At 43.3% G+C, this 144,179-nt stretch overlaps 2 protein-coding genes across 6 annotated transcripts in view; both read right to left on the bottom strand.

Annotated features, from left to right (window-relative positions):
• Positions 1-39,792: 39,792 nt before the first annotated feature.
• On the bottom strand, positions 39,793-103,254 carry SEC16B (SEC16 homolog B, endoplasmic reticulum export factor). Of its 5 annotated transcripts, none has more exons than XM_043485678.1 (26): positions 103,150-103,254; positions 83,174-83,527; positions 80,588-80,700; positions 79,215-79,344; positions 78,338-78,446; positions 76,595-76,739; positions 73,298-73,449; positions 72,632-72,693; positions 70,781-70,916; positions 70,064-70,294; positions 64,646-64,743; positions 62,204-62,285; positions 58,131-58,248; positions 56,800-56,911; positions 54,858-54,963; positions 53,031-53,171; positions 51,530-51,649; positions 50,609-50,681; positions 49,014-49,292; positions 48,108-48,175; positions 44,480-44,632; positions 44,231-44,329; positions 43,715-43,823; positions 43,501-43,580; positions 41,762-41,860; positions 39,793-40,936 (listed from the first exon to the last, which is right to left on the bottom strand). In XM_043485678.1, the coding sequence occupies exons 2-26, from the start codon at positions 83,467-83,469 to the stop codon at positions 40,868-40,870; spliced, it is 3,180 nt and encodes a 1,059-aa protein (XP_043341613.1). In that variant the 5' UTR covers positions 83,470-83,527; positions 103,150-103,254; the 3' UTR covers positions 39,793-40,867. The 5 variants fall into 5 exon arrangements, with proteins under 5 accessions (XP_043341613.1, XP_043341612.1, XP_043341615.1 ...); XM_043485677.1 differs by lacking the exon at positions 103,150-103,254 and adding an exon at positions 86,492-86,620; XM_043485680.1 differs by lacking the exon at positions 103,150-103,254 and adding an exon at positions 86,492-86,620 and having other exon boundaries at positions 79,215-79,335.
• A 24,989-nt stretch (positions 103,255-128,243) lies between these two features.
• LOC122452285 (quinone oxidoreductase-like protein 2) overlaps positions 128,244-144,179 on the bottom strand; it is a 31,534-nt gene continuing 15,598 nt past the window's right edge. The window contains exon 10 of the mRNA XM_043485789.1: positions 128,244-129,991. Coding sequence (XP_043341724.1) covers positions 129,923-129,991 — 69 coding nt within the window. The 3' untranslated portion in view covers positions 128,244-129,922. The remainder of the gene's footprint in view (positions 129,992-144,179) is intronic.

The following is a 144,179-nucleotide window of genomic DNA, read 5'->3' as shown; positions in this document are numbered from 1 at the left end:
AATCAGGAGTAGAAAAAAATTCCTTAAGTTGCTAAAGAAGAAAAAAAGTCTACCAAAACACCCACAGGAAACCTCACATGTAATCAATACATTTTAAATGCATTCCTTTTCATACCAGAATAAGATAAAAATGCTCACTATTACCGCAGCTTCTTTATATAGCCCTCAATGTTTGGCCAGTGCAATGAGACAGGAAGATTGCCAGGGAAAAGCACAACTGTTGTTTGGAAATAACAAAGAATATATGAGAATTTTATAGAGAAAATCTTAAAACCCTTAGGTCATATAAGTTCATATTAATGGGGGAAAAAACCCAACGCTAATAGATAACGGATTGTTGCTGCCACAAATAAAAGATTATTTAATCCTATAAAGATGGAAAATCTCCCCCAAATTAATTTATAAATTTAATGGAATTATAAACCAAATTTCAGTAGGATTATTTTAAATATCTCATTAAACTGTCTAAAATGAGAATGGAAGAATAAGTATCCATGAATAAAAGAGAATTTTGAAAAACAAGGGACTAAAGCTGTTAATTACTGTATTTTATAGTTTCCTAGGGCTTCAGTCCGGGAGAAGGGAATGGCAACCCACTCCAGTATTCCTGCCTGGGAAATCCCATGGATAAAGGAGTCTGTAACATAGTACCACAACCTGGGTGGCTTAAAACAACAGAAATACATTCTCTCCCAGTTTTGGAGGCCAAAGTCCAAAATGAAGGTGTTGGCAGCCACACTTAACTCCGGGAGCTCTAAGATGGAATCTGCACGGGGCGTGTGCGGGCTTCTGCTGAGGAGGGCAGTCCTTCACAGTCCTTGACCTGTGGCTATATCTCTCCAATCTCTGTCTTTGTCTTCACCTCAGCCTTCTTTTCTGTATCTTTCTGTGTCTGTGTTTTCCTTCTTCTGTCTCATGCTACTGGGTTTAGAAGCTATCCAGGTAATCAGGCTCATGTCATTTCAAGTACCTTAATTTAATTACATATGTAATGACTTTTCCCCCCAAATAAAGCCACATTCACAGGTTCTAGGGATTTGGATGTGGACATACCTTTTTGGAGGCCACCATTCAATCCACTATACCAGCCCTACCAGATATGAAGGCATACTATAAGGCCATAGTATAACTCTATCATGTACCGGCACAATAACAGACTAATAGACCAATGGAACAAAATAGAGCCCAGAAAGAGTTCCAAGTTGGAATTTTGGATTATGGACAACTGACATGATAAATCAGTGGAGGAAGAATTAGTTTAAGAAAGAGAGTTTAAAAAAAAAAACCTAAGGAGAAAATTTTAACTTAGACCCTCTTTCACACCTTACCTTTTAAAGGTGAAATCTGGATGGATTAAAAACCTAAATATTAAAGATGAGCATTATATTAGTGTGTGCATGTAAAGAAAGTATAGAAGAATATCTTTGTAGTATTTCAGATAAGAAACAAGACCTCAAAAGCACAAGCCATATGGTGAAAATTTGGCAATTTTTGATTATATTACAATTAAGCATTTCTTCTTCCTTATAGAATTGTAAATAACATATGTAGTTACTTCCTTGTCCAGAAGGTGAAGTTAGACTCCCCTCCCCTTGAGTGTGGGCTGAACCCACTGACTCATTTCCAAGAACAGAGTGTGGAAAGGAAAAAATTCAACTTGACAGTGGAGAAAAATGGCTGATATCACCTTAACCAAGTGTTCAAGATTAACATCACCAGTAATAAGTCATGTTGATATTATGTACCCCTTGATGTGACGTGATAAGAAATGTACTTTACTTCTGTGGTCTTCTTCCAAAAAAATGTACAAGCCCAGGCTAATCATAAGAAAACAGCTGTCAAACCCAAATTGAGAGACTGTCTACAAAATACTTGACCAGTACTATTCAGAACATTGAAGGTCATAAAAAGCAAGGAAAGACTGAGAACCTAGCACAGATCGAAAGAGACTAAGGACACGGCAACTAAAAGCAACGCAGTATCCTGGATTGGATCCTGGAACAGTAAAAGGACATCAAAGAAAAGAATGGTGACATCTGAAAAAATCTGTGATTTAGTTAGTGTTCGTAAGCCAGTGTTATTTCTTGGTTTTGGTAAATATGCCAAAAATTATGTTAACATTAGGGGGACTCCCCTGGTGGTCCAGTGGCTAAGACTCCATGCTCCCAGTGCAGGGGGACTGGGTTCAATTCCAGGTCAGAGAACTAGACACAAACTGCTGTCACAACTGAAAGAACCTGTATGCCGCAAATAAGATCTTGAATGCTGCAACTAAGACCTGGGGCAGCCAAATAAATAAATATTTTTTAAATAAATAAATAACATGCTAACATTAGGGAGAAGGTAATACGGGAACACTCTGCAGTATCTTTACAACTTTCCTGTAAACCTCAAATCCTTCCAAAATAAAACATTTGTCATATAAAAAGTAATTTCCTTCAACAAAAGATACCAGAAGAAAATTGCATCAGCTAAAACTGACAAAAATTAATGTCTAAAACACACACGGAATTCCAACAAATTGATAAGACAGGAATCCCAATAGTAAAATGGACAAGGATATGATTACACAATTCCCAGAAGGAGAAATTCAAATGACTAATAAATATATGAAGAGATGCTCTGTATCACTAATACCCAGAAATATGCTAATTTATATGGATGAGAGTGTGGAGATACAGGAAGCCTAGTTCACTTCTATAGAAGAAAAAAGTAGAACAGTCATCTGGAAAGTACCACGTGAGATGAAGTGTTCAATTACCCCTGTATTATAACCTATAATCCGACTCTAGTGCTACCCAGGAACACTTACCCAGGACCATACACAGGCATAGAAAAGGATGCTCTTCACAGCACTGTGGCAGCAAAGCATTGAGCCAGCAATGGCATCTATAACTGGTACTGTGAGCAAAACATAGTGGACACATGCTCTGGAAGACAGTGCAGCGGAAGAATTAACCACATACACATTCACCAACATGGATAAATCCTGAAAAATTATGCTGTAAATAAAACAGTAAAAAGAAAAATATATATACTGAAATACTATTATATAAATCTAAATGTCATACATTTCATAACATACTCTAAACATACGAGTATGCATGTGGCATGTTTACTAGATATGAAGGAGATAAGGCGTAGGTATGAAGATGGAAAATACTGAAATAAACTAGCCCATGTGAGCCACAAAGAAGACACAGATGCCATGAGCTTCTTATGTTCAACTCTTTGTACCTGAAGACAAATCTAAATCAAAAAGGGCAGAGGGCAGTTTCGGATGAGGGCTTGAGGAGATCACCTTTGAGCTAAGAGCATGAGTTTTAGTGTGGATGGATGTGGGAACATCTATATTGTCTTCTCAGCAGCCCTTTTCTTTACAGGCTGATTACAAAATAAGTTATTTCTTAATGTCCAGATAAGTCATCCACAGATGAGAAACGCATTGCTGTACTTGATCTCATTACAATAAGACATACCAACAGTACAGCCTGACACTCATGAGTAATTCTTTCCAATATCCCTATGAATCCCCTCAACTCACAAAGAACCACTATATCACATCATTTCCCCCGTGATATGTATATACAAAAAGTGAAAAACGTTTTTTCCTTGAGCGGCAAGGGGTAAAGCATTAGGCCAGCCATGCAATCCACCACTGCACCCCAGCATCCCAGCCAGCAAGTGCAATTCTGATTCATGCTTCAATAAGAATACAAATTTATAATATATTTTGAACCTGGAGGGTCATTTACAAATAATGGAAAATGTAAGTTCTAAATCAATGAAAGTCCAGGGAGTACTATACAATGATGGCCACGCCAGTGCCCTAGAAGAGTTACTGTAGCTTTTTTAAGTGTTTAATCTCTGAAACAACAGAGGCCTGCTCACTGTGATTGACAATGTGGCCTATGGCTCAGACCACTGCTGCACTGACTCTAAGCAAATCACAGAAGATTGAAATTCTAAGAGAAGCTGTTGATTTCAAAGCTTTTAATGATTCAAATTTTCAATCAGCAGCTTTTTTTTTCTAGTTCATTACTCACAGACTCTGTGGATCAACTAATGTGTGCAGCCCATCTCCTCCTTAATTCCTCTAGTAATATAATCCTGTCCATCACTTTACCCGGCCCTGGAAAACAAAGCCAAAATATACACGTTCATTTTACCTTCATTTACTCTGGCAAGATTCCAAAAAGCATGGGAAACAAAGTAAGAAAAAGCCAAGCATCTCAGAAAGCTTCTAAAATGAAGCCCATCAAGCCGATGATTCCTTAACACAACTGAACTGATGGGAAATTGAACGTGAGCTGGCAGCTCAGGCTGTGATGAACGAGACATGCACGTGAAAAAAGAAAGAGGGGAGCGTCTTCAACCTCAAGTCAGGACTCTGTCCATCTCACAGTGTCATTCCACCTCGGGGGTCTGGAGATGAAAATAACTTGGCTTTGAAACACACATAGGCTATTCAAGGAAGCAGCCGACAATTTTAAATATGAAGGGGGGTATGGGAATAGGTTCCTACTGTGTAAAATTGCATGTTATTGAATTGATTGAGTTGTCATTCAGCAAAGGTGATTTTAGAAATGAAGCTAGCGGGGAAATAAATAAAGCAGAAATTCAGATAAAATTCATTCAAGTCTTGCCACTGGTATCTGTGAAACTAAAGGATTGCAGCTTATGAAGGTAATGTTATTAAACAAAGATGCTGAAGGTCGTTCCTTGTCACCCTTTTCTATAAATTATCCCACTTCCTCTGTGGCTCATCGGCTGTCACTCAGGAGAGCACTCACAGACTCACCTGGAGCCAGGACCAGCCAGACCTTGTTGGTACTAGGAAATTCCTATGCTGGCTATCTTGCTATTTAGCACAGGAAGCCCAGCTCACTGTTCTGTGATGATCTAAAGGGATGGGGGGTGGGAGGGGAAATGAGAGGGAGGCCCAAGAGAGAGGGGATATATGTATACACACAGCTGACTCACTTCATTGCACAGCAAAAGCTAACATTTTCAGGCAACTCTGTGTGCTGTGTTGTGCCCACTCGGTCATGTCTGACTCTTTGCAACCCCATGGGCTGTAGCCTGCCAGGCTCCTCTGTCCATGGGATTTCCCAGGCAAGAATACTATAGTGGGTTAAAGCAACTGTACTCTGATAAAAAATTTTTTTTAATTCCCTTGGTGTCTTAAAGGTCTCCTGGAACCCATTTACCATGTCCTCACCCCAACCATGATCCAGACTCACCTCCTGCCCCTTCAGTGCCCCCACTAAGCCATCAGTTCTCATGGCTGACAGTAGATGATCAGAGATTTAGAGGAAAAAGACCCAGCTTTAAGGCATCTGATGAGCTAGTCAACAATAGCACTTACATAGACCCCACTCCAGTACTCTTGCCTGGAAAATCCCATGGGCGGAGGAACCTGGTAGGCTGCGGTTCCATGGGGTCGCTAAGAGTCGGACGCGACTGAGCAACTTCACTTTCACTTTTCACTTTCATGCATTGGAGAAGGAAATGACAACCCACTCCAGTGTTCTTGCCTGGAGAATCCCAGGGACGGGGGAGCCTGGTGGGCTGCCGTCCATGGGGTCACACAGAGTCGGACACAACTGAAGCGACTTAGCAGCAGCAGCAGTCTCTAAAGGTCTGGAGGAGGGCCTGGCAACCCACTCCAGTATTCTTGCCTGGAGAATCCCATGGACAGAGGAGCCTGGCAGGCTACAGTCCATGGGGTCACAGGGAGTCAGACACGACTGAGGCAACCTAACACACACACAGTCTCTAAAGGTATGTGGCAAGTTCCTGCTTCATTAGGGTTACCTTGAGAACTGAGAAGAATTGACTCTGAACTGTATCTTGCCTGTCCTGGGTGCTCTATAAAAATGTGTTCAGTGAACGAAGGAATAATGAACAACTGGCAGTTCCTACAATAGTCAGAGAAAACTACAATCAGCACCCGTCCTGACAAGTCTGTGCAGAAGAACAAAACCTCAGCCGAGGATGGGAGCAGAGGGACAGAGAACCAGCAAGGAGGCAGCAAGCTTCCAGGACTTTGGCCAAGGAGACTAGGAATCAGAACAGAGCTCCAATCCCAGCAGGGAATCCAAGTGTGGAATGGGATCAACTTGGCGGAGCTTAAAGGAAGTGTGTGTACACTCACCCATCAGCTTGGGCAGGGCAAGTGGGCAGGGGGCATCACAGAGGAGGGAACCTCCAGGCCTGCCCCAGCTGAGCAGGGCCCAGGAAGACCACTGACCCAACTCTCTCATCTGCATCTCCACCTTTAAAAACTGGCTCTCAGGGTGGTGTAAATTTAAGTCAAGGACTTCCTCTGTAGGGTGTTTCATATGAGCGCCTGCTCTTGTGGAAAGTGCACTAAGGAGACAACTTCAGAAACACCAGATTCAAGTCCCAGCCCTGACGGGACTCGCATGTGTCCTTGGACAAATCATTGAACTTCTCTAATTACAGGTCCCGCCTCATAACTGGGGGCAATGATTCAACCTACTGGAGTGTTGGAGCATAAAGAAGGTTCCACATGTGGAAGTGCTCAATAAAGAACAGAGTGCTATAACTGTTGGCTGTTTGTGTATTCCATGGTATTTCATATTGAATCCAATGTTGAACTTGTCAAATTAAATTTTCTGTGATTATAAAGCTTTGATTCCAAGAGACTTTTTTAAGCATCAAGCAGACAAGGTGAGTTTTGGAGGGAGCTAGAGAGGCCTTTATCGGAGCCTCTGAAATCACACTGCAATCGGTGTGTGTACCCAAAGCATCTCTGCTTAACCCAGGCTCTGCTGGAAGCTGTGATCCTCAGCCCCATATGAAGCACATTTAAGTGTCTGCCGGAGGGCATGTAAATAAAACCTTCACTGAGGTAAACAGTTGTTCAGTTTTACAGCCAGTTCGCACGTAACTTCTATGTCGCATTATGATATATGGCTTCTGTGTGTTTTGAAGTGCTGGAAATGTCATTCCATGTGGCATCGTCTATGTGACTGGCTGATAAACGATTATTTACTTGCTAGTTTTCACGGCCCATGAAAGTCTTTAAACTGGAACGTTGTCCATAACTACCCGTTAGCGATTATGGTAATTCTTTCTAACAGGATGTGAGCAGTCATCCTGACAGCCTTCGTGGTATAAGGGGGAAGGTTGGGTGAGATAAGGAGTTCACCCTCAACCCAGGGGGTTCCGTCTGGTTGTCTAAACCAAAGGCTATGCCAACCGTTGGTTGTCGTGTTATGACCAAACGAGGAACGTGTGCAGTCTTAACACATGGTGCGTGTCACAAACATGAAATGATTCCAGGAAAGAGCCTGAGTGCTATAAACAGCACCTGTTACTGAGTCAAGTGACTGAAGCCTCACCTTCTGTTGGTTTCACCCCGAAGTGACTGTTCAGTGGCTGCACACGATCTGAAGGCCCAGACGAGAGACTCAAGAACGTTTGTTCCACTTCCTGGTGACGTCTGTGAATGCTTCTGGGATGGGAAGCAGGTCACTTCTCTGCCCGCAGCTTGAAAACGGAATGGATCTGAATATTGCCTGAAAGACTGTTGGTTGGAATTTGCTAAGTACTTTTAATAGAAATAACAGTATAAATAAGAGTTTGAAAATGTTACCATGGTTATTCTAATAACAATAGTTACCAAGTATGGAGGGCTTATTGCTTACCGGAAACTCTCCTGAGCGTTTTACGTATAAGAGTCAACTGATACAGTAAGCCAACGAGGCATGGTTTGTCATTTCCATTTCACAGAGGAGAAAACTAAGGCTCAGAGAGGCTAAGTGACTTGTCTGCACTCTTGACTACCCCTCCACTGTTGATGGAAGCCCTTGTGATCTTCATTCATGAGTGCATGCTAAGTTGCTTCAGTAGTGTCCGACTATCTGCGACCCTATGGACTATAGCCCTCCAGCCTCCTCTGTCCACAGAGTTCTCCAGGCAAGAACACTGGAGTGGGTTGCCATGCCCTTCTACAAGGGTTCTTCCTGACCAAAGGATCAAACCCTCATCTCTTATGTCTCCTGCATTGGCAGGTGGGTTCTTTAACACTAGCGCCACCTGGGAAGCCCTGTGATCTTCATACTTTCCATATTTCCTCAATTTAAAAAGAAACTATTTTAATTGTATTATACAATCAGGAAGATATTTTGTCATTAGCTTTCTAGGCTAGACCTCAAAAATCAGTGTTAGCTATACACAGCTGATTCATATGAACCCAAGTCTGAGCAGGGGTCCAAGTGAAAGACAATAAAGAAGATAGAAAATGAGGAACCAGGGGTAGAGGAAGAATTCAGAGCTGGGGGAGGAAAGAGGCAAGCCAATGGAAATGGAAGGGAAGAGGTCTTCATGGACAAGGATGATGGCATGTGAAGACAAAGGGGACGGACATTCCAGGCCGAGGGGACAGTTTGAGCGCAAACATGGAGGAGAGAGCCTAAGGGTGGAGAACGTGGAAAAGAGCAGTGGTAGGAGGCTGGAGCTGAATGGCAAGGTGCCTTCAGTGTCAAATTAACAACTTTGGACTCAGTTCCATCCCTGGAACCAGTGCCAGTTTTTACCTCATGCAGATTTTGTAACATAAAAATGTAATGAATATTAAAACTGCTATCTGTCAACTGAAAAAAGAAAGAAGCAATTGTTGGCACCTACAAGATCAAAATTTTTGAAAAACGATGAAATTACTTAAGTGTCGTATTTATAATAAGAATCATCTTCTCCTTTGAAGTAATGAAAAAGATGATTTTCACATTTTCAAAATACTAATGATAATTCAACACATGAAATTATTACCGACACTTGAATGTATGTGATCATGGGCCAGTTCTTCTGGTGTGTTGTTTTGTTTTGTTTTATTTTAACACCATCCCCAGCACTCCATTACTGTCTCAGGTACTCAGTAAACATTGGGGACTAGAGTTTCTGAGCAAACTTCCAGCCTCAGCAGGTACCTGGAAGTACGAAACAGGGAAACTGAGGCAGGAGCCCAATCATGAGCTAACTCAGTGGCATGTAGAGACTGCTGCTTGGAGCCTCCTCAGGGCTTGGGGCTTAGCTCAGCAGAAGAAAGAACCAAATACCAGGTACCCCTCCTGGCACAGCAGAAATACACACTCATTGAGTGGACCAGGTGCCGGATACTTGAGAATTCAGTCTCCCAGCAATTCCTCCAGAGTCACAAGAAACCCAGGGACTGATGGAGTGGAGCTTGGAAGTGGAGGGTATCCATGAGTCCTGAGTCCAGAGGCAAGTGAAGGAGCCTGGGCAGAGACCCTCCTAGACAAGATGCAAAGGATCTTCACCAGTTTTCTGAAACTGTGTGACTTGGCAGTCTCCCTTGCATGCATGTCATTGGGAGACAAGACAGGATGTTTGTTTTAGCTTTGATTTGTTTTGGCCATTGTGCCCAGAGCACGTGTGGTCATGTTCCAGCCCAGGATAGGCCTGCCCTAACTCTTGGGCTTCATCTCCATCCTTGCTGCCCCCATCTTGGACGCTTTTCTGTTCTTCACTCTCTCCACTTTGGATATTTTGGAGTCTTTTCCTTATGACAGGCACATTCTTCTCCCCTTGCTCCTCTCTCCTCCCTCACCTGTTTACTCAATTCTTCACTCATCTGTTGGCTTTGTTACAGAGTCCAAGCTCATACCGCTCACTGCACGACAGGTCAATAAATCAAAAGACGAGTTGATGAGCCAAGGAATAGTAACTTTATTTGGAAAGTCAGCAAATAGATAGCGGACTAGTGTCCCAAAGAACCATCTTCCCCAAGTTAGAATGCAGGCTTCTTTTATGCTAAAGAGGAGGGGATGTAGTTGGTTATTGTAAACTTCTTAGTGTCAGAATCCTTTGTTCTTGTAGCTGTTCATGTAGATCATTTCATGATGTCCCTGTTAACTTCCTACAAGACAAATGCCATTCCCCATTCTGCAACTTTTTACCTCTATAAGAATGGAAAAGCATTATCCCTTTAAAGATCAGAGCCTTGAGAATGGGCTATCCTGTATATTTTAAGCTACAGGCAACATTCTTAACTTAGAGCAATAGAAGGTGTATGTGTGTGCTAAGTCACTTCAGTCATGTCTGACTCTTTGCAACCCTACAGACTGTAGCCCACCAGTCTCCTCTGACCATGAAATTCTCCAGGCAAGAATACTGGAGTGGGTTGCCATGCCCTCCTTCAGGGGATCTTCCCGACCTAGAAATGGAACCCTCATCTCTTATGTCTCTTGCATTGGCAGGTGTGTTCTTTAACACAAGTGCCACATGGGAAGCCCAGCAATAGAACACAAAGGTTAAAGTAAAAGAAACATCCAACATGGAGTCATATTTGTTCTTTCCTGTTACAACTTAAACAACACTTCCCAAGGGAAGCCTTCTCTCCTAGAGCAGATGAATACCTGATATATACTCCCATAGCACCTATTACCCCCTTTTTATAATTCCTATCACACTTGTAATTATGTGTTTGTTGTTTCCCACACCTCTCCACCATGAACTTTATAAAGCAGGACTTAAATCAGTCTTGTTTTCCCACTGTATCCTCAGCATCAAGAACAGGACCAGGCACAGAACAGACCAGTAAAGATTTGTTAAACACGTGAGCAAGAGTCACGTGTCTATGGAAGATCTGAAAATCTGCATTAGTCCATTGGGAGTTCCTAGAGGCTGGGACCGAGCCTAATTTGTCTTACACCTGTGCTGCCTTGCATTGCTGATGTCACATTGCAGGGACTGGATTTTAAAAGGCGGACAGTGGATGGGAGAGCATGAGATGGCATTTCCTCACACCAGGCTCTTCTCTTGCATCCAACCCCAGAAGACCAATGGGGTTGGAATTTCACCTCACCCAGCCCCACATCAGTTTCCTCTTCTCAACCCCTACAGGCCTTCATGGCTGTGCCATTTCTTTGGCACTTGTCACACCCTGCTTTTTCATGTCTCTCTCATGAGCTCCTTCAAAAGAGAAGCTGTCTTCTCTTTCTTTTAATTTCTTGGTTCCTAAATAATTTCTTGCTCAGAGCCAGTGCTCTATATATGTTCATTGAGGGCTGAAGAGAACCTGAATGTTTCCAAAAAGATTTTTTAAACCTCCTTCACTGGTGGACTTTGAAAAATTAGGGTGGATTTTCAGGTGTGTGAGAAAGTTGAATGACAGCTTTTCTGGAAGCAGAAAAGTAAACTACATGAGTCTCTCTCCAAACCTTCAATTCTATGAAATTAAGCAGCATGTTGACACTGTAAAAGATGAGAAAGTGCTCTTTTTGTCTTTATTCATTTTAGACAAAGCCTGCCTATGTCGGGTATGCTTTGATTTTGGGGGTCCTGGAAGAATGGGAAGCATTCTTCACTCTGACTTCAAGTAAACACAGCAGGTCCTTGTCCTACTAAAGACAGAATGAGCAGCTTGCTCAGAAAAGCTGAGGATGGATTCCCAGAATTAGCCCAGAAAAGACCAGCAGCACCACAGAAGTGACCCTGTCACTTCAGAGATGAGGCCTTGCTTCCAAAAGGTCCTAACCCCACACTGACTGGCACGTTGCCCTGGCCTGCAGATAACACGAGAAATCTCATTCTGCCTTTGCGCCAGGATCCTCCTTGCAGGAGTTCTGCTAAGCCTCTCTACACCTTCCCTCACAGGCAGAGGCAGGAAAGGCCCCCTCAGAGGAACCTCTGGATGTGTCACTAATCCATTCCCCTGCTTCTGTGTCACATTTAATTACTCACTCAATACAGAGTTATCTGTACTGCAACTCCAGACTAATGAGATACTGCGAAGCCTTCAAATTGGGGATTACCAAGTACAGCATGTTATACTAAGGTCGGTTTGGATGGTTCTAAAGCTCTGATTACTACATGATCACCTTCTTTTTAACCTGAAACCCTTTCATTTCTCATTTTTCAAAAGGGAATAACTATAGGGTATTTTGGAAGAGGTAAAGTGTGTTGCTTGGTTATTTGTTTTGACTGCATGAAAGCCTCAGTGATCAATATCTAAATCCTCAGAGCTGCATTGAAGCTACCACCTTCGTAATCTTCCCAACGGGGTATGCTGACCTTTGCTTTAAGGGAATAAGAAATTACAACCTCTTGATGACATTTTTGCAGGGAAATAATGCAAGAGGCTGGACAGCCATTGTTTTGAATGTGTTTGCATTCTTACCTAGTTTAATGATCAGAGAGACCCCATGCAATCCTTTTATCCCAATTCCTTATCAAGTCCATCTCACAAAGGTACCAGGACTTTGCCTTTCACCATATATTTGCTATGCCCAGGAAACTGGGGTCATTCAGAGCTTCCTGGACTCTGACTACACACCCCCTATGTCTGTCCAGTAGCTGCTAGTCACGTGCGGCAATCGAGCAGTTGGAACATGGCTGTCCTGAATTGAGATGTAAGTGTAAAATACACACCAGACTTTAAAACTTAGAATTTTTAAAAATGTAAAATATCAAATTAATGAGTTTTCTACATGCGATTACAGGTTGAAATGAAATGTTCTAGATGTACTGAGTTAAATCCGGATTTTTCATCCTCAGTAGCATAGACATTTGGGGCTACATGGCTTTTTGCCATGGGATGCTGTCCCCTGTGCATTGTAGGATGTTCAGCTGCATCTCTGGCTTCTTCCTATTAAGTGCCACCAGCACACTCCAAGTTGTGACAACTAAAACTTGCCTAATGGCATTGCTAAACATTGCCAAATGCCCTCAGGGTGCAAAATCTCCCCTGGTTGAGAACCATTGGGATAAATAGAATACACTATTAAAATTAATATCACTATTCATTTTACTTTTTTTAATGTGGTCACTAGAGAACTTAAAACTACACTTGTGGCTTTTATTGTATTTATGCTGGACAGTGCTACCCTAGACTGAGCATCCTGAGATCAAGGTTCTTTCTTTTCTTTGTTGCATCACCAGAGCTGAGGGCAAGGACCCTTGGGCCTGGCACGGAACAGAGGAGCAGGAGCAGAACTGCAGCCTGTAATGTTTGCAGGTGGGGTTGGTAGGCAGCTGCCCACTGAAGACATTCAGGTAAGTAATAGGAAGGAAATGGGAAAAACACTGAAAGGTCACAGATCAGGCCCACCGGTGCTGGAAGAACCCAGTTGCAACAATCCCAGAGTTTGAGGGGAAGAGAGTTCTAGTAATTATCATGAAATCACAGGCTGGACCTGATGGCATATTAACCATTGGATAAAGTCCACCTCAGGAACCCATGTTGTCTTCTAACCAAAAATAGCTTTGCATGTGTGCATGCTAAGTCGCTTTATTTGTGTCCGACTCTTTGCAACCCTGTGGACGGTAGCCTGCCAGCCTCCTCTGTCCATGAATACTGGAATGGGTTGCCATGCCCTTCTCCAGGGGATCTTTCAGACCCAGGGATTGAAGCCGCATCTCTTATATCTCCTGCATTAGCAGGAGGGTTCTTTACCACTAGCGCCACCTGGGATGCCCAAGAATAGCTTCACCAGTGTCAAAATAGTAAAAAATAATGTATCATTTGGGGACATAATATCTTAATCAGCATACAAGCTCCCAAGTCCCTCTGACATTTGCTTATATTCTACTTTCTAATTCTGATCCTCTTAGTCTGCCTTTCCTCAGCTGTTCTTTCCAGTCCTGGGTTCACCTCCCCACCTATCAGACCACAAAATCCTCATAAGTTTGCTGTTCTTAAGGCACCGAGCATACCTTTCCTCCACCATGTGCTCCCAACCTGTTCTCATATGGTCACATCTCCCAGGTTGGGTGGGAACTCTTTACTCATACCCTGACTTGCTTACCACCTCCAGCTCTTTCTAAACTGGTTCTTCCTGGACATTCTTCTAATACTTAGGCCTTAATGAAGGTACATGTTTCATGGTTGAGTGTATTCTCTAATGCCAGGCATCTCACATTGCCTGCAGTAAGGCTCAGGGATCCTGTCCCATAACCTACCCCACTGTCCTCATGACAGAAAAGAAATTTTAACATTATTGTTTTATCAATTAAGTTGTCTTTCACTGAAAGTAACAGAGAACTCCAACTCAAAATAACTTAACAAATAAGGTAGGCAACTCCATATTTAATTGGGTAGCCGAAGGACATCACTAAGGACCCAGGTGCTTTGCATCAAGGGTCCCTGATGGCACTGGTCCATGGCCTGTTAGGAACTGGGTCACACAGTAGGAGATGAGGGTCAGGCAAAACCAAAACCATCCCTACCCCCAACTCCTGAGTGTGGAAAAATTGTCTTCTACAAAACCGGCCCCTGGTGCCAAAAAAGATTGGACATTCTCAGAGCATCCACTTTGTCCTTAGTGTTGCTCCCTTAATAGTCCCAGAATATCTGCAGCAGTCCCAGGTGCTCCAAAGACTTTGTTCAGAGCTGGAAAAGGAGCCATCTCTTCTCTGTGTCTCATTTGAAAAGTGAGAACCCCTTTCCCATAAGCCCCCTGCAGACTTATCATATCTCACTGGGAAGAGTTGCTTCACGTATCTATACCTAACCACTAAACATCAAGGAGGAGAAGGGACAAAAGAGGATGAGATGGTTGGATGGCATCACTGACTCAATGGACATGAGTTTGAGCAAACTCCGAGAGATGGTGAAGGATAGGGGAGCCTGGCATGCTGAAGTCCATGGCGTTGCAAAGAGTCAGATGCAACTTAGCAACTGAACAACAACTGGTAAGGAGGAGGGGATCACCAGGACTGGCTCAGACAGTGGCTGTCAAAGCCTGGTCTTCAGACCAATAGTATCAGCATCACTTGATGCAAATTCTCTGACATCACCCAGACCTACTAAATCAGGGCTGGTGCTCAGCGACTGGTGTTTTAACAAGCCTTCTGCATGATTCTGATGCCCATTAAAGTTTAGGAACCATTGACAGACCAATCTAGGCTTGCTTCTGGGCTAAAGCCTGCCTCCCTTGAAACATGCCATCATGATAAGGGCAGACATATAACAAAATCAGGGTTATTTTACAAAGGAGAAAGGAGTGATGTAAGAATAGAGGTTGAATAGAGGTTGGTTAAATAGCCAACATTACATGCCATAATCACCAAGTCAATTTTTTTCCTTTTCTGACTGGAAAAGAAGCCTTCCTATGTTATACACTTTTATTGCACATGCCTGGCAACCACTTTACAATAGTTCAAAGAGTGTTTTGGGAGTATTCTTAGAAAAAGTTTAACTCTACTTCTATACAATATTCAACAAAAACAACAACCCTTTAGCAACACAGTCTTCAAAACTATTACCCTTAAAAGGGTTTCATATTATCCTCAGGATAATTTTATAAAGTAGAAAGAGCAGTTGTTATTTTTATTTTCATTTTACAGGTGGGAAAACTGAAGTTCAGGAAGGACAGAATCACACAGCTAGCAAATTTTAGGGTGAGCATTCACTTTGTAGATCTTCTGGCCTCAACTTTTTATTCCTTCCATGATGATACCAAGCTTTCTCCCAGATAAACATCTCCAAGCAGAGGCCACTGTGATTCAACACACCCAGTGTCAGAACTCAGTGGGGCAATGACCTCCTACAATAAAGCATATTGGAAGAAAGCCATGGCTGTCTCCATAACTTTCACCCGCATGACCTGTTCTGGTGCGAGACAGTGGGATTCCACCTACAAGAGAATCTGACAGCTAGAAGAAATGGCCGAAATTTCCCTACCACTGTTAATTGTGCAGCAGAGAGATTTTGCATGCTGCTACCCAAGAAAATGAACATTTTCATTAACACTGTAGATTTAATTATTGACCTAAAGTTCAGCAAAAGAGATGCTACCCTAATCACATTGAAGCCACCTAAGAAGATATTTTTCTCTAGAAAATCCAAATGATTTTTTGTTTTATTTTTGCTAGAAATATGAATGATTTTGAATTGATGCTTTTGGATTGTAGTACTGGAAAAGACCCTTGAGAGTCCCTTGGATGCAAGGAAATCAACCCTGAGTATTCACTGGAAGGACTGATGCTGAAACTGAAGCTCCAATACTTTGGCCACTTGATACAAACAGCCAACTCATTGGAAAAGACCCTTATGCTGGGAAAGATTGAAGGCAAAAGGAGAAGGGGGTGGTAGAGGATGAGATGGTTGGATAGCATCACAGACTCAACGGACATGAATTTGGGCAAACTCAGAGATAGTGAAGGACAGGGAAGCCTGAGGTGCTATAGTCCATGAGGTCACAAAGAGTCAGATATGACTTATCAATTGAATAACAGTAAGAAATGTTTAAATATAGCACACACGGTATACATTAAAATAAATTTCAACAGTAATTTTCAACTAGGGGACACAGGCTATGGTATTCTTGAATAGCCATCAAACCAGGAGCTCAAACCCTAAAGATCACATGGGGTTCCTGGGGCAACAGAACCCAAGAAACAGATGTTTCTCAACTCCATCTCCCATTAATCTAACCATTCTCCAGCTCTACCAGGAAGTCCCTTCAGATCTTGGGAGCACTCATTACTAGAACAGTGCTGCCTGAGATGGGAAACCTAGGAGCTCTACCACAGCCTGAGTCAACTCTGAGATCCTAATAGGCATCCAGAGACCCAGGGAGCAGAAAATAGTATATACCTGAAGACTCCCTGGAGAAAAGGACTTTCGTGGAGAAAACTACATCAGCAGACTTTATTAAGGAACCCTGAAGGTAGGACAAGAGCAACATTATCCCGATGGCCCTCGCTCAAGGCTTCTCCAAAGGAATGATCCTCTCCAGATTCTCTGCTGTTGGCCCTGCTGCTGATTTTCCTCCTGTCTTTTGTGGCTTCCATGTATCCAAAGAGATGCCACTGAGCCTGGAATTTCTAATAATCTGTGCTGGACCAGCTCTGGATTCTAGCATCACTCCAACCTGACTTAGCTTAAATCTAATGCACCCGCTCTCCAAGATGCTGTCACCAAAGAGAACTTTCCTTTTGATCAAAAGAAAGCCCTGATGCAGTGCCATTGGGTCCCAGAGCAGCTGCCAAGTCCTGTCCCTAACCAAAGCCAAGCATCTTCCTGCCAAAACCCAGGTGGAAGGGAGCTCTTTCCCCACCTCAGCCCTGCAGGAACACGGCAGCTCAAAGCCCCAGGAAGCGCTCCGCCTGAGCAGGGTTCATGAATGCTTTATTATTGTTCTGCTGAGCAGTTACCCCCATGCCAAGCAACCCTGAACAACCTTTCTAAGCCGCAGTGATGGATGTTTGCAGGAAACCCATGGGAGTTATTAATATTCATGTTCCCGTCACACTTTTGCAAGTAATGGAAGCTTGTTTTCTGTAACACATCATTAGGCAAGGAAGATAAGTGACCTCCTAGAGTTTTGATGTGCAAAGGGTGGTCACCCAAGGCTCAGAAGGGGCTGAGGGAAGAGCAGGCAGGTGAGAGGGGTGACGGTGTTGCACTCTCCTTTCAGAGACTCCCAAAAGACCCTTTCGGTGAAGGCGGGCCTTCGTGGACCCCCCTCCCACAGAGCGAGCAGAATCTGGGACTGGAATCTGGGGAATGGTCACAGTGTCTCCCCTCCCCCAGAGGACAGCAGGACCCAATGTCGGGTGTCTGAGGGCACAGATCTGAGAGCACAGAGTGAGGAACTGGGAGGGCTGGGCTGAGCCATCCTGCCTATTCTCGAGCGCTGGAGAGGCCTACAGACTCGGGAGCCAAAGAACAGGGGGTCGTGAGGGTCAGAAGGAGAGCATTTGCTGAGAGCTCAGGGAAGATTTGGTCCAGAGCAGCGAGGACTGAAGTGAGGGAAGGAGACATGTCCAGCAACTCTAAGAACCAGTCAATGGGGCAAGAGAGTGATTATTACCCATAAGCCTCCCAGAGCTGCCCACCTGCCCCTCTCCATTCTAAGGAAGTGCCCAGTTACAATGCAAGCTGTTGTCACACACGCCATCCACATTTCAGAATGTGTGGATTCTGTGTCTCTGTTTCCTCATCTGCAAATTGGGCATAAGAGTCATACTGACCTCTTTTTGTTGTAAGAAGAGTTAATACACCTAAACATAGAACAGCATCTGGCCTGTAGTACACTCCATTAAATGCAAGCCATCATCATTATCACTATTAATATTATTTATGGGTCCATTTCCCTCAATAGACTGAGTTCTATGGAAGGAGAAACCATGTCTCATTTACATTCGTTACCCCAAAGCCCAGCACTGTGCCAGGCACAACTTAATTGCATAGTAAATACCTACTGAATGAATGAATCAATGAACAAATGATACATTTCCTGATCCTGTCATTGTAGGAAAGGCCTCACTCTACACTTAGGCTACATGAAGTCATTTCTTCCTAATATTAACAGCATCAGGTCACTGATTCATTCAACAAATATTTGTTGATCACTTTCTCTGGGCCAGGTGCTATTCTGGGTGCTGAGACTGTAGCAGGGAAACAAACGGAGAGACTGTCAGGCCTCATGGAACTTGCCTTTCATTAGGGGAAAGAGAAGGCAAGTGAAAAAAGAAGTAAAATGTGTTCTGTTTGATGACTATCTGTGCTATGGAGAACAGTTGAACAACAAGAAGTGGGAAACTGCTATATGAGACAGGGAGGTCAGTATGGCGTCTGTGATGACCTAGAGATGTGACCAGGGTTTGGAGGAAGGCTCAAGAGGGAGGGGACATATATATAATCATGACTGATTTGTGCTGTTATATGGCAGAAACCAACACAGCATGGTAAAGCAATTATCCTCCAATTAAACTTTTTTAAAAGAAAAGATGCCAGGGAGCAGGGAATTTCCCTGGTGGTCCAGTGGTTAAGAATCTGCCTTCCAACGCAGGAGAGGCAGGTTCAATCTGTGGTCAGGAAACTAAGATCTCACATGCCACAGGGCAACTAAGCCCAGGCCCCATAATTAGAAGTGCCGCTGCCCTGCAACTGGAGAAAGTATGCGTGACACAACGAAGACTCAGCATGGCCCAAAAATAATTTAAAAATTAAATTTTAAAAAGGAATGGCAGGGAGCAGGGGCATTCTGTGTAACAACAGTGCTAAGGGAGGTCTGCTGGAGAAGGGAGCCAAGGAGGCGGGGGAGCCAACCACGTGCGTGTAGGGGAAGAGACTTCTGGTTAGAGGAAAACAAAGGTGCAAAGACAGGTTTACATCTTCTGGCCACACCTTAGTGACAGATTTCATAGCCTTCTTATAATGGAGAGGGTTTCCTTAGATACCTGAGCCGTCAAGGTCAGCTCAGGGTACCGAGTTTTTCACGAAGTCAAACCACAATCAAGCAGTGACAGCTCTTTGTTAACTGTGATTGTGAAGTGAAACTGGATCTCTCAGTGTGATCAGGAAGGAACACTTCTGACAATTCCAGATCTGTCCCCATCTTTAGTTCATAAATCTCATTTCCTTCTGGATAGATCTGTTAAATGAGATATTAGATATAAAATGCCTAAAAGACACTTGATCCTTGGAAGAAAAGCTATGATGAACCTAAACAGCATATTAAAAAGCAGAGACATAGTTTTGCCCACAAAGGCCCCTATGGTCAAAGCTATGGTTTTTCCAGTAGTCAGGTACGGATGTGAGAGTTGGACCATAAAGAAGGCTGAGTGCCAACGAATTGATGCTTTAAAACTGAGGTGCTGGATAAGACTCTTGAGAGTCCTTTGGACAGCAAGGAGGTCAAACCAGTCAATCCTAAAGGAAATCACTCCTAAATATTCACTGGAAGCACTGGTGCTGAAGCTAAAGCTCCAATACTTTGGCCACCTGATGTGAAGAGCCAACTCATTGGAAAAGACCCTGATGCTGGGAAAGACTGAAGGCAGGAGGAGAAGGGGATGACAGAGGATGAGATGGTTGGATGGCATCACCGACTCAATTGACATGAGTTTGAGCAAGCTCTGGGAGTGGTGACAGACAGGGAAGCCTGGCATGATGCAGTCCAAGGGGTCAAAAAGAGTTGGACACGACCGAGAAACTGAACAACAACAAGTGCTATACTGGGCACACTGCAATTGGTTAAATGGTTATTCCTATTATTCCAGTCATTCCTTCACCCTCCCCAAGTCCCAACCTTCCAAAATGCCACAAACAAGGAAAAATACTGGAGGAGGTTGTTGCTCTGTTGCTACTTGGGAAGCACGGGTAGGGAGGGGGAAGAACAGGATAACTGACCACTGATGGGCATTTTCTGCACCAGACTGTGAGTGAGCAGCTTGAGAGAGGCAATCTCCAGCTCTGTAACTCTGCACGATACCCAGCAGATGATCTGCCACATGGTAGGTACTCAATAAATGCTTGATGACAGAATAAATGGAAATAAAGTGCAGCCCTACGTGGTGGACCTCGGGACTGTAATACACTCATTTCCATGAGTCCTACTGGCGTCTTAGCCAGCCTGAGCTGGTGACACCTACAGCGCGAGGCTGCACTTCGACCTAACACCTCAGGAGCTTGTCTCTTGCTGTCCACACGAACACTCGCTCAAATGCCGCCTGGTGTTCAGGGTGGGGCATGAGTAGCAACCCACAAAGGGAGTCTGGGTGATTTTACTGCACTTAGCTTTGTTGGCATTTAGATAAATCATTACTTTCTGTAGTTTTAAACTTTAGCTTGGTGTTCTCAGAGAAGATATAAATTATTAAACAAAGGAAAGCAACTCTGGCTTCAGATCAGCTGGCAATTAGCATTACCTAGCACTGAGGAAAAAGTCCCTTCATGTGGTCCACATGTCAGCTTAAGGAGCTCATGTTTTGGCAATGATGCTCAAGTTCTAGCTGATATTAATCTCAGATGTGCCTGGAACCCAGGGAGAATAATTGAAGTGATTTGGGCATTCACCTCTACTACAAGAGAAAAGGAAATTAAAAAGAGAAGGAAAAAAGGAAATGTAAATCTTGGTATAAGAATAGAGGGAATTTACATGAACTGCCCACTTTCTAGTTACCATGTATGGTACATATATGAACTCATTTCAATTTTTACATCATGAAGTAGGTGTTACTCTCTCTGTTAGTCAGGCAATCAAACTGAGGTTCAGAGAAGTTGAGTAACTCACCCAAAGGCACACAGCAGGTGGAGAAGCAGAGAGTAGAACCTGGATTTGCCTCACACTAAACTGCCTCCTCTCAGAAGAGAGCATAGGACCCTACCAGGCAGCCACAAAGTACACCCCAAAGGGTTTGTGGGCCATGAGCAACAATGCCTGGGGAAGAGTTTAAGTGTGGACCACTCCCTTTGAATGTACATATCCTCAAGGGAAGGATGAATCTGCACACATTTCCATGACATTAGAATTATTCCCTCCCTGTAAGAAGAAAAAAATAAAATGTTTCTTTGTAACAAACTGAGCTAAAGTCATGAGGTCCTATAACACTATTTCTCAACTTTTTCTTCACGCAATCCCCCACTTTGACATCTGTCATGTCCCGTCATTAGAATATAATCTATGTCATATGTATAGAGAGAGATAGAAATGTATCATATTTATATTCCCCTTCAATGCTAGAACTGAGTCTTGCCCCAACAGACTCTTAGTTAATATTTGTTGAATGAATATTCGTGTGTAAAATCTATCACAGGAAATAAAAGATTATAAGTGATCCAACTAAATAAATAGGGTTCCAAAAAAAGAGAAGACTTTAAGCATTGATTTTTTTTCTGATTTCAAAAGTAAATCCTCCTCTTGGAATTCAGAAAACGACCAGCGTTATTGACACTGGAATATGAGGAAAGGGGAGGTTTAATTAACCAGACAGCAAAACAAAAGTCTTTGTTTACCTAAGAGTTCCCTCTGCCATTGCCAGGTACCTCTTACCATGAAGAGTTTTCACTGCTCAAGGATGAACCTCATGGGGCTGGGGGGGGTGGGGGAAATGCAGTTTAAAAAGGTAAGTAACAGCATTAAAATAACACCACCAGAAAGGCTTCTGAGGATTCTCAGGTCACAGTTCTAACTGGTCGGGCAATATTAATAGGAGGGAGAAAAAGAGCAGAAGGCTGTATCGAAAAGATCCTCAGACTACAAAGACAGAAGTGAAATTCTGAACAATGAAAGCCAGGAAAGCTCAGAAGAAAATATGGCTTCAAAGATTCCTAGTGAGACCCTTTTTGGACTTTTCCATGTAGGAGATGCAAGAGACACAGGTTCAAGCCCTGAGACAGGGAGATCCCCTGGAATAGGAAATGGCAACCCCTTCCAATGTTCTTGCCTGGAAAACTCCATGGATAGAGGAGCCTGACTGGCTACAATCTGTAAGGTCGCAAAGAGTCAGACACAACTGAGCATGCATGCAGCATGACCCTTTTTACCTATCTAGAGAGAACACACACACACACACCCTGATGAGAATATTCCCAGCCAGTCCTTGGTAACCTTCCAACAACCATTGTTGCCAATTACTGTCCCTTTGGTCTCAGAACACCTGCTTGGAGTGACACAAGCCAGAGATTCCAGCAGAGCATCCCAGGACCATTGAAGTTCACATTAGCCAGGTGACTTCTGAGCCTGAGGGAAGAGCCAGCTCAAACATTTCACTTGGGATCATGCCAAAATGCAGCTGCCTAAATAACAGCCCCATAACCAGCTCCCATAAGATTGTCCCTCTGGACAAGAAGAATCATTTTTGCTGCCAGGATATGAACTGCCTATTCAGGTAAAGACTGACAGTGTGATAAAATCTAAATCTTCCTCAGAAATTTTAAACCTTCTTAAAACACAAACCTAGACATATCCTCTGACATACAACTCCTGACATTTTACAATTAACTGACACATAAAATAGCTAAAACATACCCAACATTCACTATGTGCCCAACTCTAAGTATTAGCTTGTGTAACCAATGCAAAAAAAAAAAATCTATGAGGTGAGAAATATCATTACTCCCATTTTATGGATGAGGAAATTGAGACCCTGGAAGATTAACTTGCCCACGATCACACAGTTCCAGAGCCCTCACTCTCACCCACTACGCTATACTATGTCTTATGCTAGGATTCCAGGAAAATCTTAGATGTTTATGTCACTTGCTATCACTGACACAAAGTAACCCTTACGTCTTTCAATTGGGAATACATGTGCATTCCTGAGGATTTATCCAATTCAGCAAGTTCAATGAAACCTTATTCAATATCTTCTTGGTGAAAATCAGGGCCAGAGGTGGGGGTGGGCTCCATCTGGAGGTGGGCATCTGGCTTTCCTCCTTGCAGCTCACTGCCCAGGAGGAGGTGTGCTAGTGTGCGAGCCACAACTACTGAAGCTTGAGCAACCTAGAGCCCATGACCCACGACAAGAGAAGCCACCACAGTGAGCGCTACTGGGCCATGATGCAGGGTGGGATAGTCTGTGCGATGAACAACGAGGCAGGTCTTCCCTGGTGGCTCAGTGGTAAAGAATCCACCTGCCAATTCAGGAGACACAGGCTCGATTCCTGATCCGAGAAGATTCCACATAGTGAGGAACAACTAAGCCTGTGTACCACAACTACAGAACCTGTGCGCTAGAGCCCAGGAGCCACAACCACTGAAGCCCAAGCACCCTACAGCCCATGTTCCACAGCAAGAGAAGCCACCACAATGAGAAGCCCAGGCAGCCAACTAGAGAAAAACCAACACGGCAACAAAGACCCAGCAGAGCCATAAATAAAATATTAATTATTTTTTAAAAAGTCAAAGGCTCTTACATCCCTGACCTGCTCTCTGCTCTCCTATCTAGTCCCTCATTTAATTTCCAGACTGTGTTCCTGTATTCGGTTAGTTCGAGAAGTTAAGCCTTTGGCTTCCTACCCCCGCCCCCCGCCCGATGCCATCTCCCAATGCCTGGGGGGTTAACTTAGGCCAGCTCTGCTCTAGGCTGTATCCCCTGGACCATCTCCCTGTTAGATTCAGCTGTCCATGCCCTCCTGCTTTCACACAGTGGTAGAGGCTTGGGTATAAGAAAGGGACCAAGGAAGCCAGTTTTTAGCCTAGTCCTTGAGCTCTTCAGGAGACCAAGAGGAAAGTGTGACTCACACATGGTGAAGCCAGCTCCCTGGTCTATGGGTTCCATCCAACACCGAGTGGTCATCAATAGTCTACTCTTGTCTGGCCATGTTCTCTGTGCATGTCTACCCCAAAACCAGCACTGGTAAACTGAGGGTTCCAGTTTTCAGGATCTCACCCCTGCCTGTCTCCATCTTGGAGACATCTTAGAGATATAAGGACCAGTGAACCATGGTCCTTCCCTACCCTCAAGGAACTCACAATCTAGTGGGGATACATATAAACACAAGTAGTCAGATATTAGGCAGAGGGAGAATGCATCGTCTGTCTACTTGGGAGCACAGAGGAAGGCGTGATGGATTTCAACTAAAGCAATCAGAAGAGAATCACAGGACTTGAACAGGCTTCTGATGGCAAGGGAGGGTGCTTTTTGCAGGTCAAGGGAACAACATGAGCCAGAGACTATGAAGCTGGAAAGGGCAAGGAGTTTTGAAAAACATCAATCACTGAAGCATTGGGTATAGGAGCTCAATGAGAGATGAGGCTGAAATCAACCCATAAAGAACCTTAAATGTCATATTAAAGGGCTTGGCCTTTGTCCTTTAACAAGTAAGCAGATGTTATAGGTTTTGATATTTATTTCCTGAAGACTTCCTCTGCCTCTCCCCTGAACTCTAGACTAGCAAATCCAGCTGCATGGCTTGGCACATCTCCACTTGTAATTCTCAGATCCTAACATGTCCAAACCACGCTCTCCATCTTCTCCCCACATCCCTCTCTTCCTGCAGTTTTCCCCATTTTTCTGCTGCTAAAGCCAAAAACCTATGAGTCAACTTTTACTCCTGTATTTCACTCACACCCCACAGCCAATCCACCAGAAAATTCTAACAGCTCAACCTTGAGAATATATCCAGAATTTCAGCACTTCCCACCACCTGATCCAACCACCATGACCTATTGCCTAGATTATGCCAAGATCCTCCTGTCTCTCACCCAGTCTCGTCTCCTTCCAGAAGCCAGAGTGATCCCTGAAAAATGCAAAGACCGTGTCAGTCACTCCTCTGCTCAAAACCCAACAGCAGTCTCCCTCTCACTTAAAGACCAAAGTCCTTACCTTGACCCCTACAGCCTATGAGACCTGCCTCCCCACTTCAGGGAGCTCGTCTCCTTCCACTCCCTCCCCTTCCATCACCCACAGCATGCTGGCATCATGGCTGTTATTACACATCAAGCATGCTGTACCTTGAGTCTTGACACTCGCTGTTCCCTTGGCCTGGATCTCGAGATGGAGAGATTATCCTGGATTATCCAAGTGGGTCCATTGTAACCAAAAGGCCCATTATAAGAGGGAGGGAGAGGGAGATTACTGCTAAAGAGGAGAAGGCCATGTGATGATGGAAGTGTACATTGTCATGATGTGGCCACAAGGCAAGAAATGTGAGCAGCCACCAGAGCTGAGAGAGGCAAGGAAGAGTCTCCCCCGGATTCTCCAGAAGGAACCAGCCCGGCTAACGCCTGAAGTTTAGTCCCTAAGACTCTTTTCAGACTTGTGGGCTCCATAACTGCGAGATAATAAATTCATGTTGGTCTAAGCCATTAAGTTTGTGGCAACTTGTTACAACAGCGGAAGGAGACATACCACTGGGGATTCACCAGTGCCTGTTACAAGTGGAAAGGTCACTGGACAAGGATACTGGATCTCCAAGAGTCCTTTCTCTCTCAAAATTCTAGAATAAAAAGATAATTGGAGGGGCTTTTAAAACTCATTGCAGACTCTCCTGCTTCTGGGTCCTTCCATAGCAAGATGTTTAAGACTGAGTCCAGCTCTTTCTACTCAATTTGGCCTCTTCTGTAGCAAGAGTTTTAGGAAACACTATTTCCAGACCTGAAAAATTGTCTTATTTTTTAAGCATTAGCTTTCCAAGCTTTTTCTTTTTACCTTGATGGGAGGAGGAGAAAGAGAAGTCTTCATGCCCTAAAGTAGAAATAATTCTCTTGAGGACTTCAAGACCGCACACTCACTGTTTACACCATTCTGATCAAAGTCAGCCATGACTTAAGAACAAACTATAGCCTTCTATTCAGTATTTCTTTAAATAATCTTTCTGCCTCTCCTCTTTGAGGAAAGAAAAAACTTAACAACCTGGAGACTAGTATTAACCATAATGATAATGTTTCACGTTTACATGCTCAAAGAGCTTTAGCATCATTAGGCAGTTAATGCATATGACACTTCATTGCATGAGTTAGGTCAGTACTGTTCTTCCCTCTCAGCGACAGGGATCCAGGTGCTACAAGTTTCAGTTCTCACTCATACACTTGTCATCCATCAGTCACAGGGACAGGGCTGGAAACCAGGTCGACAGAATCTCTGATCTCTCCAACATATGTAGGATTGTGAGCAGCCAACAGCCTCCAAAAAAAGACTGTTGACAAAAAAAAAGTTTATCAATGAATAACAGGATTCAAATAGAGTATTCTCATTCTTTAGGAGAGATAAGACTTGTGAATAATCAACAGCACAGGAGACAATGTAAAAACGAAGGGCTGTTGTGCTCTGTGGCATAGACAGTATGAGCTTCAGGGATTCGGATAAAGGAGATGTGATTGAGCAGATGCGTCTGTGCAGAGTCTTTTTTTTTTCACACCAACTAGAATTCTTGTAGTTCAGAGAGGAGCTTTGTATTTACATGATTGGAGCACATATATGTTCCACCTAAAGACAGAGCAACTACATCTGGAGCAGAAGAAAATGTATTAGACATCAGTGTGTTGGCTTCTGTGCCCCTGTTACAGGGACTGACAGGGATGTAAATTTTCCTATAGCCTAGTGATGGCATCCCTGCATGACTCATGTGGCCCAGCCTGGACCCCTGCTCTGAAGAGTCAAGACAGAGACGAGCCTGCAGGGCTTCAGGCGTCTTATCATTTGCTGAAATGAGCTCATTCTTTTAAGCAGCCCAGTGTCTCACTTAAAACCAATAGGGTGGTTTCACTACCATATGACCCAGCAATCCCACTCCTAGGCATATACCCTGAGGAAACCAAAATTGAAAATGACATATGTATTCCAGTGTTTATTGTAGCACTATTTACAATAGCTAGAACACAGAAGCAGCCTAGATGTCCACTAACAAATGAATGGATAAATAAGTTGTGGTACATATACACAATGGAATATTACTCAGCCATAAAAGGAACACAACTGAGTCAGTTCTAATGAGGAGGATGAAACTAGAGCCTATTATACAGAGTGAAGTAAGCAGGAAGAAAGATAAATACCATATACTAAAGCATATATACATGCAATCTACAAAGATGGTACTGATGAATTTATTTGCAAGGCAGCAATGGAGAAATAGACATAGAGAACAGATTTACGGACATGGGGAGAGGGGAGGAGAAGGTGAGAGGTATGGAGAGAATTAACATGGAAACTTACAATACCATATGTAAAATAGATAGCCAATGGGAATTTTCTGTATGTCTCAGGGAACTCAAAGAGGGGCTCTGTATCTACCTAGAGGGGTAGGATGGAGAGGGAGATGGGAGGGAGGTTTAAGAGAGAGGGGACATATGTACACCTATGGCTGATTCATGTTGATGTTTGACAGAAAACAACAAAATTCTGTAAAGCAATTATCCTTCAATTAAAAAAATAATATAAGAAAAACAATAGGGTGGTTTCAGTGAACTTTTTTTCAAAAGACAGAGATGAGTTAAACCATGGGTCCAGATTTTGGGATTTCACAGACTAATTAAACTTCCCCTCTTCATCCTCCCAAAATGCAGGGGGCTTAGGATCTTTTTGTTTTGCCAGGTATAGGCTAACAAAACTGGTGAAAAGTGTGCAATGTTCTGGCCCCAGCTGTGTTTGTCCAGGTTAAATGCTCTATAAATTCTCTGATGGCTCTTGGTTCAGAGATCTCATTTGCCATCTCATTTGTAGGCAAATTCAAGAGAAACCATGCCTCATACCTATTTTGCTCCTTGAAACCATAATGACAGGTAGGCTGCCTGCAGAGATTAGTCTCTGAAGAAACAAAGACTTTCATCCATCCACCAACCCACTCATTCATTCGTTCATTATTTACGGAGTACCTGTTAAACAGGGCTTCCCTGGTGGCTCAATGGTAAAGAATCTGCTGGCAGTGCAATGCTGGAAATGTAGGTTTGATCCCTGGGTTGGGAAGATCCCCTGGAGAAAGAAGTGGCTACCCACTCCAGTATTCGTGCCTGGGAAATCCCATGGACAGAGAAACCTGGTGGGCTACAGTCCACAGGGTTGCAAAAGTCAGACACGCCTTAGAGACTAAACCACCACCACCACCACTTACTAAACATTAGGGATTATTTTAGAAAATGGAGAAGCAAAGAAGAACTTTCAAGCCATGTTGACACATAAATCATGAAACAATATCCATTGCAGCATTATTTACAATAGCCAATATTTGAAAGCAACCTAAGTATCATCAATAGAATGGATAAAGCACATAGGATATAGATGTAGTTATGCAATGGAATATTACTCACCATAAAAAAGAATGAAGTCTTGCCATCTGAAAGAGTCTGGATGGACCTAGATGGCATTTTGCTAAGTGAATTAAGTCACACAGAAAAAGATGAATATTGATACCACCTGATTTCACTTGTATGTGGAACCTAAAAAAGAAAACAAAACATAACAGGGACAGACTTATAGAGCACAAACCGGTGACTGCCATGGTTGGGGGCGGGGGTGAAGATGAGTGAAACAGGTGAAGGAAATTAAGAGGTACGGACTTCCAGTTATGAAATAAATAAGTCACAGGGATGTAATGTACCACACGGGGAATATACTCAATAATATTAAAATAGCTTTGTGTGGTGACAGGTGGTAACTAGACTGATCATGGTGATCATTTTATAATTATAAAAATATTGAATCTCTGCTTTCTACCTGAAACTAATATAATAAGACCATTATACTTCAATTAAATTGAAAAAAATGAAACAAAAAGATAAAGCTGCAAAGTGCAGCAAGACCTGCAAATAGCAGTGCCAGGGCCAATGCAGGTACAATCAGAGAAGAGGGGGCTGGAGGCACAGGGAAGCAGAGGTCACATGCATCTGCTTCAGCCACCGAAATTTCCATCTTCTGTGGTACACACCCTGGCAATGATGCTGACAGCAGGCATATCTTCAGATAAGGCAGACAATGATACATCCCACTGTTCTAATTCTGGAACTGTTATGCCACCTCATTAATATGTGAAAATGTGTTAAAAAGCTGCTGATAAACAGCTGCACAGAGGCAGAAATAGTGGCTCCCATCACATTTGCAAGCTTTACTAGCTGGCTCTCGAACATGGCATGAGAAACGAAGCTTCGCCTGCATGTATAAACTGGGTAATTTGCTGTAATCTTCCACTTTATTGGTAGACATTTTGCCATATCATGTCTCCCCAACCACAGTTTAAGGGCACTTCTGATTTACACAGCTCTGTAAACTGCCTCTTCCTTAGAAAGAACTGTCATGTCGTTTGGCAGCATTGTTTCAACATTCTGATTTATCAATAAAATGGAAGATTGCCTTGCTTCCATGCACTGCACAATTTCTAATAACTGCATTTCTATTCAGTCGGAGAGCATTTGATTAAGGAATTAGATACAAGTTATATATAAATCACTGCAAGCCCTGAGTTGACTGAAATGTTGGAAAGAGCACTTCATGGGTGAGGGGAGTAAAATTTTCCCCCGACCCAGGAGCAGATCGGGAGTAAGGAAAGAGGCTTGTCTGAAATGTGATGGCAGAGATTTTCATCTCTCCCAGGCACCGTTCCCCAAGGCCAAGAGCAAAAGCCCTCCGTTTACCTTACCTTGGGGATGGCCCGGCTCCATATTTCTCTAGCGACACTTCCCGCTGGAAGAAAAGTCCCCAGCGATCCTCATTTCCAATGCCTCCTTTCTCCCCCCTCCAATTCCTTTAGGGTGACAGATTGACGGCCTCCCCAGGTGCCGCCTGAATGCATCTTTTGACAGGGGACAGCAACATTGAGCTCAACGAACTGATTCCCAGTGTGTCCCTACTTAGACCCAGACCTTGGAGGTGATTCCCAGCCCTGACCTCCCCTCACCCGCCCCCACCCCAGAGAGGAAATACGGCCGGTTGGGGGACCTTCTCTTCTGGGTAAATATTAAGCTGTTTTCTGTTTGGACCAGGTGGCAGCTGCTCCTTTCCTTCTGGGTTGGGGATTATGTATTTGTGTAATTTTTATATTGTGTTTGTTTTCTTGGCAGATGGCTTCCTTCTCATTATTGGGGTGGTATGGAGGGAGAGGAAGGGTGTAACTCTAGGGGTGTGTTCTGCCTGATGAAAGGCAGATAATAAAAAGGTGGCGTTTTGTAAAACCCACAGAGAGCAAGACTATATAATTTAACTAAACATGAACAGCCTCAGATCCTGCAATTATCCAAACAATCTCCATCCAGGCAGCACTTGGAACAGGGCAACTTAGAAATGGGCTTTCCTTTCTAGAAGCATTTAGATGATTCTCCTGACATACACATCTCCTTTCGCCTGGCTCCCCGTCCACACCTCACGCTGCATTTGCATGCAAGAATGCAAAAACAAGCTCCAGGTCAGGATTTTGCCTCGTCTAGAAAATGTGAGTGTTTCCTGGCAGTGCCAAGAGTAGGGGTGGGGTCTTAGAATTACAAATGTAGCGCTAAGTTAAAGCCCTTGGTATAAAATTTGATCTAATTAAGACACTACCAGAGCAAAGCATTTCAATAGCAATTACACAGGTTGCAAAGGGGGTGAAGTGCCTTCTAAAACCAAAAAAATGCTTCTGCCAGAAATAAGCACCCCTGAAGGTCAAATGAGGAGCTGTCAGTGCAGAATACCACTCGCCTTGACCTCAAGTAGGTACCTCCCTTCCATCAACTGCCATGAAGGCTGTATGCTGGGGGTCTCTGCAAGGAGCCTGGGCTCCCCATCCCAGCAATCTCTATCACCTCTCCCACGGACAGCTTCCCAAATGTTGTGATAATTCCCATTTGCACCCCTTGCCTCCTTTACTAAGCTATCATTTATGGATTTTTTTTAGTGTTTTCTATGTACTGAGACCTGTCACCTCCTAAAGAGGCAGTGAGTGTTAGTCACTCAGTCGTGTCCAACTCTTTGGACCTCACAGACTGTAGCCTGCCGGGCGTCTCTGTTCGTGGGATTCTCCAGGCAAGAACACTGGTATGGGTAGCCTTTCTCTTCTCCAGGGGATCTTCCTGGAGATGGATAAAATTCTAACAATAGGATGATCCCGCATAGCAACCTCTAGGCCAGAAATAATTTGCAAATATTTTCTTACAGTTTTCAAGTACTCATAATGGGAAATTATTCATTCAGGTCTACTTTGAATACTGAGCCCTTAATAGACACAGGCACTGTGAAAGGTTCTAGAAATATAAAGGTAAGTTGTATCAGCCCTGTCCCTGTGAAGTCACAAGTCTAATAGATAAAACAGACATATGCCTAAACACTTAAGATCATGAGTAATATTGCTCAGTTACAGATGGAAAACAGAGGCATAGAAATTCACACTAGATGAGACAGAGGTGTCAGACTGGGGATAACGTTCAGTGGTCCTGCTCAAGATTGCAGGACAGATTCAACCACTTTAAACTAAGTGAACAGAAGGTAAGGGTCTAGGCTCTGGGGCCAGACGGCCTAGGTTCAAATCCCAGCCCCCCACCCCAAAATACTGTGTGATATTGGGAAAGTTACCTAAACTCTCTGTGCCTTCATTTTCTCAATTGTGAAGTGAGGCTAAATAAAGCCCCCTGGTTTGAGTTATCTTGATGATTAAATAAGACAACATACATGAAGCACCTAGCACAATGTTTTCTGAGCTCTATCGTTAGCTGTGCAGTGCTGTCCAAATTATTTGAACTCCATGTTTAATTTCCTCCAAATACCTGCTTCATTTACATTAAGAGAATTTAATGAATGTAAACATGTGAACTCAAGTAACAACACCGAGCACAAAATCTTAGTTATTATTATTGACATTTTATTACTACAGACACACTCTCGATGTACTAATGAAACAGCTTTATATTTTAAATTATGTTCTCATAGTCAAAGGAAAAGACCATCAGCCTGGAAATCAAAACTTTAATTAAGGGCTTCCGAGGTGGTGCTGGGAAAGCATCCACCTGCCAATGCAGGTGATGCAGTAGTTGCAAGTTCAATCACTGGAGGAGAAAGTGGCAACCCACTCCAGTATTCTTGCCTGGAAAATCCCATGGACAGAGGATCCTGATGGGCTACAGTCCATGGGGTTGCAAAGAGTCAAACATGACTGAGTGACTGAATACTACACACAGGAAAATTGACTAACCTCTCCAATCCATGGTCTTTCCATCGATTGTTACCTCCTCGAGAACCTTCCAGTCACCTCCTTCCCTGGCGGGCAGTATCAGAGCCCTCTGCAGCACATTACTAGCTCCTGAAGCAATCGCTATCTTGCAATATACTTGTTCACTTGGTTTCCCATCTCGCCCATGAGTTCTTTGAGCTAGTCATTTTTTTCACCTATGCATTCCATAAGTGTAAGTGTTAGTCGCCCAGTCGTGCCCGACTCTTTGCAACCCGATGGACTGCAGCCCACCAGGCTCTTCTGTCCATGAGATTTTCCAGGCAAGGATACTGGAGTGGGTTGCCATTTCCTTCTCCAGGGTATCTTCCTGACCCAGGGATCGAACCCAGGTCTCCTGCACTGCAGGCAGATTATTTACCTACTGAGCTACAAGGGAAGCCCATCCATTCCATGAGAGATCCTAATTTATTTGTTGAATGAGCAAATCCAAGTTTTTAGCTGAGAAATTTGGGGGCACTGAGAAATTCAATTAATTTACTTAAAATCACCAGTTTAGCTAGTGGGAGATGTGAGTCTAGAACTGGAAGTCTTTTCTTACTGTGGTATCTTCCTCCAAGATCACAAAATCAGCCTCTATAAACTGAGTGATTCATTTAAAGTGAACATTTTCTTTACAAACCATTTTTTTTATTTTAGAGTTTTAACATCAATTACCTTCAAATAGCAAGCCACTCCAGTACATTTAAAAACTAATTTGATTTAGCAAACATCAATGTATCTACAGCTTGTTGTTCAAGTACCTGTTGCACAAAGCAAGTAAGTGTAGCTGGATCCCGACTTGAGATATTAACTGAGGTGCATTATCAGGGTGACTAACACCATCTGTGAGGTTGGGGCTGGTTTGTTGTTGTCTTCGAGGAGCAGCAGCTAAAAATTACATAAAGAAGTCATGAGTATAAGTCTCTGATTTGTTCTCAATTCATGAGTATTCATCCAAATATTCAGAGACGTATTAGAAATAAATTCTTACAGCCCCCGACTCAGATTATGTCTACTCCAGGACAATGAGATCCCCTTGTGATCTCAAATGATGACTGTAGAACACAAGGACAGGGAAAAAACAGTGATCATCATCCTCTATGTTCCAAAATGCACTTTTAGAACTCAGAGACAAGTTTTTTAAAAGTCCAGGTTTCTAAGACGCCACACTGGGGGAACATAACATCCTAGCTACAGTTTTCTAGCCCTAAGTCTGGATTTATTGACCTAGGATCTGTCATATCCTATTCTGGTAAATAGGACTCCATGAATAGCTACATACTATCAGTCACTTGGAAGATGCTTAAAGGAGGGGCTGTCTTCCAGATAGGCAGTAATTGTGAAGAGGAAATAAAAGTCTAGAAAAAAAGGTAAAAAGAGACACACACATAAATCACATGCACTCCTCACCTTGGACCCTTCCCTAAGAGAGTTCTACTGCAATAGTTGGTCTTTTTTGGCCTCAGGATCCTGGAAAAAGCAGGAAGGAGCAAGCGGGTATTCTGTGATGGCAGCCTGGCACATCTAAATCAGACCATCCTCCTTGCCGATGCCACTGTTCCTTGTCCTTGTCATCACAGTGCACCAAAACCCTTGTTCCTTCAGGCTTCATGCTCGCCCCCTGCAGCCTAACGCCAGTTTACACTTGAGCCCAAAAGTTTGAATTTGCTATTCTACCTACTAGCAATAACCTTCACCCTGCTCTTAACCGACAATAAATGGTACCATTTGAACATGTTACACATTATATTAGCTCTTAAATTATATAAATAGATGAAACTCCTTATTGTTAAAAGATATCAAGGTAATTAAGTCCTTTGAATATATTTTTAAGTACAACTGTTCTGAAATTAAGCAGTAATTTCTGTGTTCATGTGTCTATCTCCCTCACTAGACTATGAGTATTTTTAGAGAGAAGACTCTCTTGATGAGAAAGCAGTGCAATGCCTGACACATCATTTGATTAATATTTGATGAATAAGTGAACAAATAAATATACATATGTCCAGGGACAATGTAGCTCAAAGCCCAGATTCTGAGGCCAGACTACCTGGAGTCTAATCCCAGCTCCATCCTTACGAGCCAAATGACCTTGGACAAATTGCTTAAACTCTTGAGTTTTCAGATCCCCCATTAATAACGTGTTGCAATACTACTATATAGGACACGACTGAGCACATACATACACACTCTGTGTATGTATATAGACAGTGTGTGTATACAAGTGTCTGACACAAGTGAGTGTTCTCACATGCAAATCCTTGTGCCCAACCCACAGTGAGGCCAAACAATATCAAAATGGCAGGGTTTGAGGTCCAGGCCCTGGCTACAAGGAGGGGTCCCTGCACGGGCCAGTCATCCTACCCAGGAGAATTCGTCCAGCACCAGTCTTGGTCCTCCCACTGGCACGCAGGCCTGGCTGAAGAAGGGTGGTGAACTGGCAGCACCCTCAGGGCCAGGCCCCCAGACCCTGCCCAGCCGCCATCATTGCGAGAGCCAGACGCCCAGGGCCCAGCCGGCACCTCAGGCTTTTCATCTGAACTGGAGAGAATCCTTTGTATAGAACCAATAGGAATACACGTTGTAGCAAATACCACTCAGGTTAATCCCCAGCTCACAACAGCCCTCTTTGAGAATAGCCCCAACCACAGAGATACTCTGAAGTACAATGTCCTTGCAACTTAACCCTGACCTCTGGCCACTTCCTAGGTGACAATTGATTTAAGCTGGACCAACTTTTGAAACTTGGAGAGTAATCGGTTAAAGCTGTTACCTTAAAGGCCGTGTCCATACACTCCAGTTGCTGAGGCCTCCATGGACTGTGGGTTTGCGGGAAAGGTTCGCTGCTGCTTCCAGCCTATGCCCGGCCATGGTGAGGACCCTGGAGCTCTTCAGGATCCAGTCCTCAGCCTGTCCCCAGGATGCCCAGCTCATCCACCGGCCTGGAGGCTGGAGGGCCTAGAGGGCCCCGGGGAGAAGGCCTTAATCTGCAGTCCTGCCGCAAGGACCACTGGGAGGCTGACTGTTGGCCACGCTCAAGGTCTCCTGATAACAATTACAGACTAACGGCTGCATGCTCGCTTCACTCCTGTTACATAAGTACTCAATAAATATATATCTATTATTATTGCAATGCAGACTGTCTGGTCATCATAGCTACCAAAAGATTCCAAACATTTAGCTAATTTAATCCCCAACTCTGGTCAAGAAAGCCCCTTTTTGTAAACGTTCATTTCACAAGCTGAGACATGATTTAATGGGCTTCCAAAACATGGAAGAGTTCCAGGCACAGGTGGTGGTGAGCAGCTGTTTTCCATCTCCGCTGAGGACGAGCTGAGAGTCTTAAAGAGCCACATGAGCGATTTGGGTATAAAGTGCTAGGAATACCTTCCTAATGTTTGAGAGTGTGAAACTCTACATTGAAACCTCAAGAGAAGCCATGGAATCCTCCTCTCTAGAGATTCTTTAAAAATGGGACACTGAATCAGCTCTAAGTTGGATAAAGACCAGAAAAGCATCTCACATTAAAATAACAAGCAGTTTACATGGGTCAGTCAAGTTTGAGTTACACTGCTATTGATCTAGTTCCCTTGAAGTACCATTACCTGGAGACACATATAAAAAGAAAGAGTATGGGAAGCAGATTCCTTTACTAAGTGAGACCGCAATGAAAATCGTTGAACACTCATTCAAAATAACTTTAAATCTCATTAAGAAATCATTTCTGAAGGATCTGAATGAATGGTACCTGGTATAAGTACTTCATGAGAGAAGGCAGTCTTGGGGGTCATGTTTGAGGCAAACTCAGGAAAGTACCTAACATTCTATTATATGCAGACCACACCATATGCAATTTCCAGCTTAAGATGGTAAAAACAAGAGGGGAAAATGCACTTCCATTGTACTCTCTTGGCGGAGAAAGTGTCAGAAAAACCCCTGTGAGTGGAGAGACCCAAATTACACACCTATTATTCTTTCCAAGCTCAGGAGTGTTTTGCATATTTCCTCTTGGGAAGAAAATATTCTGATTTTAGTAAAGAGGTGGAGGCAGTCTCTTGCTATTCTTGGTGGCTCAGAGGAAGAAACCAAAGAGAAAGGCGATTTCTAGGGTTAAAAAAAAAAAAAGCTAGCAGAGGCTTTGATCCTGAACAACCTGAAGTTTGAGTTAGGGCCGAAAGAGGAGGCTGCATAGGTGACTAAGGAAGCAAGGCTTGTTTGCAGTTTTACAGCCACATAAGTGGGTTAGACAGAAGGCAGGAATGGTGATATGTGATAAAGACACTTAAATGGAATTTAACGGTTTATTCTCTTCCAAATTACTGAACATTAGGTTTAAATGTTTCCATATAAATATTAAATTATATGTATATAGCAGGATTGCAAATTTGCACATTACCACTCTGTTTTTTAAGGAAACTATAGCTTCTTTATTTCTTATAACTATTCTTCCTCCAAGTTCACACCCCATTGAGGAGTGTGGGGCAAAAACAAACTTGCCAATTAATAATATCTCAGTCTCTTCCCTTTTAAAGAGTGTCTTTGGGTAAGTCTTTTTTTAAAAGAGAGAAAGATCTGCTTATTTCTTCTCCCCAAAATGAGAAAGAAGGTCTGTGGCTGACACAGCCAGCCCCTCTCCTTGCAGGTGGCTGGTCTGATCCAGCCCTGACTTGGCATCTGCTGGGGCACAACGGGTCCCTCTTGACCTTTGGTGCACAATCATTGCCTCCAAAAGTCCCATGTGCACCAGCTTGCAGGGACCCAGAGGCTCTGCCTCAGACCATGGTCATCCCGAAGGCCAGGATGCTACAGCTCCCAAGCCAAAGCCAGCTTCTCCTTGGCCTGCAGAGGCCTGCAGCCTCCCAGGAGCTGTAGATGAGGAAACAGGCCACAAGCCCCAGTGTTCTCAGGCTCCCTGTTCCTGTTCAGCATATTTCTAGCACAATATCCCCAAGCTTTTACCTATATAGGAGGGAAAAAATATCTTGTTCTTACAGTTGCACTTGCTTTGTTTCACCACAACTGGTTTTAACTGCTAGAGCTCTAAAACAGTCATGACCTTTAGCAACCTCACCACCATCACCACCACTAAAAAAAGCTGATCAACTACTAAGACCTCTGAGTGACCCCAGTTCATCAGACCCTTACTGCGCTAAACTGAGGGTTCCTTCCTGACCAATGAACAGCAGGACTGGTTTTAACCAACCGCACACCAATGAATGGATGCATTCTGACTTTGCTGGAGTACAAGCTTCCAAACATGATTTAGCGTAAGTGCCGTGGCCTCCTCCCTTTCTACTGCATAAACCCCTCTGATCTTCCCCTCAGAAAATGTGTCCACGGCTGCACGCACTACCTCCTTTGCCTGGAAAGTAACTAAGCTCAAGGCCTACTTTGTTGACACTAGTCACTGGTTTTCCATGAATAATCCCAACAGGAGGCAGAAGGGAAAAAACACAGGCATCTTGGCCTTCCTCTCAGGTCCTCACTGTCTTCCTCTAAAGTGCTTCTTTTTATGAGATAGGACTTCCCCTTCGTCATTGTTCCTGGGGGCACTAGACCACATGGCCTAACACTGGTGGCAGCCAGGATGCACGGAGACAAACCAGCTTAGTCATAAGAACACCTATTGAAAAGTAATTTTAATTTATTCTTTCCATTACATACCTGCATCAAGAAGGAAAAATCTCATACAGATGGCCTACAGGCACATGACAAGATTCTCAACATCACTAATTATTAAAGAAATGCAAATCAAAACTACAATGAGGTATCACCCTCATATGGGTCAGCACGGCCACCATTAAAAATCCTACAAACAACCAAAACTAGAGAGGGTGTGGAGAAAAGGGAACCCTCCTGCACTGTTGGTGGGAATGTAAGTTGATGCAACCACTACAGAAAACAGTATAGACGTTCCCCAAAAAATTAAAAATAGAGTTGCCATATGATCCTGCAATCCTGGGCACATATCCAAAGAAAACTATAATTCAAAAAGATTCATGCACCCCAGTGTTCACTATTTACAATAGCCAAGACATAGAAACAACCTAAATGAATGAATAAGGAAGATGTGGTACATATATACAATTTGGATATTATTCAGCCATAAAAAAGAACAAAATAATGGAACTTGGAACAATATGGATGGACCTAGAGATTATCATACTAAGTGAAGTAAATCAGAAAAAGACAAATGCCATATCATATCACTTACATGTGGAATTTAAAATATAACACAAATGAACTTATCTATGAAACAGAAATAGACTCACATAGAGGACAGACTTGTGATTGCCAAGGGGGAAGTGGGTAGGGGAGAAATGGATTAGATGTTTGGAATTAGCAGATGCAACTATTATACAGAGAATAGACAAACAACAAGGTCCTACTGTACAGCACAGGGAACTATATTAAATATCCTGTGATAAACTATACAGAAAAGAATATGAAAAAGAATGTGTGTGTATAAACACACACATATATATACAACTGAATCACTTTGCTATACAGTAGAAATTAACACAATATTGTAAATCAACTATACTTCAATAAAAGTTTTAAGTGAATAAAAATCCAGTTTAATCTGGTAGGCAACAAGCTTAAGGCAATTTTACTTATTAGAGTGTACACTAGTAATTTTTTAGAAACACACACATATGATGTGCAGCATGTACTAGGTACTTCTTTAAGAGATTGACTCAGTTCTTGCACTGCCATATGTGATGCCTCATGTGCTTAGTCATGTCCGGCTCTCTGTGACCCTGCCAGGTCCTGCCAGGCTCCTCTCCTGGAGCCTGGAGTCCATGGAGATTCTCCAAAGCAAGAATACTGGAGTGGGTTGCCATGCCCTCCTCCAGGGTCCTATGTGGCAGTACTATTATAATTACTATTGTAATTATAATCATTGCAATAGTAATTATTATCCTCATTTTATAGAAGAGGGAATTGAAGACAAGAACAATTAGATAACCCTGTCCAAGATTCCAAGGTGAACTGTGGATGAGCCAGGATTCAAGTCTAAACAATTTGGTGCCTCTGAAACTCAGAAACTACTGACATTGTTCCGCCACTGGGTGTCAGCATACCAAACTGAAGGGGCTGCAGTCTTTTCAAGAAGAAAATGAACAGAACTCACTGAGGGCCTTCTAGATGCAAAACACTTACACGTACATTTCCTAATCTGAGAGATGAATAAACTTCTTAGAGGACAGAATGTGCCACATTTAGTTAACGGAGTAACTAGTTTTCATGAGAAGAGGGTTTGTTCATTTTTTTTAATTGTAAAAATAATGGTAGACAATTTAAGAGGATCAGTCCCTAGATTCTTCATTAATTAAGGGCTTTTTCCAGCTGTCTGCACCTTATCACCCAGTGAAACCATTATTAGAAAGACCTCAGGGAAGAGACCACCACGCCGTGTGTACTCTCCCTCTGCAAAAATCAGCCAGAGACAAGCATCTGCTATAAAATTATCTGGTTTAATCACAATCAACATCAGAACCATAGTACATTAAAGTACAAAACCTGTATGTACAATTACACATACAAAGAATGTTTTTTGTGAGGAGCAATTTTCAACAAATCTGACAAACAGCATGAGTCATTCCTATTGGGGGTATGAAAGGAGAAATGAAAATTTCCAAGATGGCCCCCTTCTCCCTCGGTCTCCTCTGACCCTCTGAACATCAATTTGCAGAGGCCTGAGGGAGGAAGGGAAGTATTAACAATCTCAGACACTCAATCCTCCTCTTATGGAAGGGGTGAATTTTTAGGGAACATTTTCCATCCTTTATTACACTGATGTTCCATCCATTTGCATCATTAGGTTCAGTAGTTACCATGACAATATGATGCCTACAGCAATCTAACTTGATAGCCAGATGCCAGAATGTGAAAAAAATAGGACCAGCTAAGAAAGTGAGAGAAATATAATTAATCTGAACCACATAAAAAAAAAAAAAATGTGCACAAACCAAAACCAAGAAGGAAACTGCCGAAATGTCACCCAAGACAGAATGATGACAGGAAACAATGATCAAGTTTCCAAGATTCAAAAATCCTTTGCTAACTTGAGCCATGAATTGGTCTGTAACTAAGGCATGGAAGGAGTCAAAGTTAATCTAGAATATTGCTCTGAGTGCCTCTCCCCAAGTAACTGCTGCTGCGGAGTCCAGTGGTGTCATCTTTGATTCCTGCAGAGGAATTCTTAAGCCCTGATTTTCCCAAGGATCTACAGCCACGTGCTCAATGCTGCCACCATGGCATTCCGCTCCCCTCCAGTCTGATGTTATACCCAGCTTTTCCACCTGAAGAAGTCATTTCCACCATCACTGTGAAGCTAATCTTAAGAGATTGAACTGAGCTGTGTCCTGGGAGACCCTGTCCCCTTGCCTTCTCCATACCCAGTGAAAGCAACTGGCTAGCACAACCCTCTTGGGGGCCCAGACATGGCAGAGGGACTGGGAAATGAAGAAACAAGAACAACATAACAGTTGTGCTTCAGGGAGACCAGCCTGGGATGGGTGGTCCTTCTCATCACGACTGGGTTGGATAACGGCGCTGAGCTAGGCGATTTGGCCGGTTCAGGCTGGTAACCGTGGAGAGCTGGAAAAAGACAAGCACAGCGCTAGGTTATAACCCCAGGCACGACTGGCTGGATTGAGCTTGAAGTGAAGTGAAGTCTCTCAGTCGTGTCCGACTCTTTGCGATCCCATGGACTATAGCCTACCAGGCTCCTCTGTCCATGGAATTCTCCAGGCAAGAATACTGCAGTGGGTTGCCATTTCCTTCTCCAGGGCATCTTCCCGACCCAGGGATCGAACCCAGGTCTCCTGCATTGCAGGCAGATGCTTTACCGCCTGAGCTACCAATCTAGAACCCTTCAGGAACATTTGGCTTCCCATGTGGTATTCTCATTATTCACTTTCACACAACACCTTTACCTCTTAAATAAGGAGAAAGAAATTTGACTTTATAAAGAAGAGAAGCCAATGACACATCCAAGCAAGCAGTCTGCCTCAGATCATGCAGAAGCAGGGAGTTTAGTTTCAGCCAAAGTTTGCAATGATCCCCTCACCCTCAGGACCCTGTGCTGGTGCAACCATACGATTAACACCGACACAAATTGTCTCTCTTGAGTCTTAAGACTTATGAAAGGTCAAGAGCAACATTAATAATAGTGACACTGACTGAGCATTTTCAGAGTGCCAGGACCTTCACATACATGCCCTGATTTAATCCTCACAACTATCCAGGGAGGTAGTTACCACTAACCCCATTTCACAGATGCAGAAACCGAGACTTACAGAAGTTAGTCATTGCTGAAGAACTCAGGCAGAGTAAGTTGTTATCAGTAAGTTATAAACCAGGGTCTCCTTCACTCAGAACCCATGCTCCAAACCCAACCCCTCTCCCTCAGGACCTCCTTACCTGGGGAACCTGAGATGGGTTGTAGAGAGGAACACTCCCCGTCACCGGGGGTGGGGGAAGCAGAACACCAGCGTTGAAGTAGAGCTCAGTGGAAACACCCTGTGATGGAACATAATAGAAAACCCTCTTAGTCACCACTTCCTGGATTCTAGAATGTCAGGGGCTTCCCTGAGAATCAACTTTGGTCAAGAGATGCAGTCCCTGGTGATGCAGAGGATGGGAACCCAGCTGCCAAGGCAGGGGATACAGGTTCCATCCCTGCTCCAGGAAGATTTCACGTGCAACTAAGCCTGTGCGCCACATCTACTGAGCCCACAAGCCTAGAGCCCAAGCTCTGCAAGAAGAGACGCCGCTGCGATGAGGAGCCCGTGACTGCAGCCCAAGAGCAGCCCCCACTCACTGCAACCAGAGAAAAGCCCACATAGTAACAAAGACCCGGCGTAGTCAAAATAAACAATAAATAAATTTTAAACATTTGTAAAAGAAAGAGGCAAATGTGATAGAGCTCAGGGAATCCTGAGCAAACAAACAGTCCCAGTGGGCACAGCCACCCCCGGGGCCTGGGGGAGCTTTGCAGAGGCTCAGGTGCTGCTGTCTGAGAAGAAAAGGCCACAAAAATGGTACTAATAGCATCATAAAAAGTAACCTCATATTCCTTGAAAAGCCTAAAATACTACAAGAGTGCCGTAACCAGGCCCCAAGAAATAAAATTGTTTTCCTAGCAATTGGCATAAATCCACACTGGACAATTCGTCAAGGCTTTATCACAATCCTTGCAAGGGATACTGGTAAACTCTAGCTCCTACTGGGGACAGGGAAAGAGGACTTTCCCTTTTTTCTTTTTTTTTTGGCTGTGCTTTGTGACATGTGGGATCTTGGTTCCTCAACCAGGGATTGAACCTGTGCCCCCTGCACTGGAAGCACAGTCTTAACCACTGGACTCCCAGGGAAGTCCCGAGGCCACTCTCTAGATATCACATAAGGAAGCAGTGAGGGGCTAACTCATGTTCCTGCCCCCAACTTCCTGTCCTGAAGTCCTAACCCGGAGACCTCAGAATGTATTCAGAGACAGGGTCTTTAAAGAGGTGATTAACTACTGCACAGCTCAGGGAACTGTATTTGGTGCTCCATGGTGACCTAAATGAGAAGGTAATCCAAAAAGGAGCAGATATACGTATACTTATGGCTGATTCACATAGCTGTGCAACAGAAACCAACACAACATTGTAAAGCGATCCAGGCAAGAGTAATGGAATGGGTGGCCATTCCCTTCTCCAGGGGGCCTTCCTGACCCAGGGACCGAACCCTCATCTTCTGCATTGCAGGCAGATTCTTCACCTTCTGAGCCACCAGGGAAGCCCCATACTCAATAGAAATTAATTTAAAAAAAAAAAAAGAAGGTGATTAGAGTGGGCCCTAACCCATTATGACCGGTGTTCTTGTAAGAAGGGGAAATTCTGACATAGACACACACCAGGGAAAGACCACATAAAGACGCAGGAAGAACATGGCCATTCACAAGCCAAGGAGAAACCCACTCTGCGGACACTCTCCAGCCTCCAGAACTGTGAGGAGATACTTGTCTGGTGTTTAAATGGCACAGTCTACAACACCTTGTTCTGGCAGCTCTAGCAAATTACTACAGAAACTTTCTCCATACTCTCCACGAGTCAGGCCCTCACGGGGCAGCACCTCCAGCCCCCATGAAAGTTCAGTTCACAAACAGGTGGGCTGCTCACCTCAGGTCCCAACAAGCCTCCACTCCCTGGGCCCTCAGCTGTCCCCGCACCAGATGCTGACCCTCGGACTTCATCTCCACCTAGGAAGCAACGAGTCGGGGGTGTTCCAACTACTCAGGACAGAGGAGTCCCCACTCCCAGAAGGCTCCTCCACCCACCCCTGAGGAGTGCAGAGAGGACCAGAGAGGGCTCAGAGGACATGAGGTTGGCATACCTGTGTCCCTGGAGAAGGCACTGGCACCCAGCAGAGACTGGGGATCTGGGGAAGGTGTCAGTGAGAGGCCTGGGCTGGGCTGAGGTGGAGATGCTGCCCTGGGCATCTCCTGCTTAGTGGAGAAAGAAGGGTGGAACTGATGGTCAACACATCCATGCCACCTGCTTGTATTCCTGCAGGACCCACATGGCGGCCTCCGTCCTCAACCAGGGCTGGGCTCCTCTCCACCAAACTCCATTCTCTTCATACCACTCCTCCGCTCAATAATCCAAATCACTGCCGGCTCTCGAAAGTTAAAATTCTACATCCTAACTTTTAAGGCCTTTCGTCATCTGCCTCTCCCCTCGCTGAACCAATCTGTCTCCCACAACCTCCCATCACAAAACCAGTTTCATCCAGACCAGGGTGGAGATGCCAGCTCCGAGCCCTCCTGGAGTTGAGGAAACTTCCTCAGAAGGCGCCACAGAAGAGGGAGTTTCCCTGCCCAGACCCCCACAACCTTCTGCCCAAGGTTACCTCAGAGTCCGGGCTGTCAGAGGAGTCTTCGTCTCCAGAGGGGGATGCGTTGTGGGTGGGCTTTGAGCGGAACCAGCTGAACCAGCCAAACCCTGAGCTCTGGAAGAGAGGGGGGTAGTTCTGTGGTCTGTAGGGTGGAGATTAACCCCCCCTCACTGTGACGGTGGTGAGACAGGAGAGGAGGGGACCCTACAAGAGCCCAGATCCCCAGCTCTGCACCACCATCTGGGAAGAAAAAGATCCCTCCACCTTTGCATTCTCCTTCACGTTTCCAAGCTTTTCTCTCTGGATGGTATTTTGTGAAGATTTTTTATCTGCCTCATCAGAGGACTCATCCTTGTCCTCCTTGACTGATATGGTGGAACTCTCGGAAATACTTCGAGCTCTGGGAATCAGTGGCACCTGGAATTAGAGAAAAGAGAAGTAACATCTTTATAGCACTTGACAGGTTACAAAGGCACATTTACATGTACTCCCTCACCTGACCTGCTCGATAAATCAGCGGGGATAGCTTTACAGGATCTAATATCACTGATGGGGCACCACGATTCAGCCACGAGGAATAACTTGCTGAAGGTCTCAGGACAAGGCCAGAGCCCAGTCTCAATCTTCAGATTATCCTTAATCCTACAGGGTTTTGGCCATTGTGCTACTAGTCCCCAGGAGCACCAGGTTTCCTGAACTATTCCAAGGCCTGGAGCAGTGGTATGGAATGCTTCCACTGGAGATGAAGAAAGCCAGGAAACACCCTTCAGGGAACCCCTAAATGCAAAGATCAGGGAAAGTGACAGCCACTGAATCTAACTCATCCCAGACCTCACTTCCTAGCTGACTTGCTCAAGATGAACCGTGAGCAACTGTACCGGGGGGGGAGTAAAATACACCCACATCCCTTAGTATTAATTTTGTGTGTGTGGTAGAATGTATCTAGTTGCCCAAAATGTTTGCTCAGGTTTGTCTGTAACATCTTACGGAAAAATCCAAATGAATTTTTTGGCCAACCCAATACATTGCATAAAGTTTACCCATTTAACCACTTAAAGCATACAGTTCAGTGTATTAGAATATTCATGATGTTGCATAACCATCACTGCTTTCCATTTTCAGAAATTTTCATTAACCTCAACAGAAACTCTGTTCCCATTAAAACTAACTCCTCATTTTTCTTTCCCTGTGGCCCCCGAGAACCTCTACGCTTTCTGTCTCTATGAGTTTGCCTATTCTAGATGCCTTGTATAAGTGGAATCATACAGTATTTGTCCTTTTGTGTTGTATTTACAATTTTCACTCTCAGAAAAAGATAATTGGTATAACCTTTAGAAAAAACACTTTGGCAAATATAGAAAAAGTTTCATTTTTTATTCTAATGAGTATAGAACTTACTGTGTAGCAAGTAGTATTCTGAGCATTTTATGTACGGCGAGTCATTTAATCCTTAAAACTATCCTGTCAGGTAGGTACTGTTATTGTCGTCCCATTTAACATATGAGAAAACTAAGATACAGAAAAGTTAAGCAACCTGGGTAAGGTCACACAGCTAGTTAAGGGCAGAGCAAGGATTCAAACCCAAGCAGTCCGGCTTTCCTTCTAGGAATTTCTCCTAATTGAGTGATTCAAGAAATACACAAGGGCTTATATATTAGAATGTCCATCACTGTGGTTTACCTACGAGGGGAAGGGAAGGGAGGAGTAAGGAGAAAGAGTAGAAAAGAAAAGGAAAAGAGAGACACTTGGCGTGTTTAACAAAGTAGTAAAGACGAATTAAAATCCAAGCTCCTTCCAGGGCCTACCAGGCCCTCTATGATCCTGCCTTTCTCTTTCTCTCTGGTCTTGCTTCTTAGTCCTCTCTTCACCTTTTTTTTTTTTTTTTTGACCACACTGAACAGCTTGCAGGATCTTAGTTCCCCAACCAGGACTGACCCCAAGCCCTCAGTAATGAAAGCGCAAAGTCCTAACCACTGGCCCACCACGGAGTTCCCTCGTCCCTCTCTCTAGATACAGCCCATGCTCTCCCTCAGTTGTACCAGGTCATCTTATTACAGGGTCTTTGCTCTTGCTATGCCCTCTGCCTTGAACACTTGTTCCCTGAATACTCACCTGGCTCATGTCCACCCTCCATGCTGAGCTCAGAGACGCACTCCCTCCCACACCATCTAAAGGAGCATCCCTCAAGCATACAGTGGTTTATTTGCAGTCACCTCTACTGAACAGAAGCCCCATGAAGACAGGCTTTGTCTAGTTCCCTGTGTATCCCCAGCCTCAACAACAGGACCAGGTACACTGCAGGGTCTCAGTATTTGTGAATGAATAAACACATGAGCAATGATGTTTCCATACAGTGAATTTATCACACCAATACTAAAAATCATATTTAAGAATGACATGGAAAATCTCATTTTATAGTGTTAAAAATAGAAAATAAAGCTTCATCTACATATGTTCTCAACCATTTAAAAACACATACATGTGTATATATATACACATTTATGCATGTGGGCTAAGTCACTTCAGTCATGTCCGACTTTTTGCGACCCTATGGACTGTAGCCTGCCAAGCTCCTCTGTCCATTGAATTTTCCAGGCAAGAATACTGGAGTGGGTTGCTATGCCCTCCTCCAGGGGATCTTCCCAACCCAGTGATCAAACACGCATTTCTTATGTCTCCTGCATTGGCAGGCACGGTCTTTAGCACTAGCACCACCTGGGAAGCCCATATACACATCTATATATACACCCATATAGACGGGTCTCCTTCACTTTTTGAAAGTTTGTATCATACAGCTTTGCTTTTACCAAAGACTGACATTAGTACCTATTTTCGCTAACAACAACAACAACAAAAAATCCAAAGAGGACTTTCACTTTTACCAAAAAAGTCAGAAAGCGAAAAAAGCATTCAGCATTTGTTTTGTAGGAGCCATTATAGAGGCAGCTCGTATCCCAAGCAGTGAGACTGGCCCCACTAAGCTCCTTTACCGGAAACTACACTCCGCATCTCACGTGGCTTTGAACCGTATCTGTGAGCATCTGGGCTTCATCTCGATTCATTTTGTGCATTGTTAGCAAGATGTGTACTGAGGTAATTGCTTCTTCCCTTCACATCATTTAGACTTACAAAAGGTTTCATAGGAAGGCTCTGCTTTCAGATAGCATGAGAAATGTGTACATAGAAAAAATATTGGAAGAAAATAAACTGTCTGGCTATGAGATTCTGAGTGATGGCTGTTTGACACTTTATATGACATTTTCTCTCTGTTTTTCAGATTATGTATAACAATAAAGCACTAATTTAGGGGGAAAAACATGTTTTAAGGTCTGTAGCTTGGTTACTACTCAAGATAGTTCTATGACATCACGTCCAAGCAGGCAAAGCTAGAGAGTATCTTAAATTTGGACCAGCAATGCCTGTTACTAGTGGAGGGATTCATTCATTCAACAGCTGAATAGATGATTAACTAGACATGGTTACCTCCAAGACCTGAAGAGAAGAGACACAGCTGCCATAGGTCCTTCTCAGAAATAAAGCAAGGCAAAAATGTTAAAGATAGAAATATCAAGAGTCTTCCATGATGGCGCAGAGCACAGCAAGTGTTCAGTGCATCAGTAAGAAGAGGGCATTGGACGGGGCTGATGTATGAGACCAGAGGGAAACCCAGTCCTGCCCCCACCGACACAGGTTGGCAGGATTGCACATGAACAAGAACGAGCCTCCTCTCCACCTCTCAGGATCTGGTGTAGACAGAAACAAGGAGCAATGTGGAAGAAAGGGCTGATGCAAGGCACAGGAAGGTGCCTGCATGTGGCTGAGAAACTGGGGCAATTGGAGGAAATCCACAGCTCAGAGTGGGTGCTGTCATCTGGGGACTCTGTCCTCTCACCTGGGGTCTGGAAACAGGCTTCTGCCCATCAGGATGCTGGAGGGTTTCTGGAGACACTGTGTTCTCTCCTATGGCACAAAACAACAGAAATAAGCATGTTGCGTCTTTCCCTTCTCTCCTGAAGAAGGGAACACAGTAAGCTTTCCTAATTGCCAAGTGGCTGGAGCTCTGAGCACGTAGCCCCAAGCGCCTCAGAATAAATATGAGGTCCATTTGCACAAGCCTCTCAATTCAGGCCACCCCAGAACATGCAACTCACCCAACCTCCACCCCAAACCAAGATCATTCCACGGGAACCCTGGAAATGAGAGCCACGTCAGGCTGGATCACAGGGATCCTCCCAGGCTTCCCCTCTGTGTGAGCCTCCCATCTTGGATGGGACCTTGTGTTAGAAGGTCTAAGATCTGACTCTTCTGTTTGGCTTCTAGCACTTCCCTGGCCTCACTCAGCAGTGCTCACCCACACTCGGCCCCCGTTGTCCAAGACTTGATGGGACAGGACAGAAGCACGAGCCTCTGCCCGCAGCCCCCCTACACGGATGACTTCAGAAAGAGGACTTGGCCTAAACTGCAGCCGCAGGCACAAGTGGATGGTCTTGCCTTCCACCGCCTCTCTCCTGTAAACTACGGAATCCAAACGGGGGCCGGAGCGGCTGCTGGAGGCTGCGGTGTGTTTGTCCCAGCAGAGAGCGGGGCTGGAATGGGAGACAGCCGGCTCCCTCGGATGAACGCGAAGCCACCAGCCCAGGTCTGACACCCCGAGGCCATCAATCGCATGCACACCCACCACCCAGGGCTTCACTCGCTCCCACCCCGTATCCCACACTGGCCCCCGCACCGCCCTCCTCTGCTCGCTCCCCTCCACACCTCCCCACCCAAGGCTCACTGCCTTGCTGGCAGCTCTTACCAGGGGGCAGGTGTATCTGCTGGGCTCCCTCCCAGGCTCCGGGAGCCCCTGTCACCGCCACGCTGCCACCGGTCTCCAGCAGATGGGTCTCGGGAAAGGAGTAGAGAGGCACCGGGACCCCCATCTGCCCGGAACCTCCGCCTGTTGGGTAGGAGCCGGGCTGCTGTGGGCTGGGCTGGGCGGGGCCCGACTGCTCCGGAGCTGGCCACAGAGCTGAGCGGTCGCCATAGGCTCCTGAGTTGCCTTGAGGTCCAGAAAGATCATGATAGAAAGTGTTTTCTAAGGACACAGGACAAAGAAGAAGAGGTGAGACCTGTAATGTGGCCTTTATGTGGACTAAACACCAGGAACAAGCCTGCTCTTTGGAAAGCAGTGACGAGGACAGGCCAGTTGACGTGGCCACCATCAATGTGACAAGTATAACACAGCAGCGATTGTAACACCTCCCATCACTTAGGACTTAGAGTTTTCAAAACTATATCCCTCACAGCCTGTATGATCTCTCAGCCTTTTAAACCAGGGGGTTGGGATGGCAGAAATGACCATCTCGTTTAACTCTACACCTTTTAGCTTTTGGATAAACTGTTGTTTGTTTTTTTTTAATGGATTTCCTAATGGACTGGGGTACTTGGAACTTGGAAAGTTTCAACTTAAAACTCAAATCTGACTACAGAAATGATGGCTTTGTTTTGAAAGATAAGAGCTTTGGCCCAGGAAAGGGACTTGGTGACATTCTTTCTGGCTTCGCTGTGTTGCTGACGAGACAGACCAAGGTGTGGACTGTGGACGTGGACAACTGTTGGCCCAAATAATGGGACTAGTGAGGTTGGCTGACCTACCCGCTTGATAGGGTGACAGGAGACACAGCTGTTTCCCAGGGGAAGTGACCACTCAGGAGCACCCAGCCTGCTCTCCCGCATCCCTCTCCCCTCACCAATTCTGGGGCACAGCAGCAAAGCTGGGAAACAGAGACCAAGGCCTGCCCATCCTTGCTATCCCCTTAATCATCCCTAAAGGAGGTACAAAAGGCTGGGAATCAGCCAGAAGCAAAGCCGTGAGACCCCATCCTCACCCCACCAGTGAGTGCTATTTGGGGAAACAGCATGGAGTTAACTGGGATAATAATGTCTGCCCAGCCCAGCACTTGAAGCATCCTAAGGGAAAAGGAGGGATCTGTTGAAAACACTTTGAAGCCTATTTCACGTGTGTGGCAACTGATGCTCAAACACCATAGGCACTTCCAATGTACCCACCACTAACATGAAATACAGATGATCCACCACCTCAGGCATCAAGAAATGCATCCACATGGGGAGATGGTACTGACACTAGCGAAGCAACTATATAACAACACAGCAACAACAAGATTAAAGCCTGAAAGTGAAACAAAAACTCTAAGGATGCGGAAACAGAAGTGTCAGGGAAGGCTGTGGCCGGCGGGGCTGTGTAGAGAGAAGCCTGCACCATGGGTCAGACCAATATGTGTGAGGAAGACACTCCAGGCAAGGAAGGGGGAAAGTTTTTTGTTAGGTTATCTCCTATAATCAGATCCCAAGAGTCGGCTATTTACACACTCAGTTCATTAGTTTAGGTACCTGGAGTTTTTCTGGCTTCTGAAATAACCGCTTGAGCAGAGTGAGGACCCCCAACGTCTCCTGCTTCCTTTTGCTATTAAGATAAAGTAAAATCCTCTTAGGTGACACAAAGGAAAACAAAAACAAGGAAGCATGATTTGAAATGAACTCAAGCAACTTCAGCAGTGATGAGGTAAGGGATCCTCAGCTGAGTGTGGGGGCTGTGAGGGGTTGGGGGTGGGGGGCCCGCGGCTCTTCCTACCTCACAACTCTGCTCGGAGACAGCAGGCAGAGGCCAGGGCCTCCTCTCCCAGAGGAAGGGACAAGAAGAAGGGACTAAACCACGGGCCCCAGAGCCCACAGCACACGGGGGAAGCAATGGCCACGTGTGTCTAAAAAAAAAAAAATCCACCTGCCCCTTTCTCAGAGACAGAGGAAGAAAGGAAATGGAGGAGGCCTTGTTCCAATTACTGTGACAATTACTACCAGCTGCTTTTGCAATTGTCAGAACAAAAAAAAAAAAGAAGGAAAGGTCCGGAAGTCTTTTAAGCAATTGCCCTACATTACATGAAAGTGACACGGGGCCGCTATGAGCCACTGTTCCGCACAGAGAGAGACGGAAGCTTTGATGGTCAAACAATGTATTTTCTAGGACCGCAAAGAAGGGTGGCTGGGTGACTCGGGAGAGGGTCCCACTGTCTCCCAGGGGAACACAGGAAAATGTCTCCACCCAGGAGGGGAGCGCGTTAGCGGGGGGGGGGTGCGGTGGGGTGGGTAGCTGAGTGCTACCCCTTCCCCCATTAGGCTGTGCTTCCTTGGGGACAGACGACCCCGAGGCCCTCCACAGTGTTGGGGACTTGCCGAGGTCAGTGCCTGCCTACCCTGGGTCCAGAGGAGCCGAGAGGGGCGCAGAGGCCCACCCCGCTGACCGTGCCCCCTCACCTGCAGCTCCCTATGATGCCCCCGGAGGTGCACCAGCCAGTCCGGCTCCAGGTCCCTGTCTCCTCGGCGGCGGCGGCGTTCTAAAACCAGAGGGTCTGACAGCTTCAGTCTCTCTGCCAACTGTGCCCGGTTTCCAGATGGTAAGAGAGGGCAAAGGAGGGAGAGAAGTAGGAGAAATGAACCATGGGGAGAAGCAGTAAGAGAAAAGAAGAAAGAAAGCCTTTGCTCACTTGTAAATCAGATTACAAAGAACTGCCAAATAGCAACATCAGCAGATACCTTCCTCGAATCGCAACATAAACAGTTAAACCATCCTGGTGTTAGATACTAAATAAAATATGAGGAGAAACTGCTACTCTGCTCTATGTCTCTGCAAAGCTGTTCTCAGGAGCAGTGCTTCTCAAACTTCAGAGCTGGTAGGAACCACCTGGGATTTTGTTAAAATGCTAATTCCGATCCCAGAAGTCTTTGGACCTGAGATCCGGCATTGCTAACAAGCCCCCCATGAGGTGATGCCCATGTTGCCGGTCGAAGGACTGCTTATGTTGCAAGACTATTCAATCGTTGCTTTTTTGGTGGCTCAGCGGTAAAGAATCTGCCTGCCAATGCAGGAGACGCAGGTTTGATCCCTGGGTCAGGAAGATCCCCTGGAGGAGAGAATGGCAACCCACTGCAGTATTCTTGCCTGGGAAATTGCATGGACAGAGGAGCCTGATGGGCTACAGTCCATGGGGTCGCAAAGAGTAGGACACAACTTAATGACTAAACAACAACATCCCATCATTAAGGCCCCCAACTTTCCTACTCCTCCCTTCTGGCTCCTGAGCAGCCTGCAACCATCATCCTATTGGCAGAAATTTGCCATCAGGTCACTCACTAGCACAGATCTTACTGGCTACAGAATCCAACACTTGGGCCTCATTTAAAGCAAAGCAAAAATTGACGGTAAGCTGCCTTTTTACTCTCAGCTAATGGATTTTTCTTCAATTAATTGGAACAACTATTTGCCTGATTGTTTTCTTTCCCAGGAACTAAAAGTTGATGTTTTTGTTTTCTTTTTTTTGAATGTATCTCACATGTGATAAAATATTCCATGCATTTAAAAGCATTTTAATAAGGATCATTTCCCATTTTAATCACTAAAATATATTTTCCAAGCCCAGCTCTTATAATTAGAATGGTTTGCCATAACATGCATTTTTACTGTACCAAAAAGGCAGATGCAAGAATGACTTCCTTGCACAGCACACGCCTGGTTTCCAGTCCCCCTATTTCAAACCCACTCCCGCCCCCCGCCCCTCCCACCCATAGCATCCTTCTTTATGCAGTGTCAGGCCTCTGCTTATCACATCTGGGCATGCATATGTGGTCAAAGACAGCCAGGGGCTCCAATTTTATAGCATGTTCAAAGAAGATGAAACGGGGCTCTGAGCCGCTTTACAATAGCTTTCTCTGAACACTGAAGATAACACACCTGCAGAGGACCCTTTGAGACGCTCACCTTGATGAGCTCCACTAATAGCACAGGGTGACTGCTCCCTCCGTGGCTCAGGAGGGCTGTGCCAATGGCTTCGCAGTAATGCAAGGCCTGGGACGTGAGGCCGTAATCTGCCAGACGGGAAGCATAAAGGAGCTTATACATCTGCGAAGAGGAGCGGGGCCAGAAAGAGAGACGTGGAGATAAGACTTCTTGGAAGTCCGTGGACGGCCAACTTCCTCTAACTCTGGGTCCAAATATTAAAGAGGGCCTTGCAACATTTAGGGCATTCTATCTGTGTATAGGCACAGTTCCAAACCCAGCCCGCAGTTCTGTCATTGCAGAGAATGAGGTGGAAGGCACATCAGCTGAGTCTCCCTAGGCGCTGGTCACCATGGAAATGCACCAGCCTCTCCACTTCTTATCAGGCAGCCTGTATCTCTGGGAAGCCTGGTGGGGGTGGGGGGTGGGCAGAGGACCAGGCAGCAGGGACACAGGTAAAAGAAGAAAAAATGCCTCCAGTGGAAGGGGCTTCAAGCCTAAGAGGAAGAGTAAGAAAGATACAGGTAAGGGTTCAGAGAAGCATGAGGGACAGGGCCAGATGGAGCACAAAGGGGCTGGGAATCAGACAGACCCAAGTTCAAACCCCAACTCTATGCTGGATATGGAACATGAAGCTAGTTCACCCACCTCCTCTCTGCACCTTGGTTTCCTCACTCTAATATGGGGATGATACTACAATCTACCCCTTGGTTGTTGTAAAGATTCAATGAGATAATCCATATAAAGTCCCTAGAGCGAATGGTACCCAAGAGATGTGAGCCAATAGCATGTAACTCCTTGGAACCTCTTTTGAGAAAAAAGGGTAATCATGCCTGCCTCACAGAATTAGAAATCACACAGTCAGAGGATCACAGCACAGTGCCTGGTGTGTAAAACTCATTCCCTAAAAACAGCTAATCTCACTGCTATCAGTCCAAAGCCAGCTGAGAGGTGCAATGACTACAGAAGAGAAAGACAGAGACTGAAGACCTGCATGGACCCAAAGCAGCTCACTGGGCAGGGCTGCGCTGGAGAAGATGGGTCTTTGGTAAAACCCTTACAGAAGATACTAACTGGGTCACTGCCCTATAGACAGTAATCCATCCTTTTCCAAGGCTTTGTTTTGTGTTTGGTGGTGATGGTGGTGATGGTGGTGATGGTGGGGTGTATGTGTGAGTGTGTGTGTGTGTGTGTGTGTGTGTGTTGTTGCCACCAGAGACACTCTCACTACAATCACTGATGAAGTCTTTGGGGATCAAAGGGGACACCAGGGCATCCAGTAGAGAGGTTGAGAGGTTAGAACCTGGACATGGATGCTGCCTACACACCTGCAGCCATGAGAGGAAGAGGAAGGACAGGGGCCAAAGTCAGAGCAGGGAGGAATTCCAGAGTTAAAGAGGGAGGCAGCCGAGAGAGATGGGAGCGGCAGGTCAGAGGAGAGTAGGAACGGTGAGCAGCGGGGGGCCGCCCCTGGCAGGATGACCGTGGAGCCGAGAAGATAGAGCCGTTTGGAGACAGAAGAGCGGAAGGAGCTGGGGCGGGGTGCCAGGGAGCCTGCCTGATTCTCCTTCGTCAGGAGGGAGGCAGGAGCCCGCAGCACAGAGGCTGCTGCCATGTTTTGCTTTCCTATCTTAAAATGCAGACCTTCAGGGGACCTCAAAAGAAATCCTAACCCTTCCCACACTCCAGCTCATGAGGAAAAGTTCAGTGGATGACTTAGTCCAGCCGCTACGTGCCAGAGAGCAAGGCTGAGAATCCAGGCGCCCACAGCCGTGAGATGCAGATAAGGCCTCGAGAGCGTTCAGTTACCTGGAAAGAAGGGATGAAGGATCGGGGACGGCCCAGCATCTGACAGTACTCGAAGATTTCTGTCCTCTGGATAGCCTCAGTTGTTGCAAATTTCAAAAACTCTTGACTAAAGCCAGGGAATAACAATAAAAGAATTTGAGGTCGAGGCGGGTAGGGGACGTATTTCACTCATAGATAGCCAAACACCAGCTGCATCCATTCACGGCAGAGTTTCTGTCCTGGGCTGATCCCTGGGGCAGCTCCAAGAGAAGAAGGAGAATCTGTGCCCCCAAAGGCTCTGGGGGAAGGCGGGGCCAAGCAGGGGGACTTCAGGCAGTGGGGGCGGTTCCTGCCATCTTTCTTGGGGGGTCACTTAAGGCAAGATGCTCTCATGCCCAGCTCAGAGGGGCACTGCGTCCCCCCTGTAAGCATGCTGAGCGCCAGCCTTAGTGCCCGGAGAGCCCAGAGTGGGTGTCTGGGAGAGGTCACCCCAGCCTGAGCAGAAGAGCAGGAAAGAGGGAGCCATGTGATGTTCCGGAAGCACTGAAGAAAGAAGGCCCGGCAAAGAGAGGGTAGCACCGCAGAGCCAAAAATCAAATGACGGTCCGTACATTGGACGCTCATTCCAGTGAGAAAGCAGACTGAGTGAACGTGATCAGGGGGCCCTCAGAGTCCCCACGGGCCCCAAAACAGCTGCCGTGGGGGCTGAAACCATAATCACTGGGGCTTCCCCTGGGGTCAGGGCTGGATCTCCAGAAACAACTTCATACAATACACAGGAGGGAGACACCTTAACCCAGGAGTCTCCAACCTTCGGGATCTAACGCCTGGTGATCTGAGGTGGAGCTGATGTAATAAAAGAAATAAAGTGCACAATAAATGTAATGCACTTGAATCATACCAAAACCATACAGGGTCCCCCACCCCCCGCCCCCACCAACTCCAATCCGTGGAAAAATTGTCTTCCACGAAACCAGTCCCTGGTGACAAAACGGTTGGGGAAGCTGCATAACCCACTTCGCTTATTTGACACATCTGGCCCAGACAGGCTGCTTTGACAAGGTAACTATGTGCTATCAGAGACCGTGACCTTGACAGACAGGTTATGAGACGATGCATTTCTAGGAAGAAAAGCCCTAACAGTCTGGATTCCAAGTCCAACCTGACTCCACTTTAGCTGTACAATCTTAGACCCGTTACTCCACCTCTCTGTGCCTCAGTTTCCCTCCTCTATAAAGTGAAGCTTAAAAATAGGCTTTCTTCACAGGGTGAATGTGTAATGATTAAAGGAAACGGTGCAAATAAAACAGCTGGTACAAGGTAAGAGTTAGGAAATCTTCACTAACACAGAGAGAGAGAGAGAAAGAAAGATCCAGAATGTGGAGGGTGGCTGGAGAGCAACCCGGTCTTTTCATCCATTTATTCACTGTCTAGAGGCTTATCAAGGTCCTTCTATGTGAGAAGTCTAATGTTATGGCCAGCAGGGAATGAGTGACAGGCCTGACTTTGAGTAGCTCGTGTGTCAAGTCAGTGTAAGGTGTGGGGGCGAAACACGAACTTCTTCCACTTGCAGGTTTTGCCCAAGGCCGGTTCTGAGAACAGATCCAGGGCGGCCGAACGCAGAGCCTCAAGCCACCGCGCTCGTATTAGCATGCTCCAAGAGTCGGTCTCCGGTCATGGAGCCAGGGCGCCACCGAGTGGCCAGAGGGGCATAATCCAACCCACGGGCACCAGCTCGCTGCTTCCCGGAGCAAGGCCTGGGCCTGAGGACCCCTGGCGGTGTGATGTTGCACTCTCCCCGGCACCTCTCAGCCCAGAGCCCACCTGTGCTGAAAAGCCATCAGCAGCAGCTGAAAATTCACAAAGGACAATGGAAAAATGAAGCCATGAAACCCAGCTAGGGCGAAACCAATCCCCTGGAAGACGTCCTCCCCACTCTCTGGCCCCCAGAAGATGGGCATACCTGTGGCTACTGCCCAGCAAGGCCAAGTAGTCTGTCTTCACGGTGTAGTAGCCGAAGGGCACGTGAGCCATGAGGTAGCAGAAGTGAGCAGCCTCCACCAGCCCCTTCCCAGCTGTAGGCGGAGAACAAGCCCAGGTCAGGGAACACACCCACAAAGAGAGGGACCCACCATCCGGGTGGGAGGGGAGAGGATTAGAGAGCGGCTCTGAGGTCAGAGCAGGGAGCTTCCGGGGAATAAAAGAACAAGCTCTCCATGACACGAGTCACAGACCCCAAACCCCACTCCCTCTCCCACCCCATTCTTGCCCTCCGACATTATATTTCACGTCTCTTCAGCCAGAAAAAGGAACTATTTCACATTCCCCCAATGGACTTTTGATGAGGACGTTTCTAAGCATTTTAGTCCTTCTGGAAGGGAACAAATAGGTAAGAAATGCCTACACCTGAGAAGAAAAGCAGACCCTTGGAAGCAGCGGTTTTTAAACTAGGCTTCTTGGGACATTGATGCCTCCCCCGCTAAAAATCAAACAATAGAAGACTTTTTCCCAGTGCTCATAAAAATCACATTCAGTACCAAATTGTTCCCAGTTTTTAAATGTTCTCCCATACCTTTTTCATTACTTCCACATTGAGTTAATTCAAGTAGGCAAAGTAATTAGCCTGGCACCCAAGAAGGTTCAACAAAAGTTAAGTTCTTTCTACCCAGGTGCTGAATAACCTGTCATTTGACTGGGCACAACTTTACCTGTAGCTATTTTAAGTTTAGCAGAGCAGTACTTCACGAAGTGCCACAAAGCAATGATTTTCTAAATATTCTGTCCCTTGACCCAATCTGAGAACCACTGATCTGCAACATCCAACAGCCCCTAAGTGTTTAAAAGGCCACATTCACAAAGAGATGATAGAAATAAAGACTACACAGTTACCCAGGGTAGCTCAGACAAAAATAGAATTTCCTATCTGGTTGAGCTGGGTCACTGGGGGACTAACAACAACAGTAGGAGAGATGCTCCAGGTGTTAACTCCATCTGCTGGGGACTCTGACCCCGGCACAGGAATCAACCACTCAGGGCAGCCTCCTGCAGCGGCAGGACACCGGAGTCTCAGGGGCCTGGCCTGCACTCACTCACAGCAGAAATCCGGGAAACGGAAAGGCAAGAAGGACACTCCTTTCCCTGGATTTTCTGTCCCCAAAACACTGAGGCTCCTGGGTCAAAGGAACGGCTGAAGCGCAGACTTGGGCCCAACACAGAACTGAAGTGTAAGCACAGGGTGTTTAAAGCTGGCCTGGAGACAGAGGCGAGGAGGGGACAGAGCTGGTGTCTGCTTACCCAGGGTGTCCCCCATGGTGACAATCGTGCGCTGGTACAGCTCCGGGTCTCCACCCTGGTTCGACAGAATCACTGCTAAGTGTGGCCTCCAGTCTCCCCACTGCTTGTCCCCACAACACTGAAAAGCAGCAGAAAAATTGAACACTGGCTGAGTAATACAGCCCCTGCCAGAACATAGGTTAAGGAAGGCTGTTGTCTATTTTCTGATTTGCCAGGAATGCCTATTAGGCTGCCTGCAGTGCGGCCACTCATTGATTCTGAGTTTTCTTTTATTAAAAAAAGCAAAACTCTTAGAAGGATGGGTAGGCAGACACATATACATACATACACACACAGGAGTATTGGGAGGTGGTGGTTGGTGGTTTAGTTGCTAAGTTGTGTCCGACTCTTGTGACCCCATGGACTGTAGCCTGCCAGGCTCCTCTGTCCATGGGATTTTCCTGGCAAGAATACTGGATTGGGTTGCTATTTCCTTCTCCAATATTGGGAGGTAGATAAATAAATAAAATCACACTACTAGTCACTAATTTTCAAATTTCATCCTGGTGCCCCTAATCTCAATAGCTGGGGGCCAAATTTAAAAAAACACACACACTGATATTGATACACTTCCTTCTTGGAGGATCGCAAACCCTTGGTTCATGAGAAGAGTCCATATTAACCTGTAAGAAAACAGGGGAACACTGGGATCCTTAATATTTTACCAAATGGCTAATGTTCTCTGTTTTTACAGAGTCCTCTTCTACACATCACCTTCTTTAGTCTTCACACAACTCTGTGAAATCTAATTCCTGTCGCCTCTTGAGAGAAAACAGGCCAAGGGGCCCAGCCAGCGTTAGTCGCTAGTGACGGTGCAGGGGCAGCAGAGCTCCACGAGGGGGCGGTAGAGGGTAGTCAGAGAAGTGGACGCGGGTGGAAGCCCCATAGGAACGGATGGGCCGTTCTCCTTGAATGCCGGGGAATTTCGGGGCAGAGGAAATAGTAATAAAGAAAGCAATGTCACAGGCTCTGGATTCAACAGGAGTCCTGCCTCTTGAGCAAGTTTCTTAATGCCTTTGAAGCTTTGTTTCTTCATCTCCTAAATCGAGATCATAATGTCTACCTGACTGGATTACTGTTGGTAGTGAAATGTGATTGGTAAAGCCCATAGCATAGTGCCTTGCACTTGGTTTGCACTTTATAAATTACATGTAGGTGTAAATACACACACACAGAAGCACAGCAGAGGAAAAGAGATGATTTGCAGGCCAGTCCGTCCTCCAATTTGTTACACAGAATGGACAGAACAGGAGATTGACAGTAATAGCTAAGATCTGGAGGTCAAAACAATTCACAATTATTTGGTATTGTATTTGTAATTATCCCACAGAACAAAAGATGCTTTATCCAGCTCCATTTTATAGATACTCTTTGTTTATCTGGGCAAAGCAGTGTGAATGAGAGGAATGATAATAATAAATCACAAAAATAATAGCAGTTCTCACTTATTGCACTCTGACCCCAGGCCACAGCCTGTGCTAAGCATTTCTCCTGTGAACAATCACATGCATTAAGTACCATTATTATCCCCATTTTAACGTGTGAGCCAGGCTCTTTCTGGCTGGAACTAAGGCAGCCAGCAACAGAAAAGCTCTTGCTAAAAGAATGAAAACTTAGAAGCAATTCTTCTGTCTCCTCCCCAGGTGATGGAGGCAGGGGGGGAATCACTGTAAAGGAAGTCTATAGAGGTGGGGAGAGACAGAGAACACTTATTAACTAACTTCAATGGGCCAAGCATGGCCATTAATACATTCAGATATTCTCTCTCCTTTAAATTTTTACAATAACTCTGTTAGGCATCAAAATGCCCACAAAGACGAAAAGCTGAGACTCTGAGACTAAGTAACAAGACCCAGTTCACACAACAGTGAGAAGCAGAGTCTAGGTTAAGCCTGTGACAGAAGCTGACATCTCTGTTTTCCAGTCGCCATGCTTCGTCCACCACACCTCTTATTGTAAGTACCAGAGTCTAGCCTTTACTGGCTGCTATGATGCTAGGAAACTCTCCAACACGGGTGTCAAATACCACATTGGAATATCACCTCTGGCTCCTTGGTTTTCTCACCCAAAAGCAGGGATCAGTTAGCAAACTCTACCAGTGCACTGAGACCCAATGTTGTTTGTTGATTACATCACTCCCTGCATTTAGTGTTTTGTGACGTGGTAGGATTTCATTGCAGAGCACAAGCACTCGGCAGAACTGTGAGGTGCATCCCACGTTCTGATGTAGCCAGTTCATTTGACAAAGGGGCATGAAAGTCAGTATTTCTCTTTTCTTTTCTTTTCTTGAAATTGTCCACAAGCAATAAGAAGGACAAAAAAGCAAAAGTGTGAGTGTGTTTTCACTAAAACTAAACGTCAGCAAAAACCCAAGCCTCTAAATACAAGAAAAGGCTTCCAAAAGAGATTGAGCAGAGGTGGGTTCGGGAGGCAGAGAGAGAGAACACCAGAGACAAGGGATCCCACAGCCATCTCCACTGGCTCACAGAAAATACCAGGTTATGTGGAAATGCCAGCTGGCCTGGAACATGGCCCTGGCATCTCCCCAGCTCAAACCTCCCATAAATAATGGGTCCAAGGAAGGGTTGAAGCCTGTGAAGGAACAAATACAGAATTTGTACAAATATACCATCAAGATAAAAGGAGGGAAGAAGGTAGAGAGAACATTCACCAGAAAAAAAAAAACAAATGATACCACCAAACAAAGAATGGTCATCAAATATTTCATCAGGAATTAAGTAAAATAATGAAACAGTTTCTTTTATGAAGCAAGACCCTGAAGCTAAGTTATAGGAGCAGAGGAAAGAGATGGTGGAGAACAGGAGGAGGTAGATGTGACCTGCAAAAGCTCAGGAGGGAAGTGGGAGGAAAGTCAAAGAAATAAAGACAAAAATGGAGGGGACTTCCCTGGTGGTCCAGTGGTTAAGAATCTGCCTTCCAGTGCAGGGAATGTGGGTTCTATACCTGGTCAGGGAACCAAGATCCCACATGCCATGGGGCAAATAAGCCCATACAACACAACGACTGAGACTCCGTGCTCTGGAGCCCACACACCATAACCAGAGAGAAGCCACGCTCCCACAGCAAAGAACCCGGGCACCACAACTAAGACCAGAAATAGTCGAATAAATAAATACATATATTTTTTTTAATGACAAAATTTCAAAGAGCTCAGCAAGTAAGAGACACCGGTGAAAAGATAGTAAGGGACACACAGGAGGGACACAGCAAAAAAGAAGAAAAGAAAGAATTAATCATATATATATATATATATTATTATATTTTGTATATAGAGGGAGTTCCTGAAAAGAAAACCAAAATAAGAGAACAAAACAAATACTGAAGGACATAATTCAAGAAATTTTTCCTGAACTGTTAAGAGATGGATGCACATATTAAAACAGCGTGCTCTATCCCCCAAAAATCGACACAGACAGTCAACAACAAGATATATCTTACTAAAATTACTGGACTTCGAGGACAAGGAAGGAATGCCTTGGGACAAAAAGATCAAGTCTCTTATCATGGGAAAACTATCAAGGTGGCCTCAGGGTTCTCTTGAACCACATCTCACACTGACAACCTGTAGAATCTAAAGTGTCCCTCTTTGAAGGGTCCCGTGCAGTGGTGGGGAAGGAAGGAAGCCTGGTTGTGGGAAGCGGGGAGAGCAGCCTCAGCTTCACTCGCTATTCTTCACTCAGCAGGTAGCTGTGGATTTGTGGAAAGAGCAAGATCTTCGGAATCAGATAGACATGGGCCAATCTTGACTCCTCTGCCCCTAGCTCTGTGATCTTGGGTCATTTTACACTTTCGCATCTCAGTTTTCATGATTGCAAGACAGGGATAATAATTCCTACCTCCAGGCATTAAATGAAATAATATGCATCACAATTCTTAGCACAGGACCAGGCACATGGCAGGTAATTAAGGGACAGTTGTTGTTTTATTTGTCATCTCTAAAGCCATCACTTCGTTTCTGAGCAGTCCCCACCCACTAAACCCTTAGGATGCTGGGCTCCTGTTACGAAGGGTACCGTGGCTGCCTGTGGGATCCTCCCCGACATGAGCTGGAAGAGAGTCTGCAGTGGATCGTTGAGCGCCAGCGTGCTGGTGAAGCTGCAGAGAGAGGGGACCGACCATCAGTGGGGACCCAATCAAGAGCACCTCTAACCCATTGCCTTGCAGTGGCTTCTGTTGAAACTTGAGTTTCTCTCTGCTTTTCGGTTATGGCTCAGCTCCATCCCACTTTCGGACACCCATCCCACCACACACCCCAAGCAGACCTTACCACCCAGGGAGACCTTCTGCACTTCAGCACTGACACCCTATCTCTTGAGCAAACCATTTTTATAGACCTTCGTCCATCACGGAGATGAACCACACATAAGTCAATGAACGCTGAGAGCCCAACAGTAAACCTGAACCTCTTCTTTCCAGACCCCTCCTCCCCAGCCACCCTCGAGACCCACTGCCCCAAGGCAGTCCCCCTCCAGGCCAAGCCTACAGTTCTCAGTGCTGGGTTTTTTGGGCTTATCGCGAACCCGGGTCTCTCATGCCTTTGCTCACAAGTACTAAATAGTCATTTTCAGTAACTGAAGAGGCGTAGAGCAGGGACCAGAAATGATCCTGCTGATGACAAACCGTGGGATCTGCTTAACAAGTATATAATAAGCTCTATGGCTGATTTGAGATTTAAGCATACTCAGTAAGAGAGATATTTCACGATTCACTGGGCCCCATCAAACATCAATGGCCCAAGGCGGAGATCCGTAGCAGAGATGTATGCTACAGCAGAGGGTTGTCGGATGCTCGCTTCCAAAACCTAAAGGAAATTTATCCCTCATAATGCTGTCTTTAACAGCATCCTTCCTCCAGAGCTGGGAGTGCTTCTTCTCATAGAAGTTCAGTGCTCCTCACTGTTCTGGCCTCTGAACATAATGAAGTACATGGTGGTCACTATTTACTGGGAAGACTGAGGGTCAGAGTAATAAAGAGACTCAGCAGGGACCATGGTGAAGAACAGACTCCCAGGCAGTGGGATAGATGTGAGCCCCACAGACCAAACTTAAAGTTGGGGTGTCCATCTCCTTATCCAACTCTGCCCAGCAGGATTTACAGCCAATTTAAATATAAGATGGCTTCCCTGGTGGCTCAGATGGGAAAGAGTCTGCCTGCAGCACAGGAGACCCAGGTTCAATCCCTGGGTTGGGAAGATCCCCTGGAGAAGGAATGGCAACCCACTCCAGTATTCTTGCCTGAAAAATCCCATGGGTGAAGGAGCCTGGTAGGTTACAGTCCATGGGGTCATAAAGAGTTGGACACGACTGAGCAACTTCACTTCACTTAAATATAAGATAAGGCTTCCCTGGTGGCTCAGCAGTAAAGAATCTGCCTGCCAAATGCAAGGGACTCGGGTTCAATCCCTGTGTCGAAAGATCCCCTGGAGAAGGAAATGGCAACCCACTCCAGTATTCTTGCTGGAGAAATACCAGGGACAGAGGAGCCTGGTGGGCTACAGTCCACGGGGTTGCAAAGAGTCAGACGCGACTGAGCAACTAAACAACAACAAGCTGAGAAGGTTGCTTCAAGGCTTTAAGCAACACGAGAAGATAAATGTTGAGTTAGCATCCTTCTCACTGTCTGACCCAAGCCTGCTTCTTATGGGAGGGTCCCCCACCCCACCCCATCCCTGCCACACATCTGTCCCCAGCCACCCACAGATGCTAACTGCAGCCTGAAGGGCTGACCCCAGCACGTGCTACACCCACCACCTCCGTCTGATCCTGAGTCTCCTTAACTGTTTCATCGCCCCTGTTCTAAACTCCTGGCTGGGTACTCACACCTGCATTCCTATCCTATTCTGGTTTGAGCCTTCTTCCCAGTGCCCCCTGGCACCCAGGTCCTGATAAACCAGTGCAACCTGTGACCGAGGGCATCCCTTCAGTCTTGACATCTCCCTTTAGATGAAGTCTTCCGTATCTCATCTCCAGCCCTATAAACCCCTTTCTCCCACAGCTCACAGTCCTGCTACTGTGTACCCCTCCCTACCTCTCAGCACCCACACCCCCACTGAGGACTAAGCAGTGAGTTACTCACTCTCAGTCCTAAGGCTCTGTCATTCACCCTTAAGGGATCCACCCCCTCACTGATTCAACTCTCTAGAGTTCTAGGAACTTCTCTCTTCCAATGAGAGAAGGCTACTGCAGTGCAGAATCCTGTTTAATCTTTGGAAGCTCTGACCCTGAGAAAATGTTAGTAAAATGTTTTGTTCAACTTAGCAGCTAAAAAGAATGTATCCACACCTAGGCTATAAGGATCTGGAGAAGAAAAATACTATGCCCAACTTAGAATTGGAAAGACGCTTGGAGGGTGGGGCTCCTCAGTGCATCTTGTATGTCTCCCTACCCTCATCCCCACGTTTGGAGGGGAGGTCTCTCCACTCCACTGGTCTCTCCCTGCGCAAGTCCCCAACTCACCCACTCATGACCCAGCTGTAGGTCCTCGGGTCCATCTTGCTGGAGAGGAACAGAGCGTGGCCCCACAAGTGGTTCTTCATGGCCCACTCCAAGGCTTCCTGAAAACACAGACATCGCCTTCAGGACCTCCATGCTCACCTTCCTCTAACACAACCAACAACTGTGCTTGGGTACCACTGCCCCCTGAGCAACTAGAGGCCAGGCTTCCAGGAAGACTTGCAGAGCCTCCATGTGAATCTGAGAAAGAAAGAGTAGGGAACCAGCTTCAGCTGGCGGGTATTTCTCTCTCCATTGTCCCTTTCTCCAACCTTCATGTTATCAGAACCTATTACATGATTTCATTAGCTCCCCACAAACATGGTTACCAGTTACCTTTATCTCTTGAGAAAATGTCACATGATACTTTCATGAGCCTAAGCACCAAGAATGAGAGAGGCATTTCACACCAAGACCGAGTCTCTAAAGATGAGTTGTAAGATGGTGTTCACAGGGCATATAGAGGAACTGTTTATTAACAACTGTGGCAGAGACACCTAGTTCCTCACCCAAATCCATGCTCTCCTTCCTGGGCCAAGAGCTGGACTGTATTTCCCACCTCCCTGGCCCTGAGGTGTGGCTGAGTTCTAGGTTATCAGATGGGAATGGAAGCAAATGCATGCAGCCTCTGGGTCTGGCCCATAGAACTCCCCATGCTCAATCCTCCATGGCCTTGTTCCCATCTTGTTGGAATGCAGATGACACCCAGGAGCCTTAGAGGCTCTATGTTAAAGATGGTAGAGCCTCATACAGCTGAGTCCTTGGGTTACTTATGGAGGAGGGCTGCCCCATCTTCTGTTCACCTGCTCAGTACTCTCACATGAAGAGAAAAATGCTGCTATTATGTTTAAGCCAGTATACATAGCCATTATCCTACCCCACCTAATACTATAACTAACTGCCTACTAACTATCAAGTGCTTATTAGTTAACTAGTCAACTTCATATGTCAAAGTAATCACACCATTAATTTGGTGACATGGGTCAAAAGCTGCAAACTTAAAAACATACACATACATATATTTATCTTTTCATTTAATTTTCAAAACTATTTAGTAAGAGTTTAATTTATATGTGAGGTTGAGTGGTGAAGAAGCCACCTGCCAATGTAGGAGACACAGGAGATGCAGGTTTGATCCCTGAGTCAGGAAGATCCCCTGGAGGATGAAATGGCAACCCACGCTAGTATTCTTGCCTGGAAAAATCCCATGGACAGGGGAGCCTGGTGGGCTACTATAGTCCATGGGGTCACAAAAGAGTCAGACACAACTTTGTAACGGACCACGCAATTTTCTTACTGTCCCCAAAATAATTTTATTTTTGGACAGGAGGTTACTAATGAGGTATTTTCACCTCCAAATGAAAATGCATTTGATTATCCCAACATCTCCCACGTTACTGTATTTGAAGAGACAATAAATTTAAACAGTTACAGTTAGGAAATTCAGCCTCATAGTCAGTAGAAGTAAAAATGACATTAAGATTGCTCTTTTTGAAACAAGTTCCTACTGTATAGCACCAGCAACTATATTCAAAATCCTGTAATAAAACATAATATAAAACAATATTTAGAAAAAGTGTATCTATATGTAAAACTGCATCACTCTGCTGTATAACAGAAATTAACACAACATTATATATCAACTATACTTCAATTTACAAAAAACAAGAAACCCAGGTGAAATCTTTAAAAAAAAAGAAAATGTTCTTTTTGGGGAAAAGAAGATTGATATTTTTGTACGTTAAACTATTTCATAGTAGTATTTTTTAGAAGGATTTACTAAAGACTGGTAAGCTTTCTTATCTCTCCTTGCTATTCTTTGGAAGTCTGTATTCAGTTGGGTGTATCTTTCCCTTTCTCCTTTGCCTTTTGCTTCTCTTCTTTTCTAAGCTCTTTGTAAGGCCTCCTCAGACAACCATTTTGATTGGTAGGGATTTACTACATTAGTCAAAAATCTGCATCCCCAAAAATATAATTAAGAATAATTGATGAATTGAGAACTTATATGGAGGATATCAATCTTGCCCAATGCCAGAATTAAGATCCTGCTGCTGCTGCTAAGTTGCTAAGTCGCTGCTAAGTCCGACTTTGTGCGACCCCATAGAGGGCAGCCCACCAGGCTCCCCCGTCCCTGGGATTCTCCAGGCAAGCACACTGGAGTGGGTTGCCATTTCCTTCTCCAATGCATGAAAGTGAAAAGTGAAAATGAAGTCGCTCAGTCATGTCTGACTCTTAGTGACCCCATGGACTGCAGCCTACCAGGCTCCTCCATCCATGGGATTTTTCAGGCAAGAGTACTGGAGTGGGTTGCCATTGCTTTCTCCTGAATTAAGACCCTAGTCAAGTGTTAATATAACATTTTAAACATATTGTGGAGGAGAGCTCCTCACAGATCACCCTGAACTCCCACAGTGCTCTATCTGCCCTTGCTACCTTTGGGTCATAGTATGATAGATGATGTGGTGGGTGGTTACAAGCCCAAGCTCAGGTACCAGGCTGCCTAAATCTAAACCTGGGCTTTATTACTAACTTTCCTCATTTAAAAATACATAGAATAAGAATAGAACCTAAACTAGAGGGTTTCTATGAAGATAAATGAGATAATGCATATAAGGTGATAGGTGAGTATCTGACACATAGAAAGTATTTTTCAAATATTTTCTTTTATTATTGTTGTTGTTATGATCATTACTTATTCTTAAGAAAGAGATTATCACTGATTTATCTCTGTATCTCCCTACTGGGTTTGATGCCTTAGAAGAAGTGGCTGCTACATAGATGTTTATTGAGTAAGTGAATCACTGGTGAAATAGCAGTCCCTACTATATAGTGAATATATATATTAAATATATAATGACTATATACACACACATATATGCTACATGTTGATCCCATTTTCACTGAGTATCATGTCTATCTCTCATTTAAAAGATAACATCACATACAAAGAAACACACATAATTAAACATTTAAAGGTAAAGGTGAAGTCACAAAAGTATTTCAACTTTATTTTCATAAGTTAATTTTGAAGCAGGAAAAGCCTTTCTATATATCATCCCAAAAAAGTGATTTCAGACAGAAAATCCTAAAAAAGTAAAGAGCTCCTACAAATCAATATATGGGTATCAAAAATCCACAGAAAAATGTGGAAAACCCATGACAAAAATATTCACAGATTAAAGGATATTCAGCTTCATTTATAATAAGAAAAATGCAAATAACTGCTATACATTTTTTTCACCTCTCACACTGGCACATATCAAAAAGAAACACCCTGGGTTGGTGAAAGTTGGGGGAAGCAGGCACTTGATAGAGTAATCAGTACAACCTCTAAAAAGTCAGTTTGTAAATATCTATCAAAATTACAAACCATATACCCTTTGATCCAAAGCTTCCACTTCTACAAACTTTCCTTACGTATATTCTCTCCACAGGGGCAAAATGACTGTTATTCACTGCAGCATTATTTGTAATTGTAAAAGACTAGAAATGATCTAAGTGTCAATCTACAGAAGTTCAACTGAATTGATTATAATTCATCTAGAGAAACCTATGTAGCTGTAACTAATAATGAGGAAGGTATTTGTATATAATAAGAAACAAGAGTCACCAAAATGCGGCCCGAAGACCCAGTTCAGCCCACTGCCTGTTTTGGTACAGCCTACAAGCTACAAAAAGTTTTTACACTTTTAAATGATTGGGGAAAAGATCAAAAAAAGAATAATGCTTCATTACACGTGAAAGTGATATATTCAAATTTCTATGTCCATAAATAAAGTTTTATTGAAACACAGCCACACCCATTTATTTACAGATTATCCATGGCTGTCTTCACACAATAACAGCAGAACTAAGTAGAGCAAAGCCTGCAAAGCCTAAAATATTTACTATCTGTTCCTTTACAAAAAAAATTTACCAGTGCCAATATAGTGTTTCCTATAAGATTTTGTTAAATGACAAAAGGAAGGTGAAGACATGATATGTAATATGCTATAAGGGCAAGGAGGGAGGAAATAATTATATATGGAAGAAATACCTCCATATATTTCAGAAAGGAAAAATCTTATGGCTGGGAAGGAGCAGGGAACAGCATCATTTCTCCCATTATATCCTTTTTATCTTTTGATTTTTAATTGATTTGAATTTATTTCAACCATTTATGCAAATATTTAAGTTTACTGAAATGCAACTCAATCCAGTATTCTTGCCTGGGAAATCCCATGGATAGAGGAACCTGGTGGGCTACAGTCCATGGAGGGTTGCAAAGAGTCAGACACAACTGAGTGACTTTCACTTCACTTCACTTAAGACTTCTGTAAAATGTGAGCTCAACTTCAAAATTAGGGTATAAAATAATAGGGACATATGTGAGGTGATGTATATGTTAATAACTCAGTGAGGGGAATACTTTCACAACATATATCAAATCACATTGTACACTTTATCTTACCATTTTATTTGTCAAATATACTTCTATTTAAAATTTAATAAATAATATAAAAATGTCAAAGTCTAACTTACACATCAAAAAATACAGAAGACATCACTTCATCAGTGGAATTATTCAGTATTGACATGTATGTTTTAGATATAGTTGATGGAGGTATCATTTGTAAACAAACTTCCTGGAAACTAATTTAGTGTATATGTGAAGAGCCTTTTAAAAGTACATACTCTTTAACCCAGTAGTTCCACTTCTAGGAATCTATCTTAAAAAAATAATAAAAAGATCATCCAAAGATTTATATAACAAGATTTTCGAATTGTGTAATTATGGTGGTGGTGGTTTAGTGGATAAGTCGTGTCTGGCTCTTGCAGCCCCATGGACTGTAGCCCACCCGGCTCCTCTGTCCAGGGGATTTTCCAAGCAAGAATACTAGAGTAGGTTGCCATTTCCTTCTTCAGAGGATCTTCCCCACCCAGGGGTGGAACCCTGGTCTCCTGCATTGCAGGTGGATTCTTTACCCACTGAGTTACCAGAGACTGGCAAAATTGTACATGGCCTATAGAGTCAACAACAGTGAATTGTGCATAAAATATGATACATTCATATAATGGAATATATCTAGTTTTTAGTGGCATAGTTTAATGCTATGAGAGGGTTTCACCATATAGTCTTAAGGGGAAAGAAAGAAAAAAATTGTTTATGTAATTTAATTTAACTTTTAATATTGATACATATGCATAGAAAATACTAGAAGTAAATATATCAAAATGTTAACAGGTATTATCTTTTAATGGTAGGACTTTGGTTTTTTCCTCCTTTGTACCTTTCTGAACTTAACTGTTATGAAATGAGTATATGTCACTCATATCATTGGGGGAGGGGTGAGCTATAGGGCGGCCGGGACTATTTTAAGCAGGAGCGGGCGCGGCACTTGCCTTCTTCCTTCCATAGTAGAGCAGCTTAGTGAATTTCTCCACGATCTGCGCAGGCGTCTCCACGCTGGGAGGAATCTCCCCGGTGAGCAGGTCCCGGGTCCCGGAGCTCAGCACTGGCCAGTCCTCGTCCGTCAGGCTGATGAGGTTGGCCACAGGCGGCTGCCTCTTGTACTTCTCCAGCTTCTTACAGTCCTGCATCAGCAGCTCGGCGATGTCAGACCCCACCATGGACTGCAAGGCAAAGAGAATCCCATTCCCTGAGCTAGAATCCCATTTGTCGCCATGCTGGTACCCCAGGCTGCAGAAGGGGGGCACCGGAGCACCCGCCTTCTTCAGGAGGAGACCCACATGTAAACACAAGACAGTCATTTTTGCATTGTGGTAGTTGAAACTCCACCTTCATTCTCATGGCTATTTTCTGCCTGTCAGGAGCCACAAAGATGACCAGCAATATGCACACTCTCATAGGTGTATTATCTGCTTGGTGCAGTAACCCAAGAACTGAGCAATAACCAGAGGCTAGTGGAGAAGGGCAGGGAAAAGTTAGCCTTTGAACAGTGGCATTGACCTCAGCAGTTTCTTTTCTTGAGGCCATTTGTTGCTTCTTTAATGTTACCTTTTATAGTTATGCCCCAAGACGAATCTTCTGTCTCCCAGGAAAATTTAAATTTCAGTCCAGCCTGCACCTGCCCATCCTCCGGCCGCGGTGATACTGACCCCGTTCTGCCGACAAAGGAGAACCAACAGCTGCCAGAGTAGGGCCGAGTCTCTGCCCCCCGGTGTCTCAGATTTGCGGCTCTGTGCTGCCTTCTGCTGGCAAAACGTCATGATGTCCACCTTGTGCACATCTTCCCTAGGGAGAGATTTCAAGGAGCCAAGAGTGATGGACAGACTCCGACCCCGGGCAGGACCACCAGCCCCTCCTACAGCGCGAGGGTGCTGCCTGGGCTGGGACTGAGATAGTAACAGAAAGAGGACCTCCTAGGATGGGAACAGTGAGTCTGAAGTTACAGAGCAGTTATTCCCGTATAGAACAGGAAGGGACCGCAGAGATTCTCTCATCCACTGTCTCCATTTTACAGAGGAAGAAACTGAGGCCCAGAGACCTGAAATGACTATTTGGGTGGCAGGTTAGAATACAGACTTTGAGATCAGACAACCCTGGATTTAAATCTAGCCTAAACTTCTCAGCCTACACAAGTTGCTGATCTCCTCTGAGCCTCTGCTCTTTCTGATAAAACAGGGGTGATGAAAATGTCTACCTCCAAGGCTTCCCTGGGGGTACAATGGATAAGAATCTACCTGCCCATACAAGGGACACAGGTTCAATCCCTGGTCTGGTAAGATTCCACATGCTGTGGAGCAACTAACCCATGTGCCCTAACTACTGGCCTTGGCGCTGCAACTATTGAGTCTGTGTGCCACAACTACTGAAGCCTGCACGCCTAAAGCCTGTGCTCCACAAAAAGAGAAGCTACCACAGGGAGAAGCCAGTCCACTGCAACAAAAGTACCCCCGCTCCCCACCACGAGAGAAAGACCGCATGGAGCAACGAGGACCTAGTGCAGCTAAAACTAATAAACAAAGTAAAATTTCTTTAAAAGTCTACCTCCAACTCAATGTCTTATAATAACCTACAGTGGAAAAGAATCTGAAAAGGAACAGATTTATATATAACTGAATCACTTTGCTGTACGCGTGAAACTAACACAGCATTGGAAATCAACTATACTTCTATTAAAACACTGTTTTAAAGCCTACCTCATACAAAAAGGAATTAGCCAACTGTGTAGCACATATAAAGTGCTCAATAAACAGGAATTATTATTTGCTTGAGATTATTTAATGAAGTCAGTCAAATGGGGATCAGTACCCTAGGTGTCCAAACACCCAACTCGGTATTCTAGGCCACATCGCTACACCTGTGTGTAAAAAATGGCGACAGCAATTCATTTTTACTTGAAGGAACTGTCAAAATACCCTGGGGATTTTCTTGGAGGGGGAAGCTTCAGGATAAGGACACATCTGTATAGTTGTGGTGATATTTAAAGGGCTTCAGAATGCATTATCTCACCTCTGACACCAGCGTGAACTCTTCTCTCCACAACAAAGAACATCCTCAATATTTATCAGAAACATGACTAGGAACTTAAAAGCAGTTCTAGCTCAGTCCTGCAGAGGGCAGACTTGCACACTGTCTAGTAACTCATGCTGACTGGGTTATATACATCTCTCCAGAAAAATGTTTTCCATGTGAGCAACTTGCCTGTGATTTCCCATAGGAAATCGTATTATTATTAGGTACCCAGAACACTAAAACCTCCTATCACATAGCCTTTGTAAAATAGAACTGATTTCAGATTTTTAAACCTTTTTCTGTCTTTCAACACTCAAACTGCTTGTCAAAATGGCTCAGGCCACATCTGTCTCCAACTTGTAGCACAAAGATTCCATTCCAATGGGGACAGATATTTTCTTTCAAAGGAAGCCAAGCCCAAATCCCCAAGATGCTGATTTGGGCAGGAAGGTTTCAAAAGCCCTTATTTGGCGACTTTTATGGTGATTTACCTGATCAGCGGTCCTGAGAAAGTCCTCATCTCTTCTTGTTCCTCAGAATCATTAAGAATAACCTGGAACAAAAAACTCAGGTTTGGTCTTCAAGACTATGTCCCCCTAGTGCCCCATTCCTCGGTTGAGTCCAGTATCAGAACCCAGAGCTGTGGTCCTAGGATGAGGCTCAATGCCTCATGGAGAAAGCAGAAAGACAAAAATGAGCTCTCTAGTTGCTGGATATGAGCCAACAGCATCACAGGTAAAACATCAGTCTAGCATTACTTCTTTCAGAGGAGAGCCCACACATTCCTTCACACACACACACACACACACACACACACACACACACACACCAATCCACAGGGTACATGGCTCAGGCCCCTCCAGAGGAGAGCCCACACATTCCTTCACACACACACACAGACACAGACACACACACACACACACACACACACACACACACCAATCCACAGGGTACATGGCTCAGGCCCCTCCAGAGGAGAGCCCACACATTCCTTCACACACACACACACACACACACACACACACACACACACACACACCAATCCACAGGGTACATGGCTCAGGCCCCTCCAAGAGATTCATGGAGATGCAAGGGCTCAGGCAGAGGGGAGCCAGGAGTAACATGCTGACATTCAAGGGACACAGAATCTTGTTTACCTCCATGCTGTGCAGTTCAACAAGGGCTGTCTGTCCATCACTGGGAGAGCTGGGACTCACACACACCAGCTGACCTCCTGGCCCAAAACTCACAGGCATGTGAGGGACATAGAACTTCATGGGTTCCTTGGGACCGGCTGCTGAGACGTCCTCTGACCAACCAATACAGGTGGACAGTGTTAGCATTACTACCACTGCTTTGCTTTATGTAAGAAATATTCCACAGACATATTTCTTTCCAAATTTCACCTGGGACCAAGATAAGATTCTGGGTGGGTTACATAATTAGAAGAAATACATGCTCTAAGTCAGATTTAGGCCTTTAATAATATGTCAGACTATAATGCCAAATCCAACAACATATCACAAGGATTATACACCATGATCAAGTGGGATTTATCCCAGGGATGCAAGGATTCTTCAGTATATGCTAATCAATCAATGTGATGTACCATATTAACAAATTAAAGAATAAAAACCATACAATCATCTCAACAGATGCAGGGAAAACTTTTGACAAAATTCAACACCCATTTATGATAAAAAAAAAAAATTCTTCAGAAAGTGGGCATAGAGGGAACCTACTTCAACATAATAAAGGCCATACATGACAAACCCACAGCAAACATCATTCTCAATGATGAAAAACTGAAAGCATTTCCTCTAAGATCAGGAACAAGACTAGGATGCCTGTGCTCATCATTATCATTCAACATAGTTTTAGAAATCCTAGTCATGGCAATAAGAGAAGAAAAAGAAATAAAAGGAATCCAAATTGGAAAAGAAGTAAAAAATATCACTGTTTGCAAATGACATGATACTAAACATAGACAGTCTTAAAGAGGCCACCAGAAAACTACTGGTGCTAATCAATGAATTTGGTAAAGTTTCGGTAAACAAAATTAATGCAGAGAAATCTCTTGCATTCCTGTACAATAACAACGGAAGGTCAGAAAGAGAAATTAAGGAAGCAATTCTATTTACCATTGCAACAAAAATAATAAATACCTAGGAATAAACCTTCCTAAAGAGGTAAAAAACCTGTACTCAGAAAACTATAAGATACTGATGAAAGATATCAAAGACAACACCGAGATGGAGAGATATACCATGTTCTTGGGCTAGAAGAATAAATACTGTAAAAATGACTGTACTACCCAAAGCAATCTACAGATTCAATGCAATCACTATCAAATAACCAATCGAATTTTTTCACAGAATTAGAACAGAAGATTTTATAATTTGTGTGGAAGCACAAAAAACCCTGAATAGCCAAAACAGTCTTGAGAAAGAAAAGCAGAGCTGGAAGAATCAGGCTTCCTAACTTTAGACTATACTACAAAGCTACAGTAATATGACAGGATGGTACTGGCACAAAAATAGAAATATAGATCAATGGAACAGGCTAGAAAGCCCAGCAATAAACCCACACACCTACGGTTACCTAATATTTGATAATGGAGAAAAGATAATCTCTTCAATAGTGATGCTGGGAAAACTGAACAACCCATGTAAAAGAATGAAATTAAAACACTCCATAACACTATATACACAAAAATAAACAGAAAATGGGTTAAAGACCTAAATGTAAGGCCAACACTATAAAACTCTTAGATGAAAACAGGCAGACCACTCTGACATAAATCACAGCAAGAGCTTCTTTTGACCCATCTCCTAGAGTAATGAAAATAAAAACAAAAGTAAACAAGTGGGACCTAATTAAACTTAAAAGTTTTTGCACAGCAAAGGAAACCATAAACAAGGCCAAAAAAAAATAACACTTAGAATGGGAGAAAATATTTGCGAATGAAGCAACACACAAGGGACTAATCTCCAAAATATATAAACAGCTCATGTAGCTCAATATCAAAATAACAAACAATCCAATCAAAAAATGAACAAAAGACCTAAATAGACATTTCTCCAAAGAAAACAAACAGATGGCCAAGAGACACATGAAAAGATGTTCAACATCACTAATTACTAGAGAAACGCAAATCAAAACTATAGTGAGATATCACCTCACACTGGTCTGAATGGCCATCATCAGAAAAGCTACAAACAAAATAAGCTGGGGACAGTGTGGAGAAATGGGAACCCTCTTATAATGTTTGTAGGAAAGTGGATTGGTTCAGTCACTATGGAGAACATTGTGGAGGTTCCTTAAAAAACTAAAAACAGAACTACCATATGACCGAGCAAGCCCACTCATGGGCATATACCCGGAGAAAACCATAATTCCAAAAGATACATGCACCCTGATGTTTATTGCAGCACTATTTATAATAGCCCAGACATGGAAGCAACCTAAATGTTCATTGACAGAGGAATGGATAAAGAAGACATGGCACATATACACAATGGAATATTACTCAGCCATAAAAAGGAACAAACTTGTGCCATTTGCAGAGATGTGGATGGACCTAGAGACTTTCTTGCTGAGTGAAGCAAGTCAGAAAGAGAAAAACAAACATCATATATTAAGGCATATATGTAGAATCTAGAAAAATGGTACAGATGAACCTATTTGCAAAGAAGAAAGAGAGACACAGACATAGTATGGACATCAAGGGGGGAAGGGAGCATGGGATAAATTGATGGATTGGGATTTACATATATACACTATCAGGTATAAAATAGAAAACTAAGAGAACCTACTGTATAGCACAGGAAACTCAACTCAATGCTCTATGGTGACCTAAATGGGAAGGAAATCCAAAAAAGAGGGGATATGTGTGTATATATGGCTGATTCACTTTTCTGTACAGCAGAAAATTGCAACATTGTAAATCAACTATACTCCAATAAAAAATTAATTTTAAAAAAGAGGAATATAATGCAAGGAATTGATGGTTTGGTCCAAATGATAATGTACCAGGCCTAGACTCTCAAGAGGGTGACAGGTTGGGGACTGGCTCTCAGAGCCCCAATACTCAGGGCAAATCTCCTACATCCGGACCTTTGCGACCTGCCTTCACTTTCCCAAACTGACTCTGGTCTTTATTTTCTTCCCTTGTTACCTACAATACCTCTGAGGGCCTCCTCTCCCAACCTGACGATGGCCATGGGCAGTGTTCCTTTCCAAGAATCAGCTATGATGCATTCTTCAGGACAAAAGAAAAGATGGGGAATGGAGCCAAAGCTGGCCACTCTGCCCAGGGGACCTACATATGCAAATGAGGCAGACAAAGGCTCTACTCTTGGAAATACCAGGTAAAGTTGACCTTCCAAGAGATGTGCCACCCAGCACTCTTCTCATCAGACTCAGCCAACTCCTTTAATCACGTCAGTACCCACCAGCCTGAACTGGGCTCCAGACTGCTGAAGTCATGGGGTCATGGAGCTCTGAAGCATCTGCCATGTACTGACTGAGCTCGTAGCTACTGGAGGTGAGACCAGACTCATGCTGCCAGAGAAGGTTGGACTCCTCCATCAGTGATGGCTGGAAGTTAAAAACAACAAGAACACATGGGGAGAATCAGAGGTACTTTCAGAGAGACAGTCCTCCAGTGTTTCTTCAAAGCAACAAAATTCCAACTTTCAAATAAATCTAATGAATGTGGACATATTGAAAGGAAAAGAAGGGATCATTCAACTGACAGTTCTCACTAAGGGATTCATTTTGGCCCCATGGGTAGAGTGCCCATGGGGTCAGAGGGGTTTTAATTCAAATCCCAGCTTTGTTAATACCAGGCTCTGTGACCTTGAACAAGTGACGCAGACTCTCTAAGTTCAGTACCTTCATTTGTAATGTAGATAATCATACCTATCTTATATAGTTCAAGTACTTACCGCTTGCATTCATTCACCAACTGTTTAATGAGCACTTACTATGCTCCAGGTGCAATGCTTTCCCTTAGGATACAGGTATAAAAGAACTTCCCTGGTGGTTCAGGGGCTAAGATTCTGTGCTCCCAATACAAGGGGCCCAGGTTCAATCCCTGGTCAGGGAACTAGATCCCCCATGATGCAGCTAAAAATTTGCACACCACAACTAAAAAATTCCACATGCTGCAACTAAAAAAAATCCTACATGTTGCAATGAAGATGCATGCCGCAACTAAGACCCAGTACAGCCAAATAAATAAATATTTTTTAAAAAAGAAATTCACAGAACTTATATTCTGGGAGGATTGTAAAACAGATGCAAACAATGGATACAAAAGCTCTTTGTCCACATTGTAAAGTACTGTACTCATATATGACTGCTGTTATTGTGTTGTTGTTACTGTTAGTCCTAATAGGTGCCCAGCCCTGTTAAGTATTAGGTATATAGAAGAAACTGTTCCCCCAAATCATACAAATCTAATCAGGGATAGAAGATTAATACAAGACTGTCAAAAATTAAGACCTTGTCTCTTGTAACTTTTCCATAAGTCTAAAGTTATTCCAAAATTGAAAGTTTAAAAACTTCAGGAGTTCCATTTCATAGCCCAACTGGTTCACAGTAAGATTTCAGAAGAGAGAAATGGAAGAGTCAAGAAAGGTTTCACATTCTGCTTTTCATACCCAAATTAAAAGATTCCCAGAGGAATCGGGTGGAGAGGGAGGTGGGAGGGGGGATCGGGATGGGGAATACGTGTAACTCTATGGCTGATTCATATCAATGTATGACAAAACCCACTGAAATGTTGCGAAGTAACTAGCCTCCAACTAATAAAAAAAAAAAAAAAAAAAAAAGATGCTAGCAACTTCCCACTTCCTGAGTAAACCAAATTGCTAGTCCACTGGGGTACCAGTAACATTTCTTTTCTTTCCCACCTTGGAGTGACTTGGATGATATTTTCTGGCAGCTAACTTGGCAAAAGAAAAAAGAAAAATGCAAAAGAGCTCGATAAGGTCCCCAGACCCAGAAGATTGGAATAGGAAACAGGGAAAGGAGGACGTGGGCATGGAGGCTCTGCCAAGAGGGGAGGAATGGTACCCCTTAGACTGCTGGCACCAGGGACCCCCACCCCCAGGGCCCTGCCCTGCCACTGCTGATGATGTCAGCGGAGATGCCCTGTCACAGACCACCAGCCCTGTGTCACTTCAGGTTACCTTGTTTTTCTCGGCCCCAGTCAGCGGACTCTCCGTGAACAGGTCCCCGGGCCTCTCCTGTCCAGAGTTAGAAGCAGGACTGTCTTTATAAGGATTCCGACTCTTAGATCTGCAGCAAAATGACAGGAGCATGTGAGAGGGGGTCCAGGGCAGGCCAGCAAGGCTGAGCTGCTCTGTACCGGAGGCTGCTCTGCCGCAAAGTGTGGGCAGGTGTCGGATGGGCCCATGTGCCACAGGGAAAAGCCTTGTCCTCCCTTGTGCTGCCACAGTCTATTAAACCAGAAAAACAGGAACTCCCAGGGTTCATAGTACAGTTAGTTACTAGAAGTGGCCCCAAACTCTGCAGAGAAGGCTGGGTCTCTGTGGCCTGGCATCCCAGAATGACTTAAATCAGAGCAGGCGGGTTGGTGAGTTTCAGGCAGGGGAAAGGCCCCAGGGTACCAGACAGGTACATGTACAAAATGCTCTTCCCTGCTCTTCTCATCCCGGGGGAGAGACCATTCTTAGGGCACAGGACTGGGCAGAGGAGAAGCACCCCATCCCCAGGCAGGATGCAATCATGAGAACTTCTGCAAGGCCACATCTGTCCCAAGGCCAACATAGAATTAAGGCCCTCCTTCAAGGTGGACCTCAAGTAACCTCACAGGTTTGGGGACTTAGGCAGGTTTGGGGAACTGCTGCTCAGAATTAAGAATCCCTCCTTCCAGGGTCCATGAGAACAGCTGGCTCGGGCCAGCCTGAGCTCCATCCCTGTGGCCAGAACAAAAGCAAACAGGCTTCTGAAGATGAGGGACCAGTACCAGATGACATCAGGTTTGCCAAATATAGTCTGAGTTTGGCTGAATCATGTTGAACCAGCCTCTCCTTTCACACTTACTGGAACTTGGTCTCTCTATTTGTTCCAAAGGGACTATTCTGGTTTTCATGTTGATGATCATTGAGGTACTTTTGATCTCGATGATCTTCCTGCCAGATATAAGGACTCCCTTGCCTTGGCACTGCACCCTCAGAGAAAACAAAACAAAGACAGGTCACTTCCTATTCCTAAAAGTTTGGAGATACTAGCAAGTTGTAAAGCTGGGCTATTGGAGCATGGCAGGTATAAAGACATACAGTCATCCTTCTGTATGCTTTAGGAGATTGGTTTCAGGACCTGGGAAAGTTAAATTCCCTTATATATTAATAAAATGATGTAATATTTGCATATAATCTATGCATGTCCTCCATAAACTTCAAATCATCTCTATATGACTTCTAATACTAATAATACCATATGCATGCATGCATGCTAAGTCGCTTCAGTTGTGTCCGACTCTGTGCGACCCCATGGACAGCAGCCCACCAGGCTCCTCCATCCAGGGGATTCTCCAGGCCAGAATACTGGAGTGGGCTGCCATATAAACGCTATGCAAATAGTTGTAAATACAACATAGGTGCTATGTAAATAGTTGCCAACAAGCAACAAATTCAAGTTTCAAGTTTTGGAATTTTCTTTTTTTCAAATATTTTCGATCATCAGTTGGAGGCAGACCTGCAGATTCAGAGGGCTGACTGTATTTGCCAAATTGAATAAAGTTGGTATGTGAAAGCCAAGAGTGTAAGTCTGTAAGATGAACCTCAGTCTTCTCTGAACCAATCAGCATGACTGTATAGGATGGTGCAATCGTGGGGATCCTCTGTGTGTGTGTGTGTGTGTGTGTGTGTGTGTGTATGTTTGTGTTTTCATTACTGAAACAGATTTTTCTCTTTGCTAGCAGGTCAGAAGCTGCCATTAACACATATCTAAATCCTTACTATTGGTATAGGGTATAAATTCCTTTTTGCACAAATCTGCCACTCTGTGATGGTCAGACTCACTACAGCCCAGCCACACACTTGATGACTTCACTGTCAAGAACTGACTTCACTGTTACTTGGTCAGGGAGAGACTATAATCTTGATTATAATGAGGAGTAGGGAAAAAAAATGGATGAAGTACAAACTATCCGTAACACTAATAACATAATAACAGTTTCAGTACCATCAACTACACCTACATGTACCAAGAAAAATGACTCTTTTCTATCTCTTCTCAAGACATCTAGCAGCAGTGTGTTTGCTGTGGCCTCATCTGACCAAGAAAGAAGCAGGTGGGGGTGAGAGGGAGTCGGGGTGGAGGCCTAGGATGAGGCTCCGAGCATGGCCCTTTTGGCCTCTGCCCTGTCATACCAGTGGTACCATCCCAAAGGCTTCTTGGAGATTATTCCTTACCTCTTTCTTCCTGAAGCTGCTGTGGGTGTCCATGGTAGTAATAACTTCCATAAGCATATTCTTCCCTTAGGGCTGGAGAGTAATAGTTCTGATAGAGATCCTCAATGCCCCACCTAAAGAATAACAAAGAAAGCCACTCATTGAAGGATGAGCGTAGCAAAGAGAAAAACCAATGGAGAGCAACTTTCCCAGTGGTCCAGTGGCTAAGACTCCATGATCCCAACGTAGGGAACCTGGGATGATCCGGGTCAATGAACTAGATCCCACATGCTCCAGCTAAAGATTACACATACTGCAACAAAGATCAAATATCCTAAGTGCCACAACTAAGACCCGGAACAGCCAAATAAATAAATGATTTTTTTAAAAGAAAAACAATGAGGGACTTGACAAACAAAACAACTTCAGAGGACAAAACTGTGATACCCATCTAGAATCTGCTCTAAAGCTATGGTTCATCCTACAAGCAAAAATCTAGAATTGGAGCAGGAATAGGATCATTGTGTCAGAACAAGGCTGCAATTTTTACAGTAAAACCACAGCCAAGTGTCTCTTCTCCTTCCTCATGATCCCTCTTACTCCTCAAATACACACATTCAACAAAACGAAATATTATCTAAGAAAACCCTGACCTGATATCACCTTAGGAAACCCCTTCCCAAGATAATTGTGTAAAGCACCCAGTCAGTCAGTCATTTCAGTCGCTCAGTCGTGTCCGACTCTTTGCAACCCCATGAATCAAAGCACGCCAGGCCTCCCTGTCCATCACAAACTCCCGGAGTTTACTCAAACCCATGCCCATCGAGTCGCTGATGCCATCCAGCCATCTCATCCTCTATCGTCCCCTTCTCCTCCTGCCCCCAATCCCTCCAAGCATCAGGGTCTTTTCCAATGAGTCAACTCTTCCCATCAGGTGGCCAAAGTACTGGAGTTTCAGCTTCAGCATCAGTCCTTCCAATGAACACCCAGGACTGATCTCCTTTAGGATGGACTGGTTGGATCTCCTTGCAGTCCAAGGGACGCTTAAGAGTCTTCTCTAACACCATAGTTCAAAAGCATCAATTTTTCGGCGCTCAGCTTTCCTCACAGTCCAACTCTCACATCCATACATGACCACTAGAAAAACCATAGCCTTGACTAAATGGACCTTTGTTGGCAAAGTAATGTCTCTGCTTTTTAATATGCTATCTAGGTTGGTCATAACTTTCCTTATAAGGAGTAAGCGTCTTTTAATTTCATGGCTGCAATCACCATCTGCAGTGATTTTGGAGCCCAGAAAAATAAAGTCTGACACTGTTTCCACTGTCTCCCCATCTATTTCCCATGAAGTGATGGGACCAGATGCCATGATCTTAGTTTTATGAATGTTGAGCTTTAAGCCAACTTTTTCACTCTCCTCTTTCACTTTCATCAAGAGGCTTTTTAGTTCCTCTTTACTTTCTGCCATAAGGGTGGTGTCATCTGCATATCTGAGGTTATTGATATTTCTCCCGGCAATCTTGATTCCAGCTTGTCCTTCTTCCAGCCCAGTGTTTCTCATGATGTACTCTGCATATAAGTTAAATAAGCAGGGTGACAATATACAGCCTTTTCCTGTTTGGAACCAGTCTGTTGTTCCATGTCCAGTTCTAACTGTTGCTTCCTGACCTGCATACAGGTTTCTCAAGAGGCAGGTCAGGTGGTCTGGTACTCCCACCACTGTAATTCCCATGCATATTATAGATGGAAATGAGATGGAAAAGTCAAATTGGACCATCTTAAATCTGCTTGCTGTTATTGCCTCTACTCTTAACAGACTTTCCTTCAAGAATTCAACACTATTTTTATCAATTAATAATTCTTTACTATTTCATAGGGACAGAATTCTTTATAATAAATGTCATAATTTCAACCTTAAACCTAGAGGCAGGAAAATATCATCTCACTGAAAAAGCTAAAGTGAAAAATAGATGGCTTGCAACATTCCATAAAATATGAAGGCCAGGAGGAAAAACTCCAGATTCTCCCAGAATCACCTCACAGAGACCTTTTCATTCTGAATTTGGAGACTATAAGCTTCTATCCACTTTCTGATTTTTTTAAGTTTCCATTCATTCACTCAATGTATATATTTTCTGTGTAGGCATCACACTGTAGGTGCTGTTCTAGGCACTAGGACTCTTATGTAGCTGGTGGGTTCGGTGCTAACCCTGGGTTAGAGTCATCAAAGAGGATAAGGAACTTTTTATAGACATCCATAGGAAAAGCTTTTCCATAGTCTACAAATCCTGCCTTTTGTGATCCCAGAGTAAGAGGGTCTCATCTGCCATCTTGAATTTCACCATTCTTTCTACTCTCTCCTCTGCCCCCAACACCCAATCACATTGTGATGGCTTCTTAAGAAGCTCCCCTAGGGACTAATAAAGGGAAATAAACTATATTTCAGTCACCAAAATCCAGCCTGGGAGAGGAAAGGGTTTAGCTAAGTCAGTGTAGGAGGAGGAGGAAAAGGAAGAAGAGAAATAAAAGGAAAAGGAAGACGGAAAAGAACAATCTGTTCATAAGCATTTGGGAGAGCTGGGTCAAGTCCAAGCTCTAAACTCATACCTTGAATACAATTGACTGGGATAACTGCCTTCATAGTAGTCAACCCCAGACACAGATGGATGCCATTCCCTAGGTCTGGCTGCATAGTGAGGCTCCTGGTGGTCTGCCCTGGGGTCCTGCTGTGGCTGGGGGCTCCTGCCCAAGTCTTGCCTTTGATGGACCCTCTCTCCATCGTGCCAAGAGTGAGGAATAGGCCGATAGTATCTATCTCTCCAAAGCCCTCGGTCTGGATCCTTTGATGGTGCTGGGGGCCTCCCTGATGGCTGAGGCAGCCACTGGGGAATCCAAGGTTCCATCCTAGATCTTCTGAATTTCTCTAGTGTTTTGAGTCAGCTGTGCATTTATTTTATCCTCCTGCCAGACAAAACAAAAACAAAACAAATTATCATTTTAGGCCTATATCCAAGCATGATGCTTAATTAGGTTTTGTGAAAGAAGCACCGATGGTCCTCAGAAATCTTCTATATAAAACAAACCACACAGGCATTGAGACAGAGATATCTGAAAAAATCGCAAGCAGATACTTGAAATAAATAACAGGCTAGACAATTATACTGAGCTTGTTATAAAAATTTAGAAGTATATTTGGAGCAACAATAGATGTGGGAGGCCCGGGAGAGAGAACAATAATAGATGAAGCTCCAAAACACAATCAAAGTATTCCAATTAAAGACATGTGTGCTCACCTATTCCACCAACAAATAGTCATTCAGGAGGCGCAATGTTGTCATAGAAATAAAGTGGGCTTTAGACAGAGCTAGACACAGTTCAGATCCTAACGCTGAACTTCCCTGGTGGTAAAGTGGATAAGAATCTGCCTGCCAGTGCTGGAAACAAAAGAGACAAGGGTTCAACCCCTGGGTGGGGAAGATCCCCTGGAGAAGGGCATGGCAACCCATGCCAGTATTCTCGCCTGGGAAGTCCTATGGACAGAGGAGCCTGGCGGGCTGCAGCCCATTGTTTCACAAGGAGTCGGACACAGCTGAAGTTACTTAGCACACCAGGACGATCTCACATGCCGAGGAGTAGCTAAAGCCTGTGAGCCACAACTACTGAGCCCGCACACCACAACCACTGGAGCCCTTACACTCTAGGGCCCGAGAGCCACGACTAATGAGCCCCTGTGGCACAACTACTGAAACCCACGTACCCTAGAGCCCACATGTTGGAGCTACTGAAGCCTGTCCACCTATAGCCTGTGCTCCACAAGGGAAGCCACCGCAATGAGAAGCCCATGGATGGTAACTAGAGAGTAGGCCCCACTCTCCAAAACTAGAGAAAGCCGGCATGCAGCCACAAAGACCCAGCACAACCAAAAAAAAATAAATAAATACATTATTTTTTAATGTAAAAAAAAAATCCTGACTTTGCCCCTTATTAGCGAGTTAAATTTTTCCAGCCTTAATGTCCTTACCCATAAAATGAGGACTATAATAATTAGCTGACTGGGTCACTGTCAGAGTTAGAGATACTTATGTAAAGTGCTGAACACTATGCCTGGTATACATTAGTGGTTCAATAAATAACAGTGTTATCAGAGATAGAGATTAGCATATTGTGAGTAGCTGAAAAGATTTCCTAAATAAAAAGAAGCTTAGGGACTTCCCTGGTGGTCCAGTGGTGAAGAATTCTTCTGCCAATGCCAGGGACACAGGTTTGATTGCTGGTCCAGAAAGAACCCACATGCCTCAGGGCAACTAAGCCCATGTGCCACAACTACTGAAGCCTGCTTGTTCTGGAACCCGCACCTACAACAAAGATCCCACATGCTACAGCTAAGACCCAACATGGCCAAATAAATAGATGTTTAAAAAGAAGAAGAAGAAGCTTAAAGTGACTTCAAGAGACATCTTTTCTAAATCCTTAAAGTCTTAGAGAACTGTGCTCTATAACTTGCCCATGCCTGCCCCTCCTCCAGGGGAGGTGAGGAGACGCAGGGTTTGGGATTGCTTCAGTGACAAACTAGAGAGCCATGTCTCAGTAATCTTCCTGCCTGGAGATTTTAAAACCTGGAAGTCACCCCAGGATCAAACTGGTATTCCCCATTTATTCTTCGAAATGGGACATAGCTCCCAAGGACGAGTTACCCTCCAAGCTTCTCTGCTTGTATCACAGAGCACCTCCAGAGAAAAGTACCCATCACCCCTTAGAGCTGCTCAGGAGTCTCCTGTTGTCAGGAGTATACACGGCTCCATCAGACCCCATGCTCCTTCTCCCTTGGGAACTACGTTAGGTTGAAAAGTTCTGATTGGATCCACAACTTGCTCCCACTCCTGAAACTCCCAGCCCAATATAAGAATGAATATCAGAAGCAAAGGTCAGAGGGTGTGTGTGTTGAAATCAAGATGTCACTCTGCTCCAATGCTGCGGAGCCAGGGTCCACAGCTATGAGCAGAGAGCTGTAAGCAGAATGCACCAGAAGAACAAGGCGTAGAAGTGCCTTCTACCTCCAGAACAATCACAGCTCAGGAAAACTTGCACCTTCCTTACCATGTCAGCTTACTTCCTTGAAAAAGTCAGATGTAACGAGAGCCTTTTCCAGAAAACCCAGCTAAGGCCAAATGCCCCAGACACAGTGAAAGGCTACCTGTGTCCTTCCTGAAGGCCTATGGAATTTGAAAGCATTTGGACACAAGGAAACTCAACAAGAAGAAAGCCTCAGGATTTCCCTGGTGGTCCAGTGGTTAAGACTTCGCCTTCTAATGCAGAGGGTGTGGGTTCAATCCCTGGTCAGGTAGCTAAAAGCCCACATGCCTTATGGCCAGAAAACCAAAACATAAAACAGGAACAACACTGAAACAAATTTATAGATAAAAACTTTTAAAATGGTCCACATCAAAAAAAATTATCTATTAAAAAAAAAAAGAAGACGAAAGCCTCTTCCACCTCATCCCCAGATATTTTCACTAGACAGCCCTTCTCTGACTGCAAAGACACATTACCCACCCCCTTTGCCAAAGTCAACTACAGTTGATTACTGTTGCCAATATATCAATTCCAGCAAGCTAGGGCTCAGGTTACAATTAAGGACCCCAAGTGAAAAGCACTTAAGATACTTCAGATGAAGGCATTACATGCACAGGGACAAGTCATACTCACGCATCCACATAAATGACCTTCCCTGGCCCCACTAAGATCAATATTGCCTTTCCTAATTTGACCAGCACAGCAAGCACAGCCCAGACAAAGCCCACAAGGGCGCTAGCGTCCCCACACACCTGCTCTGACAGCCGCCACCTTCCCTTCGCACGCTCCCGGAGTGTCTTCTCCCCTCCTAGACACTGTCAAAGTCCAGGTGCCACATCTACCAAGACCTACCTGGCTCTCAGATCTACAGCCTGTCAGCTACCTTTGCAACTGCCCAGCCTCCATGCGCTGATTCACGGGGGCAAAGTACAGCCCAGCTCCCTCCTTCGTCCAGACCCGGCTCGGCGTGTTTGCCCAGAACCCAGTCAGAGGCTGCTGCTTCCGTTTGCCTGGTAGTGGGCTGAGCCAGGTTCCTGCACATGGGAAAGAATCCAAACCTGCAGAGCAAAGAACAGAGCCCCCTAGGAGAGGAAGCGCAGAAAGCCCAGAGGCAACCTGGCCTGGGGGGAAGAGCGCCACCTATGGGTTGTTAACTCCTCTCTGGGCCACGGGCGGCTCTATTGCTCAACCTTTGTTTCTTCTCTGAAAGAAGAATAACAAGGTGGGTTTTCCCAGGTGGCTTAGTGGTAAGGAATCCGCCTGCCAATGCAGGAGACTCAGGAGACGTGGGTCTGAACCCTGGGTCAGGTAGATCCCCTGAAAGAGGAATAACAATACTTAACTTAGGAGGGTCATCATGAGGACCACAGGCTGACTTCAGAGATATTGTGAGTTCAATTCCAGACCACTGAAATATAATGAGTCATATGAATCTGTTGGTTTCCCAGTGCATATAAAAGTTCTGTTGTACATGATACTGTAGCCTACTGTGTGCAATAGCTGTATGTCTAAAAAAAAAAAAAAAAAAAGGTAGGACTTCCCTGGTGATCCAGTGGTTGGTAATCCACCTGCCAATGCAGGGAACACAGGTTTGATCCCTGGTCTGGAAGAGTCTACAGGCCATGGGATGACTAAGCCCATGTGCCACAACCACTGACCCTGCACTCTACAGCCCATGCTCTGCAACAAGAGAAGCCACTCCAATGAGAAGCCTGCTCGCTGCAACTAGAGAAAGCCCATGTGCAGCAAAACATAAAAAGAACAAAACACAAAAACAGACCCAGTGCAGCCAAACATAAACAAATAAATTTTTTTTCATGTATATACCTTAATTCTAAAATCCTTGGGGACTTCTCTTGTGGCCCAATGGTTAAGAATCTGCCTTCCAAGGCAGGGGACACGTGTTCAATCCCTGGTTGGGGAACTAAGATCCCACATGCCACAGGGCAATTAAACCTGCGTGCAACTACTAAGATCCCACATGCCACAGGGCAACTAAACCCACAACTACTGAGCCCTCGAGCCACAACTAGGTGCTGACACAGCCAATCACAAACAAATAAATGAATATAAAATACTCTATTGCTAAAAATTGCCAAAACAATTACAATAGTAATATCAAACATCACTGATCACAGATCACCATAACAAATATGATCACAATGGAAAAATCTGAACTACTGCCAGCATACAAAATGAAAAAGAAAACGAAAGAAATATTGCCAGAATTACCAAAATGTGACGTGGAGACACAAAGTGAGTAAGTGCTATTGGGAAGGTGGTGCCGTGAGACTTGCTCAACGCAGCTTTGCCCCAAGACTTCAGGTTGTAAAACAACACAATAAAGTGAAGCGATATAGAATGAGGTATGCCTTTAAATGTTGGTAATGATATATAATTATCTATGGTTTATAAATAAGTATTATCTTTTCGTTTCAAAGGAAATGAGCTGATTGTACTGGCTGAGGTAGGCAGAGTACACCCTGTGTGTGTTAGTTGCTCACTCGTGTCCGACTCTTTGTGAACCCATGGACTGTAGCCCACCCAGCCCCTCTGTCCATGGGATTTCCCAAGCAAGAATACTGGAGTGGGTTGCCATTTCCTTCTCATGGGATCTTCCCAACCCAGAGACCAAACCCAGGTCTCCTGCATTGCAGGCAAATTCTTTACCATCTGAGCTACTGGAGCACCCTCAGAGTATTCACTGGTGGGTAGTAAATGCCTGGTTTAGGTTTTTCTCATTCAAATTTCTCTCCATTGGATTCTGATTGTGCATCAATTGTGTTATCTAGATGGAAGGCAAATTTAAATGCTCAATACTGAATTGAAGGCACTGAGAAGTTTCTATTACAACAAGAACATAATTTATCTTGTTTGAAAAATAAATTTCTTCAGGTGAACACAAAGAAGCTCATGTCTACTCTTGAATTAATATTTTAAAATTTAGCAAATCATCATGCTGTCTACCTTAAATTTGTACAATGTTATACATCAATTATATCTCAAAAGAGCTGGGAGAAAATACAAATCAAACTCAGAATTTGCTCTAAAAAGGCTCAGATGTTTATCCTTTCTTTCAACAAACACTTACTGAGTCCTTATTGTGTGCCAGGATTTGACACACATAAATATGAAGGACACGAGTCCTTGTCATCAAAAATCTATGAGCAAATTAACCTGTCATGCTGTTTATTAGTCCAGGGAAGGCCTGGACTAATGGTCCATGGTTGATCACACGATCAGATAGGCTAAGGTACCTAAGCTATAAGATTATGACACAGAGGACTTCCATGGTGGTCCAGTGGTTGAGAAGCCATCTTGCAAGGCAGGAAACAAGGGTTCAATTGCTGGTTAGGGAACTAAGATCCCACAGGCCATGGAGCAACTGAGCCCACACATTCTGGACCCGAGTGCCACAACTAGGGAGTCCGTGCACCACAAGGAAGATCCTACATGCTGAAACCAAGACCTGACAGAGCCTAATTCATTAATTAATTTTTTAAGAAAAAGCTTTGGCCACAGCCCTTCAACTGACTCCGAGGACATGACAGCTGAATGTAGAATTCTCTGACTCTGGGTCGTGGTTTCTTACCCCACTGGTAGGCTTTGAGGCTTGGCTCAGTAATAACCGCACTGTCATTTTTAATCCTCCAGGGAAGAGGTACTGGAAAAGGACACACACAATGACCACAGGAATCAGAACATGGTTGATTACAACACAGGCTCAGATGTCAAATTATGTGTCCCAATATCTCACAATAACATCTCTTTTGGCTTATAACATGATGTTAGCTCTGCCCCCAAGGGCTTCCCTGGTAGCTCAGCTGGTAAAGCATCTGCCTGCAATGCAGGAGACCCCAGTTCAATTCCTGGGTCAAGAAGACCCCCTGGAGAAGGTCTAGGCTACCCACTCCAGTATTCTTGGGCTTCCCTGGTGGCCCAGACAGTAAAGAATCCTCCTGCAATGCGGGAGACTTGGGTTAGATCCCTGGGTTGGGAAGATCCCCTGGAGGAGGGCATGGCAACCCACTCCAGTATTCTTGTCTGGAGAATCCCCAAGGACAGAGGTGCCTGGAGGGCTAAGTCCATGGGGTCGCAAAGAATTGGACATGACCGAGCGACTAAGCACAGCACAGCACAGCCCTGCCCTATAACACAGCTCTGTCACTGAAATGTTAACTTTGGAAGACCTTACAGGTTATTTTAGCAACTTCATTTGGTTGGTGATAAAACCAGATCCAGAGAGATAAAGTGATTTAGTCAACATCACAAAGCTAGCTAGAAGCCCAGTTAAGATGATCTAGATGTACTGGACTTGTCTTGCATTGGGCTTACCAAAGTGTGATTATTAATTATTCAAGAATTATGTGAGCCAACAGTAAAACTGTCGATAATTTGAAATCCACCACAGTGGGGGTATTTACAGCACAGAAACTGGCAAGTGCTGCAAAACCAGGTTGTTGTTGTTTTCAGATAATCACTTTCCCAGCACAATGATTACAACTCCTAACTCCTATTCCAGTGTTCTTTCAACCACAGAATTGTCATTGTTTCTAGCTTTCATCTCACACATCTGGGTTAAACATCTAGCCCCGTTATTGCAAATGCTCCTTTTGTGACATCCCAAAGCATCTCCAGTCATCTCAAGAGTTATTATGAAACTCTTCAAATACTCACCAACCAAAATTAATTTTAATTAGCTTTAATTATTTTATATCGACATATGGCATACCACAGTTATATGGGTCATGAAATGAGACAGATTGTATGGGGTTTCAGCACTCCAAAAGGTTTGGGATTTATCAGTCCCTGCCTTTCCTAGCCCTGTAAATCAACAGTTACTAAGTCTTTCAACCTGGCAGCTCAAGTCTTCCTGGTTTCTAACAAAATTCATTCAGTTTGACAGTACATTAGCAGCTCATCCCCAACAGGAGTTGGGCTAAAATTGGTCTTGTCACCTCAAGTCCTGATCACAGTGCCCTCACATGATCCCATAGGCTCTCATATGCTGAAACAGTTATAGTCTTAACATTTTTCCCTTCCCCAAGTGTCCTGTCCTTTTGCCCAATTCCTACTCTGCATGCCAACTGTCCACTGGAACTGGAAAGAAGAGTGAAAGTGAATTCGCTCAGTCGTGTCCAACTCTTTGCAACCACATGGACTGTAGCCTACCAGGCTCCTCCGTCCATGGGATTTTCCAGGCAAGAGTACTGGAGTGGGTTGCCATTTCCTTCTCCAGAGGATCTTCCCAACCCAGGGATTGAACCCGGGTCTCCTGCATTGTAGGCAGACGATTTACTGTCTGAGCCACCAGGAAAGTCAAGCCCTGGAAATGGAGCCCTGGTCAATTACCAATTGTTATGAATTACCTTTCTCAGCCTTCCTCTCCAGATACCAGATCACTAAGAGGATCTTGCTTCAATCAGGTGCAAATACCCTAGTGTGACATCTATCTAACAAAAGCATCATCACTGCTAATAATGCAGTTAATCTCTTCCCACCGGAATAGTGCTGCTAGACGTGAACACCCACCTAGATCCAGGTCAGGTTTGCCATGAATCCCTGAACACTAGGATTTAATGACTGGTGAGCTTTGCAAAGGCCAGCTCAGTAGCTGAGATATTCTCCAGGCTTGACCCCATTTCTTTACTGAAAGTAAAACTTTACGAAACGAACTGAGAGGCCTTATGTCAACAGATGACTGGTAATTATTTGTCTGGGTAATGGGTCTATGGATGATTTCATTTTTTTCTCCTGGCTATTCGTATTTTCTAACTTTTCTACAATAAACTTATTTTCAAAGACAAAATCAACTAACATGATTTTTAATCAGTTCTGTATCCAAGTGTGGTACTCTCATAGCAGTAATTAATTATTTACCCAAGTTGCTAAAATGCAGCAGTAAGTCCCCAAAGCTTCCAAGATTGGTTGGCTGTGCTGTCTGCTCCTCTGAAAAGATGATTCTGGAAGTCATACATTCACTAAACAGATCTTTATTGAACACTCACTCTATGCCCAGCATTGTCACTTGCACGGGGGACACTGAAATTAATAACATAATCCTTTCCCTAAAGAAGTTTTCAGTCCATTGAAGCAGTAGATATTGAAAAGCTGGACACAGAAAGAGGAGCCTGTGAAAGACATTAATGAAGGTGGGCTGAAAACTAGGAGAGAATGGTGTCTCAGAAGCCAGGGGAGATGATGGCTTCAGAAATGGGAGAGTCATCGACAATGCCAAATGTAGGAGAGACGTTGAAAGAGGCAACAGTGAAAGTATTCTCCCTACACTGGTTTTACCAATAAGGAGGTTTGATGATCATGACCTAAACAATTTCCTTGGAACTATAGTCAACGGTGCGAGGAATTAGATACAGAAATCACTTGTGCTGCAAATGGAAAGTAAGAAAAGGAGACAGTAAGAATTACTCTTTTGAGAAGCCTGGGTATGAAGAAAAGGGGACAATAGCCAGGACTACTATGAAGCACTCAGGACTGAAGAACTGGCTTAGCATAGACAAGATTAAAAAGGTTATATGCTGATTCATATGGAGATTGGAGATACAGAAATGAAATACAATTACTGAAGGAATAAATCTCAAAAGAGGCTGATTGCATTGAAGTATAGAAATAACGTTAAGCCTAGCTAAGAGAAAGGGCATTTCTTCCTCCAAGAAAGAGATAAAGGCAGTGAAGATAGGCTTGGATGGAGGCAAGTCTGTTCAAAAAGGGACTGGGTACTAAGACTTCTCTGCAGAGTAGACTGCTAGAGATCAAAGTGAGCTTTTAGTGATAAACTTGAGAAATGTGGTGATGGTTTGGATTGTCCAATGTGGAAAACAAGAGTGGGCTTTAACCAGGAACATGTCCTCAGAGGAACCAGTAGGCAGGAAATGCGGCTGTTATTGGACCCTTAGATGGATCTGAAGCTCCATGAGGATATTGAGCATCTGTGGTTTTGTCCATGCTATGACCACTGGGCCTAGCACAGCATCTGGTGTGTGACAAAAGCTCAATAAAGACTTTATTTATAAATGAACGGACCTCTGAAATGTATAGCAGCAACAGTCTTGGCTGCAGATTGTATCCAGTAGTTTTCCCAGCCTAAGTATAGAATTAAACTCTGATAGAGAGTTCCTAGGGAAAGTAAAAGGGAATGTTAAGGCAGTGAGTTAAGGGGACTGACTGAAGAGTGGTTGAAGGGGTGCCATATAGGGCATAAATGAGACAGAAACACAAATTCTCTGCATACCTTGTTAAAGTGAGGTGCCTAGAAATACATAAGAGGCTTCTCCAATAAGACAGCAAAAGAAAAACATTCAATCATGATTCAAAATGTAAAACTTCAGTTAAAGGGGAATGACTGGATAATGCCTACCCCAGACTTTCCAAAAACATCTGATACAATGAAGTGCTTTTTAGACAGCTAGCATCTCATAGCTCTGGCTCCAGGAAGGAGTCGGGGGCAAGGCGAGGAGGGGAAGGTTTAGCACAGAGCAGCCTCTGGACTCCAGCAAAGCCAGCCCCTAGAGCCTGCCTTGGAGATATGGAGTTCATGGCCTCAGCCAGGGCCTGGCAACCAAGGGTTTAACCTCCTTCTTCAGGAGGGTTGGGTGGCAGGTGAGAGGCATAGCAGCACATGCCTGTCAGCAGTCCCATTATCAGCAAGGACGTGTGCCAAGAAAACCTGGTATAAGGGCCAGAGACAATTAACCTGGCACAGACACCATGAGCTACCCATGCCAATCCTGGGACTGTTGCTCTTACCCTAGAAGTGAAGGAGAGGGGCCTCACTCTCTCCTCTCCTCACCCTTCCCTTTTTATCAATGCCCCCTGAACCTGGATGAGTGGGGTGGCAGATGGACACTGCTCTGACTTTTAACCCCACATCAAGCTTCCATCAGACAAAGATGACTCACGCACCTGCTAAATGAAATAAAAGGCTATAAATGCTGGGAGAGTCCTCCAAGCCCCCTAAGCCAACTGGAAATAGGCAGGATAAAGCTGAGTATGAATTTCAGCTCCACTATCTGCTAGTTGTGTGAACTTAGGCAAGTTATTCTATATCTCCTTTTCTTGCTCTATAAGATGGGAGCAATAATAACAGAACCTTTCTCAGAGAGCTATAATTTAAGGGTACATTTTTAGATTAAAAAACTACAAACATGATGTATACTAAATGCTCAATAAATGTTAACTGTTACCATTTCCCTGAAAATGCTATAAAGTGCTCAGGAAGCGTTCCGTACAAGTCATCAGTCAGGAATTAATTGGTTATCCATTACTGCTCTGAAATCCACAGCTTCTCCCCAACGTTTAACCCAGTGTCCCCAATGAACCATGAGATCAGGGAAAAATTGAGAGACTATGTTACACAACTACATATGACATAAAACAATGGGTTAAGGTAAGAACATCAGAATTAGAAACTTCATGATGATGCAGTCCTATGCTTCTCACACTGGACAACTTGTATCCACTGTCAGGATGCCTCAGGATCAGCACTAATTTTATTTTATAAGGAAATTAAAATATTACCTTAATTTTTAACAAACAAAAATATTGTAATATGGAATATAATGGAACAAAACTCAAATCTGTATTACTTTTCACAACAAAACATGAAAAACTTCAAAAAAATTTCACACTTGCACTGAGACAGGTACACACACATCCCACAGAGACACATGTTCACATACACATACCTTGCATCCCCAGGAGTCACTGCCTGCCATTTGATGGAAATGTTTGAGAGACACATTTGAACAAGAGCAGACATTTGGACACATAACTGATGAGCTGGGAAGAATCTCTGGAAGGAATCCATCTGTGCAGGTGATGCAGTGTCTAAGCCAGAGAGACTCAGGCCAAGGCATACAGCTCATTGATTTCCAGACCTGTAGCACTCCAAGCTTTCCACTGCTGGATAAAAAATCCTCTCTTACATAAGACTCTATAGAGTACCTAGGTGGCCAGTGACTCTCTTCCTTTACCTGGGGCAGGAAGTGTTTGTTCTCCAGTTGGTAAGTCCTCAGACTCCTTATAGAAACACACCTCAATATTTTAGAGTTAAGATATTCTCCTTTTGGGCTTCCCTGGTAGTCCAGTGGTTAAAAATCTGCCTTCCAAAGCAGGGGACGTGGGTTCAATCTCTGGGTGGAGAACTAAGATCCCACATGCCACAGGGCAACTAAGGCTGCAGTCTGCAACTACTGAGCCTGTGCAACTAAGAGCTGATGCGGCCAAATAAATAAATATTTTCAAAAATAAAGATACTCTTCCTGGATGGTAACACACATACGTGATTCAAACTCACTTAAACTCTTCAAATAGGGGGAAGTGTCATGCCACTTAGCCGCCTTCTTCTCTCCCGGCTTCACAGCCCCAATCCCATTTATGTTTCCTTGTGCAATTTCCTTCCCTCAGTCACTTTGGGAAGTAGTAAGGGCACAGGGGAAAGGAAATAGGAATTGAAATCTGGATTTAGTTTTAACATCGCCACTTCTCAGCCATGTGCCTTTGGAAAACCATCATTCCAACTTTATCAGCCCCAGTCTCCTCATTTTTAAAATAAAGTCTAAAAAGTACCAAAGAAAGGCAATGTCAAAGAATGCTCAAACTACCGCACAATTGCACTCATCTCACATGCTAGTAAAGTAATGTTCAAAATTCTCCAAGCCAGGCTTCAGCAGTATGTGAACCGTGAACTTCCAGATGTTCAAGCTGGTTTTAGAAAAGGCAGAGGAACCAGAGATCAAATTTTCAACATCCGCTGGATCTTCAAAAAAAGCAAGAGAGTTCCAGAAAAACATCTATTTCTGCTTTATTGACTATGCCAAAGCCCTTGACTATGTGGATCACAATAAACTGTGGAAAATTCTGAAAGAGATGGGAGTACCAGACCACCTCACCTGCCTCTTGAGAAACCTGTATGCAGGTCAGGAAGCAACAGTTAGAACTGGACATGGAAAAATAGACTGGTTCCAAATAGGGAAAGGAGTACGTCAAAGCTGTATATTGTCACCATGCTTATTTAACTTTTATGCAGAGTACATCATGAGAAACGATGGGCTGGATGAAGCACAAGCTGGAATCAATCAAGCTGGAATTGCCAGTAGATATATCAATAACCTCAGATATGCAGATAATACCACCCTTATGGCAGAAAGCAAAGAACTAAAGAGCCTCTTGAAACAGGAGAGTGAAAAAGTTGGCTTAAAACTCAACATTCAGAAAACTAAGATCATGACATCTGGTCCCATCACTTCATGGTAAATGAATGGGGAAACAGTGGAAACAGTGACAGACTTTATTTTTGGGGGCTCCGAAATCACTACAGATGGTGACTGCAGCCATGAAATTAAAAGACGCTTGCTCCTTGGAAGAAAAGTTATGACCAATCTAGACAGCATAATAAAAAGCAGAGACATTACTTTGCCAACAAATGTCCGTCTAGTCAAGGCTATGGTTTTTCCAGTAGTCATGTCTGGATGTGAGAGTTGGACTATAAAGAAAGCTGAGCACTGAAGAATTGATGCTTTTGAACTGTGGTGTTGGAAAAGACTCTTGAGAGTCCTTTGGACTGCAAGGAGATCCAACCAGTCCATCCTAAAGGAAATCAGTTCAGTTCAGTTGCTCGGTCATGTCTGACTCTCAGCGACCCCATGAACCGCAGCACGCCAGGCCTCCCTGTCCAACAGTCCTGAATAATCATTGGAAGGTCTGATGTTGAAGCTGAAACTCTGATACTTTGGCAACCTGATGCAAAGAACTGACTCATTTGAAAAGACCCTGATGCTGGGAAAGATTGAAGGCGAGAGGAGAAAGGGACTACAAAGGATGAGATGGTTAGATGGCATCACCGACTCAATGGACATGAATTTGAGTAAACTCTGGGAGTTGGTGATGGACAGGGAAGCCTGGAGTGCAGCAGGAAATGGGTCGCAAAGAGTCAGACACGACTGAGAGACTGAACTGAACTGCACTGAAAAAGTACCTCTCAGGGCTGTGATGCAGATAGACTGAAATCATATATGGCAAAACACAACAGTGCCTGTTAAATAGAGGTTTGCCATAAGTCTCTGCCTCTCTGTATTCCAGGTTCCTTACCTGCTGTTAAAGGTGTGACAATCTAAACTGTAGGCAAAGCTCATGAGTACGATACAATATGATGGTTAAGGGCTCAGGCTTTGCAGCGTGAATCGGATTCAAGTCCCAGAGCCTCCCCTGAATAACTGTGAGACTTCAAGTAGGATACTTAACCACTCAGGCTGAGTGTTCTTATTTGTTAAGTGATTGTATAATAATGAATATCTTCACAAGGTTGTTGTAGAATGAGTAAGACAATGTACTTTTCATGGCATGTAGGAGGTGCTCAATGACTATTTGATGCCAGATGAGTGCACGAGCTAGGAAAAGCACTTGGCACAGTGCCTGCACATAGGAAGTGTCCACCAGTGCTTATTGCCAGTGTTCTCGTGTAAAAGGTCATAGCAGGAGAGTTCCCTTCTGGGCTGCTCAGGTGTAAATTCTTAGGTTCTCTTATCATAGTAGTTCATAGCTTTTATCTTAGCTGATCTTTATTATTGGCTTCAAATCTAATCTTGGGTTATTGCTTTTAATTTTTCTCCTGATCTCTCTCTCATCATCATAATCCCCATAGCTTGTCTTCCCCCAAGACAGGCATCCTTGGTTCTTTATTTATATCACCCAGTGGTATTGGCAGAGTTTGTCCATTTAGGGGCAATGAAAGTGAGTCCAGAAAAGGTAAGAGATTTCACCAAACTCACACAGTGTCAGTATCAGTCATCAAGTAGCAAAAAATCAATTACAGGACTTCTAGTCAAGGCTTTGTTCAGAAAAGCATACTGGTTCATAAAAAACATGTGATATATTTAATACAGGGCTTCCCAGGCAGTGTTAGTGGTAACGAATCCACCTGCCAATGCAGGAGATATGAGACACAGGTGTGATTCCTGGGTCGGGAAGATGCTCTGGAGGAGGACATGGCATTCCACTCTAGTATCCTTGCCTGGAGAATCCCATGGACAGAGGAGTCTGGCGGGCTACAGTCCATGGGGTGGCAAAGAGTCAGATGCGACTAAAGCAATTTAGCACGCATGCAAGCATATTTAATACAAAATTGCAATTATTTAAATACCCATTCCATAAACTTCAAAGTTATCAGTCACTGTAAATAGGCTCATTGAACTTGACATATATATAGGAATACATATTCATAAAAATAGAAACTCAAAGATTAACTTCTGTATTTCCTCCTTGTCTCATTTGTCAGTCAGTAAAGGTGCATACCATTTTGCTGGTTCTACTCCTCTGCCCACTGTTCCACATATAGAAATAGCCCATGTGTGCACAGCATGAGTGCATACACGTATTTTCATGGTTCTCACATTCTTGTTCTCTCGGCCTGGAATAAGTGACTGCAGATATAGCCAAGATCCCCAGGAGTGCTGTTCTAATGCTGAATTTAGCACATCAGGACAATTTCCATAGGAGCCGCTTTTGATGCCAAAAAACAAAGCTCAGACTTCAGTTTCTGGAGGACACTGAAGGACACGATGAGCTGATGGAGAAGTTTCTTTTCTAAGAATAAATGTCTGTAGTCATCGAAAGGGAGATGGCCAAAGTTCATTTTTTTCTGGGAGCCGTCCATATGTGAATATTATAGATTCTCTGCATGCTGAGAAAATACTTACTGCCTTGTTCAACATTGCTTCTGTGATATAACTTCCGTACAAACCTCCTAAGAATGCTTCTTTTTTCACTAAGGATGCAATACTCTGTGATCCATGACATCATGACACTGTGACACCATGTCCTAGTGCTGGTCCAAATGTTATTCACTAGATGGATGATGTCACTGAATGAACCTGACTGGGGTATATAGCCTCACCCCGGGAGGATTTTTAAAAATTATTTCCTTCATTCAGTAAATGATATTTTAGACACATATGATTCATTATTCACTGTAATAAGAATATTTTCTCCTGTATGAGCTGGCTTTCCACAGTTTATCTAATAAAGCTGCTAAGTCCCAGGACTATGTGGAAGATAAAAACCCCAAGAAAACCCCAGTTCCTATTTAATAACCAAGAAATGGGTGAGAAGCTGAGTACTTCATTTATCCTGTCTTTACTATGTGCCACACACTGTCTTAGGTGTTAAGTGCAGGCCACAGGAAGTGACCAAGTAAGTTTGGTCTTTATCCCCTTGGAGTTTACTACAAACAAGGTAACAGGCAACTCCAACGATCAGCGCTAGGAGAGGATGGCAGTAAGAAACAGATGAAGCACACAGCAGAGGTGCCCAACCTAGTCAGGGAAGTCTTCCCAGCAAAGAGAGAAGTCTCATTGAAGACCACATGAAGGAAGACTCACATTCAGGAAGGATGTGAGTCAGTTAGCCTGGAAGAAGGGAAGGAAGAGCAGGAGAGTAGGTGTTCCCAGCAAAAGGATGGATATGATAAGGGCTCAGAGTTGAAGGAGGATCTGCACATTTAGTACATAATCAGTAGGTTTTACGTTCAGTGTGGTTGGAGCCTAGAATGCACAAAAGGAGTTGCTAAGACTGAATTTTTGTATCCCTCCAAAATTCGTATGTTGAAACCTAATTCCCAGACTGAATATTTGTGGAGACTTTGGAGGAGGGGTGATTAGGTCAAGAGAGCAGAGTCCTCATAAATGAAATTAGTGTCCATATAAAAAAGACCCTAGAGAGATCCCATGCCCTTTGTGAAGACACAGGTGAGAAGATGTGAGAAGATAGCTATCTATGAACCGGGAGGCAGGCCCTCCCCATACCCTGAACCTGCCAGCACCTCAGCCTTCGGCTTGACAGCCTCCAAAACTATGAGAAATAAATTGCTGTTGTTTATAAGCTAGCCAGTCTATGGTATCACATCATAGCAGCTTGAGTGGATAAAGACAGCAGTGATGAGGGCTGAGACTGAAGAGACTCTCCTAGCTGTCTCCGCCAGCATGCAGAGCAGAGCATAGCCCCAGCTGTCCCTAGCATCCAGATTGTTTGCACACAATGTGGCAGACATGTGCTACTACTGCCTGCCTGCCTCCTTTCCTCCAGCTTCTGCTAATAAATCATTAGTTTTTCTATGATAAGCTTCCCTGCCCCCTCTCAGCTTATATAGCATGTATAGGACTGATCCCATCCCTGTTCTGAGAATGGACACAAAATTCATACCTGACAGAGTCCTGCAGCTCCCTGCCTGAAAAGATTAATTTGGCAGTTAGCACATGTCCAGGGACATGTCCACAAAGCATGCTCCCAGAGCTTATGCTTGAACTGCTGGGAAATAAGTCTCCCCACTGGATTGACTGAGATGATAGAATAGCAACCTGGAGCTGCAGGCAGCCATCGGTCCACCATTCATTCAATCTGTAACAGTTTCTTGGATAACTAGTATGTGCCTCATGTTGTTGTAGACATTAGGGACACAGGAATAAGGATATAATTCTGCTTTTTAGGTTTTCACTATCAACTGGAAAGGCAGACAAAATAATCGCCTTAGATGAAAGTGATAAATATCACATAGCTTCTTATATGATCACTGAAGGGCAACCAACTCAAGCAAATCTTCTTAGGAGGAAGAAAAAAACTCATTAAACCTTATTGGATAATTAGGACTTAATCAGGCAAATTGAGGCATGGGGGTGGTTCCAGAAGAGGAATCAGTAAGTTCAAAGGCATGGAGGGGAGGCCCAGCTGGACAGGCTCTGGTGACACACCATATTCAATTAGACAGGAAGATAATGCCCTTTCAAGGGAGTGTATGTACCAATATACTTGTCTCGGACAGTGAATATGAGTCACGAGCTCCTGAGAAAAGTCTGCAGGGACTCAATGTGTGGTGGGTGGTATTATTTGTTTATATGTTGCTTCTTTCCTGAAGATTTGTATATGTTTTGATTTATGTGTTATCAGCATACAAGTCATAATGAAAATCATGGACATGATAACATTATCAAGGAACAGCACAGACTTTAAAATAAAAAATAAGATGAAGAATTAAGGGTAAAAGGCAAAGAAAGAGAAGTTCATGAAGACTAAGAAGGCAGAGTTGGAACAGCATCAAGGAAACCAAGGCATCAAGACATAGGAAGAGGTAAAGAAAATAAAATCAGTAAGAGATCAAGTTACATAGGAACTTGAAAGTATCCATGGGATTCCATAGGGTTCGTGGAATGGTGAGAAAAGGGGTAGAACATTAAAGAGGGTTGTTGATTAGCTGGCTGCTTGGTTGGTATAAAATGGGAGACACTTGAACATGTTTTTCCCTATGGTGGACTGGAAAGCCAGTGTAAAAGAGAAGCTAAAGAGATGGGGGAACAAGGAAAATGAGTGATGGATGTGGTCCCTTAGGAGGCCATAGAGGGATGGAGCTCATAGCCCAGGAGAAGGGATTACTTGGGTCAGGAAGTACACTTCTGCCACTGAGAAGGGCAGGAGGCAGCAAGGGACGTATAAATGCCCAGGTGGGTGCTAGACACGGCTGATGGGGGACATATGCATACTAATTATGTTAAAGAAATTGATCTTATCCTTCAGATTCTATTAAAACATGTTAATGAGACGCCCACAATTTCCAAAGCTAAAAATGACTGAGCTGATGGTGCTGGGTTTCAGGAAGCTGAGGATGTAACACACAGTCACTCGTGGTAGGTTTTTTTTTCCCTATTCTATTGGAAACACAGCCTGACTTGTTCTTGATTCAATTTAATTTCTGTCAAGCTGTAGCCTGTGGGTCACACCTATTTTAAGAAATTTCATTTTCCTTAGTGCCAGGCTCTTGTGTCTTTGCTCCTCAAAAGTCAGCAGCAGTTAGAAAAGTTCCAATCGATAACCTTTTGGAAATAGATATTTAAGATGAGTCTGTATGGAATCGCTACCTTTAAGACATCTTTTTCAGAAACAATCTTTCCTCCTACCAATATCATACTATATGTGCACCCATCCAAAAAGGATCCTTCAAGTTTAGGTCACAGAAAATCACAATTTGGGTTTCCCTAGTGGTTCAGTGGTAAAGAATTTGCCTGCCAATGCAGGAAACACGGGTTTGATCCCTGATCCAGGAAGAGGTCACATGCTGCAGAACAACTAAGCCTGGGTGCCCCAGCTGTTGAGTCTCTGCTCTAGAGCCCAGGAGCCACAACTACTGAGCCGGCACACCCTAGAGCCCCTGCTCCGCAACAAGAGAAGCCAGCACCATGAGAAGCCGATACATCCAAACTAGAGAGGAGCCCAGCTTGCTGCAGCTGGAGAAAAGCCCACGCAGCAAAGAAGACCCAGTACAGCCAAAACATAAATAAATAAATAAATAAAATTATTTTAAAAAATAAAATCACAATTTGATAAAGCCTACTTGATGACATGTGAAATCTATTTCATAAATAAAGTACTCATTCCCAAGTAAGACATGGAGCAAATTCAATGCCGGGTAAAAAGCTGTTCAGCAAGGGGAGAACTCCCAGTAGATAAGGAATCAATTACTGACAGCTATCCCTCCCACCCATTCATTTTATAGCACAGAAACTGCAGCCCAGAGTGCCATATGGTTTGCCCAGAATTCAGGTCTCCTGGCTCCCCACCCACGGTTCATCCCTCTTCTCATCACATCTGTTTTTCCTGCTGGGCAGCAAACATTATTGGACCAGAGACCTCTTTCATCTTGTTCACTTAGGCGCCCCCCAGCATAGAGGTACCCATCAGAAATACCTGTTAGTAAGTTAACCACACTTAGGGTGGACCGCTGCTGATCCTTTGTGAGGTTTTATAAAGAACTGAACATCAGAGTAAAAGATCTCAACAGGGGGAAAAAAAAAATCACCATTATATAAACATATGGTTTAGAAACTCTGAAAATACCAGAAACTCCAGACATGATTTTCAGGGTGGCAAGTCTCGGGAACAGCAGCTCAAGGTAAGGATCCGCGCCAGGGCTTCATTTGCCATCGGGTTGGCAGGCCCCACGCCCCTGGTCAACTCTATAGCTCAAGAATAAGAAGTTTCCACCGCTGTCTCTAAGTCAGCTTTCACCAGTTTGAATCCACCTTAAATATTTAACAGGCTCTCTCCCTCCCTCAAACACTGTAAGTGCTAAGCCTCCTTTGATCTTCCCATAACCAAACCTGCCTAAAATTTTTATCTTTGCTGAAATCACATGTCCTTTTGCACATTAGCAATGCACTCTATCCCACAGGGGACAGCCCCTGCCAGAGTATGCAGGTCCTTGGAGGAGTTAGGACTTGAAAGGGGCGTTAGCCACAGTTAAAGCTTGTTTTTTCAAACAAGACCCTGTGAGTTTCCCCTTCTGCTGAAAACCATGTGCCGGCTTGAAAACTTTCTACTCTGGTTAAGTCCAACTGTTTCTCAAATGAATCTTCTAAAAGGGTCTCTAGTGGGAACTGTATTCCCTCTCAGCATTCTTCAGTTTGAGTTTGCTTTGTGTTAATTGGTTAATGGTGAAAGTAAGTACTTACATCTTTTGCCCCTAAATCAGGAGTTGCTGCTGCTGCTTCTGCTATATTCCAACATGACAGCCTGCAGTTCCTCACAACTGGCAGACACTGTAAGCTGTGATGCCACGTCAGCTGCCCAGAACCTTTCTGCTTCAGCAACAGTTTCCTGACGGAATGATTTGCATGTAGATCCTGAGGCTGGAAACATGATCTGACCACCATATTGAGAAGGTCTGGGTAAAAGAGGTCACTACCTCTTTTACAACAGAATTACAGAAAGAAATTGAGGACCCTTTCATGTATCTAAATGAGAATTCCAAAAGAAAGCTAAATATTATGATGACTTTCTAAACAATCATGACAGCAAGTTAATAACTGACCAAAAAAATTCAAGTGAAAAAAGTAAAATTTAGACTTGTAGACAGCATCATAGATTTTAGAAAGTTAAAAAATTATGAGCCTGAGCTGAAAAAAATTGTGAGCTTGGAATGGCAGAAAACTGAAAAAGTAAATGCTCATAAATAGATTTTTTAATGGATTATGAGACATTTAAGTTGTGGAATATTCAGATATCTAATGACAAATAATGAATTAGAGATATACCAGTTGATTTGAAGGGGTTTCTATGAAACATTAATGAGCCAAAATAAAAAAGGTATAATGTTACTTTGTTTGGGGTTTCTATGACATATAATGAGTGAAAAGTATAATACTATCCCCTATGCTATTATATATGCATATATATGATGATATGTGGTTATATATAACTATATATCTATATAGATAAAAGTATACAAAAGATATATACCCAGCTGTTAACAATACTTGCTTTGTTTGAGGGGGAAGTGATACATGGACAATGACCAGAGATGGATGTGGTTTTTTTAAAAGGCTTCACAATAAACAGTATTTATTACATCCCATGTATATAAAAGTATCTGTACGTAAATGGCATGTATTGAGAAGTGTGTGGAAGTTAACAAAAGTGTTAATTAGATATCTTAGGGTGGTGGGCTTCTAGATGATTTTTATTTTATTCTCTATAATTTTACATGTATCTATCTTTTTCAAAGAAAAATTTTCTTTATATAATCAGAACAAACAATAAAACTGCTTCTGTTATGTAGAAATTATTGACAAGTGGTAACTTGCCTGAGCTCTTCTGTTTCTGAAGCCCTCTGCTGAATCTTAAATAGATTTGGGTTTTTTCCTTCATGTTCCAAATACACTCAAGAATTCTGAAGATGTTCTTGTGCTTATCTGGAACAGACAGGCCATGCCAAAGAGAAATGTAAAACACTATTGTAGCCCAGACCTCACTGGCCCTCCTCTCCTTTGAGATGGATCGCAGAGGGGGCTCATATCTTCACACCTTCCCGTGATGTGTGGTGCAGAGTGAGGGGGCTCTGTGGCACGTGCACACACACAGGTGTGACAGAGCTGTAACCCATGCTGCCTCAGACCGTTCCTCTAGGGGTGACTCAGGAATCATCTGGGAAAATGCCAACTGAGGCAAAGGGAGTTGGAACTGACCAGTCAATCCCTGCTTTCAGCAACAAAGCCAGAAATTGAGAAATAAGCTCTTATTGATCAGTGACCAAACAACCAACATATCTTATATAATTAAACTACAGGCAAGGTCAGTAGGTATTCACTGGCCACATTTTCTGAATTAAAATGAAATTAGGTATGTGAATGCACTTGGATGTAAAATTATTTATATGGAAACACCACAGAGTTTTTTTTTTTTATTTGGTACAATCATAGAAAATTCAAGATGTCCCATCACGATAAAGACTCTGTATTAAGTAGGTATGTGTATGAATCAGAAAGTATATACTGTGTGTATATATTCACTACTCTGGAATGGGGGAAGCTCCCAATTTTAAACTTAAATGAGAAAAAGACCTGATTTAGATAAAATATTTTAATTATAGAAATATTTTGAAAATAACTTTTTAAAAATAAATATTGTTCCTTACTTTCAATTACAAAAATAATCCAAAGTAGAGGCCAAAAAACTTTAACCTAAAATGATCTTGAATTAACCTCATCATTTTAGATAGAAATAATTAGAGATGAGAGAGGTTAAATAACTTGCCCAAGGTCACACCGTAGAACTTAGGACTCTGGCTCTCAGAGATCATCTCACAACACCATGCTGCAAATATTAACAATAGATCATACATAACCTGATTTGTCATAACTAGAGAAGACACCCATAATTACCATATTCTTGCTTTATATGCAAAGAACACCTCCTTAGATTTATGCAAAGAATACTTAAATACGACCTGCATTTGCCATCTTGTCTTGTGATTAGTTTAGGCTCCGTTATCTTGTTACTAATCACTCACCTAGACAAATGAAGGCTACAAACAAAAATCTGTAAAAAACAAATGTAAATAAATGCCAAATGTGTGATGTCAGCTACAAGAGATCAGGAGAGGAAAATAAACCTAAGGTAATTTCAAGGATGAGAAGAAAAGGAATCAATGCAAAAAGAGATAGGAAAGAATATTCAAAATACAAGGTTTCTTGTTTGAGAACACATCTACTGCTCAGGCTATTATGGACGATACTGGCCTTAGTTTACATGGGACTTGTGACTCTGATCTAAAGACAATCTAGCAGTCTCATTTTCCACACACTTCCCTCACTTAAAAAGAGATACATTAGGAAAATATGCAAAAAGTATACATACATATTTTCACAAACTAGCATTTTCCTTGGCTCAGACATCTCCCGTAAATTGAAAAGGTTTAGACCTGTGCGTATGTAACTAAACAACTGAATAAAAAGGAGAAAATGCAATGATTGCTATGTTCCCAAATACATACTTTCTCATAGGCGCCTACTTCAGTTTCACTAGCAGATTCAAGAAATTAACTCAGATGTTGGTGAACCAAAACAGACAGCAGAACACAATATGCACAAATGTTTCCTCTTGAAAGAATTCTAAGCTCCATCCCTTAAATTAAATTACTTCTAACAACAGTCCGGGCTCAGTGTTTACCCACCATAAGGCCAAGTTGCTATTGTTCAGTCCTAAGTCATGTCCGAGTCTTCGGAACCCCGTGAACTACAGCACACCAGGCTTCCCTGTCCTTCACGGTCTCCTGGAGTTTGCTCAAACTCATGTCCAAGGCTAAATTATGAGAAGGGAAAACATCTTAAACTCCCCAGGAGAGATTAAGCAAAGGGTTTTTGAGCAGAGGCAGTATACTACAATGGTTATGTGTGTGGGCTCTAAAGCCACACTACCAAGCTAAGGTCCTGGCTATGCCACTCTCTAACCCCATTGATATCAGGTAAGTCATTGAATAGCTCTGGGCCTCAGTTTTCTTATCTGTAAAATGGGGTTAATAGTAACTCCCTCAGGGGTTGTTGTGAATAGATATTAAAGTATTACAGCTAAAAGCATTTAGATTAATTTTACACAATCCATGCAGCTGCCTTAAGGAGTAGTTCCTATTATTGCTCTTCATTCTTTCTTTTTTTTTTTTTTGGCCCATTTTAAGCTTTATTTTTTTCTTTTTATTATTGATTCAAAGGAGTTCTAATTCTGGATCTGAGTCCTTTGTTAGAGAGATTTATTAGGAATATTTTCTCCCACTCTATGGCTTGCCTTTTCATTTAACTGTCCTTTTTTAAGGTCTTTTTTTATCAAAGTATAGTTGATTTACTATGTTGAGTTAGTTGAGATTTACTATGTTGTATATTTACTATGTATTTACTATGTTGATTTACTTTGTTGTGTTAGTTTCTGGTGTACAGCTAAGTGATTCATATATATACAAATATAATTCCAAGCTCCTAATTTATCCCTCCTCCCTCTTAACTGTCTTTTAATAAGCAGAAACTTTCACTTTTGATAAAGTCCAATTTATCAATTTTTCTTTCTTTTGAAGTTAGTGCTTTGGGGATCTCATGAAAGAAATCTTTGCCTGCCCCAAAGTTATGAATATATTCTCCAATGTTTTCTTCTAGACGCTTCACAGTTTCAGCTTTCACAGTTAGGTCCATGATCCACCTTGATTTTGGGGGGCATGGGGGTGAACTTGGTAATAGCCAGATAGGAGACACGCACAGAACGAGGTGTGGAGGAAGGCCCAGGGAGCTCGCATGCCTTCTCCCCGCGTGCCACTCTCCCCGTATACCCATGTCTCCATGTGTCACTGACGCAGAAGTTCTGCTCCTTTCTTTACAAATGAGAAAACTAAAACTCACGGAGAATGAGCAGTTTGCTCAAAAGTCCCACAGCCAGCAAGGATAACCCAGACTTTGAATCCAGGCCTACAAACGTTTCATCATTGTTTATACTGCCTCCCAAGTCAGCAGTTCAAAAACACACAACACAGAGATGGAGAAAACCAACATGGTTACCAGGCGATGGGGGCGGGGAGGGGGGTGAAAACTGGGAGATTGGGATTGACATGTATACACTACTATGTATAAAATAGATAACTAATAAGAACCTATTGTATAACACAGGGAACTCTATTCAATATTCCGTAATGACCTATATGGGAAAAGAATAGAGAAAAAGAGTGACATGTGATGTGTATAACTGATTCACTTTGCCGTACACATGAAACTAACACAACATTGTAAGCCAAATACATGCCAATAAAAAATTTTCAAAATAAAAAAACAGACAACATAGATCCTTTTGTTGTTATTGTTCATTCATTCATTCATATATTCATTCACTGGAGAGCTTGGTGTGTGCCAGGCTCTGTACCTGGCGATGGGGATCTAGCCATGACCTAGGCAGACCAGAAGCAAAATGTCTTCATGAAGTCTATATGCTGATGAGGGAGGCAGACAAGCAAACAAAAACCAATCCATCATGTAATAAAACAGACAGCAGTCAGCACCCTAAAGAAAATAAGAAAGTGAGGGAGAATAGAAAGTGTCAGGGTTGAGATGGGCTTCTTTAGGTAGAAGAGTCAGAGAATACTTCCCGGAGGAGAGACGAATTCAGTGAGGGGTGCTCCAGGCAAGATCTGGAGAAAGACTGGAAACAGAGTGAACTGTAATTACACATCATGAGGCAGGGGCAAGATTGACCTACTGGAGGTGTGAAAAGGCTCCTGCCGTGAGCTGGTCTGGAGGGGGAAGGTGTAGAAGAGCCCTTCAAAGAAAAGGGAAATGAATGAACTAAGGAAATGGGGCACCATGACAAATCCACTTGAGTCCTGTGTTCATAAAATTAAGACCAGTCAGCGGCTGTGTGTTTTCATCCAGTCACATTCTGAGATCTGGTGCTCAGACGCAGACATGAACAGGTGAGTAGAGGTTATCAGATCCTGGGGTTGGCCAGGTTTAGGCAGCAGAAGGGTAGAGAGGCAGAGGAGTTGAGCTGGGTCGTGGACTCACACGGGTGAGGTGGAAGGCAAGGCCAGGGGGCATGACAGACAGTGGAAAGAGGTAGAGATGATGGCCTGGTGGACCTGGCAAGGTCAAAGGATGGTTGGAATTGGGGTTCTAAAGGGAGTGAGCTGGAAGTGAGGAAGTGGTAGTCACAGTGAAATGCCAGAAATCAACATTTTTGAGAGGGGAGAGGTTCTAGTAATGACAAACACCAGTGTTACTGAGTGGATGTCCTAGAGGGTAAAAAGGACTGTTGAAAGTAAGGAAGTTTAAGGATCCGAGAAGCCAGAATATTACTTGGATCACCTCTACAAACCTTCATATACTAGAATGACTGGGACCTCTTAAAAACTACACAGACCTCCAACCCCCAAAGATTCCAGCTCAATCGACTGGGAGGAGGGGGAGTGGTGCCTGCGCTTTTTTTTTTTTTTTTAAGTTTATTGAATAATTTTCGAGTGCAGCCGACACTGGGGCTGGCTGATCTAAGCGGGCCATTCACCAGTGGCCAGATGAGGGTGGGAGTGAGGGCCATGGGTTGAAGCATCACTGGATGAGGGGGTGACGGCAGGTTGGTGGAGGACTACAATGTGGAGGTTTATGGAGATTCAAGGGCCTGTCTTCCAAATATGGCAACCCACTCCAGTGTTCTTGCCTGGAGAATCCCAGGGACGGCAGAGGCTGGCAGGCTGCCATCTATGGGGTCACACAGAGTCAGACACGACTGAAGCGACTTAGCAGCAGCAGCTTTCAAACAGCTCTGGGAGTGGCCATGAGAGGCAAAGCAGATGCCAATCCCATCATCAGGTCCTGGGACACCTGAGGGGTGTCCCCACGTCCCCGAGAGTAAGTCAGGTATCCAAGCAAAAAGGTGAGGGGGACATTCAGAGAAGAAGCTGAGGACATAGGAGAGGGTATGGGAGTCAGGCAATAGGAGTCAAATAAGGAGATGTACAAAGATGTGTGAGGAAGGGGGCCTGGGAGTCTTGCATTGAAGTAATGACAAGGGAAGGCATGATGGATTAGTACCAACGGCTTTCAGGAGGATGGGTAATCGATTCTAATTAGAACCTCTTTTTCACATTTTCTTTAGACTCTCAGGCAGTGGATTCATTTCCTAGGGCTGCCATAACAAATTACCACAAACAACAGAACCTTATTCTCCCATAGGGAGCTGGAAGTCGAAAACCAGGGTGTTAGCAGAGCCATGTTCCCTCTGGAGGCCCCATGGGGGGAATCCTTCCTGCCTCATCCTTGCTTCTGATGACTCCAATCCTTGGCATCCCTTGGCTTACAGCTGCATCACCCCAATGTCTGACTCAATCTTTACATGGCTGTTTTCCCTCTGTGTGTGTCCAAATCCCTCTTTCCTTAAAAGGACATCAGTCATTGGGGAATTCCCTGGCGGTTCAGTGGTTAGGACTCGGTGTTTTCACTGCCAAGGGCCCGGGTTCAATCCCCAGTCTTGCTGTGCACAAGCTGCACAGCAGGGCAAAAAAAAAAAAATTATTTCTAAATAAATAAATAAAAAGATAACCAGTCATTGGATTAGAGCCCACTGTAATCAGTATGGGCTTCCCAGGTGGCGCTAGTAGTAAAGAACCCGCCTGCCAGTGCAGGATACATAAGAGATGAGGGTTCGATCCCTGGGTCAGGAAGATCCCCTGGAGAAGGGCACAGCAACCTACTCCAGTATTCTTGCCTGGAGAATTCCATGGACATAGGAGACTTGTGGGCTATAGTCCACGGAGTCACAAAGAGTCAGACAGGACTGAAGTGACTTAGCACACATGCACTAATCCAATATGACCTCATCTTGATTATATCTATGAAGACTATATCTGTATCTAGAAGATTATATCTATGACAGGCTTTATTTTCTTGGACTCCAAATCACTGCATATGATGACTACAGCCATGAAATTAAAAGATGCTTGCTCCTTGGAAGAAAAGCCTTGACAAATCTAGACAGCACATTAAAAAGCAGAGACATTATTTTGCCAGCAAAGGTCCATCTAGTCAAAGCTATGGTTTTTCCAGTAGTCACATGGATGTGAGAGCTGGACTATAAAGAAAGCTGAGCACCAAAGAATTGATGTCTTTGAACTGTGGTGCTGGAGAAGACACTTGAGAGTCCCTTGGACTGCAAGGGGATCAAACCAGTCAATCCTAAAGGAAATCAGTCCTGAATATTCATTGGAAGGATTAATGCTAAAGCTGAAGCTCCAGTACTTTGGCCACTTTATGCAAAAAAACTGACTCATTGGAAAAGACCCTGATGCTGGGAAAGATTGAAGGTGGGAGGAGAAGGGGATGACAGAGGATGAGATGGTTGGATGGCATCACTGACTCGATGGACATGAGTTTGAGAAGGCTCCAGGAGTAGGTTTTGGACAGGGAAGCCCAGCATGCTTCAGTCCGTGGGGTCGCAAAGAGTCAGGCACAACTGAGCAACTGAACTGAACTGAACTGAACTGATGAAGACTCTATCTCCAAATAAGGTCTAGGGTTTCAACATGCCTTTTGTGGGGAGAAGAGGAACATAGTTCAACCCATAAGAAGCAATCCATGGAGGTGATGTTACAGCCGGAATAGTGTTCTTATCCAAAGAGCACAGGCTCTTGGGGCTTCTATTAAATTCACTGCTTGCCTGTCATGGCCTAAGAGGGTCAGCTGCAAGCCTTCTTTATAGACCTCGGGGTCAGAACAGGGGGATGGGCAGCCTCACCAGGCACACATTCAGCTCGATGTACCCTCCTTAACCCTGCTTGAGTGTGAAAACAAAGCTGATTCGGGGAAAACCCATCCTCCTAGTGGATAAACAATTCAATTTGTGTTCATGGCAGGTCAGCAGTATCTTTGAATATACACAGAGCATATATTTGATGAGAAGCTACAAAGTGACAAAATAATAAAAGCCTCAAAGACTTCCTGCTACCTCACCATTAGCATCAAGCAGTGAAGGAGCAATAAAGATAAGGAAAATAACCTGTGTTATGCTAAGAACGCAAATTTAGTTGAAAAAGTAATGTACTCCATCAGTCAATGATCAAGGATTAAGTGCCTATTATTGTAACAATGACACAAGGGGAAAAAAAATGCACAGCACAGCTCTGCAAAGAACCTATCCATCCACCAACTAGGGATGTGAAGAAACTAGAGCCACGTTTTAAAGTCAATGTCAGTTAACTGTTAACTTGTATGGTACAGATAGATTCAATAACACAGAAACCCAAAAACAGGAGGGATTAATGATTTGGGGATTACTCAAATGGGGCTTTCTGGAGTTTGGTAAGTATCTCATTGGAGGCTGTTCTGTGTACCCCAGTCACCAGGCTGGACCCTAAGCCCCCGATTCTCACTTCATGAGATGATCAATGTCTCTCTTTTACAGGCAAGAAAACCAAGGTTCCAATACAACATCATGACTCGCCCAAGATCAGACAGTTTGTAACTTTCAAGTCAGGAGTTGATCCGAATCTTTTATCCTCAAGTCCATGGCTTTTTCTACAACACATTGAAGAATGAATAGGGTTGGATACAGGGGAAAAAAGAGAGGGTTGTATGTGTGGGAAATAGGATTAATATTTTATTATTACATTTAGCTAATTGGCTCCTGAGAGCCAGCCCATATCCCCAGATGAGATGCTGCAGTCAGTCCTCTAGCACTTAAAATATCTGGGTCAGTGAGAAGAGGATCACAAGGTCTCCTTGTGCTTATTTTTAACTTAAAAATATAACCTTTAAAGAAAAGGACAGGATAAAAATGAAAAAAAAATAATTAGAAATGTTACAAGCTCAAGTCAAAAGGGAACTAACTATTCAACAGGTTATTGAGTAGTTATTCAATAGGTTATTGAGGCTGACTTGCAGGGAGGGGGCCCTGGCGGGTCACACTGGTTCCTGGCTCCATGAGAACTGAGAAGGGTGCCCTGGAATCTATATCAGAAAGTGGGCTTGAGACTGGAGCAGAAACTAACAGCAGGAGACATCCAGGTGTGGGTGCCACTTCCCCATGCCTACCCTCCCTTCAAAAAGACACTACTCTTGATCCTTTCTTCAGAGAAGAAAGGGAGAGAGAAACTCAGTGGACCTGGTTCCCAGCTTCTACCACTGGCTTTTGCAGTTTCAGAACAAAAGGAAAAAAAGGGGAATGTTTTAAGCTATCACTTTATGTTACAAAAGTGGCTCCAATTGATATGTGAATGCTGGTCTTATGAGAAAGATATTCTGAATGCCGCTTTGTGTTTTTTGAGACAAATCAGCAAAAATATAACACCCTTTGCACAGTTGTCCCTTCAACTCAAAGAAACCAGGAATGAGGAAGCTCTAAGTGCCACAGACTCTGTTTCCCAGGACCTCAGAGTGAGAGGTTTCTGCAAAGCATCCCACTGTGTCCTGTGCCAAAAGTAGCACCTAAGGACAGACAGTTTCCCTCGGGTCTGCTATACGATGGTCACTTTCCACCCCTAGGTCTCATGCAAGGGAAAGCGTATCAGAGGCATGTCCTGAGTCTAAGGAATTTACTCCCAGGCTGGGTCTCTAACCCAGGGCCCCAGTCATAGCAAATGTTCCCTAAATGTTGAACATCGCTGAAGGATAACACTACCACATACATACAACAAGTGCATGCATGCTCAGTTGTGTCCAACTCTTTGCGATCCCTTGTACTGTACACCAGGCTCCTCTGTTTATAGGATTTCCCAGGCAAGAATACCAGAGTGGGTTGCCATGCCCTCCTCTAGGGTATCTTCCCAACCTAGGGATCAAATCCATAACTCTCGTGTCTCTGGCATTGGCAGGTGGATTCTTTACCCCTGAGCCATCTGGCAACAAGACAACTGCAAATCCTTGGCTACCTGAGAGCTGAATTGTGTGCCATGGGAGGCAAGGTCAATGTAAGCTAGTTTCACTGAGCAAACAAGACTTCAGCTGAGTTCAGAATGGGCACAACTTGCACTGAAGGAAATGACAGGTTCTTGGAGTGAAAAGATGTGTTTCTTTGGGCACTGTGTGTGCACCAGAGACACAACAGTGAACAAAGTGCATCCTGGCCCCTGCTTTCACACAGCTGCAGTCTCCAGCGATCAGTTTCCTTAGAGTCCAGGGTACTGGTGGATCGTGACAAAAGTTGACATTGATTTAAGGACTATGATGCGCCAGGCACTATGCTAAGTGCTCCACAAATATAATATCACTTGCTGCTCACTGCAGCTCAGAGATAAGAGAAGTTTCTATAATCACCTTTTTATGAATTGGAGACTGAGCACACTCAGATAATTCGTGGTGAAGCCAAAATTCAAATCTAGGGCTGCCTGACTCATGGGCCATTCCCTTCCCACTATACCTCATGGGAAATAAGGTCAGGGGAGGGTGGATGGTGGAGCGCTTGGAAGCCCAGTGAAGCAATCCATATTTGCCATGAAGGAGATAAGTTATCTGCTATCAGTGTGTCTTCCTGCTGTTGCCTTACCTGCTCCAAGTCAGATTCCCAAGGGACACACCCAAAATTAAGATGACCCTCCAGTCAAGACATGCTCTCTCCCTCCAGATGTCCATCAGTTTTCCAGCCATAGGGAACTGCAATGACCGTGTTTAAAAGAAATTTGAGTCCTACTTTTTCTCTCTCCCTTAAATCTTAAACCCACGAGAAACCATGAGAAACCAGTTCCCACGTTTTTTCTCATCTGGACCCTATATTGGTCTTTTGTAGTTTTCCCAAGATTCAAAAGAACCCTCAAAGCTATCCAGAGACTGGCTTTTTAGATGACATTTTATCACTCAAAACATATAAAGGAGAAGAGAGATGCTTGCAAATTTCTCCTTAGCTTTTACTTCTTCATCTTCCCAGGGAGGAAAGGGGGATGAGAGAAGATATATATCTGCATTCTCTCCACCTCCCAAGAAGAGGCAGGATTGTTCCCAGCCCTCAGTCCTTTCCTTAGCTCTGAACTGGGAAATACTGCTCCCCAAGGAGGCCAACCAGGATCAGGCAAGGCAAGATGAAGGTCAACCCACCCAGTGGACAGAAAGCTAGAAATGCTGCAATAAAAGCAGAAGTTCGTAAGTTCATATAGATAACCACCATAACCACTTCCAGGGACCTCCCTAGTGGTCCAGTGGTTAAGAATCCACCTTGCAATGCAGGAGATGCAGGTTTGATCCTGGGTCAAGGAACTAAGATCCCATATGCTGCAGAGCAACTCACACACCACAACCATTGAACCTGCACACTCTCGAACCAAGGTGTCCCAGAACCATCACGCCACAACTAGAGAGACCACATGTCGAAACTAGAGAGTCCATGGACCACAATGAAGCTTCCGCACACTGTGGCTAAGACCTGAAACAGTCAAATAGATAGATATTTTAAAATAAACAAACAAACAAACACTTTCAGAAACAGGCCTTCATTTGCATCTCTCACAGTAGTTAGGCAGGTTTTAATGCTGACATTACTTTTTTTTTCCCACTTGAGGAAACTGGGGTACATCATAAAGAAGTAAGTCCCTAAGGTCAAGGGGGTAAAACTTGTAGCCATGCCCTCTGAACTCAGTCTGTGCTCTGTCCTCTCTGGCATGTTCACTCAGGTACCCTGATTTGGACAAGATGCCAGATAGGGACAGGAAAGCTTAATGGTCAGACTCCATGCTGTCATCCTCCAAGATTAGAAAGATTTACACAAATGGTTTTAATTTCATTTTATAATCTCCTAGGACTCTACCCTCCAACAGTATGTCTTTCTCTTATACTAGTTGGTTTGGTCCTGGCCAACCTTTAGAGTATGAAGTTCCATATATTCACTATTTCTGTGGAAGGAAGTGCTATTTTTACTTCGCCCTAAAACTATTTCTTTAAAATGATAAGGTTGTCCCTAGTTCTTGTGCTCTGGGATTTCATAAGATCATATTTTTATCCTATGATCTTCATTATTTTATAAATTTCAATTATATTCCCCTCTCAGCCTGGGCCTTCCCAGAATGAAAAGCCCTAATTCTTTTATCATCCCTCACAAAGGACTCTCTTGACCCTCTGGATCAATTTAGGCATCCTCTGGATCCTGTCTGGCTCTGTATGTCTTTGAGGTATATCAGATCATCGGGCCCTCATCACTTTGTCCATTGTTCTGTATAAAAAAGCACAATGGCTTCAGATAAAATCAAATGTTGAAATATTTGAGAGATACTCTTTAAAATCAAGCAATTCTTCCAACTGTATAGCATGGGGAACTATATTCAATACCCTGTGAGAAATCATAATGGAAAAGAATATGAAAAGAATGTGTGTATATATGTATGTGTATATATATATATATATATATATATATATATATATATATATATATAACTGAGTCGCTTTGCCATACAGCAGTAATTAACACATTATAATTCAAAAATATCTCAATAAAAATAAATTTTTAAAAAATCAAGCAATTCTTTTGCTTCAAGCCAGCCCAAGATGTGTGTTAAGTCACTTCAGTCATGTCTGACTCTGTGCAGCCCTATGGACTACTGCCTGCCAGTCTCCTCTATACATGGGATTTTCCAGGCAAGAATACTGGGGTGGGTTGCCATGCCCTCCTCCAGGGGATCTTCCCGACCCAGGGATCAAACCCAAGTCTCTTACTTCTCCTGCATTGGGCAGGCAGGTTCTTTACCACTAGTGCCACCTGGGAAGCCCCAGCCCAGTACAGGCTGAAAAAATATAAATTTTGCTTCAAGGCTGAAATGAATTTGAACACATTGCTACCAGGCAACCTTGTAATCTATTATGGAAATGACAGTTTGCAAAGCACTTTCATATACATTATCTCACTTGACCCTCACGTGAACTATGCACCATGCACAGTAGGAAAAAAAAAACATTATCCTCATTTTTTTTACATGAGAAAAGGAAAAAGATTAGTCTAGCCTCTAGTCAAACAGCTGGAACTGGAGTCCTAGACATGAGCCCTCCATCAAGAGAATGGTGTTTTATCCACTGTGCAATACAGCCTTCCTTATAAACACTTGTGATTTACATTAAAGCACCAAACTACCTCTAAGTCTATGTTAGTGGTCATAGCATAGTCACAAAATAGTCTATAATTCTATTGAAAGGAAGGATTTTTAAGGTCAATCTAAACTCTTCCTTTCTCTCTCTTCCCTGGTAGCTTCCCTGGTAGCTCAGTTGGTAAAGAATCCGCCAGCAATGCAGCAGATCCCAATTCAATTCCTGGGTCGGGAAGACCTGCTGGAGAAGGGATGGGCTACCCACTCCAGTATTCTTGGGCTTCTCTGGTGGCTCAGCTGGTAAAGAATCCACCTCCAATGCAGGAAAGCTGAGCTCAATCCCTGGGTTGGGAAGATCCCCTGGAGAAGGGAAAGGCTATCCACTCCAGTGTTGTGCCCTGGAGAATTTCATGGACTGTATAGTCCATGGAGTTGCAAAGAGTCAGATACAACTGAGTGACTTTCACAAACTCTTCCCTTCTTTCTCTAATGCTCTACAGACACAGTCTCAGCCACACCTCAGGCATCATGGTCACCTCCATGCAAATGACTTCCAAATCTCTATCTCTAGGCCACACTTCCCCTCTGAACACTTTTCAAGTTTTATAAAAGTATAAAACTGCATACTTGACATCTTTTGGTTGTCTCAATATGCAGAAAACTTTTATCTTCTGTCCCAGTCACATTCCCCTCCACTGCCAAAACCCAGTTCTCTTTTATTTTTATTTTTTATTGAAGGATTGTTTTTTGTTTGTTTGTTTGTTTTTGTTTTTGTTTTATAGAATTTTGTTGCTTTCTGTCAAACCTCAACATGAATCAACCATAGGTATACATATATACCCTCTCTTTTGAACCTCCCTCCCATCTCCCTCCCCATCCCACCCCTCTGGGTTGATCCAGAGCCCCTGTTTGAGTTTCCTGAGCCATACAGCAAATTCTCTCTGGCTATCTATTTTACACATGGTAATGCAAGTTTCCATGTTACGCTTTCCATACACCTCACCCTCTGCTCCCCTCTCCCCATGTCCATAAGTCTATTCTCTATGTCTGTTTCTCCATTGCTGCTCTATAAATAAATTCTTCAGTACCATTTTTCTAGAATCTGTATATATGCATTAGAATATGATATTTATCTTTCTTTTTCTGACTCACTTCACTCTGTATGATAGGTTCTAGATTCATCCACCTCATTAGAACTGACTCAAATGCATTCCTTTTTATGGCTAAGTAATATTCTATTGTGTATATGTACCACAACTTCTTTATCCATTCATCTGTCAACAGACACCTAGGCTGCCTCCATGTTCTAGTTATTGTAAATAGTGCTGCAATGAACAACGGGATACATGTGCCTTTTTCAATTTTGGTTTCCTCAGGGTATATGCCTAGGAGTGGGATTGCTGGGTCATATGGTGGTTTTATTCCTAGTTTTTTAAGGAATCTCCAAACCGTCTTCCATAGTGGCTGTATCAATTTACATTCCCACAAACAGTGCAAGAGCAGTCCCTCTTCTCTGCACCCTCTCCAGCATTTATTGTTTGTAGACTTTTTGATGATGGCCATTCTGACCGGCATGAGGTGATCTCTCTTTGTAGTTCTGATTTGCATTTCTCTAATAATGAGTGATGTTGAGCATCTTTTCATGTGTTTGTTAGCCATCTGTATGTCTTCCTAGGAGAAATGTCAGTTTAGGTCTTTTTCCCACCTTTTGATTGGGTTGTTTGTTTTTCTGGTATTGAGTTGTATGAGCTGCTTGTATATTTTGGAAATTAATCCTCTGTCAGTTGTTTCATTTGCTATTATTTTCTCCCATTCTGAAGGTTGTCTTCTCACCTTGCTTGTAGTTTCCTTTGCTGTGAAAAAGCTTTTAGGTTTAAGCATGTCCCACTTGTTTACTGTTGTTTTTATTTCCATTACTATAGGAGGTGGGTCACAGAGGATCTTGCTTTGATTTATGTCATAGAGTGTTCTGCCTATGTTTTCCTCTAAGAGTTTTATAGTTTCTGGTCTTACATTTAGGTGTTTAATCCATACACATGGATTAAACATGTGTATGGTGTTAGGAAGTGTTCTAATTTCATTCTTTTACATGTAGTTTTCCAGTTTTCCCAGCACCATTTATTGAAGAGGCTGTCTTTGCCCCATTGTATATTCTTGCCTCCTGTGTCAAAAATAAGGTACCCATAAGTTTATTTATGGGCTTTCTATCTTGTTTCATTGGTCTACATTTCTGTTTTTGTGCCAGTACCATACTGTCTTGATGACTGTAGCTTTGTAGTATAATCTGAAGTCAGGAAGGTTGAACCTCCATTCTTCTTTCTCAAGACTGCTTCAGCTATTCAGGGTCTTTTGTATTTCCATATGAATTGTGAAATTTTTTGTTCTAGTTCTATGAAAAATGCTATCGGTAATTTGATAGGGATTGCATTGAATTTGTAGGTTGTGTTTGGTACTATAGTCATTTTCACAATATTGATTCTTCCTACCCAAGAACATGGAATATCTCCCCATCTGTTTATGTCATCTTTGATTTCTTTCATTAGTGTCTTATAATTTTCTGTGTATAGTTCTTTTGTCTTCTTAGGTAAGTTTATTCCTTAATATTTAATTACTTTTGTCGCAATAGTAGATGGGATTGATTCCTTAATTTCTCTTTCTGATTTTTCATTGTTAGTATACAGAAGTGCAAGTGATTTCTGTGTATTTATTTTGTATCCTGCAACTTTGCTAAATTCACTGATTAGCTCTAGGTATTTTCTGATACTATCTTTAGGGTTTTTATGTACAGTATCACATCATCTGCAAACAGTGAGAGCTTTACTTCTTTTCTAACCTGGATTCCTTTTATTTCTTTTTCTTCTCTGATTGCTGTAGCTAGGACTTACAGAACTATGCTGAATAATAGTGGTGAAAGTGGACACCCTTGTCTCGTTCCTGATCTTAGGGTAAATGCTTTCACTTTTTCACCATTGAGAATAATGTTTGCTGTAGGCTTATCATATATGGCCTTTACTATGTGGAGGTAGGTTCCTTCTATACCCATTTTTTGAACAATTTTAACCATAAATGGGTGCTGAATTTTGTCAAAGGCTTTTTCTTTATCTATTGAGATTATCACATAGTTTTTATCTTTCAATTTGTTAATATGGTGTATCACATTGATTGATTTGGGTATATTGAAGAATCCTTGCCTCCCTGGAATAAACCCAACTTGGTCACGGAGTATGAGCTTTTTGATGTGTTGCTGAATTCTGTTTGCCAAAATTTTGTTGAGGATTTTTGTGTCTATGTTCATCAGTGATATTGGCCTGTAGTTTTCTTTTTTTGTGTGTTGTCTTTGTCTGGTTTTGGTATCAGGGTGAGGGTGGCCTTGTAGAATGAGTTTGGAAGTGTTCCTTCCTCTGCAATTTTTTGGAAGAGTTTTAGGATAGGCATTAGCTCTTCTCTAAATGTTTGATAGAATTCTCCTGTGAAGCCATCTGACCCTAGGCTTTTGTTTTTTGGGAGGTTTTTGATCACAGCTTCAATTTCGGTGCTTGTAATTGGGTTGTTCATAATTTCTATTTCTTCCTGGTTCAGTCTTGGAAGATTGAACTTTTCTAAGAGTCTGTCTGTTTCTTCCAGGTTATCCATTTTATTGCCAAATAGTTGTTCACAATAGTCTCTTATAATCCTTTGTATTTCTTCATTGTCTGTTGTAACCTCTCCTTTTTAATTTCTAATTTTGTTGATTTGATTCGTCTCTCTTTTTTTCTTGATAAGTCTGGCTAAAGGTTTGTCAATTTTGTTTATCTTCTCAAAGAATGAGCTTTTAGTTTTATTAATCTTTACTATTGCTTCTTTCATTTCTTTTCATTTATTTCTGCTTGGATCTTTAAGATTTCTTTCCTTCTACTAATTTTTTGGGGGGGGTTGTTCTTTTTCCAGTTGTTTTAGGTGTAAAGTTAGGTTGTCTATTCGATGTTTTTCTTATTTCTTGAGGTAGACTGTATTGCTATGAACTTCCCTCTTAGAACTGCTTTTGCTGCATCCCATAGGTTTTGAGCTGTTGTGTTTTCATAGTCATTTGTTTCTAGAAATTTTTTTATTTCCCTTTTGATTTCTTCAGTAACCTGTTTGTTATTTAGAAATGTGTTCTTTAATCTCCATGTGTTTGTGTTTCTTACAATTTTTTTCTTGTAATTGATATCTAGTCTCATAGCGTTGTGGTCAGAGAAGATGCCTGATATGATTTCAACTTTCTTAAATTTACTAAGGTTTGATTTGTGACCCAAGATGTGGTCTATCCTGGAGAATGCTCCATGTGCACCTGAGAAGAAGGTATATTCTTCTGCATTTGGATGGAATGTCCCAAACCTATCAATGAGATCCATCTCATCTAATGTAGCATTTAGGACTTGTGTTTCCTTATTAATTTTCTGTTTTGGTGATCTGTCCATTAGAGTGAGTGGGGTGTTAAAGTCTCCTACTATTATTGTGTCAATTTCTCCTTTTAAGTCTGTTAGCGTTTGTCTTATTTATTGAGGTGCTCCTATGTTGTGTGCATAGATATTTACAATTGTTATGTTTTCCTCTTGGATTGATTTCTTGATCATTATGTAGCATCCTTCCTTACCTCTTGTAATCTTCTTTATTTTAAGGTCTATTTTGTCTGATATGAGGATTGCTACTCCAGCTTTCTTTTGCTTCCCATTTGCATGGAATATATTTTTCCATCCTCTCACTTTCATTCTATATGTGTCTTTAGGTCTGAAGTGGGTTTTTTGTAGAGAACATATGTATGGGTCTTGTTTTTGTATCCATTCAACGAGTCTGTGTCTTTTGGTTGGAGCATTTAATCCATTTACATTTAAAGTAATTATTGATATATATGTTCCTATTGCCATTTTCTTAATTGTTTGGGGTTGAATTTGTAGATCTTTTTCTTCTCTTGTATTCCTTGACTATATACTTCCCTTTAACATTTGTTGTAAAGCTGGTTTGATGCTACTGAATTCTCTTCACTTTTGCTTGTCTGAAAAGCTTTTTATTCTTCCATCAATTTTAAATGAGATCCTTGCTGGGTACAGTAATCTTGGTTGTAAGTTTTTCCCTTTCAGTACTTTAAATATATCCTGCCATTCCTTTGTGCCCTGCAGCGTTTCTGCTGAAAGATCAGCTGTTAAGCATATGGGCTTTCCCTTGTATGTTACTTGTTGCTTCTTCCTTGCTGCTTTTAATATTCTTTCTGCTAAGTCTTTGTTAGTTTGATTAGTACGTGTCTTGGCATGTTTCTCCTTGGGCCTATTCTGTATGGGACTATGTGACTCTGTGCCTCTTGGACTTGATTGACTATTTCCTTTTCCATGTTGGGGACATTTTCAACTACAATCTCTTCAAAAATTTTCTCATTCCCTTTCTTTTTCTCTTCTTCTGGGACTCCTATCATTTAAAAGCTGGTGTGTTTGATACTGTCCCAGAGGTATCTGAGACTATCCTCAGTTCTTTTCATTCTTTTTACTTTATTCTGCTCTTCAGAAGTTATTTCTACCATTTTACCTTCCAGCTCACTAATTCATTCTGTTTCAGATATTCTGCTATTGATTCCTTCTGGAGTATTTTTAATTTTAGTAACTATGCTGTTTGTCCCTGTAAGTTTATTCTTTAATTCTTCTAGGTCTTTGTTAACTGATTCTTGCATTTTCTCCATTTTGTTTTCAAGGTTTTTGATTATCTTTCCTATCATTATTCTGAATTCTTTTTCAGGTAGTTTGCCTGTTTCCTCTTCATTAATTTGGACTTCCATGTTTCTAGTTTGTTCCTTCATTTGTGTTGTATTTCTCTGCCTTTTCATTATATATATATACTTTTTTTTTTTTAATTTATTGTGTTTGAGGTTTCCTTTTCCCAGGCTTCAAGGTTGAATTCTTTATTCCTTTTGGTTTCTGCCCTCCTAAGTTTGGTCCAGTGGTTTGTGTAAGCTTGGTATAGGGTGAGACTTGTGCTGAACTTTTTAATTTGTTTTTCTTCTGACCGTCAAGGCTGAGTGAAGTGGTAATCCTGTCTGCTGATGATTGGGCTTGTATTTTTGTTTTCTTTGTAATTTAGTTGAGGTGTCCTGCACAGGGTGCTACTGGTGGTTGGGTGATGCCAGGTCTTGTATTCAAGTGGTTTCCTTTGTGTGAGTTCTCACTAGTTGATACTCCCTAGGGTTAGTTTTCTGGCAGTCTAGGGTCTTGGAGTCAGTGTTCCCACTCCAAAGGCTCAGGGCTTGATCTCTGGTCAGGAATAAAGATTCCATAAGTGGTTTGTTATGGCATTAAGTGAGATTAAAACAAATACCCCAAAACAAGAAACCAAAGATGAGCCCCAGACAAATGACAGTTACAAAATCAGGCAAATAACAATTAAAATAATGGAATATATACATATACATATATATCTATGAGCAAAGTCAAAACAGTCCAACAAAAATAAAGTACAATAGATTGACCCAGGGAACAAAGGAAATCAAAACTTATACTTACCAGTTAGGAAGAAAACTAAAGCACAAACTCGAAAACAAAATTAAAGCAAGGTGCCAAGTGGGGAATAGAGCAATGAAAACAAAACTAACAAATATGTTGAGAGGAAAGAAAAAAAAAGAAAAAAAAGAAAGAATAGATATGCAAAGTGAAATAGAGGGAGATGAAGAAGATTCATATACATTAAAGATTAACCACAAGGGAAAAAGAACAGTCTGAAAGGCAAAAAAAGGGATAAATGTAGAAAAAAAAGTAACAGGTTTTAAAAAATTAAAATTATAAAAAAGGGAAAAAAAGGAAGAAGAAAGAAAAAAGGGGAAGAAAAGGAAAACTCCAGAGAACTGCAAAAGCCCAGCATAGAGGCAGAGGTTTGTAACAACAATAAAAAAATGTAACTGAGAAAAAAAAGCTCAAAATCTTAATTAGATTTCATAGTGCCAATAAAATTGACAACTACAATGTGTGTGTGTGTGGGGGGATCCAAAAGAATCCACAGAAGAAGTGAAAACATAAGAATAATAAATGTTTTTCTTGGGTCACTGCTGTCAGAGTCCTTTCCCCCGCTGGGAGTCACAGTCCACCTCGCCTCCCTAGGATGCCCTCCAATACTGTTTTGATCTCTGGACCTGCTGTGGGAGCAGCTCAGCTTCTAATCTGGTCCTACTTCTGTGTGTTCTTGCCTCCAAAGTCCACAGCTATCAGACCTACTGTGTTTTCTTTTGTGGGAGCTCTCAATGACCTTTTATATATTCCATAGACACAGAGTCTGCCTAGTTGATTGTGTGGATTTAATCGGCAGCTTGTACAGCGGTGGGAAGGTTTTGGGTCTCCTTCCTTAGCCACACTGCCCCTGGGTTTCACTTGTGGTTTTATTTCCACCTCTACATGTGGGTCATCCACTGAGCTTTGCTCCTGAGGCTGCCCTGGAGGACTTGGGTTTGCCCCTGTGAGGGCCAGGTGTGGAGGTGGTGCATCTGCTTGAGTGGCAGGGGTTCTGGCAGCACCAGGTACTCAGGGGAGTTGGCGGCTAGGGCAGCAGGAAATATGGTGCTCTAGAAGGGAATGGCAACCAGTGTTGGCCAATACGCTCCGGTGCTCTTGCCTGGAGAACGCCCCCCCGCCCCCAACTCCCTGACAGAGAAGTCTGGCAGACCACAGTCTACCGGGTCACAAAAAGTCCGGACATGACGGAAGCGACCCTGTACACATAAGACACCTTTTTTTCGCCTGTGGCAGCTCTGCCCCAGTGAGAGTTGAGCATGAAGGTGGCGCAGCTGCTTGGCTTGCGGGGCCCTGGCAGTGCCAAGCGTGAAGGGACACGGACTCCCTCCACCGCAGGAGGGAGTTATGGCCCTGTCAGAGTCTCTTTTTGAGCCTCTTGTAGCCAGCGATCAGAAGGCCTCTTTGGCCAGTCTTTCTCTGTAGCTCCACCCGCTCAGGCACTTAGAGGGCTCCCTTGCCTGGGGTCCTTCTCTGTCTGTCGGTGCTTCAGGCACATAGAGGGGCCCCCTGGCTGGGGCCCTACTCTGTAGTTCAGCGTGTCAGGCCTTGGATGGGCCAGCCTCTCTATCGTTCAGCTGCCGGAAGCTGGTGTGTGGGGAGAGAGAGGCTGTGGTGATGGCTCCACCCCCTGCATGTGACTCAGCACTATGGCCTTGCTTCCATGGCTGCCTGGCTCTCCTCCACAGGCATTTCCCACCACAGTCTCCTCCCTCTCATCCTCTCGACCCATTTTGCCGCAGTCAACAGCAGCCCTCGCCCTGGGATTGCTCCACAACCCCTAAACTCCAGCTCCCAGCCGCTGCGCCTGCCAAGGAACCTGCGTACCTGTCCGGGGTATGCATGGCTGCAACAAGGACTGTCTGATTCTCATTCCATTTAGACTGCCACAGATCAGTTGTTTCACTCTCAGCCTTAAATATTTCTCCTCTGACTCAGACAATTGATGTGGGGATAGATCTTTTCTGCTGGTCGGGTACGGCTGTCTGTTCCCAGCTGGTGTTTCTAATGTACTTCTGTGTCTGAAGCTGTGTTCCTGATGTATCCGTGGAAAGAGATGTACTCCCCGTCCACCCACTCCTCCACCATCTTGCTCTCCCCAATTCTCTTTTGATGTCCCTCCTCTCAAAAAAACCTACCAGGAAACTAGGAGTCATCTCGACATTTTTCTCTTCCTCCTGCACGGCTCTCATCCTTTCCTTCCTCTCCTTCCCCATCATCACCACCTTAGTCCAAGGTTACTATCCTCTCTCAAGGGACTTCCACAGACTCCTAATTGGTCTCCTCCTCTCCAGTCGTTCCTGCCCATTATAGACTATGCCATTCTAGTCATTCCATCCCTTCCCAACCCATGCTTAGAACACTTCAATGGAATCTCACTGCCTGTAGTGTAAAGGCAAAACACCCAGAACTGACCCACCAGCACTGCCTAACCTGGCCCCACCTGAAGCCTCATCCCACAACACCCGCCTTCATTTCGTAGGCTCCAGTCCCACTAGCCTTTGTTCAACCCCTTTTACTCACCATACTTTGTCACAGGGTCCTAACATATTCTTGTCTTCCCTGATTTTTCTTGTTATTGATTTATTTGGCTGCATCAGGTCTTAGTTGCAGCACTCACCAACTTCAACTTTCTGAGTTGATCTTCAGCTTGGCACATGGAATCTTTCATTGCAGCATGTGGGACCTAGTTCCCTGACCAGAGATCAAACCCAGGCCCCCTGCACTTGGAGCATGGAGTCTCAGCCACAAGATCATCAGGGAAGTCCCTGTGTCATTCTTTTCAATAACTGCTACCAGTCAATCCTAAAGAAAATCAACCCTGAATATCCATTAGAAGGACTGTTGCTGAAGCTCCAATAGTTTGGCCACCTCATTCGAAGAGCTGACTCACTGAAAAAGACCTTGACAGTGGGAAAGATTGAAGGGAAAAGGAGAATGGGGCAGCAGAGGATGAAATGGTTAATTAAATAGCATCACTGACTCAGTGGACACGAATTTGAGTAAATTCCATGAGATAGTGAAGGACAGAGGAGCCTAACATGCTACAGTCCATGAGGTCCCAAAGAGGCGACCATGACTTAGCAACTGAACAAGTGCATAATGAGATGTACATCATATACAACCATTCCCTTCCCTCATATGACCTGTATAAACAATAAACATTTTGAAAAATCACTGCTCTTGATCCAGTTATACAATCTTGGAAGGCAAATAAGAGAAAGAAATAATGTGGATTTTTCTTAGTTTACTTAGTTTGGGTTTTAAATAAAAGTGAATTTGTGTAAATACTTTTATTTTCTTTTACTTGGCAAAGAACAAATCTTTTGTTGTCTTTACCATAGTTTCAGCATCAGTGCTCAGCCTTCTTTGTGGTCCAAAGAATTCCTAATGGAATTCTGAATATTCATTGGAAGGACTGATGCTGAAGCTGAAACTCCAATACTTTGGCCACCTGATGCTAAGAGCCAACTCATAGGAAAAGATCCTGATGCTGTGAAGAACTGAGGGCAGGAAGAGAAGGCGGTGACAGAGGATGAGATGGTTGGATGGCATCACTGACTCAATGGACATGAGTTGGCGCAAACTCCAGGAGATGGTGAAGGTCAGGGAAACCTGGTGTACTGCAGTCCCTGCGGTCGCAAGAAGTCAGACATGACTTAGCGACTGACAACAACCATAGTCCCAACAGAAAAGATAGCTTTCTATAGCCATGCAGACTGCAGAGGAAGGAGCAGGGACAAATACACGGGTGATATGCAGACAGGATTATCCCATGGCTAACAGCACAAAATCCCACTTCTGTTGTTGAAAGAAGTGTGTGCAGGTGGATAGACCCACAGTTAGAGAAAAAGAAGAGGGAACTGTGTGGGAGTGATTTCTTCAGCAGCCAGCCTACAATGGGGAGCTGGGAAAAGTCTGTGAATATAGAAGAAATGCTGTCACTTGGAGCTGCACTGATTCTTTTTTCAGACTAACTAATGGCTCAGATGGTGGAACAACCAAACGATGACTAAAATGTGAGTCAAATGCTTTCAAATCAAATCATTCCAGTGAAGCAGGAACACAGGCAAGCAGAGAACAGGTCATTAGGGGTTCTAACCAATACTTGTTAAACCTGAAGAAACTCACTCTCCTTAATGACTGCCTCTTTCAATCTAAGTCATTTTGACATTAGTGAGCTGGGGACAATCGATCTTTATTACTAGTGACATCTACTGATCAGCTCTGAACAGTGGGAAAGGGAGCTGCCTGGGGGAGGGGGAGAGGTTGTACACTTTTCTCAATCCTGATTTGTCTTCCTTCTCTCCTGGGGTCTATCCAGCATGTCTTTCAATTATCCCAAAGGGTATCAGAAAATTCTAAAATTGGTGTCTTGACATTTTTGAAAACTAACTTTCATTTAAATACAAAATTAGCTCACGTTAAGAAGAAGTAAGTGTAGGGAGAAAGCAGGCGAAGAGAGGCTTGTCATTCAATGGAACCTCAGGGCATGCAGCCCCCAGAGACTAAAGTGGGCAGCCAGGTACGGAAGAAGTTTGAGCTCTGGCTCTCATGGCAGCTCCACGTGGGCCCACCAACAGACACGTGGTGGGCCCCTCGTCTCATCCCCCTCCCCCTTCCTTCTGCTAATTTCTCAGTTTTAAATTCTCTCCCTAAATGTTCACTTTCTATTTTGTAATTCAATTTTTCCAAAAGCTTTTTGATGAGGAAACCCTGAGAAGATGGGTGTTTTTTAATGGCCTGGATATTTATCAGAAAACAAAGCCCCTTTCCAATTCTCTGTCTCTTGTGCTGAATTTATTATTTTACATCTTTCAAGCAATTTGTCTGTTTCATCTAGTTGTCAATTCACTGCCTGGTTTAATGATTGTATCATACCTGTCTGTAAGCATACTTCAACAGCGTCTTATACGGTTTTCTGTTTGTTTTTTTTTAACTTCTGCTAAGTGGTTAGAAAAAGAAAACAGAGCTTCTTACCACATTTATTGGAACTGGAGCTCATCAAGAACAAGTAGAAGTACCTCCATTCCAGTGGTATCAGGTATGTGTTTTTGCCCCCATCTTACTCCCCTCCTTTTGAGCGGTGATCAGGAGGACTGGAGAACAATGTTTATAACCAGAAAAGAAAGGACATCTCCCCACAGATCAGGACTCAGGCAGAGACAGGAGCATCCTTCAACCTAAGCTAGTCACCCTCCTTACTCTCTGCTCTCTTCTCTGAATAAATAAAGTCACTTAGATGTGAGGGTAATATATTCTTTTATTTTTTATTTTGGTAAAACACATATAATATGAAATTTGCCCTTTTAGCCATTTTTAAGTGTACAGGTCGGTGGCATTAACTATGTTTACGTTGTTGTGCAACCATCACCACTGTTCATCTCCAAAATTTTCTCCTCTTCCCAAACTGGAACTTTAGACACAGTAAACAATAACTCCCCATTTCCTCCACCCCTAGGCCCTGGCAAGCACAATTCTACTTTCTGTTTCTATGAATCTGACATTTCTAGGTACTTCACATAAGTGGAATTAAATGGTATTTGGCCTCTTGGGACTGGGTTACTTCAATTTGCACAATGTTCTCAAGGTCCATCCATGTTCTGAATATGTCAGAATTTCCTTCTTTTTCAAGGTTGAATAGTACTCCATTGTATGTATATACATTGGTCTATTGGTGAACATTTGGGTTCTTCCCAAGGTAACATATTCTTAACTTAATCCCACAACTTAAGACTTTCAGATCACTCAAATTCAATTCAGTTCAAGGGTAACTCACTGTGCTAGGTGTGTGTGGTACAAAGGTGAATCAGACATGGTACCTGCTCTCTAGGAATTTATGCTACCTTGGGAAAGGAAGAAAGAAAGAAGTAAAAGTAACTAGCAAGTGCTAATCACCTACTGTGTGCCAGGTGCTTTGCCCAATCACTGCAAGTATTGCTCAGAATAACTTCGTGAGGGGGAGACGATAACATCCACTCTTCAGGAGAAAATGAAAGCTTGAAGACCTTACGTCACCACCTCCAATGTGCTGAGACTGAGATTCAAACCCACCTCTTGGATTCAGAATCCTGGGTTCATTCCTTTAGACATGCCACTGCTGCTGGTACAAGGCAGAATGTGACACATACTGAGGGAGGTGCTACAGAAAGGTAGAGAAGAGATGGCCTCCCACCTGAGGGGGAGAGCTCGTGGCAGAAGTAGGTCTGGGAGGCCAGGAAGGCTTATGTGTAACAAAGATAAGGGAGACGAGGAAACAGCTTGAGAAGAGGAAGGTGGAGACAAGCAGTCTCAGTATACGCTGAGAGACCAGTGCTGCCGTCCAGTGTGGGCTGGAAGGCAGAGAGGGGCCAAGTCCTGGTCATGGCGAAATGCCAGCTCAAGGAGTCCGAACGCCACCATGGCGACGATGGTGAACCACGGTAGGGTCCTGAGACAACACACCATTGTAGCTGCCCCTTGGGACGGTCACCAAGGCAATAACATATAACGGGAATGGAGAGGGAGGGGGTAGATGAAAGGTAGGAAAGTGAGTTAGGAGGTCACTGGAATTAGCAGATATGACATGATTAGTCAGAATGGAAAAGAGGATGTGGAGGTGTAAGACTTCTTAGAGGTGGAGATGACAGAACTTGGCCATGGATGCATTTGAATAGGTGATCATACATCTTGGGACACCTGTTCTCCTGGTGTAATCACTAATAGCAGCCTTTCATCTCAACTGTGTCCAAGTCTGGACAATAAAGTACATGATCACACTATCTAGGAATAAGAAAACAGCATAAAAGATGACTCTAAAAGATCTTGAAACTGGATTAATAAGGAATGTGGTAATATGGAAAAAAACATGGAAGGGAAATCAGGTTTTTTTTGGAAAGATGATGAGTTTGGATTTAGACATGCTGAGTTTGCTGAAGCGAAAATTTATTTAAGGGAGAGAAGCATCTTGCCTGTGGATTTACGCTGTGTGACATGAAGAAAGGCATCATTGACCTAAAAAGAAAAAATCCAAAAAAATGTGGTCAGACTTGCAACTATGCATATTTCGACAAAGATTTGTTGCTGGTTCAATTCTTAAAATAGCTAAAGAATTAAGATGTCTCCAACAAAATGTATGTAACTATCTAATGCAATATTAACTAAGTAACTGATCATCACAAACTCACAGGAAAACAATAAGGATAATGTAACCTCAGAATTTTTCTGTCTAAACTATAATTTTTAACATTATCAGATAAATAACATCAGGTAAAAAGTCTTCAGGTCTGTCCATACTCTACTGTAATATTTCTGAATATTCTAGCTTTTGAAAAGAATGGAGCCACTGCCAGAAGGATCAATAATGTAATTTTTTACATTTTTTTCTTTCTATTTAAATTACCTTGTTTTCAGTGCAACTGAAATTACAATCTCTCTGAAATCCTTTTTTAGAAGTACAAAGATATAAAACATAAATTAAAAACTAGCCACAGTAATCAAGATTGTGACACTGGTGTAAGAATAAACAAACAAGTCAATGGAACTATTACAGAACCCAAAAGTAGACCCACACAAATATAGTCAGCTGATCTTTGACAAAGGAGCAAAAGCAATTCAATGGAGGAAGAATACTCTTTAAAAAAAAAAAAAATGGTGCTAGAACAACTGAACATCCAATGCAAAAAAAATTAATCAAGACACTGTCCTTATGTCTTTCACCAACTTAACTCACAGTGAATCTTACACATAAATGTAAAAAGCAAAACTATAAAATTCCCAGAAGAAAACAAGGAAAAAAAAAAATCTAAGGCACCTTATGCTTGGCAATGAGTTTTTTTTTAATATAACATCAAAGCATAATCTAAGAAAATAAAAATTGGTAGGACTTCCCTGATGGTACAGTAGATAAGAATCTGCCTGCCCATGCAGGGGATACAGGTTCAATCCCTGGTCTGGGAAGATTCCACATGCCGTGGAGCAACTAAGCCTGCGTGCCACAACTACTGAGCCCAAGCTCTAGAGTCCATCAGCTCCAATAGAGCTACTAGAGCCCATACTCTGAAACAAGAGAAGTTACCACAATGAGACGTCCCTGCACTGCAACTAGAGAGTAGCTCCCCAACTCTTTACAACTAGAGAAAGTCCTCAACAGCAACAAAGAGCCAATAAATAAATAAAATTAATTAAGTTTTTAAAAATTGGTAAGTTGGACATTATTAAAACTAAAAACTGCTGCTCTGCAAAAGACACTTCAAAGAATAAAAATATAAAACACAGCTTGGAGAAAAGTATTTGCAAAATATATATCTGATAAAGAACTTTAATCTAAAATACACAAAGAATTCTTAAACCTCAACAATAAAAAAACAAACAACCCCATTTATGAATGTGCAAAAGGTCTAGGCACACATTTTACTAAAGAAGACATATAAACAGTAAATAAGCCTATGAAAGATGTTCATCATATGTCATTAGAGAATTAAAACAACAGTGAGATACTACTACACACCTGTTGGAATGTCTAAAATTCAAAACTAACAGCATCAAATGCTGATAATGATGTGGAGTAATGGCAACTTTCATTCATTGTTGGTGGGAATGCAAAATGATACAACTACTTTGGAAGATAGTTCAGCAGTTTCTTATAAAACTAAACATATTCTTACCATATGATCCAGTAATTGTGTTCCTAAGTATTTACCCAAATGAGCTGAAAACTTATATCTACACAAAAACCTACACAAGAGTGTTTATAGCAGCTTTGTTCATATTTGCCAAAACTTGAGAGCAACCAAGATGTCCCTCTGTAGGTGAATGGGCAAACAAGCTGTAGTATATCCATACCATGTAATATTATTCAGTGATAAAAAGAAATGAGCTATCAAGTCATGAAAAGACATGAAGGAAACTTACAAGATATCAAAAATTATTAATATTTCTCTATATCAGAAATAATCAACTGGAAAACATAACAGAAAATATTGTTCTCAAGAGTAACAAAAAATGACAAAAATGAAAAGTACTTGTAATTAACATAACTCAGGCAATCCAGAAGACTTTAAGGAGAAAAACTTTAAATTCTATTTAAAAACATGAAAGATCCGAATTAATAGCAAAATACCCCTGTTTACAAATGAGAAAACTTAAAACTGTAAAACTATCACTACTCCCCTAAATTAATCTCTGAAGTCAACACAATTCCATTCAAAAGTTCAGCTAGAGTTTTGAGGAATTTAAGAAATTTATTTCAAAATTTCTCTAAGAGGATAAAGATTCACAAATATCTTAAGTCATGTTTGAAAAAGAACAGGTGGAAGAGTTACTCATCCAGATACTGAAACATACTTCAAAGCTATAAATATAAAACAGTGCAATACTCATAGGAATAAACATGTGAACCAAGGAAACAGAATAGAAAGCAGAGAGCAGACACACACATGTGTACCTGGGAACTTAAAATAAGACAAAAGTAGTATCACAAATCAATAGAGAAACGATGAACTACTGAGTCTGAGAAAGCAAGCTCATTATAAGGAGAAAAATTAAAATTGATTACCTAATTTATACCTAATACAAAGGTAACTTCAGGTGGATTTAAATCCTTAAATGTGAAATGAAAGTACAAAGTTAAAAAAGAAAAATAGAGAAAAAAATCACTGTGAACCAAGGATGACAAAGGACTTATTAAATAGCTCCCAAATAGCACTAATCACAAGGCAAAACACTGATGTGTTTGATTATATTAAATCCAAACAAAGCTGACATATACTTGACAACTTTGGAAGGACAGATTTTCTCAAAGCCTCAAACTAACATTGTTGTTTTAGTTGCTAGGTCGAGTCAATTCTTTTGCAACTCCGGGGACTGTAGCCCACCAGGCTCCTCTGTCCATGGGATTTCCCAGGCAAGAAAAGTGGAGCAGGTTGCTGTTTCCTTCTCCAGGGGATCTTCCCGACCCAGGAATTGAACCCACGTCTTCTGCATTGGTAGGTGGATTCCTTACCACTGAGCCACCTGGGAAGCCCCCAAACTAACATGTAGAACCTTGTTAATCACATTGTGGTTCAGGACCACAGGCTTCTGCATCATCTGGGAGCTTATTAGAAATGCACAGCCTTAAGTCCCACCCCACTCTCACTGAATTATAATGTGTATCTTAACATGATTCCTGTGCACATTAAAGTCTGAGAACCATAGGTCAAACAGGAACTTTTACAAATTAGTAAGAAAGAGAAAACCCCCATAGAAAACTTCCAAAGGGCTTAAATTACAGTTCAAAGAATTGAAGACCTGAACGGCTAGCAAATATACAAGGAGATACTTAAATTAATTAGAAACCAGGGAAATGCAAATTAAAATGGTAAAATACCACTTTATGTGTATCAATTTGAATAAACAATCAGAAAGCTGGAAAGAAAGTGAAAGTGAAAGTTGCTCAGTCATGTTCAACTCTTCACAACCCCATGGACTATACAGTCCATGGAATTCTCCAAGCCATAATACTGGAGTGGGTAGCCTTTCCCTTCTCCAGCGGATCTTCCCAACCCAGGGATTGAAACCAAGGTCTCCTGCATTGCGGGCAGATTCTTTACCAGCTGAGCCACCATGCTATATACCGACGGGTGGTAAATGAATAAAAATATTCTCATGCATTGCTGGTAGAGGCGTAGACAGGGCAAGTCATTCTGGAGAACAGTTGGCAGTCAGATGAAATAGGCATCCCATGACCCAACTACCCTATTCCTGGGAAAATACTCCCACAGCAACACTTGCACAAGTCCTAACAGTCACCCATGAGACTGATCATTACAGCACCAATCACAGGGGCAGGCAATCACATCAATTTTATCTTTAGGGAAGGGATCTGTAAACCATGGTACATGCGCAGACTATTACACAGCAGTGAAGGGTAACGAACTGGACATAGGAACAGCAATGTGAGGGGATCTTAAACAGACAGAACTGGGACTTCCCTGGTGGTCCAGTAGCTAAGACTACACTTCCCAATGCAGGGGGCCCAGATTCGATCTCTGGTCAGGAAACTAGAGCCCACATGCCGCAAGAAGATCAAAGACCCCAAGGGCCACAACTAAGACCTGAAGCAGCCAAATAAATCAATTTTTTTTTAAAGATGGCACTGCATGAAAAAATAAAAAACAGAATAAGATCTACCGCACATTTACATCACTTGAAATAAATTAGCACACAAAATGATTCTGTATGTTTTACAGAGAAATATAAATCCAAAGATAAGCATCAAACACATTATAAAGACTGACTCTGAGGGGAGGAAAGGAAGATAAAGGGAGGAAGTAAATAGAGACAGCCATAAATATACAGACATAAAAGCCAAAGAGGGGCCTTGTGTGGTCCAACAATGAAAATGTGCTTTGAAAGAGGATTTTGATTAACCAAGCCTTTCCTCTTGAAGTCCTCCCCCAAAAGCATAAGAAAAATAACTAAATAAAAATGAGCACAGAAGCAAATCAAAAGTGGCAATCTCTCCACAGCATGAAATCCCTGGTTTCTCAAGAACATCTGTCTTTCAGGGCTTTGTGCCTTACAGAGACCTTCCCAATCTATGCAGATTTAGATGCATTCAGAAGACGTGGGAGATGTCTAAGACAGATGTCTGAAACACTCATCTTCACCCTGTCGATAACTCAAAGGTACATCTCCAGGTGACTCACAGCTGCATCACTCTCCCTGTCAGTTAGAAGTTTATTGTTCCCGGAGATCTGTCACAGGCCAACAACAGAAAATACTTGGGGAAACAAACATAATTGGACAGAGTGGTATTTCTCTTCACCTGGCATCCTAGAGACATGAGGAATCCTCTGCAAATGAATGTTAACATAAAAAGAAAGCTGTCCCTTCAAATGTTAAAACTTATTTTTAATCAATCTACATATAAACCTTTATAAAAATGTAGCACATATATCTAACTTCTTTAAAAGATAATATGGGGGACAGAAGGAAATAGAACCTTTTTGTTCCATGAGTTGGGAATCTCATAATTCTGAATATCCATTATTCTGCCTTTTGTTTTTTTAGACGCTCTGTTAACTCTATGTCCAGATGCTACCTCTGTTGTGACAGCTGCTTCTAAAAATAACCCAGCTCTGTCCCTTTCTACCTTTCAATTGCTAGCTGGACTGGGAAGATAGACAACTGGTGGTGTTGAAACTAGATATTTAATGAGTGATAAGACTCTCAGTCAGAGACTAGGAAGTGAAGCACATGGCTTTAGACCAGAGTCTTTTGATCGATAATTCAGATAGCTGGGGACATCCTCCCTCCGGCACCTCTTCCGTATCCTACAGGCGATGTCACAGAAAGGCTGCTCCATACTGATGCCTAGAGAGATACACAGACTGAGAACCCAGAACCCTGGTTCTCTGCCCTGCAGGGGCTGAAGTCAATTACATCTGTCTCTGGAGATAAGCAACCTGGAATGTAGGGGCAGGGTGAGAACCTGTTGTAGGTTCTGCTGTTGGAATTTTTAATTAGCTCATCAGACAGGAGTAATCAGAGTAACCTGTATCTGTGTGTTTGTGCTAAGTCACTTCAGTTGTGTCCAACTCTGTGTGACCCTATGGACTGTAGCCTGCCAGGCTTCTCTGTCCATGGGATTCTCCAGGCAAGAATACTGGAGTGGGCAGCCATGCCTTCCTTCAGGGGATCTTCCTGACTCAGGGATGGAACCCAGGTCTCTTAAGTCTCCTGCATTGGCAGGCGAGTTCTTTACCACTAGCACCACCTGGGAAGCCCCAATCAGAGTAACCTAGAGTTCCCTAAATACATTATGCTGATTCATGTTTCCCATTAGAAAGCAGCTCTTCCTCCAAACAAGCACTGTCCTGAGACTGTCCCAACTTAAAAAAAAAGAAAAAGAAAAAAATTCCTTAAGGCTTACAGAATATACCCAGTGAACGTTTGATGAATAAAACAAACTCATGAATGAGTAAGTATATCAGGGACTGAGTGGGATTGTTTTTAAAAGGTAGAAATGTTTAGTCAGTGATACACTGTCATAGTTGAATTATATTTATCAGACCACTGCTCTGATAGAAGCAAATCCAAATCTTCTTTTATAAGTCAGTCAGTGCATTTCACCAGAAAAGATACAGCTGGCAAAGGAGCATATGAAAAGATACTCGGGATCACTATTCATTAGAGAAATGCAAATTAAACCCGGAATCAAATACCAGTACGCACCTACTGAATGGCTAGAATTAAAGACAAGAGCTGACAACACTTAAGTTCTGGCAGACGCAAAGCAATGTTCCTACATTGTTGGGGGACATGCCAAATATTACAACCACTGGGATAAACAGTCTGATAGTTATTAAAGGTAAACATATAGTGTCAGACCAGTACAATGCTTGTACTGAAATGTTCACACAGACAGTCATTGCCATTTCCTCCTCCATGGGATCCTCCCAATCCAGGAATTGAACCCAAGTCTCCTGCATTGGCAGGCGGATTCTTTACCACTGAGCCACCTGGGAAGGCTGTATACAGAAGCACCAGTTTCTAATCCAGAATATACCAAAAGAAAGAAAATCTATGTACTATGGGCTTTGAAAGAAATGCAATAGTAGCAACCTTGCCTTCAAAATCATGGGCTGTAGAGCCTGTAACAGAATTGCTTCTCAGTAGCTGAGGTACAGAGAGCAAACTACTGATTTGTCTAGCTTGCCCTTCCTTGAGGAGCATAAACATCTGTTATATTTAGAATTCTGCATAGATTGCTTTTAAACTGACATTCTTTTTTTTTTATTGACATATAGTTGATTTACAACATGTTAGTTTCTGGTGTACAACAAAGTGACTCAGTTATGCATGCATGCTAAATCACTTCAGTCACGTCTAATTCTTTGCAACTCTATGGACTATATAGCTCACAAGTCTCCTCTGTCCATGGGATTCTCCAGGCAAGAATACTGGAAAGGGTTGCCCTTTCCTTCTCCAGGGGATCTTCCCAACCCAGGGATCGAACCTGTGTCACTTATGTCTCCTGCATTGGCAGGCGGGTTCTAGTAACACTAGTACCACCTGGGAAGCCCCCATTCAGTTAAATATATACTTTTTCATATTTTTTTCCATTATGGTTTATTACAGAATATTGAATGTAGTTCCCTGTGTGTGTGTATATATACACACATATATATACACACATATATATATCAGAACCTTGTTGTTTATCCATTCTATATATAACAGTTTACATCTACTTATTTCAAACTCCTAATCCATTCCTCCTCACCTCTTGCCCAAATGGGGGGATGTTCTGTTCTCTATCAGAGTCTTAAATTGGTATTCTTATATAATGATGTTATCTAGCCACCATTGGAGACTGGGGAGGGGCAGATGGGGGGTCTGCTGCTCAATAAATAAAGCCAATTAAATGTTTAAATAAAAAAAAAAAAGATTAAGCATAACACCACATGACCTAGAAATCTCAGTCGTAAAGTAAATTAAAATGTTCAGTTCAGTCCAGTTGTTCAGTTGTGTCTGACTCTTTGCGACCCCATGGACTGCAGCACGCCAGGCATCCCTGTCCATCCCCAACTCCCAGAGTTTACTCAAACTCTGTCCATCAAGTCGGTGATGCCATCCAACCATCTCACCCTCTGTCGACCCCTTCTCCTCCACCTTCAATCTTTCCCAGCATCCAGGTCTTTTCAAATGAGTCAGTTCTTCGCATCAGGTGGCCAAAGGATTGGAGCTTCAGCTTCAGCATCAGTCCTTCCAATGAATATTCAGGACTGATTTCTTTTAGGATGAACTGGTTGGATCTCCTTGCAGTCCAAGGGACTCTCAAGTTCTCAAGTCCAAGGTTCTCCAACACCACAGTTCAAAAAAGCATCAATTCTTCAGCACTCAGCTTTCTTTACAATCCAACTCTCACATCCATACATGACTACTGGAAAGACCATAGCTTTAATGAGATGGACCTTTGTTGGCAAAGTAATGTCTCTGCTTTTTAATATGCTGTCTAGGTTGGTCATAGCTTTTCTTCCAAGGAGCAAGCATCTTTTAATTTCATGGCTGCAGTCACCATCTGCAGTGATTTTGGAACCCCCCAAAATAAAGTCTCTCACTGTTTCCATTGTTTCCCCATCTATTTGCCATGAAATGATGGGACTGGATGCCATGATCTTAGTTTTTTGAATGTTGAGTTTTAAGCTAACTTTTTCACTCTCCTCTTTCATTTTCATCAAGAGGCTCTTTAGTTCTTCTTCGCTTTCTGCCATAAGGGTGGTGTCATCTGCATATCTGAGGTTATTGATAGTTCTCCTGGCAATCTTAATTCCAGCCTGTGCTTCCTCCAGCCCAGTGTTTCTCATGATGTACCCTGCATATAAGTTAAATAAGCAGGGTGGCAATATACAGCCTTGACGTGCTTCTTTCCCAATTTGGAATCAGTCCGTTGTTCCATGTATGGTTCTAACTGTTGCTTCTTGACTTGCATACAGACTTCTCAGGCAGCAGTTAAGGTGGTCTGGTATTCCCATCTCTTTAAGAATTTTCCACAGTTTGTTGTGATCTACACAGTCAAAGGCTTTGGCGTAGTCAATAAAGCAGAAGTAGATGTTTTTATGGAACTCTCTTGCTTTTTAATGATCCAACAGATGTTGGCGATTTGATCTCTGTTCCTCTGCCTTTTCTAAATCCAGCTTGAACATCTGGAAGTTCATGGTTCACATACGTTTGAAGTCTGACTTGGAGAATTTTGAATATGCAAATTTTACTTTTGAATATGCAATTAAACCTCAATAAATCTGACTTTAAAAAAAAAGTCAAGCCATATATTATTAAACACAAAAATAAATTTTCAATATTAAGTGTCAGTCTGGGTTCCCTAGAAAATATGGCCTGATGAAAACATATGTCCTAGTGCTACACTGCAGTGCTAGCGGGGCAGGATGAGGGAAAGTGGGGTGAATCAAGGAAGGAGGAAGAGGAAGCACGAGAAGAGTGTTACCAATCCTGAACTGCTCATAGCTTCAGGGGGGCAGCTGGCTATTGTCCACATGGGGCCTCTCCAGAGAGGCGGTATAGGACCCAAGGCACATAGAAACAGCCATCAGGAAAAGAGAAAAGGCAAGTGATTTATCTCCAGTCTCTCACTTGTCCCAGCTTGCTCAGTTGGGAGGAGTTCCCCCACACTTCTGGACAGTGTTACCCAGAGCCCCACATCTGGTTTCTGGAGAAGCTAGAGCTTCAGCAGCTCCCTGATGAACAAAGCAGTGACTTTGCCTAAGATCAGCCCTATACTTAGGGAAAGTACGAGACAGTCAACAGCGTCAGGGGACAGACCCTAGGGATGGGCCCTGGGCTGCATCGTTGCGGGGACAAGAGAAGTGTGATAAGTGGCCAAGGCCTAGGGCAGGTGGGCTGGCTGATGTGAGGGGCCCATAAACTGGGTCTAGAGCAATGGACTAAAATAATATGCATTCTATCAAAACAGAGTAATTTAATTCTTTAGAATATTCCACAGATACACTGAGGAAACCTCAATTTCTACCCATTAAATCTGTTCACAGGGTGATCTCACCCAACCTTCACATAATAACAAGTTCAGATCCGTGAGGTGTAAGTACTGTGTCAGGTCGAGATGTGTGTGGGTGGCTCCCCACAGAAAAGAAACCCAGCACATCCAAATAATGCCACCCTCTGAGCACAGTGCTAATTCATGATCCACGCATCATGGTACAGACATAACAGTTCAGAAAACAACAAATTCTAGTAAAAATTCAAAATCTGGAGACTGTGTCTCTAATCTGCCCTCTAAAGTGTCAACAGGCTTCCCAGGTGGCGCTAGTGGTAAAGAACCTGTTTGCCAATGCAGGAGACATATAAGAGACGCTGGTTTGATGCCTAGGTTGGGAAGGTCCCCTGGAGAAGAGCATGGCAGTATTCTTCCTGGAGAATCCCATGGAAAGGGGAGACCTACAGTCCATAGGGTCGCAAAGAGTCGGACACAACTAAAGCGACTTATCATGCACAGTGTCAGTGCAAAGTGTTAGAGTTCAGAGACTGAAAAAGGTCAACTCTGTTATTTTATGATGACTACACATTTTCCTTTAAACATGTTTGTTATGCGCTTTTATGTGTATTATCTTATTTAATCGTCAACCCTAGGAGACTGTGTCAGGGGAAACACTGACTGCAACCGCCCACCCTGGCCAGGTAGTACCAAATGTAGTAACCATTTGTGTGAGTTATTTTACAACAGGAAGTCCTGGTAAGGAACATGGAACTAACAAGCCACCACCCACTGGAAGGATCCGGGAAAGGTCAAAAGGAGACTCCACGTGTCCTACGACCTCCCAGAATCCTCCTCCCTGACATCCATCTTGGCTGAGCAATGTATGCACCACCAGGAAGGACCCAGAGTCAGAATGATTGGCCAGAGATAACCGGGAAACTAATCCCATCACCAAAAAACCCAAGACTGCAAGCCATGTGGCAAAGCATTTCTTCTAGGTTCCCTTATCCTCCTGCTCTCCACCTAGGCACCCTTTCCCAATAAAGTCTCTTGTTTTGTCAGCACCTGTATCTCCTCAGACAATGAATTTCTGAGTGTTAGGCAAGAACCCACTTTTGGGCCCTGGAAGGGGCCCCTCTTCCTGCAACAGTTGGGTATGTTACTGCCCTCCCAAGAGATGAGGGAACTAAATCACAAAGATGTAAGTCACACAGCCAGTTAAGTCACAGCGCCACGGTGTGAGTTCTGGTGGTCTGACCCTAGAACCCCATAATCTCAGTCATTCATCCGACAGAGACTGGGTACCTGGCAGAATCCGGAGACACAGGGGTGCAGCAGCATGTGGCCCCTGCCTCCACGGAGTCTATGGACTCTGGGAATGACAAGCACGGAACCAGTAACTACAAGTAGATAAAGGAGAAGCACAGAGGGTTACAGAAGCGCACACCTGACGCCTACTACAAAGGCTGAGATACAAAGTGTGTGATCATGTTGAAACAGACTAGAAGCTGGGACCCTTTGCTGCAGTGCTTACACTTGGACAAACATCCCCTGGAGCAACAGGACACAAAGAAACTGGAAGGGACTAAAAATAACTGCATGGGCACTTCCCTGGTGCTCTAGTGGTTAAGACTCCCTGCTCCCAATGCAGGGGGTTCAAGTTCAATTCCTGGTCAAGGAACTAGATCTCACATACTGCAACTTAAAGATCTTGCATGCTTCAGCTAAGAATTTGCATATCGCAGTAAGAGTTCACATGCTGTAACTAAAGAACCTGCATGCCGCAACAAAAGATCCTGCGTGACACAACTAAGACACAGAGCAGGCAAATATTCTTTTAAAAAATAAAGTAACTGCACACTTGTGCAGTTGGGGCAAATCATGAACAACATGATACAAAAAGGCGAAAAACCTACCTGCCACTTCTGAGGTGTTGGGGGCAAAAGCAGGGGGCTGCGGCATGATCCCTGCAAACGGCACCACCAAGGGGGTGGGCAGACCACCTAAGCCCCTCTCCGGCCTGACCCATGGTTCTACCCCTACCCTCACCCCATTTGAGGGACCAGTTTGCCCCACTTCAGAGAGTGAGCAAGGGAAACTACTCCTTTTTTTGCTGTCTCTGCAAAGCCTTGCCTGATTTCTTCCTCTGGTCTCTTATCAACTTCTATTGATTAAGGAGTACAAGAACTCTGGCCAGTAACAAAATTAACATCAACTATCAAGGTCAAACCAATACTCTACATATTCAGGGGGAAATATAAGATGGGAAGCACCGATATCTCTGGTATTATAGAAATACAAATACAATGGTCATTTTCCAAGTCCAAGCAGGTTCTGACAAATGTGTCCAATATGTTAACTGATTTACATGAAAAAAATGTTATTACCCAGGCTTTAAAGTTTAGTGAAATTAATTATAATTTCATTTAATCTTCATTTTAAAAATTCAAGACTCCTGGTCACTTTAACAATCAGTTTGTTCACATAGATGCCTCCATGACAGATGGATAAACTCCATACTCTAGGATATGGTTTCTAAAAATAAACTTTCTGATTTAAGGACAGAGTTTGACCTTACCTTAAGGAGCTCTGATTCCAGAGTCAGAGACACACCTGAACTAGATTCCAGGTCTGTCATTACTACATGTCATCACTACATGTCATCAGACAGGCTTCTTACCATTTACAAGTCTTGATTTCTTCATCTGTAACATGTGATAAAAGATTGTTCATATTTCAAAGGTTTGTTGTGAAGATTGATTAGAAAATGCCTGTAAAGTGCTTAGCACAGTTCTTGACCCATAATAAACACCTATTGTCTGTGAGCTGCCATTACTACTATTATTCTAAATAGCTTGCATACTGAAAGAAGAAGAAAGGAGAGAAATAGTAAATGGACAGAGTGTGAATGAGATGCTTGAAATGTGTTAGGGAACATGGCCTCAGAGAACAGTTACTAACAGAAAAGTCAGCAGAGTGGAAAGAACTAGAAAAATCCTATATGCAGAGTCCTCATTGCAAAGGAAGGCAAATTAAAGCTGAGAACTGTTAATAGTTAGTTAATCTGTGTTTAAGAGAAGGGTGAACTTCAATGTGGGTAATTTAAACAATAATCCACCTCTAGCTTTCTTTCATGTCTGAGCAGTACTTAGAACGCGTCAAAGGAGAGAAGTAACAGCTAAAACTAGTACATGTTTCCACTTGGGTACTGCCTGACTATTCTTTTATTCTATCAACAGGTGTATGTGAGCCTCAGGTAAAGCAAACTTCAGTTTACGAGTCACGTAATATAGGAGGAAAGGGACACAGAAATTCTCTAAACTGATGGTTTTCAAGTTTTTAAGCCACAAAACCTTTTCTGAAAAGAAAAGCATGAACACAAGAAATAAAACATGCAGTACTGAGATCCCGGGGCTTCCCTGATAGCTCAGTTGGTAAAGAATCTGTATGCAATGCAGGAGACCCCCGTTGGATTCCTGGTTTGGGAAGATCCACTGGAGAAGGGATAGCCTACCTATTCCAGTATTCTTGGGCTTCCCTTGTGGCTCAGCTGGTAAAGAATCTGCCTGCAATGTGGGAGACCTGGGTTCAATCCCTGGGTTAGGAAGATCGCCTTAAGAAGGCAAAGGCTACCCACTCCAGTATTCTGGCCTGGAGAATTCCATGGACTGTATGGGGTTACAACGAGTCAGACACAACTGAGCGACTTTCACTTTCACTTCACTTCACTGAGGTCCCAGCAGAGATGGAGCCCCAGCACCAAGCAGCTCACCCTCATTCAGAATGTGGCTCAGAAATATAAACTGAAAGCTACACATACTATCCCTCAACATTTTTTTGGCCATGTCATGTGGCTCATGGGATCTTAGCTCCCCGACCAGGGATTGAACCTGGGCCCTAGCAGTGAAAGCACCGAATCCTAACCACTGGACCACAAGGGAATGCCTACTTATCAACTTTACAGATGTGGAAAGTGAAGATCAGAAAGGTGAGGGGACTTCCACAAAATTGCAAATAGATGGGGACAAAGCTGGAAACAGAATCCAACCAGTTTTCTGATGGCCAATCAGGTTCTCTTTTTACCACTGAACATTACCTTCTTGACTGACATACCAAAAAGATGAGGAAGAAAGTAAACTACGTTTGAGAAGAATGTGTCTCATCTCATCATAGGAAAAACACAAAAATGGAAGGCTGGAGAGAATGAAACCTGGCAGCTTGGGCTCCACAATCTGCATGTGAACAAAACATCGCCTCCACCAGTGGCTGACTAGAGTTACCAAAACAGTCTTTTGAAGAGTAAAACATATTAAGGAAAAAAAAACCAACTCCATGAATCCCCTGGTAGTCCAGTGGACTCAGCACTTTCACTGCCAGGGACCAGGTTCGATCCCTGGCTGGGGAGCTAAAGTTCCACAAGTCATGCAGCACTGTCCAAAAAAAAAAACATCCCTTCACAGTGAATGTCTAACAGATTTGCATTTACAACAACATTGCATATGCATGCACATAATTACACTTTAGAGGATGTTTAAGCCACATTAATGGGACTGTGAAGGAATGATAAAAGGGCTTGAATAGCCAACAAAATTAACTACAGTAACTAATGGATGAATTATAGTCATATGATACCGAGCATGATTTGGTGTTCTGTTCACAGAACTCCAGCTTAGATCATCTGGTTGTACTTTAAAAGAGTCTGTA

This window comes from Cervus canadensis, chromosome 13, assembly GCF_019320065.1.
Source record: "Cervus canadensis isolate Bull #8, Minnesota chromosome 13, ASM1932006v1, whole genome shotgun sequence".
In the NCBI taxonomy this organism is placed as follows: domain Eukaryota; kingdom Metazoa; phylum Chordata; class Mammalia; order Artiodactyla; family Cervidae; genus Cervus; species Cervus canadensis.
This window is presented reverse-complemented; position numbering and strand designations above follow the sequence as displayed.

Excerpts from the sequence above, each read along its gene's own strand:
- SEC16B (XM_043485678.1), bottom strand. The coding sequence starts at position 83,469 with ATGGAACCTTGGATTCCCCAGTGGCTGCCTCAGCCATCAGGGAGGCCC. Across the intron at positions 53,172-54,857 it reads CCTTCATCCCTTCTTTCCAG|ATGTATAAGCTCCTTTATGC; the intron begins GTAACTGAACGC and ends TCCTCTTCGCAG. Across the intron at positions 43,581-43,714 it reads TGCCTTCTCCAGGGACACAG|GTGGAGATGAAGTCCGAGGG; the intron begins GTATGCCAACCT and ends GTTGCTTCCTAG.